The 135952-nt window shown below is 37.5% G+C and overlaps 2 long non-coding RNA genes across 3 annotated transcripts; both read right to left on the bottom strand.

The window, feature by feature from the left end:
- Positions 1–16457: 16457 nt before the first annotated feature.
- On the bottom strand, positions 16458–74665 carry LOC149067580 (uncharacterized). 2 transcript variants are annotated; one of them, XR_016195340.1, is made up of 3 exons: positions 74608–74665; positions 20958–21033; positions 16458–16895 (listed from the first exon to the last, which is right to left on the bottom strand). It is a non-coding gene; the product is annotated as an uncharacterized LOC149067580 (long non-coding RNA). The 2 variants fall into 2 exon arrangements; XR_016195339.1 differs by lacking the exon at positions 74608–74665 and adding an exon at positions 65644–65723.
- A 9385-nt stretch (positions 74666–84050) lies between these two features.
- Positions 84051–134568, bottom strand: LOC149067579 (uncharacterized). Its single transcript, XR_016195331.1, has 3 exons — positions 134449–134568; positions 84469–84720; positions 84051–84129 (listed from the first exon to the last, which is right to left on the bottom strand). It is a non-coding gene; the product is annotated as an uncharacterized LOC149067579 (long non-coding RNA).
- Between the last annotated feature and the right edge of the window lie 1384 nt (positions 134569–135952).

The raw sequence follows: 135952 nt of genomic DNA, 5'->3' as shown, positions 1-135952 counted from the left end.
CAGCAATTTTACATTATGCTCATAGGCGGAGATAAACTTGGAAGTCTGGGGGGGGGGCAAGATGATGATGATGTCGATTCATCTATACATATATGCATTAGATCTGTCGACTTCACCTTTGATGCTGAGGGGGAGTGCCCCCCCCCCCGTATCTCCGCCCATGGTTATGCTCCGGTTCGAGTGGGTCACATGATAAATCGGGTGACCTCAAAACGAGTTTCATTCTGAAGAGCGGCCTTACTAATGGCTAACCTTATGTATTCTATAAACTTTGAAAATTCAAAATCGTTCCGACTAGGTATTGTTTCCCGGGTTTTTCTCAATGCCGAGAAATTCCCGGGTTTCAGTTACCGTAAACTTATGAGCAATTCAAGTAAATTTAAAGGCATTTAATAACAGATAAACCCCACAACTTTAAAATTCGATAATTTTATAAGGGTGTTCTTTGTTCCCACCTAAAATTGCCACCCCCCCCCCCTAAATTTTGCCACCAGGAACAGTTGCCACTCTCGCCCCCTATAGTTACGACCCTGAGGGGAGGGGTGAATTTATCTCGTGGATTACCAAATACAAATACAACGCCACAACAAGCAAAATGCTCAACGAGGTGGCTGAGAAAAAGATGCCCATAACAAATATGGATGAAGTAGCGCTGAGTAGACTACTAATTTATTTAAAAAATTCTTTGGTGTAGAGCTTATCAAAGTTTAATAAAATGACCTGCTGATCCATAGGATGGAGAATAGGAGTCATATTTGGTGATAGGAGCTTTACTCTGATAAAGTTTAATTATTCAATCAACTCTTCTGTCAAATGAGAAGAAGTTGACATGTGGCCCCACAGCTCTCTGTGGGATGCCTATTCTCCTAAATGACTTTTGATCTTCAAAAGAAACTTGATAAAAAAATTGAATTTTTCATTTTCTACTTTTATTGATTAAAACTATGAATGAGGGGGAAAAAAAATCTCCATTTATATATGGGCTTCTTGCAATTTCACAGTGATTGGGTTTGTACTAGTCCTTTAAGAGAGAAGATGAAAATAGAAAGTGAAAGGTTTTCATTTTTATATATATATATATACAGGGTGATTATAAAAAAACTATCCCGACATATGGGCCCCTAACTATCATACCATTCACAGAAACTGAATGAAATTTTGGCATAAGGTATTTTGATGTATGCGCTCAAGAATGATATGGAAAACAACAGTGTCACTCTAACAGTTACGGTTACAGTGAGAAAATTTCGAAAATATCAAATGGCAACACCAAGTTTTTTGTATTGGAATGTGATCTCCATTGTGAAAAACCCTAAATAGCGTTCGAACGGCAACTGTAGCATGAAAATCACCGTTGGTAAATGGGCTAAAAGTGAGGACAACCAATAAGGACAGAGAAGCAGCATAAAATAAAGCATTTTATTGTGTTTTACAAATTTTCCACATGACCTTGTCAGACTAATCAGGCTGGGATCTCAGCCGAAGAAACGGTGTGACGAATGAAACGAACATTAATGCTCTGGTGCACGCCAAAGCCCTTTTTACTTTTTCCTTGCCTAGCTCCGGGGATTTTCGTGCTACAGGTGCCATTACAACGCTATTTAGTGTTTTTCAGTATGGAGATCGCATTCCAATACAAAAAACTTGGTGTTGCCATTTTATATTTTCGAAATTTTCTCACTGTAACCGTAACTGTTAGAGTGACACTGTTGTTTTCCATATCATTCTTGAGCGCATACCTCAAAATACCTTATGCCAAAATTTCATTCAGTTTCTGTGAATGGTATGATAGTTAGGGGCCCATATGTCGGGATAGTTTTTTTATAATCACCCCGTATATATACTTATATAAGGCCGGTATTACACTATAAAAGTTTTATGGAAATTCTTTTATAAAACTTGGCAGATGTATCGGGTGTATTTGCTCGAATGCAACCAATAAGTTTATTGGTTGATTTTTTAAGTTTTGTAAGAGATCTTTCGTCAAACTTTTATAGTGCAATCCCGGACAAAAGCTGGGGTTACACAACAAAAGTTTGATAAAATATTTTTTTACCAAACTTGAAAAAAAAAACCACGAACCAATAAGCCTATTATTTACTAATGTAACCGATAGACGATTTTCCCACATTTTTAATGCAGTTTTTTCCCAACTTTCCTCCGTTTTTCGAATTCGAATATCTCAGTAAATATTGCACTTAAACACGTGGAATTTTTTGTAGTTGGCATCAGGAGAGACAGGGCAACAACTTTGTAATTGTGTTTTGGGCACACAGGAACTATACAATTATTAAAGTAACAAAAAGTAACTTTTTATACAACACCTTGCAACATGAATGACATATCCGAGTAATCATTGAAGTACGCCTCTAGGATCAACGGTTCATCAGTTAAATGCCATACACGCCGTTTATCTATGCACACCCTCCGCCCTCCCGTTATATATACCAATAATATTTTTTTCCCTTGCTTGCTTCCCGCTTCTTTGTTGAAAAAGAACTGAATCCCAGGATTGAGAAAAACCCGGGAAACGTTAGCGTTCTGTACGTTAAATTAACTAGTGTAAACGGACCTTAACAGGAGAGCTTATGGATGGGATCAACAGTGCCGTCTTAACGCATGGGCCCACCAGGGCACGACCCGGGGGCCTCAAGAAAAGAGGGGACTCACAAAAATGAGATTCGGTTGAAATTTTCTAGAATTTAACAGGTAGGGCTTCGGAAAAACCACTTGGCCTGGGGGCCCATGATGCTCTTAAGACGGCCCTGGGGATCAAAGCTGAATAAAGATTTTACAATCGCTTTGGATGGGATCTCTCCTCTGAGGACTAAAGAGAGTATAGTGCGTCGTAATACGTATAGATGGCGCACCCTCTCAAGCTTCTGAGGAGCATGGTTGCTTGTGAAGAGTTCGGTATAAATAAAATGACCATACGTCCCGTTTCTTTTCTGGCTGTCCCGACTTCTTTGCAGAAATGTCCCGGTTTTTCACGTCTTTTCAATGCAGTCAACTTGACTTCTTCAAATAAAAGATTAAAATTATCTTCACAACTCAGAAATTAAATTACGATTAACGACTACAAATAAGAATATTTCACATATTTGTCGTGTTATTTTTTAATTCACTGCAATTTGAAGTGGCGCTTCATTTTCCTCGACTGGCGACTTTACTAAATTTTAGCATCATTTTTGACGATTATTGGCAATGTCCCGTATTTCGGAGTCTAATTTCACATATTTTTCTCGAGCAAATATGGTGTACCCTGAGTATAAACATTGTCAAAACATTGCATATTTATCAGCAAGTGTTATAAAATAATATCAAGTGCTAGTGAGATGTGTAGAGTATTTCATTCACTCTAAACAGTGCCGGACTTAGACCGGTGCGGCCGCTAAATTGTAGGGGTCGCAACAACGGGATAAAAAAATACTTAATTACATTTTTATTCTAATGTTTTTAACGTTTGACGTAACGCTTTGACTTAACGTTATCAAAGGAAACAACTGAAAATTGTCCCAGACCTCTAAAATCCAGACATCGAACCCTCTGTCCTAGAGTTCTCAAAGACAGAACCCCCCCCCCCTCCACGAGAATGATGCGGGTTGATCTAGTGCGTTGAACCAGTAGAGAAGCTAAATTCAATTCATGTTTTAAAATTATTCAAAATTACACGAGGCATAATGAATGTTTACTCGGCTGAATGAATATCTAGTTGCGGCCCTGGGCAGATAATCGGATCCTAGCCCGACAGCCACCCAACATTCAAGTGTCTCGGGGGACACTTGCAATTTTTTCACTGGCAGAATACACTATCATTCAAATTTATTGTTAAATGGTTTTTTTCCCATGTGACCATGAAATAACATATTTATTGTCAGGTGGCTATGTAAACTTGGACGATGTGCATGGACGATGAGGAATGGGAAACCCCATTTTAGGGGGAAGGGGCAGCAAAATTCTTAAGCCCGTCCCTGACTCTAAACCAGTGGTTTTCAACCTTTGGAAGGCCGCGGCCCAATCTATGGTCCGGTCTTGCACACGACTAATAGGAAAAAGAGAGCATTAAACGGTGAATCACGAGAGCATTAAACGGAAAATAATCCACGGAGAAACCCTTGTAGACCTGGAAGGACAGGTATGTCCCTTGAGGTCAAAAGTGTATGTTGAATGTGTTTGTGTATATGCTTGTATATATGTTTGTATGTTATAATAAAAAAAAAGAAAGAAAAAAAAAAGCCCGATTTGACTGGTCTGCCATGGCTCGGTGGTTGAGGAACACTGCACTAAAATTCACATGAAACCTAAAAGATGGGCTGGAGAAAAATGAAACCATTCCCTACACATTTTCTGCCCATGGCAGGTAAAAAGGATTAATTATCTAATGTCGACGCAGGTTTATACAGGGCCGCAACTAGGGGGGAGCAGGCGGGCTTCGTGCCCCGGGCCAGAGGGGGTGCAAATTTTATTCTCCAACCTCTCCTTCAACATTACAAGGGGGCGCCAAAATGAGCACTTGCCCCAATTGACCAAGCATCTAGTTGCGGCCCTGGGTTTATAAAAAGAAAGGTGATAACTTATATTGCAAATAAAATTTACCGAGATAAAACATTATATATATAGTCGGGCCCCCGTATTCGCGGGGGGTTACGTTCTGGGGGTGACCGCGAATACGGAAATCTGCGAATAACCGAAACCATAGGTTTTTTTTTGTATATCTCGTTTATTGAACAGCACGAGAAGAGCAGGGTGACGCCAGGGCCGTCATTTCAACTTTTTCCGGGGGGGGGGGGGGGCAAACTTTTGCCGGTATATATACCATTTGTAGTGTACTTTCAAAAGCCGGGTATTTTCGAAACCCCCTAAATGACGGGCCTGGGTGACGCAGAGCGTAGAAGAGAATGTTAAAGTGAGTGAAGCGATTGTTGGCGATGTTTTCTGAAATAACGTGATTTCTGTGTTTGCCGTTTCTTCTTCATATCATCAAGTATGTTGGAGTATGACGACAAGGCTTCCTCTACCAATTTTTCTACATGTGAAGAACGTATCACAGAGGGATCTATGTCATGAAAACAATCTATCGCTGATTTGAACTTGCGAAGCCCTTCCGCTATGTTACTCATGGTGAACTTGTATTCCACTTCTTTATCTTGATCTTCATGTGGTACCGCTTAGGAGCAGTCAACTGCATTAATTCCTCCTCGGTCAATGCTGAATTGCTCAGTTCTCTGAATTGCTATGAATTAGCTGTTCGTCTTCTATATCCATATCATTGAAACCTTGTCCACCCACCTGTTTCGCTAACGTGATAATTATATCATAACGTATTTTATAATTTCTTCAGTTGGCTTTGTAGAAATGGTTGTGTCCTTTAGCGCACATTATGACCAAAGGTTAATGCAACCCGAGGTGACTGTTTCTCTTTCAGGAGCTCTCACGGCTCTAGTGATGACAGTAATGTCATTAGCGAGCCTAACATGCACAACTCAAATTTTGTAAACAAAACACATGAATAATGATTTCTGAGTGTTTCAAAAAACATTTCGTAATAAAAGAAAAAAAACGCGAATACGGGGGGCCGACTGTATATATAAAGGTCACATAATCCACAAAAACATTCAAATAGCAATGCGTTTGTTGAATTTTTGCACCGGTTCTCGGATAATCGCAACTAAAATCATAAATTGCTTACTGTGGTAAAAAAAGTGAATTTGTAGGTGATATATAAAGAGTCCAAATGGCTTTAAACATTTTCATAGCAGATCATCAATCTGCTATATAGATAGCAGTTTATTTATGAAACAGTCATCGTAACTTAAAATAGGGTCATGATATTCAAGTATAGTCGAATACTGATGCGCATTATACTGGGGGGTTTGGAACTCCACCCACAAACTTCTACGGGTGATTGTTTCGTACACATCAAGACAAAATTTGTCTATTATTTATTTTTTTTTATACAAAAATTGCCACGTTTTCAAGACAAATAAAATTTAATTGGTCGAATGGTCGACGCGTTTCGGACCACGAGGTCCTGGTGACGGCTCTCCATTGAAGAGCCGAAACGCGTCGACCATTCGACCAATTAAATTTTATTTGTCTTGAAAACGTGGCAATTTTTGTATAAATTAAAACCCGGCAAAAGTTTCTAATTTTTGTGATATTATTTATTTAATAACTTCTCTATGGAACATTGGGTCAAAATGCTATCGCAATCAAAATTCAATCGGAAAACTAAATACAGAAACAGCCGCAGGGCGCGGATATCAGAGAAAATAAAACATACCAATGCAACAGGCTATATGAGCATTCACAGTAGCTAGTCAACATGGAGTCCGAGGGTATTGTACCACTGACACTGGTGAATGAACGAATGGCGTATCCGCTCGCAGTTGTCTAAATGATTTATACAAATACAACACCACAACAGGCAAAATGCCCAACGAGGGGGCTGATAAAAAAATGCCCTTAAAAATATGGTTGTCATATATTTAAAAAAAAAAAACCAGCAACCCAATTAAAAATGGAATTAACACAAATTATAAACAATATATACACATGATAAAATATTATACAACGCCCATAAAGAATACTTATGGTTGTCTTATTCTAAGTATGGATAGCTTCTCGATTTACCCCAACATGTTTATCGTATTTCTTTTTAAACGTGTCAATTGTGTTACAATTTACTACCTCCGGGGGTAAGCTATTCCATTTATTAACAACCCTATTAGAGAAAAATTCCCTGCGAAAAACATAACCTCGCATTGTCCCTCACCAATCGATACTGGTGTCCCCTTGTAAAAGCAGTCGATTGGCGGTGTACTAAAAGTTCATGGTCCATCCTATCCATCCCATTGAAAATTTTGAACACTTCGATCATATCTCCTCGACATCTGCGGTAGACCACACCTAGTACCTCAGTGATGGTTACTGGTGGGAAATTTCCCATATTCGTGTAAAAAATTGGCCAAATTTTGTCCGCGAGAAAAATTTTGTGTGTTCATCAAAGAAAAGAATTTTATAAAGAAAAAAAAAGTCACGTTTATCTTAGGGTTACCAGATTCGAAAACTGAGAAAGCAGGAAGCCTGCGCACGCATCCTTAAAAACGACATTTTTTCAATTTTCATAATAGATATGGCACCACCATTCCGACCAATACAACCGGCCACAACAATAATTTTCTCAACACTAAAACAGAACCGGCAAAAACAAAAAATTCTTGGAATTTCAACGGCTATTGGTGATAGGGCCGCAACTGGGGGGGGGGGGGGGGGAGCAGGCGGGTCTCGTGCCCCGGGCGCTGTACCCGAGGGAGCGCAAGTTTCATTCTGAAACCTCTCCTTCAACATCACACGGGGGGCGTCAAAATGCGCGCTTGCTCCGGGTGATCAAACATTTAGTTGCGGCCGTGATTGGTGAATACGTGTAGGGGAAAAAGAGAGACCCACAAAAACACTCATAAAAATGAAGAAATATAAAGTGGAGGAAAAAATTCCAGAAGCTTGAAAAAGACGAATTGTCTGAAACGTAGAAGTGGGGGGGGGGGGTTGGTTGGTAACTCTATACAGTATACACTATATATATTATACAGTGCATCAGTGCAATACTTTTAATGTAAAATATTTGACTAAGCATTTCCACCGATAGATGGCAGCACATTTTCAGAATGTGTATAAAAAATTTAGTCGCCCTCCTCCCCATATCTCCGCCCATGCGTCTTCCTCGTTGTAACCCTTACTTTTCATAGAATAACAAATTGTAAAGTTTTGAAAACTGCATGTTTTATCTTCCGACTACATATCACTGGCTTATATAATGAGAAGGAATTCCTCAACTTCTCAGAGATTACAGAGATGTGTAAAATGTGGGAAGCCGAGCAAAACTCTGTAGAAAAAGGATCACCCAAATAAAGCTATAGCAGTGTGCGGAAAATGCCCATCTGACAACAACAATGCGATTTCTCATTTTCGAGACATCCTAAAAACGAGGCAAAGTATCATTGGACAGGTTCTTTTTCAGTCACAGAAAAAAGAACAAGTTTGCAGCCAACAGAAAGTCCGTAAATCATCCTAAACGATAGTCATCCTCCCCTTCTCTCTCATCGTTTAAAGCAGTGTTTAACCTTTTTCAGCTCATGGCCCCCTTTGAATCATATTTTTCTCGTGCCCTCTCTTCCAGGGATCCCTACCATCATCCAAGAGCAAGATCCTTTCTACTTATCAAATTGAATTTAATCAAAACTAAATTTATAATGAACAAAACTTTTATAAATACGATCGATCTCTGGAACAGTGGGCCAGCCACCGATCCAGAAGATGGGTGATCATTCATCTCAACAGCCGAATTATATAGGTCTGTGTAAAATAAGGGACAATCCAACGAACCTACACAAGAAATCACCTCTCCTGACGCATCACTCTGGATCTGTGAGCTTTCTTGAAAGGGTTTTATGCATGGCTGTCTAAACATCATGGGTATCCGGGCAAACTAATGTTCTGAGGCCCCCACACTTGGCTGAAAGTAACAGCTTACACACCCACACTCGAAAATCATAGAATCAGATCTGATCATGCAAGTCCCCTGTGGATATGAAGCCCATGGCCGTGTGTAAAGATACGCTAAGATTGGGTTGCTGTATTTTTGATATAGTTTAGATATGTATTCGACACCCATATTTTTTACGGGCATCCTTTTTTAGCCAGCTCGTTGGGCATTTTATTGTGGTATTTGTATTAGTTCTATGGACAGCTCTGCTGGATTTTGAAAATAGTCAATTTTTTTCCCCATATTTCATTTGAAATATCTATTTCTTCATAGTTCTCTGTCCCTCCCCCCTCGCCACTTATGGCTCACCTTCCATCTGATTCTCTACCCGTGTGTGTGTGCCCCCCTCTAAAATATGTCGAATGTCGGTAACCTAAAAGCGGGTAAATCGGTTTTTCCGCATTTAGAGCTGTTATTTCTCAACTTTCCTCCATTTTTCGAATTCGAATATCTCAGTCAATATTGCGATTAGAAACGTGGATGCTTTTTGTTGGCATCAGGAGAGACAAGGCAACAACTTTCTATTATTACATTTATTTTAAAAAGAAATACAATGGCATAACAGGATGAATCACAAAGCTATCCATACTTAAAGAAGACAACCATAATTTTTAGTTTTTTTTCGTAATAATTGCTCTTATTTTGGGTTGCTGTATTTTTGTTACATTGGCATCTATATTATTATAGCATCTTATTTCAGTCACCTCGTTGGGCAGTTTGCCTGTTGTGGCCTTTGTATTATTTTCTTTTTGCTTTATCGGGTATACATTATTTTTTTTATGGCTTAAATTCATTTTTTTATATAGCATGTTCTGTCAGTTTTCAGGTCATAAACATTTCAGCTTCTGTAGCGCAGACTCTGATAGACTCCTCCCAGCTTTACCGTCCTTTACCGTATACCGTTGTAGGCCACACCACACAAGGCCGGGCACGAATCACGGACAGCTTTGGGTGAAAGGAAATCCTCCTCTTTCCAAACAGCATCTAACCAGTTAAAATCGTCGATCACACCCATTTAAAACTCATTTCAGCCAACCACTCGATAACTGCTAGAGCAGTTTCCCAAACTTTTTGTTCCATCGCCTCCCCCCCCCCCCAACTCAATGATCCTATGTTAAATTCAGTAACTTCTAACTGCCCCTCCCCCGGACCATTCCATTGCCCACCAGAGGGCAATATTGCCCACTTTGGGAAACTGTGCTAGAGTAAAAATTACGAAAAAAAAATTCTAACGTTATTTTCAATTTTTTTTTTTCAATTTCAAATTTATTTTACAATTTGTGTGTGTTACATGTTATATGATATTATTGGCAACCAAGGAGACAAATGTCCCATACTGGTTGTTACAATGAATAGATTTATAAAATATAGTTGAGTGAGATTATTTTCAGATATATGATGGGGAAAAAAAAACAATACAAAAGAAAGAAAGATGATAGTTACGAATGAAAATAGTATAATTAACAGAAAATAAATAAAATATGTTAAATAATAAAGATTATTCTCATGCAACGGCGGAGGTGCTATAAAAATTACAGATGAATAATAAAGTATCAACATGAATTCTTAATATAGACCCCAAATACACAAAAGAAAAAAATATGAATAACATGTTAACGATATGCATAATAAATATGGAGCCAGCACATGCATTTGTACAGGATTATGGAAAGTGATTTAAAGATAAAATTTAATTAAGCATAATGTTAGAGGATGTATTAGTATTGTTCAACGATAGGATTCTCTCATTCCTCTCAGAGAATATGCAATCTTTAATAGCCTACTCTGTTGATTTCAAATGCTGAAACATGAAGCTTTAATCTCTTACCCTAATTAGAGCCATATTACGAAGTGAGTAAAAATGATCCGATAAATTAAAACTGGATCCGCACCCGCAGAACACCGCAGTGCAAAACCCGTTCTGAGGTGGGGCTACCACAGTGCGGCGATTTTATTTGCCGATTTTGCGTAAATACACACACCAAAACCGCTGCGGAATTCTGCGGGTGTAAACCCTACGGTTTCTGAATTTTTCACCTTTTGAATAGGTCTCCTTTTTTTGGATTCTTTCTTTCCCACACTTTGAATGAAATTTCTTCTACTTTCAACAAAATATAATGAACTATTGAGACTGTAATGCATTGGTGGGGGGGGGGGGGGGAGATTCACAGATATACTATTTTCCCGCTTTTAAAAAAAAACACAATTTTCCAATCCGCAAGCCCTCTGGAATTATTATATTTCAGCTTCTTCTAATGAGTATCAATCGCATACCTCACTCAACAAGTTGCTCACCGATCACCTGCTCCTCTTCTCGTTAACGGCAGTATATTGCGTATAGCGATATGGCCGGACTTGGTGTGCGGTGCAGTATGCTTGCTCCTCTTCCCCAATATTTACCACCACCTCCATAACACTCATAGAAATGCGTATTAGGTTTGAGCCACCAACCCGTTCCAATATTTCTGGTAACATGCCTAATGTCTCATTCATTAGACCCTCCGGGTTTGCTCCGGTCGTCGTTCCTGGAGCTCTATACCATTGAACAGTCACTGTTCGACGTTGACATTACACTACATCCGATTATCCTGTCGACTTCGCCAAATCTGTGCCGGACATCTTTTTCATCAATGCCGGTGTTGGTTCGTTTAAAAATAAAAATCCGACGTAGTTTTAATAATGCCTAATATTTAATCAGTATAACTTCCATCGTCTTACATAACGGTATTTCTCTCTTCTCTCTGTGAGAAACCATGGGCGGAGATACGGGGGGGGGGCTCCGCAAAACCTGAATTTTATTAAGAAAAAAAAAAGTATGCATACGGGTCAGCAATGTATTTAATAAACTGTTATTTTGCTTTTTTCCTGCTAATTTTATCCGGGTTTTTTTTTCAAATAAAATCCAAGTTTTCTAAAGAATTTGAAGTTCAATTTGACTATATATGAAGTCCTTCAATTTTAATTTTAAGTTATTACAGCTATTCTGCTTATATCGCGAGGCCGGATCACGACATTTATTAATTAAAATTGATAGACATACACAATTAAATAGGCTACTCAAGATGCATTGACTTGTCCCGCAATAAAGATTCTATTTTTATTTCTTAGCATTTCAATAAACATTCAGAATCACTGAACCAAACAATACTTAAACATTCGGACGCGTTATCTATCGCAATATAAGTTTTTAATCAATTTCTTTAGGATTTAAAAATATATAATTACGAAATAATTTAACTTGAACAAATTGAATCGATATTCAATTGCGTTTGAGTCGTATTTAAATTAAATCAATTAATAAAAAACGTTTCACAAATATAAAGCATTATCAGTATACGAACTGTTGCAATGCCACACACACAAAAAAAGGGACTCACCAAGGTACTGCTCATCTCCTTTGTGGCCAAAGGGGATCTAAATAATACATTTTCAATATTTTAAAGGGGGTCTTCACCTTCAAGATTACGAGCACCTCAGGGAACTACGTAATACGCGAACCCTTACGCAAAACGGCCGCAAAAAGAAGTGCGTGTATATATAACTGAGTAACTTCTACATTAAAAGAAAAAGGGAATGATATCTACATTTATGTTTTAATGTATGGGCGCCAATCAGTTATAAACTAAAGTCGTGGCGCACCAGTTTTAATCATGTATATGAAAAAGCAAAGAAAAAGTGTTTCTCATGATTAAAATGAAAATAATTCTGCCTATGCAATTTCAGAATATGAAATATTTTCAGCGAATGGCATTCACGATACTTATAAGCTATCTAAAACACAAAAGATAACATCTAAGGGCCTTCCTGCAACGTTAAAGGCCAATAACAATGAAGTATCGTTTTTCCTTGATGCCGATTCTACCTCGACACAGGTCTACAAAGGGTTATATACTATTGGGATCCTTTTTTTTGTCAGATCAAAAATTGTTGAACTGAGATTAATTGAACATCGACTGAATAAAAGGTGACGAAACACCCCCTTCACTTACCTACAGCCGATTCCACATCAGAACTTAGCGAAATTTCGCAGATCAAAACCCCAGTTTTGGTTTCATAATCAACCATTTATATCCCCATGCTGTGCTAGCCCACACTTCAAAATCAGTTTTTGCGTTGCGGAATTCGGCAATGTTCTGCTGGTGTGGATCCGGCTTAACACTTGCCATTTTCTTTTGCTAGATGTCGCTAGTTGAAGAGGAAGGCAGTCGTTTCCTTTGTTGATTAGCTGGGCCAACACCCACTAAAGACTTTTCTTTAGCGGGGGTGTCGGCTGCGCTATGCAGGTATCTTATTTGGGATTGCCGTTATTATGGTTAACCAGAATGTAGTTTTTTTAACAGTGCATCAGGGCTGATCCTAAAAACCATTCGGGATTCATATACCAGAACATTCTTTAGGATCTGACGGCTTGAAATTTAGTAGCCGAGTTCCCTTGCCCTGGCAGTAATTTACCATGCCCTAGTGGTCAATTACCTGCTGCTCCCTTGCACTGGCGATTAGGTCTAGAGCTCCTCCGCGCTGACTATCATTTACTTACCATACATATTAGTTTATCTCTATCAAGGGCCCCCGCTCCTAAAGACTGATTTTTTCTGGGCGGTTCTTCAAAGAAGCTTTACTGTATTGGTGACAGAGTTTCGTAAGATGAGTATATGGGATACAGCAGGTGGCTAGGCACCACGTAATATAACATTGGTGTACATACTGTATTACCATACCGTGCGCAAAAGAAACAGATCCACGCCCATGAAAAAAAAAAAAACTTGGGAATGTTGATAGTCACCTGTATAATTCTCAAAATAGATTGTATGCAATATATTCTATATACCTTAACATAACTTAGACCCTACACAGGAGGGGGGCTGACAAGGCTCGTAATAAATTTCATTATTTTCCTTTTTTTTACATTATAAATAGAAGAGTAAGATAGAAAAGTACGTAAAAAATCCTGGCTTGTCATGAGTGCACTTACAATCTCCCCTCTCGCCTTCCCATAGTGAAACCACAAACCACGCATCATACATACATGGGATGCAACACGTGTGCTCTCCTTTCCCTCGCCAGAGATTTCTAAGACGCACTTGAGCACCGAATAAGTACTTATTACCAGCGCCGTCTTAATGCGTGGGCCCACCCGGGCACTGCCCAGGGGCCTCAGAAAAAACGAGAAGTAGTTGAATTTTTCGAAAATTTGCTAGGTAGGGCCTCAGAAAAATCACTTGGCATAGGGGCCCATGATGCTCTTAAGACAGCCCTGCTTATTACATAACACAATCACAACTCTCCAGACAGACATTGTGCCTCTGGGCCAATGAAAAACCCTTACAGAAATCAGGCGATTGCCTTCGACCAACAGCAGAGGTCTTCACCACCAGAGAGAGTTTCTGGGAGTAGGACGACCAACATGTCGCGCTTGAGGATTTGTTAATTTCTCTCTCCCCATAACCCCGGGTCGAGATCCCTCAAATGTAGGGGCACCAAGCAAGGGTTCTGCCCTGAGATGACGGTGAGTGATTCCAAACTATATATGATTATTGTGTGACCTTTTTCTGTATAATTTGTGGAGTGAGAGTGACCTTGTTGATTATAATTTGTAATTGAGTTTAGTGTAATGCACCGAGTCGAAGTATTTTCCATGAATAAATAAAATTAACTTGTAATTGTCTAATTGAAAATGTAGTATTATTTTCGCAATGTCCTGTTCATAATTTCCTTGTATTATATAATATGTCGCGCTAAAGAAACTTGTTCGTTTACATCTCCGGCCGCGTATTAGACATGTGGTATCGTTTAACACGCAATATGAAATATCATTTACTCGCGACATTAATTAGTGGGCTTGGTGCCCCTACATTTAAGGGATCTCGACCCGGGGTTAGGGGGAGAGAAAGAAATTAACAAATCTTCAAGCGCGACATGTTGGTCGTCAAACTCCCAGAAACTCTCTCTGGTGGTGGAGAACCAAGTTGGTGAAGACCTGTGCTATTGGTCGAAGGCAATCGCCTGATTTCTGTAAGGGGTTTTCATTGGCCCAGAGGCACAATGTCTGTCTGGAGAGTTGTGATTGTGTTATGTAATAAGCAGGGCTGTCTTAAGAGCAGGAACTACCTAGCAAATTTTCGAAAAATTCAACTACTCGTTTTTTCTGAGGCCCCCGGACAGTGCCCGGGTGGGCCCATGCATTAAGACGGCGCTGGTAATAAGTACTTATTCGGTGCTCAAGTGCGTCTTAGAAATCTCTGGCGAGGGAAAGGAGAGCACACGTGTTGCATCCCATGTATGTATGATGCGTGGTTTGTGGTTTCACAATGGGAAGGCGAGAGGGGAGATTGTAAGTGCACTCGTGACACTTGGAAGCTCGCCGAATGTCCAGCTCACAGGTACGGACGCGCGAGCCAATTGTCGAGTACGTTGGAAAATATAACCATAGGCTACGATGCATGTTCGTGTTCTTGAAAGTACGCACAGGTGTTTATTACCCTATTGGTGTCGTTTTTCACCAATTAAAATGTCATTCACCTTCGTAGAATGTTTCACGAAGTTTCAATCCATCTCCTTTCGTTAGCTAACGTCCAAAATCCACCTCCAGAGGGGCATTATTTTTTGCATCTGATAGGGCGTAGTTGCTTTACTTGAGTTGCATAGCCTCTCTTTATTTGCAAGTGGAAAGGATTTCCGCATGCACTTCAGAAAATTATAAAAATACAGATTACGTATTCAAGTCAGTGGCGTATTAAGGGATTAGCATAAGAAAGTCTGTACCCCTCCCCTCCTCCAAGGGGGTAATCAAAAACTAAAATAGCCTACAGCATTTTTAAATATTTAAAAATTTCTTTCCATTTGAAATGCTACTTTTCGAAGTTTAGTAACTCACAATTTTTTCTTTGGAACTGATTTCCTATACCCTCTCTCTTTCCAATCAGTGTAACCCCTGTATCTAACGTCGACCCTGCCAGAGTCAGCCTAACAGCGAGGGCTGAGAGAGAGAGGTAGGTTGTCTTTCTCTACCAAATAAGCTAACTAACCGGGTTACCCCCCCCCCCCCCCATAACGTAGTTACGACCTTGCTACTATTGCCCCATCATAGAACTTCAGTAGCACCCAAATATGCAGTCTCACTGATTCAGAACACAACACTATTCCAATTGATAAATAACAATATAATTTTAACTTTGAAATATCTCGCACCACTTTATGAGATGCTTTCTTTCTTTCAAACCAAGCACAATTCCGGTATAACTTTAAGGTGCTGCGGCACACCATTTGAGAAACTTTTCTTTACGGGGGGGGGGGGGGAAGAGTCAACAAACGATTAAACTATTAGATCAGACTGAAAATAGGAACCGTTCGCAATACAGCGCCATATATTGTTGTTCTAACGACGATGAGTGTGAGGTACCATAAAATGGTACAACTTTGTGCCACTTTTTGAGGTTTTAAAAAAAAAAAAAAAAAGAGTATCTTCTTCAATTATACACTTACTTGCCTGAATGTTTTACTCATTATACCTACATATCTCACCTATTGAATGTGTCAGGAAAAAAAATCTATGTTTGATAAGAAGGGAAGGGAGAATTTTTTTTCATGCGGTACAATCGCACCCCTGTGGGTTACAACTTTGGGCCAGCCTTTTCTCTGCCTTTAAAATGCATAATAAACTCGATCTGCTTTTATCGTTTCCACGTATCTGCGGTAATAAAAACCCACCAAACATTATATACACCCTATTTTTCATTTTCTTTCTTTACGTTTTTTATAAATTAAATAAAAAATGATAGAAAACAAGTTTAATTAAAATTCTTTTATTAAGGAACTGTTGGTAGGTTTGATACACATCTACCTTTAACAAATTTAAATTCCCTTGCGAAGAACACACGGCTTCATGTGACCTAGGTACATGCTATTTCTCGCATATTTTTTGGTGGACTTATTTCGCTTACAATTTGATTTTCGCGATACCAGACGATGTCAACAGGGTCCAGCCACAGTGCCGTCTTAACGCATGGGCCCCCACCCGGGCACGCCCAGGAGGCCTCAGGGGAAGAGGGGCCCCACAAAAATGAGATCCGGTTGAAATTTTCTAGAATTTACAAGGTAGGGCCTCGGAAAAACCACTTGGCCTGGGGGCCCATGATGCTCTTAAGACGGCCCTGTCCAATACTTTCCTTTCTTCATCATAGCGGAAACTAGTACATCTCCTTCGTCGTCTGGCTCGGAAACCTTCAGTCCTGGATAAAGCTTTCCACAATATTCCGCAATAACGTAAATATTTTCTTCCTTTTGTTGTGCATGACCTCGTACACTCTCCTCTACATCATCAAATAAGTGGGCACACTCAACTTCATCTCGGCTTTCAACACGATTAGCGAAAAAAAAGAGAAAAATATGAATATTGGGAAAAATTAACAAAGTTGTAGCACAAAGTTCTGATTATTGATAACAAGTAATATTACGGGTAGACAAAAAAACATTTAGAAGCATATAATGCACCAATTTGTAGTAGATAACGTGGAGCTAAACATATACACTTACCAGATCTCTCAGGAAACCCTAAATGGTCTAACTAAAGGAGACTCGTTTCAATTTTTCATACACCAAAAACTTGCAAATCCCCAATAATTTTCTGATAAATACGTGGGATAACTGGGAAGGTTATTCTTACCTAACATTACCTCTACATACGTGTACTTTCCTACCAGTATATTTCCGAACCTCTACTTTCGCAACCATTCAACGCTATAACGCGTTGACGTTTGGAGATCGTGTGGCGCAATGTTGTAACCTTGGCACAAAGTTGTACTACTTTACGGTACAGATATTTTAAAATATTAATGGAAATGGTAAACTATGTAAAGTAAAATCGTAAAATGAATACAATTTTGTAGATTCGATAAAATCTGATCATTTTTCAAGTTAGAAATGCTTTCAACCAAAGAACTGCTTATGAAACAACGAAGAGTGGAACGTCAATAACAGCTGACGTTATTGGTCAAATGACGTAGCGGAAGAATGCCCAAAACTTAGTTCGATACAAGAACAAATTATATCCTTGAATTAATTAATTTTTCAAATTCACAAAACGATATAATTTTTATATATTTTCAGCAACAAAAACAATTCATGCGGAATTTCACTAAAGAAAAAAAATTTAATTTTTTGAAAAAAAAATTAAATTTTTTTTTCAAGCGAGTGCTGCTCCTCAGTAAACTAATGTTTTCGATATAGGCCTACTGCAAGTTATAATTAAGTATTGTGGCGCTGCGGTCATTGTTAAAACCCTGTTTATTAGTTTGTGAAACTAAAGTGCCATGCCACGAAGACGAAGTAATGACATTTACAAAATTTACTTTCTTCTACTTGAATTTGTTTATGATTAAATCAAATCGCTTTCGTATACATGTACTTTAAATGTGTAATGATACAACACTTTTTTTACAGGTGCCAATGAGATTGTGATCACGATAGTTAATCCGAATAAATGTGTGATCACATCTCCTGTTCCATTAGATGAATCCTACGTAGAGTCGATCGGGAAAGAACTCCTGCTTTGCCAGGACATCACTCTGGACATATACGAGTTTCGCCCATACGAAGGTGCAAGACAATGTCTTGGGTATATAATGGAAGCTAATCGGACCCATGAAGGTAAATATATTAGATTGACTATTTTTCTTAATTGCACTCCCTCTCTTCAGTGTTTTCTCAACGTATAATTCAATAAATTTTATTTGAAAAACACTGTTTTTCATATATGTTACAATTTTTAAATTGGGTTTCACATATTTAATCTTTTTGTTCATTTCAGGATGAAACCAAACTCTATGAACTAATGAAACGTCAAATTTGTAATATTCTGGATCACTGTAATTAATTGTGTTTATTCTCTCTGTACCATTAAAAATTCTTGTAATCATCAATAGTCGCAATTTTAAATTCAATGAAAAAATACTCTGATGGTTGTTTTCTATAATTAGATGATTAAAAAAGTTCAAATTCTTGGTTAAACAAAAAACAACTTGATATTAGTGTTTCCCAAAGGGGGTGATAAGATCCTACGGGTTGGCTTGAGTTGGGGGCCAGGTTGGTAAAAAAAACTTTTTTTTTGTTTTAAATAGTATTAACATTGAAAGCAATAAAATTTCTGAAAAATCAAACTTCTAAAATAATTAATTAAAATAAAATGTTTATTAACGTAATTAACACTATTCCCATATTTAATTAAATTTCTTACATTTTAACAAAAACCAACTTTTGCAATTTAATTATTTTTAGCTTCATTCAATGCATTACTTCCTCGTGTTTGAAATTCTTTTAATGTTATTATTAATCATATAATATATAAAGATGTTTTCTCCAGTTACTTTCACAGTAAGCTTAATTAGGAAGCTATTTTGCAAAAACTATAATAAAAATTAGGTGAATATAATGAAGCATAAATAATGCAGATTAATTAGGGATGATTTATGATATACAGGGTGATTATAACTAAGGTTCTGATTTCAAAACACTGTAAAAAAGAACGATTGTCAGAATGACTTGAAAATTGACATGAATATTCCCGAAGAAATGGAATTTTATTTGGTAAAGGGGAAAAAATACTTAAAAATGTAAAGTTAATGACATACAACATGTGGGAAATTTGCTCACAGACTGGAAACGACAGCCAGTCATGGCAAAATGATAACTTAATTATAGCATTGCACGATTTCATAATTCATAGAAACATCACAAATGAAGTAATTCAACAAATAACTAACAAGAAATATTAAATATGTTGTCCACCGTGTTCTGACTATGACGTGAAAGCACAAAAATTCTTGTGCAACAACAGATCAGAATATGCCATGGTCATGATGTGGATGCGCTTGCAATTCACCTTTATTAAACCAAACACGCCCCACGTTAATATTCCTGAGGAACTTCTAACATATAAGGGATGGGCTGGAGATTCCAGTTCACCTAAGTTTGCAATCTGACCGCTGTTCATAACATTTTGAGGTACAACCACAACAAATTTTCAAGTCATTCTGACCAGTAGTTATTGTATAGTTTTGGAATCAAAACTTTAATTACAATTACCCTGTATATAGTGATTATTTTTCATAAATCTGTTAACTACTATACAGTAGAACCTTGATTAACTGGGCTTAACTGTGAAAATATTTAAAAAAAACAACTGTTGAATATTAAGACTAGGAGATGTGCTACTTCTTATGGGAAAGAAAATGAAAATGTCTGTGGGGTAATGTAGCTACTAGTACACTGGTCTTTGTGGTTCAGGGACAGCAAGGGCGTAGCGAGGGGGAGGGACTTGGGGGTCTGGTCCCCCCCCCCCCCGAAATGTGAGAAAATGACAGAAAAAAGAGAAAAAGATGGCCAAATCCATTGTTCTGTCACTTTGGTCCCCTCCGGAAATGAAAGTGGTCCCCCCCCCCCGAACGAAATTTCTGGCTACGCCCCTGAGGGACAGCTGATGTTTTTATTGGATTACAGGACCACCTGTCCCTAGCATCATGGTGTCACTACTGTTGTTGCTTCTTTTGTGAAGGGAAAAAGAATCCCTGTGAGATAATGCATCACTACATTTAGATGTGTGATGCAATCCTTATTCATGAATTTGCTAAAGATAGAGCATCAGAATGAAAAGTTAGAAAATGTGGTAAGAATGAGAAATTTCGGCTTCTGTATATAACTTTAAATAACTAAGATACTTCATATGAAAAAAATATATATATATTCAGGCCACTTTTGAGACTTTATGAAAAAAAAAAACCACTTATACCATCTTATGCCATTTAAAGATATACCATCAAAATGTACCCCAAGAATAGAAAATGTGGTAAAAATGAAAAATTTTGATAATAATGAACCAATATGATATTTTTCAAGGGGAAAATGATATTTAGGCTACTTACATTTGATTTTTTGAAAACAACTATTTGGTTTAAACCAAACAACCCTAGTTGGGGAGTGATGGGAAAAAATAATTTACAAGCAGGGGACGATGGAACAAAAGGTTTGGAAAACTGCTTCATATAATATTGTCTAATGGCCATGAGTGTCCATGTCTTGTCAGCGAGTCATATGATTGATTAATATAGCAGCCATAGGTTGACGTCATTCTTAATTGATTTTGAATCTTTTTATAGCTCTGGGAAATACTCATATTCAAAATGGGTTTAGCCATCTTTATTTTAACCCTTTAATTGGCAAGCATTGGAATATCCACAGAAGAAAAATTCGACGAATTATAATAAGCAAATGTGATATCCTGAATGCTATTACATGACAAAAAAAAAAAAAGTCATTATTTAAAAAAATATGGGATGTTGCACTTCAGGAAACACTGTATTTATATGATTTACATAGATTTGCATAGTATAAAAATGTCATTTATTGTTTGTCAACTTACCTTTCGATCATTACTGAAGAATGCACAGCAATATGTCTCCTCCACAAGGGTCAAAAATCTTTCTTGCTTGGCTTGTCTAGAAATAGAAAACGTGTGTAACTTTGAGTCATTCTGCTAGTAGTTTAAAAGATTCATGAACAGCTCACAAGTAAAAATTAAATGTTTCTCAAAGGGTCACAGAAAACGTTAGCATTTGACATTAAATGATTGTTTCGCATATGATAATTAGATGTCCTGGATTATAGAGTCATTATTATTCTTTCTGTACTATAGATAGTATGATTATGTAGAAGTTTCACTAGCTGTGTGTATATAAATCTTGTGCTTGACTTCAATGTACCCAGGTTCCGTTCTAATGGTAGATATTTCCATCAATGCTTTGCTCTCAGTTAAAAAAAGTGTAGAGTAAAAGTATTCTCAAGTCACCTCTCACATTTTTGTGTAGTATTAAACATACATTTCCTTCTTGCAGGTATAGAAATATAACCCAAGGCCCAACTGAGAATTTTATATTCACTTTTTTTTACATAATCCGTACATTGCACATGTACTGTTACAAAATAAAACTTTAATATCCAATAAATGTGCACAATATTATTTTCAGTTAGATCATAATTTTCTGTTAACTCAGTACCAAATTTGTCTACATTTTCTCAATTACAATAATATTGTACTTATTATTTCTGTAAAATTTTGAATTGGAAAAGCTGACAAAAAAAAAGCCAATCATGCACAGTAGATGTATTTCTTTTTAATTGAATTTAAAAAAAAACACCATTGCACTTATTATAATAATGTACTTTACACTTAATTAAATTTAATTTAAGAGATTTAATTAAGAGGTAGAACAAATTCTACCATTAGAATTTGCAACAGACATTTTGGACTACTGGATATATTTTTGAAAAGTAAAGTTCTCTCAAATCGTTTGAGTAATTATAGTATAAATTGTACAGTACCTGGAGCTGATAGAGAAAAAATTAAGGGAAAGCGCCCAAATGGTTAACGCCCCTGGGTGAAAGGGCATTGCATCCTACAAGTATTCATGAATTGGAGCGTTTTGGCAAACAATGGTCTATGTTACAAACTTTGGAGGAGACTCAATAAAAGTCATCACTGAAATAGGGAAACAGTTTTTGCCTAGATTGCAGCTTTGTAAAGTGGCATACAAGCTACATCTGTTGGTTTCTGCAGGAACTTACTAAAGGAACATATAATGAAAGCTAACTGAACGTTATCTAATCAAAAAAATGATTTTGCAAAAATGTAACAAAGACCGTTATTCGGTCGACGCTTCAATTATTAAGGACCTCAAGCAGCTCAGCAAGTTTATTAGATGGGGCATGTGGTCCGAGTCTCCAGTCACCAAGGCATATTGTTTTAAAATCATTCGTGGAGTGGATCAGCAAACAACATTAATGGCCTGTTTATACATGCCAAGTAATTTACTAGTCAAGTCATCAAGTAGTAAAATCTGTTCCAATGTGAATAATCAAGTAGTGAGTGCTCATAGGATAGAATAAGGCCGCGCCCACTGGCGCATGAGCGCAGGGTCTAGTCATTACATCCTGAGAGATATAGGAGGCAATAGACTGTCCCGGGAAATACGGGACGTATGATCACCCTATATAATATCGTATGTAATACCCGTAGCTTCTATCGACTCCCTGGAACATTCCATCGTCCACCGGGAGCGATATTGCCAATATAGAGACAGTGCCGTTTTAACGCATGGGCCCGGGGGCCTCAGAAAAACGAAAAGCAGTTGAATTTTTCGAGAATTTTCCTGATAGGACTTCTGAAAAATGACTTGGTCGGGGGCCCACGATGCTCTTAAGACGGCCATGGATAGAGAAAAAATTAAGGGAAAGCTCCCAAATGGTTAACGCCCCTTAGTGAAAGGACATTGAATCCCATAAGTATTCATGAATTGGAGCGTTTGGGCAAACAATGGTCTATGTCGTTTTTTAAAACTTTTAATTTAAAAAATACTGATCTAGACCGATTCTGAAAACCATTAGGGAATGATAGTGATCTCTCAATTATACGTTTCCCTCAGTTAAAATACGATTTTTTGTACTCTCGGTTGCAGATATTGGTAAATAATACTATTTATTCACTTATGCGCCTCTCCCACTAATGCGTCTTTTTTCCTTGTTCCCTTGCACCCAGGGCAGCAACTATATAGATACTTTGTCAGCCGGGGCAAACCGGCATTTTGGTTCCCCTTTCCATGTACGAGAATCAGTAACCGGGTGAATTCGGCGCCCCTTCTGGTCCAGCGCCCGAGGCACCAGACCAGCCTGCTCCTCCCTCCCTAGTGGCAGCCCTGGGGGTCTATTACGCTCATGTCGTTATGCCTGCGTTTCAAACGTGTTTGGGGTTTGCGGTGCATTGTGGGATAGATTTACGTCACCATCGCTAAAGGTTGATTTTTCTCACATCGTTACTAGCGATTTTCGTTATCGACATCGTTACGTAAAACGTTAACTAACGAGAACCGGAGACCACTCGTTATGTTCGCGTTACGGAAATAAACATGGCCGCTCGCGCGTACATTTTTCGATGGTGAGAGCAACGGAGACAAATTAGTTAGAATTGGAAATTATTCATTCATTATTAATTGATCAAGTTGTTCATTATAATGAATAATAATTCTCTGAATTACATTACTTAATTTAGTAACATGATTCAGAGACAGCATTATCGTTTAAAATGTTATCTGTACACATACTGATTGGAAAAAATTATTCATAGTGGTAAATCGTTATAAATTATTATACTCGGTACAAAGATAAATCACTCTACAAAACGTTTTTTTTTAAATCTTGCATGAAAATGCCTTTATTCTAATCTTAAACTCATCTCAATATAAGAATATTATTTAACTGGTAAATCTCTCTATCGCGATGTTTTCAAGACATTTTGAAATTTGCTCAATATTTTTTTTACATCTCGTTCAAAATCGACGTCAATATATATTTAAACGTCTCCAGATTTTCCCCTTCTTAATTCGTTTAATAACATTGATATTTTGTAATATCAATTAAGTATTGCTACTTTCTGTGCAGTACACAGAAGTGTAATGCAGTAAACACCATTACACACTATACTCTGTACACTATAAAAAATCAAAGTAAATTTTATTAATCAACAAATACATTTTTTCTAATCCTTGAGTGCATTTTCTGATCGGAGTATAAAAAAGATGTCAACAACAGTGTAAATTTGGTGGCGCTTTATTTTCATGTGTGAAACAAGAAAACCAATTTTCTAATTAATGATGTAAAAGGTTACTTGTTCTTGATTTTGACTTAATATCAAGACGGTAGATAAATGTGTTAAAAACATGGTAAGATATGATATTTTTGATAGTCGTTTTGGAAATTCATAACATCATTGAACTTCAATAGAAAATCATTTTTTAAACGTAATAATTTAGAAAATTTCCAGTATCATGTGCGTGCATAGCCTACCTTTTTCTCAAATATTTGATGAAAATAAAAATAATCCGGATGAATTAAAAAAAAATGCAGCTTGGAAAATTAGGGACAACCAACACACACTAACGCGTACAAATAAATAAAATAATAATAACGCACGTGCTACAGCACTCGTTGATAGTGATGATGATTATCAGCAGCGGAGAAAATTATCCGATTGGTCCATCTTTTTCGGAGCTAACGCAACTCTCGGACCAGGGAGTTTTTCGTAAAATAGATAACGACATACCGCGGGTTGCTGAGAAAAATCAAGTTTTTGACAATGGTCGCTGAGATTTGCGTTATGAGGCTCGTTGAGAATTTGCGTTAAGGGCGTGACGTCACTAACGACCTCGTTGTATAACGACGTGAGCGTAATAGACGCCCAGCTTGCACCGACGCAAAAGTGAAAGATCACTATATTTTTAAGGTTGCGTACGATTTGAATGACTTGATAATTTGGCAGCCTGTGGCTCCCTTGCTACAGCTCTGTCACTGAGACAACGGTGGCTAGGTACCGTTACGTGCTTTCCCGATTCATCCAATCTCTTTGCTCCTTCCCTATGTCTATAGAGCAGAGAGGTCCTCAATCTTTTTCCAGTCACGAGCACTGCCTGTACCCATCATCAAAAGTAGAGCACCCTTACGGCAAGTTTAACATACGAATGCATGAAATGACGATTTTAATCCTTGAATGCAATTCCTCCATGGTGTTTAATTGGAACGTTGATCACGTGCACGCGAGCACTAAATCGGACACGAGCACCGAACACTCTGGGTACTTTAGGGAACACCGTCGCGCTCGCGAGCAACAGGTTGAAGATGACTGCTATAGAGTATAACTGCCAATAAAGATAATGCACCCCCTCCCCGTGGTTGAACACTGAAAGAAATACTATAGTCTGTTTCAGGTTAACTTTGCAGTGAAGAGAAAGGTAGAGAGTGTATTCCTTCGCCGCAAAATATAGTTCTCATATATCGGAGGTTTAAGATGAACCTTTATACATAATATTTCAATTTTTTCTATGATTTTGAAAAAAATACTGAAAAAAAGTCGTTTTGAACCGATGTTTACTTGTTTAAATTTTTTAAATTATAAAAAATATTGGTTACCATTATTAAAAATCCATAGCAACGGCAACGACACTCTGGCGCGATATCATAGAAATTTTCCCCGCCAAAATCACTATCGTGTTTTTTTTCGTTACACAATTATATACTGTATATATACATTTTTTTTTTCGTTATTTGGTTGAATTTTCCATAACGATACAATTTTTCATTCAGTTTTGCATGCAGCTATAGGCTTACTTAAACACGAATATTCAATCAGTTTTATTTTCTCCTAAAAATAGGCTTCAGTGAGTTCAGATATTCACTCATAGATTACAAGAAGTGTTTCTCTTCCAGGAGAGTGCCGATACTATTGTGACTTGTGAGAGGCCCTCTATGGGTGCAGAAGTTTTGGTTATAGGTCCTCCTTTTTTTAATTATTTATTTTTTGCCATGTTTATGGGATAGTTTTAGTTTCCGATCACGGAGAATGTTGACAGAGTCGCGACTTCCACTCGCACGAACGGACGCCATCTTCCACCCACCTGTTTCTCCTCATGCCCCTTGCCTATAGCGTCTCTTCAAATACAATAAATGAGTTGGGGGGGGGGGGGGTGTCCACAGTGGTTTGGGCTTTCATCTGTTATGTGACAGTTGTGTCTTAATTTTCACCAGAGATAGCCACGCTAAAGTTCTCTGCTCTTCCATTCCTGAATACTATGTTTTTGGTTTTTGAATATTCGTTGTAAACAAAACTCCATAAGGATAATCCGTAATAACCATGAGCAGCACATCAACCGTAACAAAAGACCAAAGCTGTCGGAAAAACAAGTGGCATCGACGTATACCGTTCGGGGAAGGGGGGAGGTCGAGTGACGGAAATTTCGGCAAGAAAAGTGAGTAAAAAAATTCTAAACTTTTCCGTATCATTATTATTATTTGGTGCTATTCCTGCATTTACACGTGAAAACAGAGTTAACCTGCTTCTTCTTAATTTATTTAACATTAATTTTTTCCATATAAATTGAAGAAAAAATTAAAAATCCCCAAGTTTTTGAGAGCAATGGTTAATATACAGTATTTTAAAATTACACGTTGCTTTCATAATATTTTTGGATTTTTTTTGTAAATAAATTTCAGCTGAGGGAAGGGAAATATTGCAGAAAAATATGACTTTTTTTGAAATTTTTAATGTTACTTACGGCACATCAATGAAGAGTAAGTGACACGCTGATAGAAGATAATTATTTTTTCTAAATTTTAAAACATTTTCTAATCAAAAAACAAAACAAATGATTTCAAAAACCTCACTTTAATTTCTGAAAGTATTGGCAATGGTTTTCTTTTTAATTCTATAATTATTACTAATTTAACTGTGCAATTACGTTACACGTAAAAAATATTTTTCTCAGTGAGATTGGCGAGAATCAGCCATACCTTACCGAGGCCGCGCATCGATACATTGGTTAAGAGGCTTTCGTTCCCATAGCAACGAGTGATGCGGTTCCCTCGTAGCTTCCCCTTCACTGCAAAGTTAACCTGAAACGGACTATAGTGATTGACATAGCAAAAATTTTATGGTAGATAGAGCTCTTACAAATACACTCGATACTAGGTATCTCAATCATTGAAATGTCTTGTGAGCAGGGCCGTCTTAAGATCACCATGGGCCTCCGGGCCAAGTGATGTTTTGAGGCCTTTTACCTGGAAAACTCTCGAAAATTTCAACCACTTCTCATTTTTGTGAGGCCCCCGGGCCGTTCCAATACCTTCTAGAGTAGAAGGCCTTCGCCCGCGATATTTTCTATGCTGTGACGTCACCACACTCCGGCTTAAACGAGAAAGAGAATTTCTTCTTCTCGGCATTCTCCCCCGATCCACGCTCTGCTTCTCCCAAGAAATCGCCATTAACGAAGGCACGTGGTCGTCGATTAGATATTTTTTATAGAAATATGTCTGACCCAAAAGTATCTGTATTTTATTTTCCGAAATGTGAAGATCTGAAGAAGAAGTGGTTGAATTCCATCCAAAGAAAGGACTTCGTACTGAATGATCGCAGTAGTGTAAGTGCTCATTTCGTAAACATTATATTGTTTTATTCTTTAAGAAAAATTAAAGAAAAATACAACGGAATGCAAAAAAATCAACTCCGATATTAAGAAGAAATGGGACAAATAGTGATTCGGCGGAATAACCGAGTACCAAATATTCAGATAATGTTTTGGCCAGATATCAAATATTTCGTGGCCGAATATTAATTTCCTTAAAATTCATCACAATTGTAAATGAAATTAGTGTTTTTAATTAAGAAATGAAATTATTGGTAACTTTAAATATTGAATTTTAAGTATTTATTAATTAATATTTATAATTTTAAGTATTATAACTTAATTAATAATTAAGTAATTTTTTTATTTCAATAGATATTGAAAAACTGGTAATTGGGAGATATTGCCATGATACTGACAAAATTTGACAATGATACATCATAGTACATTAATATTACCAAATGATTTTTGTTTTTAATTAATTACAATTTCATATCCAATCAAGGAAATGTAAATCATTATTTACTCCTAACTAGTAATGCACCATATAATTTATGAACTAGTATTTAACTAGTTATAATAATAGTATATTATATATAATTTAGCAGCAGATTATTTGTCCCATCTCTTATGGAGAACAAGTAATAGTCAGAGACTAAATTAATTTCATGTTATTACCAATAGCCATCAGTCTGATTATGCTTATTTTATGTCTAGGTATGTGAACTGCATTTTCTGGCCACGGATTTGGTAACAAAATCTTCGGCTTTTGATGATAAAAGTGGTAAGACTTTAGCAGCTCCGTTGAAAATTAAGAGAAGAAAGAACGCTGTGCCGTGCCTCTTCGAAGGATATCCCTCAACTTCTATGACACTTCCAATTAAACGAAGGTTATCTCCAAACTACAAAAAACACTGAAAGAATGAACGCTTAAAAACGGCCCTTGAGGAAAGTGTGACTAATGCAGCAACATTTTCTCAACAGAGACAAATCAGCAGTATGGAAGATCTACAGTGATGTGTTGAAACATTTGGTCTTGAAAATTTTTATGAAGTGTCGAATCAGTGAAAAATTTTGTGTTTATCATTTGGATATACAACCATATCCACAGATTTCGCATTCAGTGGTTGTAAGTAATCTTAATGTTTCTGTTTATCTAAAAAGTATTGCATTGAAAAGAATTTCAAAATTTACCCTCCCATATAAGTTCACAAATTTCAATGACTTAATTGATATATTAGACACACTTAAAAGTATGAATCCTATGTATGAGGAAAAAATTCCTCTAAAATAGATTTCTTCAATGATGCTCTGTCTTCTTTGAAGACTGGTGAAAATGAATTACTGATAAATTTTATAGAGGAACAAATTAAGATTGGTCGTTGTGCAAAAAACAACTTGAAATACTCTAATGACATCATATATTTGCTACTCTGTTACATTCAATTTCGCCACAAGTGTACAAATTTATAAGATCTAGCAATAAAATAATACTGCCTCATCCATCAACTTTGAGGAAAATGAAAATTAGTCAGCGACTACCAGTTTCACCAACCGAGGAGGTGAGTCAAAATTTCTTGATGTACATAAAAGCCAGAGCAAAATATATTTCTGATGCAGATAAAGTTATTTTTCTTGTTGACGAAATTTACATAAAACCTTATTTTGATTATAAGGGAGGTTCTGTTGTTGGCATGGCCCTCAACACAGAAGATTAACAGGCCATTTAACATTTAATTAGTTAGCTCCCAAACTTGAAATAATATTTACTCAATTACTTTTCAATATCAGTCAAACATTTATCCATCATTATCAGCTCAAAATTTCAAATTCACCTTAAATTCATTTTTTATTTTTAAATCTTTGAAATAAGTGTCTTATTACTGGTACATTTTACACCTCCCTTTTTTTCTTAAAAAAAAGTTATACATAAATGATGGTGGTTATGATTTTAGTCGTTCACAGAAAATTGGCATCAAGTTCTGAATATATATGTGTTGCTCATATGCTTTCATGAAAAAACTTAAATGCTCAGAGTGGAAAGAGTATCTAAGTACTGAAAAAGAAATGTGTTTATGTGTGAAGATGGAAGTTTCATAATCATACGAAATTTGGTTAAAAGGGTTTGTCGTGTCAACTCCTGTAGTTGTTAGTTATGTTCTATATAATGACGTTGTGACTGAGAAACTGAAAAATGATGTTGAATTCATGTTTAATGCAAATGTTCAATTAAAGATTGTTTTTCAATTCTAGCAAGTTTTATTTCTTGTGTAATTCCATGTGTGTAGTGAAAAACATTGGATAGAATTTTTGCTCCCCAGCCTAAATAAAATATGAACCTGATGATATTTATAATCTTGAACATAGATCACACTTTGCTTCATAACAAACCTCAAAATTAATCTACGTATTCTTGGTTTGTTTTTTTTCTGGCTTATTTCTAAAGAATCTTCAAATAAAAATGAATTTTTAAGAGAAGTTATAAATAATAAAACAATTTTATGCAAAGAAGAAACCAGTGACATTGAAGAAAAAAACTATTTTTGAAATGGATTTTTACTACTTGAATGTTATGAATTTTTGTACGAATGAGAATCATGCAATCTATATCTAATCCATAGTTTCCATTGAAATTTTCTGGAAGGAGCAAAGCATATTTGTTCATTCGTTCTTTTTTCTTCCTTTCAATAAAATACACATTACGTGAAAAGTTTGTATATACTGTATATATTTTTTAAATAAAATATATAGTGAATATTACATATGTCTATCTTAATGAAAAATAAAGGATATTTTATATATACTTAAATTTTGGTATTCAATGGATATTTTTTTGGTTAAAATCAACAAATGAAATTCCGAAAAATTCTCTTGGGGAAATTTTGATGTCAAATGGTAATTTCTTCAAAGTTTTCGTAAAAACTCTGGCTCTAACTGATACTTGAAAATAATGTTGAATTATGAGTATAAACTCGTCCATTCGAGTGCTAAATTCTAAGGTAATTCAACCTTTTTTTTTATAAGAAAAAAATATATATTACAGCGGGGTGGGTCAAAAAAAAATATTTGTATATATAACGGCGTTACAGTGTGTGGTGCTGCTGGAAAACGATCTTACAGGGAAGACGATTTTAGGACGGAATTCGATGACGTCACGAATCTCGGGGTCAGGCCTTCTGCTCTAGAAGGTATTGGCCGTTCCCGGGTGAGCCCATGCGTTAAGACGGCAATGCTTGTGAGACGGTCGTGATTTCTCGTCTATGTCTAATCGAAATTTTATCGTAATGGGGGGAAACATTAACGCCTCCATTAGAATGGAATCTTTCTTTAAAAAAAATTGGTAATTTAAAAATTACGAGCATCTTAAATAAAAACTGATTCAAACAAAATTTGTAGAATGGAAAAATATGATATGGTTGAGTTGTTTCGCATGCAAATATAGTCACTTTGTTTTTTAGTAATAAAGCTTGCTTTGCATATAGAAACGTCCTCTCCACTTGTCAATACAAGATTCATCGAAAGACTGGTTATTTGTGGAGATCACTGCCCCCCACGGGGACCCGAACCCCGGTCTCTCGAGTCCCCACGTTTCTATATGCATATGCCCATCTGGTTGGCCTTTGTCATTCACGAGCTATTAGTTGATTGTTGACGCCGTCCATGTACGGTGCCTTTCAACATACACTGAAGAGCCAAAAAAACTGGTACACCTGCCTAACATCGTGTAGGGCCCCCGCGAGCCCGCAGAAGTGCCGCAACACGACGTGGCATGGACTCGACTAATGTCTGAAGTAGTGCTGGAGGTAATTGACACCATGAATCCTGCAGGGCTGTCCATAAATCCGTAGGAGTAAGAGGGGGTGGAGATCTCTTCTGAACAGCACGTTACAAGACATCCCAGATATGTTCAATAATGTTTATGTTTGGGGATTTTCGTGGCCAGCGGAAGTGTCACAAGAGTGTTCCTGGAGCCACTTTGTAGCAATTCTGGACGTGTGGGGTGTCGCATTGTCCTGCTGAAATTGTCCAAGTCCGTCGGAATGCACAATGGACATGAATGGGTGCAGGTGATCAGACAGGATGTTTACGTACCTGTCAGAGTCGTATCTAGACGTATCAGGGGTCCCATATCACGCCAACTGCACACGCCCCATACCATCACAGGGCCTCCACCAGCTTAAACAGTCCCCTGTTGACATGTAGGGTCCATGGATTCATGAGGCTATCTCCATACTCGTACACGTCCATCAGCTCGAAGCAATTGGAATCGAGACTCGTCAGACCAGGCAACGTTTTTCCTGTCCTCAACAGTCCAATGTCGGTGTTGTCGGGCCCAGGCGAGGCGTAAAGCTTTGTGTCGTGCAGTCATCAAGGGTACACGAGTGGGCCTTCGGTTCCGAAAGCCCATATCGATGATGTTTCGTTGAATGGTTCGCACGCTGACACTTGTTGATGGCCCAGCATTGAAATCTGCAGCAATTTGCGGAAGGGTTGCACGTCTGTCACGTTTAATGATTCTCGTCAGTCCCGTTCTTGCATGATCTTTTTCCGGCCGCAGCGATGTCGTAGATTTAATTTTTTACCGGATTCCCAATATTCACGGTACACTCGTGAAATGGTCGTACGTGAAAATCCAAATTTCATCGCTACCTCTGAGATGCTATGTCCCATCTCTCGTGCGCCAGCTATAATACCACGTTCAAACTCACTTAAATCTCGATAACCTGCCATTGTAGCAGCAGTAACCGATCTAACAACTATGCCAGACACTTGTGGTGTTATATAGGCGTTGCCGACCGCAGCGCCGTACTCTGATTGGTTCCATATCTCTTTATTTGCATACGCATGCCTGTACCAGTTTTTTTGGCTCTTCAGTTTATATATACGCTACGAGGTTGAAATATTCTATGTTGAAAGGCACCGTACATGGACGGCGTCAACAATCAACTAATAGCTCGTGAATGACAAAGGCCAACCAGATGGGTATATGCATATAGAAACGTGGGGGGGGGGGGGGAACCACGGGGACTCGAGAGACCGGGGTTCGAGTCCCCGTGGGGGCAGTGATGAATTTTCTTCCTTGTAATCTTCATCTCCACAAATAACCAGTCTTTCGATGAATCTTGTATTGAGAAGTGGAGAGGACGTTTCTATATGCATATGGCCATCTGGTTTTCATTGGAAATAAGTTGGATTTTTTTAGCCATAAAAATTCATCATTTAAACCAAATACCCCGCTTCACACACTATATGGTGATTCCAATACGAATTTATCACATTTTCCAGTGTTTATGAATAATCGCCTGTTTGTAGTCCTACTAAATTTGATGTCATAATCGAATGAGAATCAGATTTACAGGACATTGTTATGCATAATCGTCAAAAAATTCGGAGGAATTCTGAATTTAATTTCATAATTTTATCAGAATTATTTATAATTAGAATTATCAATTCTTTTTGATAAACTCTGCGTCATTCATATTCTTACGAAATATGAAAAAAAAACTTATTTCCGAGTTATGCAAGATTATTTACACTTCTTGCTTTTGAAGCCACTTAGGTTATTTTTTTTTTCACTTTGGTTAGGTAGCCAATAAGCATCAAGTACAATAGGTACACTGAACAACGGGTACTTGGCATATTATTCGAAGTGGGAACACCCCATCCCACCCCGAGTTAAGGTGTTATCACCGAAGATGAAACGGCACTATTTTGCTGAAAGGATGAAACGGGAAAAGACGAATCGGGACATCACCGACAACGGTATGGTGAAATGACCAGCGGCCGCAAATGGCTTTCCTCTAGGAGGAGCGTCAAATCCGAGTTGAAAGTCAAAAAAAGTTTTGTCAACCACAAAAACGTGGGCAGGGGAGCCGAAAATAAGTCCCACACGGGTGGAGATTTTTTCTCGAGTCTCCCCTGCAAATGACTATGCTCAATCACAGAAAAGCAGTGCCTCTCGTGTGAAATTTCGGAAGTCATGCATCAAAAATCGAAAAGGAAGGGAGATAGTCAAACTTCAAATTACAAAATTATAAAGCATTGATTTTTAACATTACGACATGCAATGTACACGAATATTCACTACTACTTCACCCAACACCAACTCTGGCCATATCGCTATACTGCAATTTACTGCCATTAGTGAGATGGGTTGGAAGTGAAGGCGCTGTCTATCGGTGGTCGCCTCGAGTTCGTTAGGGAAAATATCATATCGATATCCTCCCTTGGGTTCGAACCCGGGACCCTGACAACAACCTTCACGATGGTAGACGAGCATCTTGCCACCATGCCACTCGGGCACACGAATATTCACTGTCAATAAATTTTCACCAATGTTGCTCCTCCCTGCCTCTCTCTATGGTATTTGCGTCAGAGCTGGGAATAATGAAAATGCTTTCGCGACACAAAATAAACGAATACTACATTCGTGTATATGACATATTACCATACCGTGCATAGAATAAAAACAGGTCTGGTGCGGGTTCAGGGGCATAGCCAAAAATTTCTTTCGGGGGGGGGGGGGACCAAAATGGTAGAACCATCTTTGAATGATTTGGCCATCTTTTTTCCCTTTTTCGGTCATTTGCTCACATTTCGGGGGGGGGGGGGACTACGCCCTTGTGCAGGTTGCGCGTGAGTTCCCAAATCTAACCTTTGGCTACCATGCATGTTTGTATTCTTGAAAGTAGGTTACTTCAGTGCAGGTGAATATCATATAGTGTCATTTTCACTAATTAATCTTTACACCGGCAATCCCGAGATTATATTAAGAGATTGATATATATTAAGAGAGAATACAATAAAATTATTTATGCAATAAATTCAGTGTATCTAAACTATAAGCGGATAAAGACTCTTCAAACGAGGAGGGGCAAATGCCCACCTTCCTCCCCCCCATCGCCTATGCCAATGATAAAAATTTTTTACGAAACGGGGGAATCACCTCTGTATCTGCCTACGATCTCAACATAACTGGGTGCATGGCTTCTACACAGAAGATAGAAGGTTGGGACTGAAAGGGCTCGCAACGAATTCAGTCAAATTTTTTGACAAATTCGCAATAGAGGGTAGCCCGTAAAAAATCCATGGTCTAGGAACTCGTGGAAGACCTAGCCTACGGGTCTGGATCAAAGAAGGTCCTTAAGGCTTGTTGATTTCAAACAAAAAGCAAACTGGTTATTGTTAGCGCATTCTCGATATAAGAATAGAAGAAACGAAAATCTGCATTGTTTGATCCATTTAAAAAAGTTAACAAAAATAATTCATACAGAATTAAGTAAAAAAAAAACCCAATTTAAAAAATTTCCATTTCCAAGTGAGTGCTCCTCAATACACTAACGTTTCCGAAATAGCCTACAGTGTAAACATAAATAGTCATGCCGCAAATACAAGGTAATAAAATTTACTTTACTCTATTTTGAATTAGTTTCCTATTAAAAATCAAATCGTTTTCGTATGTATGTATGTATATTAAATGAATAATAAAACAAAAATTTATTTACAGGCAGAAAGATGATAATCACGTTTGTGAATCTCAACCAAATAATTATAACTTCACCTATTGCTTTGGACGAAAATTACGTAATGGGTATAGGCGCGGCTCTGCTCTTATGCCCAGACGTCCAGCTGGATATTAATCTGAAGCCAAACCGAAGAGAGCGGTTTGAATACATCATGAATGCCAATCGCATCCATCAAGGTAAATACATTGCGATTTACTTTTTCTTCTTAATCCCCATTGATCTCCATGGTTTTTATTTTATTATTTTTTTTGCATTGTAGGCCTACTCTTTTTTACGTGTTTAAACTTCTTTTGATGAGTTTGAAAGTTCTGAATTTAATTAAAATATTTATTTAGTACATTATATTTTAAAATGAGGTTTTATATATTTTATCATTTGTTAATTTTAGGATAACGGGATGCGTTTTCATTACCAAATGAAGAACCTGACAAGATGAAAATGTAAAATAAAATGTTACCTGTTTAATGCCGATTTCGTTGTTCATTCTCAGTTGTTACGCTTCAATAGTACCATACTGGGATGGTATTTTTTTTACATTGATAATTAAATTCTTGGATTTTTTTTTTTAATTGTTCTTTCACGGCTCTGGGCGATATTTACTCATACTAGTAGTTTTCTAGTATGCCTACAGTATATATACAACGAAATCTTTGTATTAATCACTATATAAAGACACAACAGACTTTTTGTACGAGGTAGCTGAGAAAAGATTACCATAAAAAATATGGATGTCAAATACATATCTAAACTATATTAAAAATACAGCAACCCAATAAGAACAATAAATAATCAATAATTATGATAAAATATAAATATACTGCCATAAAAATTATTATTGTCTCAAACGATCAGAGAAAACTTCATTTTTTTTACAGATATCTATCATATATATTTTCCTGGTTAATTTAAGATCAAGTTTGACATTGTTTTTCTCATATTATTCTTCTATATTTTTGTAAAATTTCAAACTGGAAAAGTTGTTACTGAGACAAGTGAAACTTACCCTCTTTATAATATATGGCACGTATTTCACATTTATTTTCTCCTCATCATAGTTATTTTGAAGGGTTTTTTTTCCTTTAAAATAATGATGTAGGCTTATGAAATAGGGGGTACTTTATTACACTCAGTAAAAACAAATGTTTATGTATAGTATTAAACTCAGATTTCCTTCTTGTAGGAATTATCTTACACTCTGCCCCAAAACTGTACAGAAACTCAAGAAAAGTGTTTTCGATATGAATGAAAATAAATGCATGAATGAGTAAAGAATATTCCATTACAGACTGACATTCAACAGAAATGACTGACATTCAACAACTCATTTGAAAGAACAGATATTTTCAAACCAAAATAAAAACAAATGCAAATGAAGCTGTCCCAAAAGTTTATAGTAATAATCGAATACATAATAATTTCTGACAAACACGTGTAAATTAATAACCGATAACTTTTTTATTTTTTTTGAACGACGTCAAGCAAGTGCTCTCTTTCATTGAAAGAACTAAACTTTGTGGGAGTTGTGGGTTCAAATTATGGCATTCAGTTTCTATGGCATGTTTCAAGGTGTTCGCCAAGATGAACCGTCACCCATCGGAGACTTTTATTATTACGAGAAATTATGCTCCACACACATTTTATCCGGCTGAGATCAAAACTTATTAATGACCAGCCAAATAGAGTAACATTTTACATTTTGAAACAGGTTTCGTAATGTTTGACATGTGCATGGAAGCCTTATCATGCTGAAAAACACCAGTTCTGCACCCTCCACCCCTGAAATTTAACCAAAAAGAATGAAATGATTTTTCAGTGTCTCTGTATTTCTGTGCATCCCGTCTCCTATCTAGGATTACTAAAGATGTGTGTTCATTGAATGTGGTCACTGTTATGCACCAAATGTGGTGTGTTGCATTGAAATCAATGCGAGAACGCGTTGATTTCAATGCGAGATAAGATTCACTTTTATAAACCAAATTCCCATAACACATAAAACAGTGAAAAAAAACCATTTTACATACTTTATTCAGGAATTTTATAACGAACTACAGCATATTATTTTTCCCCCTCCATACCGTTACTGAGAAAACGTTTAAAAATCTTTTCTCAACAGCTAACATCAATGATCATTTTTGAAAACAAAAAACAAAGCTATGACAGTCAGTGCTAAATCCAATTTCATCAGTAAGTACACTTCCTACTGTTAGCCCACAATTGTTGAAGTCACTTAACAAATTCTCGCATCGTTGTACCTCACTTCATATTCTTCATTCATAATGTGTATGAGAGTATACTGTGTATCTGAAATGTTGTGCGGTATTCAGATTCATAGGCGGAGATAGACTTGGAAGTCTGGGGGCACGATGATGTCATTTCATCTATACATATATGCATTAGATCAGTCGCCCCCCGTATCTCCGCCCATGTTCAGATTGAAAACTTGTTCATTCCATAGGTGCAGAATAAATTTCGATGTATTTTTTTTTTTATTCATTCCGTTCTTGAAATTGTATTGCAATTATTCATTAATACTTCGTGCTCATCAATGCAATATCAAGTGATCTCTTGATGAACTTGTTTTTCACATTATGTAATATTTCATCATGCTAAACTTTTCAAAAAATTGAGAAATCGCAACCTATGAATTTTGGCCAGGAGTTTCATTTTAATTCTGATAATTGGCATAAAAAAATAAAAAATTCCACTTGATTCTGTTGTAATGACAAAATCTGTAGTTTGAGGATCTAAAGTAGATGAGACAAACGTTGATAAAACGCTTAAATTCCACTCATCAGAACTTGCCATCATGGGCGGAGAAACGGGGGGGGGCATTGCCCCCCCCAGCATCAAAGGTGAAGTCGACAAATCGAATGCATATATGTATAGATGAGAGAATCGACATCATCATCTTGCCCCCCCCCCCAAACTTCCAAGTCTATCTCCGCCTATGCTCGCCATAAGAACATCTTTTGGTAAGGCATATAGACAATGTAATCAAGAATTTTAAGATGATAATCGGAATGATTGGCATATTTGTGAAGGATATTCAGGATTCTCTGGCTTTCTACATCAGTTTTTATACGGATGAAAATTTCATCTGAATCTCGACTATTTCATAAAAAAAGTTATCAGCTGTCATCCCCGAGCTCTTCAACAGATGAAGACCCACACTCACCAGAAACAGTCCATCAATTAAGAACAATCAGAAGTAAAAATTAACTAAATTCATCTGTACGACGTAAATTCTTAAGATTTAAATAAAATATTAAATTCATTCACAAAATTCATTTTTGCTGCTCGACTTGAGTTCATAATTTTCTTTATTTCTATAAACTTCCACAATTCCTATCTTACCCGTGCTAAATTCAACTCGCTTTTACGGAACCAATTAATCACGCAAAGAGCGGGGGAGGGGGACACACACCTATATTGAGGAAAATTGTCGATTCATTAACAGACACGTATGGTACTGGATAAGTGTGGCCCCCGCATCCTTGAGTATGGGATTTTTGACAGGACTCCAGACTAAGACTTTTAGTTGGCTCCTTATACATTGATTTTCAAGAAAATTTAGTTTAAAACATTGGATAAAAATAACACTGACACTTAAGGATCCCAGGGTCCCCCGTTAGCATTTATCATGGGGGCTCATAGTCTTAAGGCTGCTCATATACTGGGACGAAGGGTTACGCGGTACAAGAATTGCGATTAGGAAGAAAAAATCGCATGGGGTGGAGGAAGAGATGTCCACATATAGTAAAGGAGGAGGATAGAGAAAATGACCGGATGGGTCAAGAGCTTCTGCTCAGAAGCAGCTCTTTTTTTAAAGAGGGAAAGACACAAAAAGGGAGAGAACGGACCAACCAGCAGATCGAGGTGAGAACAAACATGTTTGTTAAAGTCGCGCACCTCGCGTTGAGAGTCTTCAGCAATTGACGATGCAAGCTAATATTGGTTAGAAAGATCCCCCCTCCGCCAAAGATTGGCAGAGAAAAAAAAAGTAGTTGAAATGATGTCAACAGCTATGGGGCCAGTAAAGTATTACGTCAGCAGATTTTTGGATATATTTGATCCCCCCCCCTTCTCGTCCCCCTTGTCAGGAAAAGTAAACAAAACTCTGAACTTCCCGAAGTCTTTTCTGCCCTCTCCAAAGATCGATTCTGCGTAAGCCCCTCATTGGGATAGCCCTTCGAGAATATTCATAGCGAGTCTGACCACCACATACTTCTGTAGTGAACTTTGCTATGCATGCACGCGGGAATCATTTTTCATGTGGTTAGAGACTGAAGAAATTAAGAATGCTTCATCTTTTTCAGGAAGGGTGGTTGGTGACGTTATCATTATTCAACCCCCCCCCCCCCTCGTCACCTAAACCAAGCAAATCTGAAATACCTCCCGTCATCCGATGCTGACTTTTCAAAGGCATTCGAACAACAAAAGCCCCATTCGCATGTATAATATTGGGGTTTCAATGGAGATGGTATGGTGAAAACTGCTTAACAACTTTTCCCTCGTAGGGAAATCAGAGGAAAGATTTACACCAGGGGCGCACAACCTCCAGCTCGCGGGTCTAATATCATATATCAAAGCCTCCTAAATACTACTCTAGGAGGCTTTGGCATAACGCGGCCCATCAAAGGGTTCCATCCAACCCGCGAAAGGTGTGGTAGAAAAGAATCATTACATACACATAACACGATAAATACATAGCTATATTTCCTTCATGAAAGTACGGGAAAAATCGGGATCCCCACAGGATTTCGCCAACCCATCGCAAAAAACTATCAAATGCAAGAACAGTTGTCAGTTATTGCAGCCAAAAAAAAAACTGTCACAGGCTAGTAAAGTTGCCAATTAGTCAAAAAAATTGTCAAAGCCTAATAAAGTCGCCATCTATCGCTAAAATTGCTGAAAAATCGCCAATGATGGGCTACTGCAAGTCGCAATGGGCAGAAATGAAATTTAGCCAAGAAATGTACGTTTGACCAGTGCCGTAACTAGCCATTCCTGTGCAAGAATTTGCATTTTGGACCATTCTTGGGCCCAGTATGGCCCATTTAAGCCACACCCGCCTGTTCCCCCTTAGTTGCGGCCATGACAATAATTATGACAGTCATAATTATCATCATGTAGTTTATCAGTCATGAAAATAATTTGAATTCTAGATTTCAAAAAATGCAAGCAAACCTTGTTGGAAAAAAAAAGGAAAACGAGACATTTTATATAAATACGTTTTGGACAGCTGAAATTACGGGAATGTCCCGTAAAATACAGGTCATATAGTCACCCCATATATATCTAAGTTTCTGGCTCGCTGATTGAAAAAGTTCTGCACCCCTCATCTACACCTTCGCATTTGGTGGAATTTTGCGGTTTCATGCCCTTTCCCATAATCCTTTGCGATTTTCCCTGAAGAGAAAGAAACGAGAAAGAGAGGACTCGCAGTATAGAATGAGGTGTTGAGTTAAATAATGTAGTAAACGTGGGCGTCTGATAACGGTTGGCCACGTGAGGAGCCTCCATGAAACAACTGACCAAAACGTCGTCGGGATAGTTTATTTCTTCTACATATTTCTCTTTCGTCTATTAAACTTTCTCTATTAAACTTTCGTTTATTTCTCTTTTCGTCTTCGCCGTCGTTGGGAACGGACGTGCTATTATCGCGCTCCGCTCACCGACACGCCAGTGCGCCATTTTGTGTCTTTCTTTGTGTTTTTCTTCGTTCTCGTGAGTTTTACTTAGCGTGTTGTTTATTTTTGGGTCATATTCTGCGGTGATTTTCTTTTTTTTTTAGCGCACGTTGGATTGTGAGATAAGTGGTTTTTTTTTTTATATTGCTCTCATTTTTTTTTTTTAAATTTTCGTTGTGTATTTTCGATCGACTTATATTTATTTTTCTCGTTCGCATTTCATTTTCGTTGTTTTTTCGCCAGGTTCGCTCGCTTCTTTGATATAAGTTCGTAGGTTTTGGACGTTAGTGTTAGCAAACAGTGTACACTTTTTCCCGGGTACTCTCAATAACGTTGTTTTCCTTCCATTTGGGCCTATTGTTGTAGTGTTAGTGTTTTGAGATAGTTAGCTAAGTTGTTAGTTAGTTAGAGTCGATAGTTAGTTAGAGTTGTAATTCTAATAAGTATAAATTGTACTTCGTAGCTTAATACTTTTTTTAGAGGGTGTTGTATTCTTTATATACATATTTATTTTATTCTTCGTGATTTAGTGCTGAGCATTCTACTTTACGTAATTTTTTCGTATAATCTCTTACGTATATTTTGCATAGTAATGTATTTTACATTATTTTAATTTCCAGTTAACGTTTCTCATTTTCGTATTGTTAAGTATTATTATTATTATCTAGCTTTAGCAATAGTGTTAGTATGCCTCGACCTCGACTAGTGTTGTGTAGAGCTTGCGACGGGAGGTTTCCCTGGTCTAGGGGTATAGTAGCTGATAGTTTCAATTGTAAGGGGTGCTTGGATAGAAAAAGGCTGGAACACGAGGTCGAAGCTTTACGGGAAAAAGTTAGGGTGCTAGAGGGTCCGGTTATAACGGACCCTCTGGTCGTCGAGCCACCTGTTGATGAAGAAGCAATCTCCACGAACAACGACATTTTAGAGGGCGAATGGGTGGTCGTGGATGAGGTAGAGGGGGATAGTGATAGGGGTTTAATCATCGGCGATTCTATGGTTAGGGAACTTGGGAACCGAGTGTGTAGGGATTTTCGGGGTTTCGAGCGCTGTTGTCTTCCTGGGGGGAAGATTGGCAACGTTCGAGACGTTTTTCATCGCCGAAAGTTGCCCTTGCGGGTGATTCTGTGGGTGGGAACAAATCAGGTAGGAGCGAATATTAGTGAGTCTCTGTCAGAGTACCGGGATTTACTATTATCCGCTAGGGAGGGGGGTTCAGATGTGGCAGTGATTCCAGTGCTGCCAAGGGGTAGTAGGGGATATAGGAGTAGGATCCACCAATTCAATATAGGCCTGAAGGACATTTGCTCCTCACTTGGGGTCACGTTCTTGGAGCTTCCCGCATTTACCGATAGGTGGCTTCGTTCGGATGGGATCCATCTAAATAAGAGAGGGGTCTGGGAGGTTTACGATAGTCTTAGGTCAGGTTTTTTACTCCCAGACCACGTAGTCGGGAATGCGGGTTAGTTAATGATAATCACAACAGTACTGACGGGGAATTACCCACCTCTGACTTGGATGGCTTCTCGATTGACAACAAACCACCGGGCAAATTAAAATGTGTGTTAATAAATGCCAGGAGCTTGGGTAACAAGAAAGATTTTTTAGAAACTATGATAGTTGTGGAGGACTTGGATCTTATAGCCATTACAGAATCTTGGGCAAACGATGGGGATGAATCTTTCTTACACATCTCCGGATACGATACTTTTTTGAGAAATAGATCTGATAGGAAAGGGGGTGGAGTGTTGATATACGTGAAATCATGTTTGAAGGCTAGAGAGTGTAACGTACAGAGAAGTGATATTGAAACCATATGGGTTGAACTTGAGAACAAAAGACGTCATAAGCTTATTGTTGGGGTTTGTTACAATCCACCGAATAGGGATCAAAACTACATCGCCAAAATGCACGATGAAATTTCCTACATGTGTAAGCGAAAGAGGGTTCTCATACTAGGGGATTTCAATTACCCGGGTATTGATTGGGAGAACCTTTCATCTGGAAATCAGTATGAAAGAGACTTTCTTAAGTTGGTGCTCGAAAATTTTTTGTATCAGCATGTATCAGAAGCCACTAGGGGTACTGCTATTTTGGATTTAGTTCTTACTAGTTCTGAGGATCTAGTTGAACATGTTTCGGTGGGGGAAGAGTTTTCTTCCAGTGATCATCGTATCGTCAGATTTCACTGTAACTTTTCCTCGGGTAAGGTTGATAACAAAAGATTGGTTCCTTGTTTTCGGAGAACTAACTTTGATGTTTTGCGAAGAAGGTTAGCGGAAGTTTTCAAAGACCGGTTGGAATCAGTAGGGGTGGTAAGTCAATGGGAAGAATTTAGTACGAAGCTGTCCTCTGTTTTGCACGACGTCATACCCTTTGTTCGAAAAAAGCGTGTTTGTACATCACACCCTCTATGGTTCACGGATAGCGTGCGGAACCTTTATCTTGAAAAGAAAAGAGCATTCAGAGAGTATAAAAGTGGACGAGGTGACCTATCATTGTTTACTGATAAAAGAAGACTGTTGAAGAAAGCGATAAGGGATAGTAAAAAGCAAGTTGAATCTAGGTTGGCAGATAACATTGGCTCTGACCCAAAATCATTTTTTCGATACGTCAATAATGGATGTAAGGGGACAGTTGGCCCCCTCTCGATAGGAGGCTCAAAAGTAGAGAGCAATGTAGGCATGTGTAGTGCTTTCAATGACTTTTTCGCGTCGGTTTTTAATGGAGATAATGATATTCGATATACGGGTGTTGCATGGGGTAATAAAACGCTCAACGATATTCAAGTGGAAGACGTGGAGGTCCTAAATCTTCTAAGAAATGTATGTGCAAGCAAAGCACCAGGACCAGATGATATCTATCCCAGGGTTCTCAGGGAAGGTGCTAATGAATTGTTGGGGCCAGTCGCACAGATATACAGGAGTAGTGTTGCTGAGGGTATCGTCCCGAGAGATTGGAAACTGGCTAACGTTGTTCCGATATTTAAGAAGGGTAGTAGAGAAGTGGTGTCTAATTATCGTCCAGTGAGTTTGACGAGCTCCCTCTCGAAAATTTTGGAAATTATCATCAAAAGGCAGTTTGTGAAGTGGATAGACGAGAATAATGTATTGTCGGATAATCAGCATGGGTTCAGGAAGGGGAAGTCATGTGTAACTAACCTCCTTTGCTTCTATGATTACGTGACTAAGGCTTTGGGTAAGAGCAAAAATGTCGACGTTGTTTACCTTGATTTCCAGAAGGCATTCGATCGGGTCCAACATGGCAAACTCTTGAAGCGTTTACACGAGATTGGAATAGGGGGCAACTTGCTGAATTGGATAGAATCGTGGTTAAGAGATAGGTCGCAACGAGTTATGGTGAACGGGGAATTCTCTGGTTGGACAGACGTCACAAGTGGAGTTCCTCAGGGAAGTGTCCTTGGCCCCATACTTTTTTCACTTTTTATCGATAAACTCGATCAGGGTATCGATGGAATTACTAGCAAATTCGCAGATGATGTGAAGCTAATGGGGGTAATCGGGAATGAAAGCGATAGGGAGTTGCTCCAGACCAACTTAAACAAGATTGCAGCATGGGCAAATGAATGGAGCATGACGTTTAGCGTAGATAAGTGCATGGTCGCTCATTTTGGTTCGAACAACCCACGGTTCTCTTACGAGTTGAATGGTGTCACTATCCCGGATGCAACTAGAGTCACCGATTTGGGAATTCTCATTGACGAGCGACTTAAGTTTTCTGAACATTGTTCAGGGGTTGTCAAAAAATCGAATAGAATGCTTGGTCTCATTTTCAAAAAGGTCTCTTCGCGTTCTCCTAAAGTCATTCTTCCTCTTTTTCGAGGCTTAGTTCGTCCTGGACTGGAGTATGCTGTAAGGTTTTGGAGACCATACCTACAGAGGGACATAGACTTGGTTGAAGGGGTGCAGAGAAGAGCTACGCGTGTCCTTATTGGCACACAGGGCTTGAGTTATGAAGAAAGACTTCATTTTTTGAATATGTTTACATTGGATGAACGCAGGTGTCGAGGAGATATGATCGAAGTGTTCAAAATTTTCAATGGGATGGATAGGATGGACCATGAACTTTTAGTACACCGCCAATCGACTGCTTTTACAAGGGGACACCAGTATCGATTGGTGAGGGACAATGCAAGGTTATGGTGTCGCAGGGAATTTTTCTCCAATAGGGTTGTTAATAAATGGAATAGCTTACCCCCGGAGGTAGTAAATTGTAACACAATTGACACGTTTAAAAAGAAATACGATAAACATGTTGGGGTAAATCGAGAAGCTATCCATTCTTAGAATAAGACAACCATAAGTAATCTTTATGGGCATCGTATAATATTTTATCATGTGTATATATTGTTTGTAATTTGTGTTAATTGCATTTTTAATTGGGTTGCTGTATTTTTGAAACATATGACAACCATATTTTTATGGGCATCTTTTTAGCAGCCACCTCGTTGGGCATTTTGCCTGTTGTGGCGTTGTATTTGTATTTGTATTTGTATATAATAATTACATTTGTTTCCAGTAATACCAGCGTGAATTCATTATAGTTTCAGCAACTCTTTCACAAGTGTGTCGGAAAAATGAGCTAAGAAATCACTTGAGAACTGAATTCCTCGCTCTAATATGTCCGAACGTTTTTGATGCACAAAACAACCGCATTTCGGCCAAAATCAAAGATGAACGATTCCGTTAACTGTGACGTCACACCAGAGAAGTTAACGCTACAGCAACGATCGTTTCGAGTAATTCTAGAATGCAAAAATAATGGTAAGATTAATACATTAGTAGGCATTGTAATAATGAGGCTTTTTGGATCACGTGATATTTCCCTTTTTTTTTGAGGGATATAGAAGGTAACCAATATGGCGACTTCCTGTGCGATTCATGAAAGAAACAAATCTAAATTAAAGAAACATAGAAATGAATAATTTTTTCTTCCTTTTTAATGGGACCTAGAAATTTCGAATTCATTTTTAACTACAAGTTATCGATCTGCCTGTTTTTCCTTCAAAAAATGCTTGATTAAAGCTGCGGTTCTTCGATGCAATTTATATGGGCCCATAATTAATTTCAAAACATCCTAAACTATATGGATTGATGCAATTTGATAATATAAGACAACACGGAGACATTAATTCTCATTTTCCCGCTTGAGAAGATATAAATAAAATTTTGAAATCAATGTTATTGCACGAATATCCACCTCAAAAGTGGGTCTGGCTCATTATTTTATATATCTTCTAGGCTTCGTATCTCTAAGCGAGCTCAATATTTCGAAAACCAAATATTCTTTTAAACTTTTAAAATTATTAATGTGGCGGAACACCTCACTAAATTTCCGCATTTTTACGCTAAAATCGGCAATTTCAACATTGATCTCTATGAGGATCATCCAGTGTATGCCCCTCAGGAGTGATGCTGATGGTGATTACGACGTCTATTCGAAAAGCCTCATAGGGTGCCCCCCGTCCTGACGGATTTATGGTCTCGCCACACCTGCGGATTACTAAAATTTTTATACCCTTCTCCCGTTCCAATTTGATATCCTAGCACATTTACTTAAATTTTCCGCCCTGAGCTTTGTTTAGCCCCCCCCCCCCCGGTGTAAATACGCCACTGCTGCTTCCCCCCCCCCCCCCCGACATTTTTTACAACGTTTTCCAAATAATATAATTCCATTACGTATTTCGATATAGCAAAATCTTTCAACAATTTTATTTACCAATCAATCAAGGGTTCACTACTTCGAGGAAACAAATGGAAAAATAATTTGGTTTTATCAGATTTAAAATTACTTGAAACGACTTACTCCTCAGCAAAGTAACTTGTACTGTTTGTTTTTGCAAGATTCAACCATGTCAAATCTCGAAAGTAAGTTTTCGATATTTCCCTCTCGCTCCTCATTTCTTCCCTAGTTAATTTGCATGTATAATTTTCAAAATATTTGTGAAACCATGTATGCAACATGGGCGGAGATAACAGAGCCGACGAATCTCATGTAAATTAATGCATGCATCTATACAGTGGAACATGTGTATAACAATACTCTCTATAACAATATTTTCTTTTGTCCCGGCGGAATTCAATAGGAAACTGAAACTGTCTACAATGATAAACTGTCTATAACAATAACTTTCTAGGTCCCTACAGTATCGTTATAGACAGGTATGTGAATTAACATCATTATTGTGCCCCCCCCCCCCAAACCTTTCAAGTCTATTTCCGCCTATGTGGACATTACTTGAATAGAAACAAATAAAAGTGTTATGGGTGGCCAAATCAGAGCCTTGACTTGTATCAAGCATTTTTGAATTTAGCTAGATAGACTAGTCAGAGCCAAAAATTTTCTGAATTTAATGGTTTTTTCAATTGTGTGAAAAAGAATGGGCAAAAATATTCACTAACCAGGAATCAAGCTGATTGAAACCATGCCAAAGACATGTCAATTAGTTTTAACCCAAATTGTTTCTAACAAAGTATTGACTTATTTCTAATTTGTTATAGTGCCCATTGCATGACTGATTTATTTGTTTGTTTGTTTTCTTGTTTGTGTCAAAAAAGAAGACCCAACACAAAAGTTAATTTTTTTCTCTAATTTTATAAAAGTTAAATACACAATTTTTTGTTCACAATTGTTGTGTAATGAGATTCACTATTTTCATTTCATAGATGGATTCTACTTAAAAAATTAAAATGCTAGTTTTGTAGACACATTTATGTTGTCAAAAGACTTAAGCGCTACTGTATGTGATAATTGAAGTCTGGGGCATCTGTCCTGGGCGGCAAAATTTAGGAGGGGTAAAAAAAATATCGTAATAAAATTATCGAATTTTACAGTGGTGGGGACGTAGTAAAGTCGACGCCTCATATTAGAATCAACGATAATGTTATCATTAAAGAATTGTAATCACTTTACAACTAAATAACGGACTAATAACATGGAAAAAAATTCGTTCAGGGGACGTCAGGTTTACATGTTAATTTTTTTTTCATATTTCGAAGCTAAGGTTGTACGAGGCTCTTTTTTCCCTGTAAATTATCGTTATTAACGTGCACGACAATGCAGGAAGTCAGAAGGCTCCCTTGTAGACTAAAATCTCCGTACTCTGTTCATGATGTTTTAATCCGGCCGAAATGGCAGCTATGATCTTGTAGCCCTGCTTTTGCGATGGCTTTTCTGTAATGAAGGCAAGTGTAAGATAAAAAAAAAATGGAAGTCCCTTTCTCTCCAGTTCTTGGTCAGTTTCTTTTTTCAACTCCCCACATTCTCAATTCCTCGGCCAAAAGAGTTTCTCAAGGGATCTGTGGCAGGGCTGGATAAATCCCAGGCATCAGGTCACCATGGAGTCTAAAATATTTTCTGTTTAGTTAGTAAATTGCACTCTGAAACAGCCTCAGCAGCTAATTTGAGCAGCAAAAAACGTTTGGAATTTATAGCAGCATATCTGCCAATATGAAAGAGGGTCGCTATGCCCTGAAAGTCAAAAGAAGAATTATTTTTTACTTCCTTCAGGTAAAAACTGTTTTGGAGCCTAAAATTTTTTTTTTGCGATTTGTTCAGCTCTGATCTATGGAACGTACCCTATATATTACAAAAAGTATCGCAATGCCGAAACACATTAGATAGTTCCATTCTAACTCCTTAATGTTCCATTCTAACAATGGCCCCCAAAGCAGACTGCTTTAGATTGTTCTGCAACGACTAGAAATGTTCTGCAGTAAAAATTTCCATAATAGTGTTGTTTTTTTTCCCTGTGATCTTGAAGAACAATACTACAGCAGAACAATCTGAAAATTCTTTTAGATTGTTCTGCAATAGTACCGATTTTGGCATATTCTGGTTCGGGGACAATGGCTGAATAAAAAAAAAAAAAAAAAGAAAAGTTTTAGCTTAAAGGCCCCTACACACGCTCAGTTATACCTGCGCAGTTGTGCCTGTACAGGCCAACTGTGCAGGCATAACTGAGCGTTTGTAGGGGCCGTCAGTTGACCTGCACAGGCGACCTGAAGGGAATGGTTTTTCGATTCGGTATAACTGTGCAGTTATGCCTGCGCAGGTATAACTGAGCGTTTGTATGGGCCATCAGGTATAACTGCGCAGTTTTTTTTCCCCGCTTTCTTATATTCGCCCTTCTCTCTCTTTCTTCCCTCTTCTTTTTTCACTGATAATGTAATAGAACAACTGAATAACTTGTTTTGGAGAGGGATTCCATTTAATTAGAAGAAATTTTTCTAATGGCGTAATTTTCACGATATTTTCTTGCAATTTCATATCGAATAAAAAAATCGAAATAAAATTTTAGAAATATTTCGACCATTGTTAAAATTCGCAATTTTGTTTCTGAAATCACTCTTTTCAATAAATTTGCCCGAAATTATGCACCGAAACACACAAACTCTATATTCAAATAATGTGCTATAACTATTAATTGTTCATTGATTATTTAGAGAAGAGGTTTTTAACCAGGGTTCTTGGAGATTTTAGGGGCCCCGTGACATCAGATTATTTTAGTATTCGTTCACATGTACTTCCTTTAGAAATCAAGCAGGTGTTTATACGAGTCAGTTAATGTTTGCAATTGTTTGCAATTTCAAACGCAGGATTCCTACTCCTTTCTTGACCGAAAACCAGCAAGCATCAACAGGACAAAAATCACTGCAATTTATTATTTTCTTTTACATGTAATTCTCAATGAATCTCATTGAATTTGTTTTTTGGACACATCTCGTCAGATTGCAACGAATTTCAACTTTCAGCTCAAACATTGAAAGAAAAAAATTCAGATGAAATTACGCTAGTTAAACGTAAGAAAACAATCGAAAAATTCTTTGAGAGAGATATACGATTGATGATACAATTATATCATTAAGTAATACTATTAATATACATACTATGCTTCATAATGAGTCAATTTTTTAATTGAGTTGAATTAATCGTAAGAGGTCGCGTGAAAATGCAGTTTTCTTTCAAGGAAAAACACTACGTAAGTTACCGTAAAAATTTTCAAGTCAAAAAAATTATTTTTTTTAAATCGACGCTATCGCGAAAAGAAAATACTATCATACGATGCTGAAGGAGCATGTATCCCCCTATCTGTATATTCAGAGGAGAAACGATGCTTGTTTTCGAAGATAAAGTCGACGCTCGTTATGAGAACTTCACGTTATAGCGACAAGGACTGGTAGGGTAAGTCCCAAATGTTTTATGTTTTACTTATATAACGACCGTCCCAATCAGGCCCGACCACACCCCCAAGTCTCCCCCTCGCTACGACCTTGCTCCAAATATAACGTCCATTCTCGACGAGACGAAGGGGTCGTTATATCGGGCGTCGATTGTAATACCAAAATTTTTCTTTTATTGCCTATACGTATTGTCATAATCACTGTAGATATGGATAGCATTCTTGATAAGCATGAGTAGGCAGTAGTGCCTTTTACTTAAGTCATGAAAATCGGTCATTATGAGAGGTTTTAGTAACATCAAAATACATTATTGTACTTATGGTGTAGATTCAACAAACATCTTCCGTTACAGCAGTCTTCCTCAAAGTGTGCGTCGCGGCTCTTGAGCGTCACCCCCTGCCCCTTCCCACCCACATCCTGCCGCAGGGCACAGAGGCTATTCTCTTTGCCGAGCCGCTACTATAGTGAATTTTTTAACGTGGGAAAAAAGAATGATTGGAATTTATCTCGGGCTCTGAAACCAGAATCCTGATCCCAATCCCATCTTTGTGGGGGTAATTTATCCCATTATGTCTACCAATATGAAAAGCGTTCACCAGAAAGGTCTGAAAAACAATTTTGTATGCAAACATAAAAAATTCTTAGATATGAAAGAATAGACATGTTTTACATGCAACGTCAACTCAGTATTAGCCTGCTTGATAAAGGTTGGAATTGAAATGAATTTGCATTAATAAGCCACAACATCGGTTAAAACATTATGTAATGCTAGTCTAAGTTGTCATTACAAGGATTCACATTTCTTTTCTGTTTATTGGAAATCATGACTGCAAACAAAACTATTAGAATTAGAAATGTACACGTTTTATTTACGTTTATATATATATATATATTGGTATCTATGTAGGTGTCTGTACATATGCTTTGTTATATTAAAAAAGTATTAAATTTTTTTTTCTATATTTAAATTTCAGAATTTACACAATTTTTAATGATTCTAATGACATTTCATTTAAATGAAGGTATGACATGTACACAGTCTGAGCAGGGGTGTTCGCAGGAAATACCTTTGGAGGGGGGGAACATACTTGTGTATTAAAGGTTTGGGAGAAGCACAGGGAATCTCTCAGAGAAATTATGAGTGACTAACCTTCAAACAGCACTTTGAATCAACAGAAATAATATACCTTTATATTGTGACAGGATGTAAAGGTATTTAAAAAAAAATACTTTTTTTTATAATTTTTGATGGGCTGGAGGGCTTCCTGTGAATGCCTCTGAGTCTGTAATTCTTGATGAAAGCTTGATCAGCTGCCATTAATTCTACTGAATGTTTTTATGTGGATAGACAAAGTCCAATATTTTGAACTAGAATTTTTTTCTTCCTCAAACCAACTATTCTTCTTTTGGAACAGACAAAAGGGTTGAAGAAATAAATATTAAAAAAAAAAACATTTCTGCCAAGCAGGTTGCCTGTACACAATTTCTTAATCACAAGCACTTGTCTTTTCTTAATGAAATCCATCATCATAAATGATAACACAGGTGTGCAATGAATATAGAACAGTATTTTCTACCTAGCAATTGAGTATATGCGGTCAAACCGCGAAATAAAGTTGTTTGAATTTTCTTTATAATTTCTGCTTTATTCTCAAACATAACCTTTGTGTGTGTGTGGACAACCTTTTAAAAACTACTTATGGAGGAGATGAAGAAAAAAACAATAGTGTGAACACAAGTGAGAGTGTAGAAAATTCTAGCACATTTTTACTAGTTTATGGTAGGTAAAGTTAGTGTTTATCGCATTCTAAAAAAAGTTTATTTACTATATCATTATTAACTAAACTCGCAATAAATGAACTAATGCTGGAACTGCAGCCAGATTATATCTAGATATATCTCAGCCATTGCGGAGATCTCTTCCAGCCCAGCTTTGTGGAAGAATCTGGAATGAAGTGTATTTCTAGTGTCAAGTCTAATTTTTCAATGCTGTCATCCATGTATATTTTTTAATCGTGAGTGAAGTACAAAAAAGCTCACAGTAACTTCTTGTTTAGAAGTTAACTTTTTGTTTGGATTCTCTTAAAATGAAAGCAAACATTACAATATCTTGCTGTTTTAAACTGGATCAAAGAAAATGAGATATGGATTAAATATATTGTATATTTTGTATTTCTGAAGATTAAAAAGTCATGGCAAAATCCTAGCCAATTGTCAGAAATTTCGCCATATATAAGGTAACAAAGCTATCACAGCCAGAATGAAAGCACATATAGAGAAATATAGTTATAAGCCTTACATTCCCATTATTTTTAGAATTATGTTTTCTCCTTACTACTCAAGTTAATAATCACATCAACCAAAATTAAAATTCCCCACCTCATAAGAAATGTTTTGTTCAACAAACTTTGAATATGTTATGCATGAAAGAAGAACTGAGAATGAAAAGCATGGCTTTGAGGGGTTTTTTGGTGGAGGTAACATTCCTTTCTTTTGTTGCTAAGAAAAATACGCTTGCTAAAAATGTGTGTTTAACTAAATATACAGTTTTTTGCTTAGTGGTTTTAAGGATCTTTTTTCTTTGTTAACATTTCGATCATTCTATCTGTGGTTTTCTTAGGTTACACCAGTGATTCCCAATGTGGGCATTAACGTCCCCTGGGGGGCGATGGAATGTACCAAGGGGCGGTAGAAGCTACAGGTATAGCATAGAATTCTATGGGTTAGATTACGTTGGGGGAAAAAATTTCTGAAGGGGGCGATGGGACAAAAAAGGTTGGGAAACTATGGGTTATACTGAAAGAAAACTATTTTATACATGTTCCTCAGATTATTGAACACGATTTCACATGCTGTATGCTAACTGTCTTGAAATACTAAAATCCCTTGGCGCTCGAGCTTGACTTCATACCTTCCTTAAAGCCTTAATTATGTCTTCTTGAAAAAAATCCAATAAATTTTCCTTATGTCACAAAATGTTTATTATGTGTTCTCAGGGCAATGTGTCATGGAATAGGCCTAATTGTGTAGCTTCCTAGGATCTTCCTGTATTTTACGAGACAAATTTTTTCCATATTATTATTTTGGCTCTTATGGAGGGGGGGGGGAAATCATCCCTCCCCCAAATCTGCATACCAGTGTTCTCTTCATAATCCTACCATGAATTTACATTAAATGTGAGTTAATATCTTCTTTGGAAAAAAAATCTAACAACATACTGAATATTTTAGGAGCCAAGTGTATTTATTTTTCATAGCTAGTAATCACACAGAAATTTGTATACATGCCATTACCAATTTTTTAGTCGCCATGGCAACGTGGCACCTAGGATTTCTTAAGCCCTGGATTAAAGCAGGGCTGGACAAATTAAAAAAAAAAATACTTAGGCCGGTATTACCCTATAAAAGTTTGATAAAAAGATCATTTACAAAACTGTGGTTGTTTACTTGAATGCAACAGATATGCTTATTGGTTGCATTTTTCAAGTTTTGTAAAAGGACTTTTATCACACTTTTATAGTGTATTCCTGAGCTTAGAGAAAAATTATAAAATGATGTTTTTTTTTCAGGGCATTGTGATCCTCTTTCATGTGTGTGTTAGATATGCTTCCAAACATGCTAGATAATGAATTCCAAACATTTTGTGCTGCTCTCAGTCTGCAATTCAGTAACTACACAAAGAAAATTTCAGGCACCAATACCAATTTTTTAGTCGCTGTGGCGCCTGGGATTTGTCCAGCTCTGGATTAAACTACATTTGTCAAAACACTTTGAATCTATTGAAAAACAAAAATAAAATAATAAAAGCTCACTGTTGATAAATGTCATCCTTCTGTCTTATATGTGTCAAGGCAACGGCGGTATGCTGGAGCAATTTGTAAAATTTGATACATCATGAGACTTTTGAGCGCTACTGTAAATTAAGTTTCAGGTGCCAAAGACCAAATTTTTCAAGTTGCCATGGCAACATGCTTATACTTCTGTGGTTTTTTAAGACCCGACAAAAATGATCTTATTTGGAAGTCTAAAAGCGAGTATTACCCATGGCCATAGCCAAAAGTTTCTTTCAGAAGAGGCTAACTGAAGTTTTGGACGGAAATCAGTGATTAGCAATAGACTCTCAACTGTGTTATTTAGTCATTTATATACAGAGAGCCAAAAATATCGTTGCAGAGGGATTATTATCATTATATCGAGATAACATGAACTGCATAAATTCAGTGATGCATGATGGTAATCAAAATTATGCATCTCTCCCAAGTTGGTTATTCTCAGCAGAAATGCACTTATAAGTATTTATTCACAGCTAAAAAATTATAATTGATCAGTTAATAAAATTCAGTTACTTGTTTTACACCTGTAATAAATCTGCATCAAAATTTTGTATTACAGTTGGGGAAAATGTAAACCTTAAAATTAGAAAAATTTCTCATCATGAATTGATCATCACAGCGGATCGCCTTATGGATACAGTATCCGTGCAAAACATAGCCAAAGTATTCATTCCACACCAAGACGTAAAAGTATACGGCTATGAATTTATAGAGGAAGGCTCTAGGGAAAAGAAATATAAATACATTATTCTACATCCATATTAAATGTAAGTGAATCAATTTTAATTATATATATATACAGGAAGTCCATAATTAAAAGGCGTCTACTAGCTAAACCAGTCATCAGAAAATTATGAAATTTTTTGGATGACTTGGTGAAGAGATGGGAGTTTGTTTCAAGGAGAAAAAAAAATTTAGTTGCACATGTCGCCACCAGAGGGAGTTTTATTAAGAAATGACACATTTAGGCAAACGTTTACAATTTTAACACTTGTTAAACACTTTTACAATTGTTACTACAACAAAACATGTTCCACATGATGGCCATCATTTTCAAATACCATGTGAAATCACAAGATGGCATGTTCCACAACTGAACGAAGTGTGTGCCAGGAAATGTTCAGTACATGGCGTGAAATGCTGCCTTTAAGGTCAGGTAAAGTACTTGGATTGTCATGACTTACCAGACGTTTAAAATGCCCCCAAAGCCAAAAATCGAATGGATTAAGGTCCAGGGATTCGGGGAGACCATGGATTAGGGAAGTGAAAGCTGATGATACGTTCTTCTGTAAAATGTGTCTTAGGAACATCTTAACACACACTGCAATGTGTGGAGGAGCTCCCTCTTGCATAAAGATTGTGCCTGCAAGCATTGGCGTATGCAAAAGGGGGGGGGGGTTCTAACCTTCCAGCCTTGAGCCAAGATTTATAGTGTTATTTTGCAGGAAAGAACGTAAACCCCAGAAGGGAAAAAAGTCTAACCCCCCCCCCCCACTCAAGAAAACTCTGCATACGCCTACGTCTGCAAGGCAGTTACATACTTGCAGAGCCGGAACAATTTCATTCTGTAACAGCAATGCATATTGCTTCCGGGTGATCGACCATGTCACTGGGCCTGTAGAACGTAACCAGGGCCGCAACTAGATACTTTGTCACCCGGGGAAAGATAATTTTGGCGCCCCTTGCAAGTAGAGGAAGCAGTTAAAGGGTGAATTTGGCGCCCCTTCTGGTTCAGCGCCCGGGCATCAGACCCGACTGCTTCCCCCCTAGTTACGGCCCTGAACGTAACTCCTCGTAGAAGTAGGGATCGAGAATAAATGATGCAGTAAATCCACACCATACCATCACTTTTGGTGAATGCAACGGAACCTCTACGATAGAGTACAGATTTTCTGGTTCTCAAATTCGGCAGTTGTGAGTGTTGGCTACACTATCCAAGTGAAAATGCGCTTTGCCTGTCCAGAGAATATTCCAAGGCCATTCTGAATCGACCTCAACGCGAGCTAGAAAGTGAGAACCAGAGTCGAGTGTCATAATCGTGTGGAAAAAACCGCTGCACAATTGAAAGTTTGTACGGATAATATCGGAGGATGTTCCGCATGATCTTATGGACAGTTAAACGTGGCCTATCCAATGCCTGTGCTACACGCCTACCACGAGAATTTGAAGCTGTCCTCTTCCACCTGAAGCGAAACCTCCTGTACTGCATCTATAGAAACGGGTTTTCTTGCTCTTCCAGGACGAACAGTCTGTGGTTTCAAATTTCGTTATCATACTCCGAAGGTTTTAACATTCACTGGATCTTTTCGAATCCTCTTCCAAGTCCGATATTTCGATAGAGCAGTTACTGCGGGATTGCTGTTTTGGTAAAACAATTTGACCAAGAAAGCGCGATCTCGTTATTGAGAGCAGCAAACACATTGGAAACAAGATCTCGGCAAATGTTTCTAGGTTTTATAACAGTTGCTGCGTGACATCGCATAAATTTACATGTTTACTACGAGTATTCAAAGTGAAACGCCCTCTAGTGGTGACATGTGCAACTAATTTTTCCCCCTGAAACAAGTTCCCATTACTTAATGAAGTCTTCCACAAAATTGCACGCTTTTCTGATGACTGGTTTCGCCCGTAGGCTACTTTAAAATAGGATCTTTTAATTATAGACGCCCTGTATAATGACTAATATTTTTCTTTCCCACGAAAATGTTCATTGAGTGTTCTTACATGCTTAATATTCCAAACTGTCATCAATGTCTAATAGCTAATTCTTAAGCCATTATGCTTGGAGGAAACTTGCAATTAAAAAATGTTTTAAATGTTGTCAGACAGCTCATAAGAATTTAAAAAAAGTATTACTACAAAATTTTACTGGATTCGATTATTATATGGTCTCCAGGTCCTATATAAGTAACATCTATAAAAACTATATAGTGAAAAACTCAAAATTAGAACTTTTATAGTAAAAAATTCTTCATAGACATACATGTTGAACAAAATAGTTTTTACGAATAAAAATGACAAAGTTATGCAATATGTTAAATTTTTTGAGTGTTTGGAATTTTTTAATCAGAAAACATTTCACCTAACCCATCCCTGAATGGAAGGCGGGATTGTTTTTCATATTTTGTAGGTAAAATGTCAATTTTTCTACTCCCATCTATAAATAATTATATATATATATATATATATAAAAATAATGAAAAAAAATTAATAATTTCATAATTTAAATTTTTTAAATACAGTCTGTTATAATGTCAGTTCACAATCATGAGGAAATTTATCATTTCAATAGAATCCCAACAGTTAATTCTCGGACATTTTTGCTTAAAATTTTGTATTATCAAAGCTATTTAGTTGACCAACTGAACAGGTGGCCTTTTTAGTGGGTATGAATTATTATATTCATCAGTAGTGATCAGTATAATTGGAATAATGCATAGGAAAGTTGTAATTCAAACTATGCAAAAGGTAAGACATTCTTTTCTTTGCTAACTAGAGAAAATAAAATTTTATGCTGCATAAATTTAAAATTTTAATTTAATTTGCAATAAGAAAAATATGAAATCGTATAAGTTTCTCTGGGCCTGGCCAAACTGCAATGAAATTCTGGATCTGATGCCAGGGCCGCCACCAGGAGAGTACACAAGTAGGAGTGCCAATTCACCCTTTAAACCCCAAAGATTTGTAAACCTACGTTCAACTGCATGGATAATTAATATTATAGTATTTAATATTATTATCATTAATATTATAGTAATATAATGACAATATAATATTTATCAATTAAATTATAAAATATGGGATTCATGTCGTGAAAGCGTCTTGTAATTGCAGTTGTGTGGCGCGCATAAATGTAATATTTTAACTTTTAAAAGTAATTTAGGGCCTAAACAACATAACACCTTTATAACATAAACATTGGATGTAGGGTTTCCAAATTCTCCTGACATTTTGAAGCTAAATATTTCCAATTTCCCGACAGCTTCGAAATGTCGGGAATTTGGAAAGCCTACATCCAACGTTTATGTTAAAAACATTCTAAGCGTTTTTCTTTTTCGTATAACGTGTATGATGATTAATTGATTCATTCCGTTGTATTTTATATAGAAACACATGGAAGTTCGCTGGGAAACCTGACAGTGAATCAGACTTCGAGATTCCCCAACACCAACCTGGTCGGTTATGGTAATCGAGATGAACTTCAAAAAATTCTTTCAAAATAAGGAAAGTTCCATGGAACAGGATATCCATAATTCCTCTGTATACCAGTCGATGTAATAAGATAACGATTAAATAAAAAAAATCTGTATATTAATCAAAATTTTTTTTCTTACGAAGATGTAGAAATAAATTACCATAAAATCAATTTATGCAGTCATATCAATGTGAAATCGAAAAAAGGGGTCAATGATTATCTATATACAGGGTGCATAAGAAAGCCCCTTTATACTGGAATAACTCTGGAACTATTGATTCCAGACGCATACTTCCAATTGAGAAAAGTATCGAAATTACGCGTAGACCTCAGATACGTCATTCATATTACAAGAGGTTGTATAGTTATTGAAATTAAAAAAAAAGGTAACTTTTTTTTATCACCCTGTGCTAAAAACAAAAAAATTAGAAAATTTTTGCCCTGTCTGTTCTAAGGAAAACAAAAACCATGTATTTAAGGTCGGGATTACACTATAATAGTTTTTTTTACAAAACTTGAAAAAAAGATTACACTCGCTTGAATGCCACCCAAAAATCGTATTGGTTGCATTTTTCGTTTTATAAACTGTTATAAAACTTTTATGGTATAAGACCGTCCTAAGAGCAATATTCTTGTAGATATTTGAATTCAAAAATCGCTTAAAATGATAGTAAGAGCAGCACAAAGTGTAAAGTGAGCTTGTCTCTGCTGTGGCTAAAATTCCTGGAAAACTGCCAATCGTGGAAAATGATGAGTGCTACAAATCTAAATGTAATTCACAAAAAAAAAAAGTGTACGTTTGGCAAATATGTGAAATGAAGGTGTTATGCCCTGAGCGACCAAATCCTTCTCCATTCTTTACTTGGACAAATACTTTCTTTGGTGATATTTTGGTGAATAGAGAGTAAGTAATCTTTCTCTCTCGATTAGATTTCCTTCCTTCTTTTTCTCATATTCCCTCATATCACCAATATAGGTGGAACTAAAGGAATACAGGAGATACCGTTTATACGACCTTCTTGAATATCTCCTTTATGGGATTTTCACATTTATACGACGCATAGTGGGGTATTTTCGTGTACTTTTCGTGTACTTATTCTTCGTGTACATTTTTCACCATTTCTTTGGAATCTTGCATTATTCTCGAAATAGTTTGTGTTTTTCATATTGCAAGTTTATTTCCGCGAATACGATATTACTAAGGAGATGCAGTATATTTTTTTTCTTCGCTGTTTGTAAAACGATATCAATATTCTTCATCGAATCCGCGTAATTATTGCAGATTTTAAAAACTCGTCGCTAAAATTTTTTTTTCGTGCATATTGTCACCAAACATCACAGTCGGCTGACTGATCATCATTCTAGAGAGGAGGGACGATAAAACCGTTCTGAGAAGGTATAAAAAATTACAGTTTAAATTTTTGAACCTTACTGATTTAATTAAAACAAGAACACTTGTGTTTAAGCAAAGGTTACGGTATATTAATTTCCGACCCAGAAAGCAGAAACGTTGGGAGGGTAGTGTTTTATTTCGTTTTAGATATTCTTTTTAACTTCAGTGAGTTCAGCCCTTCCTTTGGAACACGGTTGAACCAGGTTCCACCTAGTTTCTGTTCAGTTCATTTAATTCATAATTTTTGAGTCCACTATAAAATGAAAAATTTTAAGCAAAATATTCTGAACTTCACTGATCAAGTTCCATAATGTATAATTTCCATAAGTTTCATTACAACTTAGATGTTATTATTGACACAGATTTCCAGACATTACATTTATAAGTAAAAAACAGAATTAACTTTCGAGTAAGCTTCTGAAAATACGGGGAAAAAACGAGCCGTTTTCGTGAAAAAGTCGGGATGGACAAAATTACCGAAAAAGTATGGAAATGTCGGGATGGACAAAATTACCGAAAAAGTATGGAAATGTCCCAGAAAATACTAATCATATGGTCACCATATTGTTTGAACGACGAAGCAAATTACTTTAGACTAGGTTGTTGACGCTGCCTTAACGAAGATAAGGGAATGCGATAAGCAAGCCCCGTGCTTGGATGTACTGCTGAGAGCAGGCCCGTAGCCAAAAATTTCGTTCGGGGGAACACTTTCATTTTGTGGGGGGGGACCAAAGTAATAGAATAGATTTGACCATCTTTTTCCCTTTTTTTCGGTAATTTTCTCACATTTCGGGTCGGGGGGACCAGACCCCTTCCAATACGGCCTTGGCTGAGAGTGTTTAATTTCGGTAATGGCAGAGAAAACGATCTTGACCACGTTAAAGGGATGCTTTTTGGAATCGAAGGTGCCAGAAATGTTCTTTACACCGGATCATTCTTCTTCGACGGAACTTTCAAAAGCTGTCCGAGACAATTATACACAGTTCACATGGATATTTGATCATTTTTGTCGCACCACGGTCGTTTTCTGCATACGAGTAGCTAATTAGACCGGGACTTACAATTTATTGCCGATTCTGAACGGCAGCTTGTTTTTTATACTCATCGAGAGGTTGGTGCGCTAACCCCTCGATGGGGAACTCCCTGCGGTAGCAATTTTTTCTGCGGTCATGTCGCCGTACCTCTTGTACCCCTGTGTCAGGAAAGTTTTCTGACAATGACGAACCGGGTATCGAACTCACGACACCTCTAAACATCCTTTGGTACTTTAGGCGAGTATCTTATCGACCTGGGCTACCGCGCCCCATGAATATTAGAAGCACACAAACATAGACGAAAATGTGTCGAGTGATATTTGCTCTTCTACCAGACAAAAGTGAAGCAGCTTATATAGGTATTCGAAAATGCATTAAAGAATTCTGTCCGGAATGGTGTCCGATATGGACAAAACAAGATTTTGAACCAGCAATGATATCGGTAGTGCATAAAGTACTACCAAATACAAAAGTTTCCGGCTGCGCATTTCACTTCGGACTATGCCTATGGAGAAAAATCCAGAATTTAGGATTAACAGCAGAGTATAAAAATAAGCGAAGTCAGAAAACTTTGCCGAAATTGCGCCGCTCTGGCGTACATACCCATGGAATTTGTAGGTGAAGCATTTCAATAATTATGGAGAACGCTTCATTGGATGAAAAATGCCACAGTTTTTAAGCTATTTTGTTGAAAATTGGTTGGAAAACCAGTGCCGTCTTATTGCATGGGCCCACCGGACACTATCCGAGGGCCTCAAGAAGAGGGAACTTGAACAAAAATGGGAACTGATTGAAATTTTTGAGAATTTCCCAGGTAGGGTCTCGAAAAAATCAATTGGTCCGGGAGGCCCATGACGTTCTTAAAGCGGCCGTGGAAAACTCTAAACTTCCAGTAGACATGTGTACAACCAACGTCACAGGACAAATAACGCTGTAGAAGGTTGGAATTCAAAGCTGAATGGATTGATAGGGAGGTCAAAGCCGAATATCATCATCTTTACAGAGAAGTTAAAGCAAACAGCTATAGAATCCACTTTTCAAATAAAATCGACAGAAATGGGATGTTCTGGATCGAAAAGACGGAAAACCTATGCCGATTTAGATAAGATCGACTCTACTTCACGATTTTGCGCAGACAAAAGATTTGAGGAAATGTTTCAATTCCTTGAGCTACGTTAATAATTTTAGCATAATTTGCTTCGTCAACTTCGTGAGGAAAAAGTAAAAAAAAAAAAAATTCAAATTCAAAATAAATGAGATAAATTGACAAAAACAAAATGACAAAGATGAGAAAACATCTGCAATTTTTAAACCACTAATGCTTTCAACACTTAATTTTTGTGTTTGAAAGCATTATCAGTCCCAAGTCTGAAATAAAGTGTGAGGGAAAATAAGTGTGTGTAGAAGGCTACATGGCAATCGTGGAAATGTTATTAAAAGTATAAATCAACGTTTTTCAACTTTACACTAATTTACAGCATATTATCAGTAGGGTCACCACGTATCCCGTATTTTACGGGACATTCTCGTACTTTCACGTAAATTTGGCCGTTCTGACTTCCTTTATACAATTTTCCTATTTATTTCAACAATTTGAATTAAAAATTTTTACTGAAATTATGAATGAAGGTAATTTTTATAATTTATAAACTATTTTGATAATTACGGCTATAATTATTAAATTCTCATCTCGTGTATTCGCCATGTTCAAAATTTTTTCGGTTAATTACAGTCAATTCGCTGCGATTTCTAGTATCCCGTCATTTCTCACCCCTTGTTAATTTTTCAGAAAATTTTACACAGTTGGCAATTTTGCCAACATTTTCAGAATGACAAACTTTTTTCCAACTCACCGAATGGGTGATGCGCTAACCCTTCGACGTGGGACTCCCTGCGGTAGCAATCATTTTAGGTGGTCATGTCGCCGTTTTTGTAGTACCCGTGTCAGGAAAGTTTCTGACAAGGACGAACCGGGTATCGAACTCGCGACACCTTTAAACATTAGTTATATACGGGTACTGTTCCTGAAAACAGGACGTCTGGCCACCTTTTATGAATCTTTAACAAAAACTTCTGTTTTGCGCTGGATGATACGAGCTTTTAAATGAGGCCAATTCAGTCAGGTATCTGATATTTAAGGCTTATTTACTCCGAAAATTAAATTCACTTGGCACTCTGCGAACCTGCTCAGCATTGTTCACGAGCTTCCACAAAATTGAAATGTGGGAATGGGAGGTTCCTTTTTCAAATTAATTTTTTTTCTGTTATTTTTTCCTTGAAATTAAAAAAACAAAAATCAGTAATGACGCTCACACAGGTAAAAATTGAATAATTTCAATTGAATGGACATCTTACTATTGGTTTGATACACTGTCATATTTATGTTCAGTTGTTAAGTTTTCACGAAACTGTAACGATTGTAAATTGTAATGACTAATGACCGAGTTTTTTCTATGTTATGTTATTGAAGGAAAAATAGTCTGTAGTGAAAGCGTTTGTGCAACACTCAACTAGTCATCGTCTCATCGAAATCTTCAAATATACTATTTTAAATACAACGGATAATAAATTTTCGACCTACTTTTTTACTCATTTGTATCAAGTTTTTATACTACCGCAACTGTCTTTGGAGTCTAGTGCGAGAACAGCTTGTCAAATGATGTGATGGGCTCAATTTGAACTATTGTGTTCTACATAGGAACTTTTTGGTGTGCGAAAATCCTAAGTTATGATTATGAAAAGAATAGCTGAAGAAGTTAGCGGCAACCCTTTCTCATCTCTAACGCAACACACCGTTAGAAACTAGTGTCTTAATTGATATTACAGCTATAATTCGGTATAACGTCCTCACTCAGGATCGAATAAAAATGACTTCATCAGCGGGGTGACATAATAACGAACAATTTTTTTTTATAAATTGTACTAGCAGGGCTAAAAAAAGCGAAAAAAAAAAACTGAAGCTACAGGCGGGGAACGACGTTAAACGTGGTCAACGTTATACTGAAGTCTTACTGCATAATGTTACTCTCAAGATATTTCGTATCACCCTAAAACAGTGGTTCTCAACCTTTTCAAATCCGCGGCCCGGTTTCATTCATTTTTGTGAGTCAAAGGCCCGGTTAAACACACGACCAACGGAAAATGAATGGGGAAAAATGAAACGGCTAATCTCACTCGCGGCCAGGTATGAATGATATCAGGGCCCGGCGGTTGAGAAACACTGCCCTAAAATACAGCGGCTCCCTGTTTGAAAACCCTGTTAGTGTATTTATTATGAATTGGATATCCAAGTTTTCGTCTCGACGAACTAAATTAGTTCATACGATTTGATAAAAAATATAAAAACGATTTTAAATAAACTAAAAAAATTTTTTTTTGCTTCCATCACATTACTAAACTAAAAATGTTACACAATCTATAGTAGACTGATTACAGAAATAGAATAGCAATTCAATTATAATGCCACGACACGAGGGATGGCCCCTTATTGTGGAAGTGAACAATAAAAAAGGGTTTGGTCGCACAGAGCACGACAATATTTATCTTGGTCGCACAGGGCACGAAATGAATATTAAATAGTTATTTTGACGATAATAAATTATAATTATAGAATCAGTTATCATAAAAAACTATTTTTATTTCTTATATTATTTGAATAATTCAATGAAGACTTGCTGAAAATAACAAGAAAAAACGGGACATTATATAAAAAAAACTTTGGGACTTTCAAAATTACGGAAATATCCCGTGAAATACAGGTGATGTCCCGTGACACTATATGCAACTTTCTGGCCCGCGATCAGCAGATATACAGCATATCTGATGTTCACTACGGCAGAGACGCCGACACGAAGAAAACATTTGGGAGCTGAGGCTAAGCGGAAATTGCTGGTCGTCCCGTATATACGGGACTCCAAACGCGTACGCAGGAGAGAGAGGGTGCAATACATTGTTTTTTTTTCTTCAGAAATTATTGGGGAAGAGTGCTCAGCCCTCTTTCAAAATTTATTGGGGCTCAAAATGGTCTCAGCTCCTCGGTTCCGGTGTATGACGACTCTGATTTAACGAATAAAATTGCTGGTTTCTTCCGATGCGTCAAATTGGAGTTTGACTATTTCATTATTTTACCTTGATTTTACCATTATTTCATCTTAAATGACAGTAAAATTAAAAAAAAATAACTTTGGGTTTACTATTGCTCAAACAATGATGAGAAAAATTTTGATCTGTGGAACACAAGGTAAAGTTATGTTTGTGTATGCATTGTTTAGAACGTAGGTTTCAAACTGGAGTTCCGCAAGCTTTTTTTTCAGGGATTCAGCGGTATCAAAAGCTGCAAAATTTTTCATTGCTGTTACGATAAAAACAGCTGTGGTGGAGAAATAGTCATGTTTGTTCGAGTTCCGAGAATGGTCTTGTAACCCCTAAAGCAATGGTTCTCAAACTTTTGTTACCCGTGACTCCCTCGCCTTAGGCCGGGCCAATAAAACTCATAGGTTACATTCCAGCAAATGCAAATTTAATATGATTACACTATAAAAGTTTTGTAAAAGTGCTTTTATAAAACTTGCAATATACAACTAATAAACTGGTCAATTACATTCGAGCAAATGCAACCGATCAGTTTATTGGTTGAATTTTTTTCAAGTTTTATAAAAGCACTTTTACAAAACTTTTATAGTGTAATCCCGGACCAAGTCAACGGTCTATGTGCGGCTCCCCAAAATAGTCTAATAAAAAACCACTTCAGAACAACGAACATGCACACACCAACATCGGCAGATCACCGCGACTCTCCTAGAAGCCGAGACGCACACTTTGAGAACCACTGCACTAAGGGTTCCACATTCTATCATGGGGCACCACAAGGATGGTGCTGACAGGGCTCCAGGTCAGGGGGTTCGGGACGATTATCATGTTTTGTTTTTCCACACTGTAAATTCACTATAGACGACAGGTGCCCGTGAAAAGACTGGTCTGGGGGCCCTCGAAAAGTCCCAGCCTAGAGGTCCTGCTCCAGGATGCGGGGGGTTCCGCGTGAACTGAAAAACATAGGAAATCTGTCTTAAAAGTACAGATTTTTTTTTCTTAACCATAATAATCGAAATTAACGTTTTAGATTGCATAGAGAAAAAAATGTTCTCCCGAACACTATTTACTCGTACTAATAAAACATGCCAGTATCGAATAAATAATTAATCAATTATCAAAAACAATAGCCGGAAATTTTTACCTGATAGGAATCGTCGTGAAAACATTCGAAAACTCATTCAAATCGACCGCCATCTTGTAAGTTTTATTTGTGTTGTTGTTGAAAAGAGAATCGAGGAAACAACAGGAAATTCTGATTGAATTATACAGGGATATCGGCTGCGATGACCATTCCCTGACGGAGAATAGAAACAGGAAATTAACTGACGTCATCTTATCTTCTCTCCAGTTATACGAGGCTGTATGCAACTAAAAAGGCCATCCCTTACGATTGATTAATAATTCAAAATGGTTCTAAATATATAGATAGTCAACCCTCAGTTTACGAAACTAACGTTTAGAAATTCTGATTCTCCTCGTTACAGCCAAACAGAGTCAAGCAACTGTGACGTTGTGAAGTGTACCTCCTGCTGCTATGTTTGGCAACTTATCGCCAAACACCAGCGTCTATTAACGATTTCGCTATTATTTTGTCATTACGTCTCATTTGCTCATACGATAATATTACAATGATATAAGTTAACAATACTATAATATTACGATCATAATAATAATGATATATATTATATAATAATAATTATATTGACATGCAATAAATACAGTGGCTTGCCGAAACACAAGTTCTATGTTTGGTTTTCTAATGAATCTATTACGAGTATCATTATGAATCAATAAATGATAGCAGGGCCGTTATTATTGTCAACTTGATGTAACTGAACCACATTTGGCTTAAATCAGAAAAAAATGAAAACATTTTTTATAGTGATTCAATAAACGATAACTTATTATACGGGGGTGCCGCTTGACTCTGATTGGCTGGTTACGTGGAGAGCTCAGAATTTCTAAGCGCTACAGTTTACGAACGCCTTGGTATATGAACACGTAAAACGGCTTAAACCCTAAAGGAAACGTATTTCAAAAGTCTGAGATTAAAATTTTTTTTTGATCGAATTTGGTTGAAAAATTATGTTCCATCAGATTTAAATTCCCGTAACCAAATACGGCTCCTCTTATCCAGCCCATGGATCGGCTCGGCAGGTCGTTTCAAACTTCACGAAGCCCTGGAGAAAAGAATTTTTCAAAGATGTTTTACAATAATATCTGACATAGAAGTAACAGTTAGTAACTTCCGGAAACATTATTTTTATCATCCTACATTACATGGTTCTTATCTACAAAGCTTGGTATCAAATGTCTTAAAAAGAACCATCAATTTGTCTTAGAGTATATTTTGTGGCCAGATAGTGTTGCGAACGGAGATTTTGAGAGCTTTGACCATGGCCCCTCACAAGAGCGGGCTGACAGGGCTCTAGCCCTGAGAGGCCCGGGACAATTTTAATTATTTTTTGGCTTTTTCACGCAATAAATTAGATTTAGTGTAAAACCCGTGGAAAGTCTGACCGGGAGCTCACGAAAGATCCCAGCCTAGGGGCCCTGATCTACGATGGGGGGGGGGGGGCATGGCTTTGAGACTGAGATTATGATTCATATTCCTGAAACCAGTCTTAGCCCTGACATCGTTTATTTCGTTTGCATTTCATCCCTTTCGAATTATGGTAATTTTTTCACAGTTTGCTTGATGATAACTAGAGTCCGGATTATATACAAATGTATATGTGCATATGCATTTGCATATTTTGGCTTTTTTTAGCATTAATGCATATAAATGCATAAAATCGAAGAATTTTCCGAATAAGTACTCTTAAATAAACTTTCAAAAACATACAATCACTTTTTTTTATAATCTTTCAAATAAATATTGCTAATAATACAGTAAAACCTCTCTTTTGCGGTCACCGGCGGGACAAAAAAATTCGTTGATAAGAGAGGGGTGACCTTTGATTGGTGGATTTGAAATTCATACTTCCATTAAACAAGGGGAAAATATTATTTGGCCGTAAAAGAAAGGTGACCGCATCTGAGGGGTGTCCGTTAAAAGGGGGTTTCATTGTATTTTTATAACATAGGTTTTTCTGCCGCAGTTGAAATTTAGTGAATTAAATAGAGATGATCGCATTTTCAAAATATCAAGTGTTCTATTATTAAGGCTATTTCTAGTGAGATGTCAAAAGCGTTCAATATTTTTAGAAATGGTGTCGAAATTCTTTTGTTACTGGTACTTCGTTACTGAGCAGCTACGACAAACTAGAAATTAGAAAAAGTGCCTAAATAAAAAATATGTAGAAGGTTTTTTGCATATGCAGGTATATATGCGGGGATATTTTATTTAAATGAATATGCACTGAGAAATAGAAAATATTCATTTTAAAAGCATATCTGCTTTTTTTGCATGGCGATTTTTTAAATGCATATTTTCTCATTTTTGATAATTTTTAACTTTTTCATGATTTTTTCGTGTAGGCTATATTTTGGGTTTTAATGTATATTTTAGCATTTTTAAGTGCATATTTCTGCATTTTAAGTGCATATTTCTGCATTTTAAGTGCATATTTCTGCATTTTAAGTGCATATTTGCATATTTTTAGTGCATATTTGCATATTTTTAGTGCATATTTGCATATTTTTAGTGCATATTTGCATATTTTTAGTGCATATTTGCATATTTTTAGTGCATATTTGCATATTTTTAGTGCATATTTGCATATTTTTAGTGCATATTTGCATATTTTTAGTGCATATAATCCGGGCTCTAACGATAACCATTGGTTATACTCTGGAGCCATGCTGGGGTTAGGATTTCGCGGCCCGGTGCAAAAAAAATTTTGCGGGCCCTCCCCTCCAAAAAAAATTTGATGCAGTCGCTCCCCAACTTATAAATTTTCGACTTAAAATTGATCGGCAAAAAATTGTCCTAAAAAAAAGCTCATTTTATTACATTCATTTTTTTGTTATTTAAGGAACGCGTTGATAGTTGAGATCGTAATCAATCAAACACGATGTATTGAGAGGGAATCGCATTTTAATTAATTTCACAAAATTTATACATGATTAATAAAGGGCCGTTCAAGTATTACGTCAGCAAATTTTTAGCCATTTTTGACTACCCTCCCCCCCATTGTCAGCAAAATTTCGTCAGCACTGCCCCCTACTTCCTAGCGCATATTGGTGGGATCAGCAGCGTACACGGGAGGGGCATGGGGGGGGGCAGCTCTTGCGTCTTCCCCCCCCCCCAGACGAAAAAAAATTATTTTTTTAATGCAAAAAATACTTTTTTTAAAATTATAATTTCGAAAGTAAATACCTTTATATGTTATTATAATCAATTTCTGTTGATTTCAATGCTATTTGAAAGGTACGAACTCAGAATTTCTCTTTAAGAAATTCATTGTGACCCACCCTTTATATTGTAAACCCTTGACCCACGAACCAAATGTGGCCCTGAAGGTTATCTGAAGGAAGGAATAAAGCGGAATATATAAAAAATCGCTTAAATTACCTGTGGCATAATTCCAGAGAGTGACCCGCGGTACATTCTCAGATCACTAAAGTATAAAGATCACTTTCACATTCACACATCACTTAAGTAATCCGAGACAGTTCCAAAACACTTAAGCGGCACAGACACATTCCCAGAGCACTGAAGCGGCCCGAACACATTCCCAGAGTACTGAAGCGGCCCGAACACATTCCCAGAGCACTTGAAGGATCCGTAAAATATTCAGAGATCACTAAAGTGGCTCTATAGGGGACATATCAATAGGGAGAATGCTAGTTCAGGTGCCTAATAACTATCGAAAGGTTTTTTTTTGTTTTTGGCACACCGAATAAGATTCCATTAAGAATATTTCATATCTTCATAAAGGGCGGTTGATGACGTAATCATCCAACCCCCCCCCCCTCGTCATCAAAAGTCAGCAAATAGGAAACCCCCCTTTCCCCATCGATGCTGACATAATACATGAATGGCCCCTAATAATTAGCGAGGTCCACCTGCTTACACTTCATCGTGGCTCGAACCATATTGAACACACACAGACATACATTTTTTTCATACTTTTAAAGTGTTTTATCATCTCTTTATCGGATATACGTTGCAATTCGATGACTGTGACAATTTTTCGAATTGTTTATAGCTGTTTTGTTTAAAGTAAATAATAGCAGTAAAGGAATCAAGCGCTAAGATTCACACACACACACAAAAATTAAGGAAAAAAAATTCGGAAACACGTTAGAACTGTATTTGAAAATGTAGATTAATTTTAAATTACTACACAGTATATTCCGTATTGGAGTTTTGGAAAACGCTATAAGTAGGACTCACTGTATATGAGCTTTTCAATGTTATTACTTGTTTAAAACCAAGAGTTTCTTGCCACAAATAAAATCCAAGATTACAATCCCAGTATTTGAATATTCAAATTCGAAAATAAAAAGACGCCCTAGTATAGGTTGTCGAATATTAACAACACTAGCTGCAATCAGTCTAAACCTCAGATGTGATTTATTTAAAAGTAGGCAAACACATTGTCTTATCAGAAAATGAACCGCCTGGCCTGCAAGCAACATAGACTACATCCTAAATTTTCGGATCTTTGTGCTCTTAAATGTCTCAATTCATGAAACAAAATATTTCTCATGTTGGTACTGTACTAGGTGATTAATTGGAATGAGAAGAAAAAAAACAGAGAAACGTCTTACTTTTTTTCGGAAGCTCAGCAGTGAAAACTGTCAAAATTTATAATTCGTACATTGTATATCCGCCTTCCGGAACATATGGGAGAATGATTCAGATGGTGTTTATGACTGAAAAACTCTCAAGCCTCCCTAGGAAAACATGACAGTTCAGAGGTTCCCAGGAAGGCATGCAATTATCACTTCACACAGTGGAAGTTGCCTCGCTCCTGGGCAGATATCATCTAGAGATGTCCCCATGCTACAGAACACTATAGAACATAAATAACTAAAGCACCGCACGGATAAAAAGTACAAACATTCACCTTGTGCGCACTATTGGTATCTCCAGACCAGATAACTGCAACGAGAGGAGAGGTTTCCAAGGGGAAAAAAATTACTAAATTTCTTTTATGATGTCTCTTTTCCTTTGATGCTCTAAGCATGTTTTTTCTTGGTTAATATAGCCGTCTTGTTCTTTAATGGCAGAAAGAAAGGCCCGACTTTTTTCAGTGATAAGAAATGCGACCACCTACATATATACAGTCTTTTCCTCTTTGAAATAAGCTAATGCCATACATAGTAACACTAAAAATGATATTATAGGGGCTTTAAACTGTGAAAGCCTCCTTTCAAAATCATTAATAGTTTAACAGGAAAAAAAAAAGAAATTTAATCAAAAATTTCCAAAACATCTCCTGAGAAAGGAAAAGGTTTCTTTTGGAAAAATTGCGGCCCCTGAAATTTTGCGGTCCGGTGCGACCGCACCTTTCGCACCCACCTAAGTCCGGCCCTGTCTAGAGCTGTTGTAAAAGTTCTCACTAGAAATCTTCAGAGTCCCAAGAACGGATCAATATTTTACATTGATTGCTATGGGAAAAATTATTTCGGTTTGCGAACAGTTCGGTTTATGAATGGATTTCACTATTAAAGTTTTTAAGCTTCTTAAGCCGAGGGTTGAATGTAAATTCATAAATTTACAAAAAGGACAATAACAAAATTTTCCGACATGATGAAGAATAAAGACAAAGTAGATTTAGTGTTAACCCGGGTGCATCAAGAGGAGGCCTACCAACCTACACTGCACGTCATCTCATCACAATCATCAAGGCTGTGCCAGCTGTTTCTCTAAAGCCGTTGGAATCGGCTTTAAACTGTAGGTTAACGTTAAGACATTTAACTGTAATTAATGGAAGAAATAATTCCAGGATTAATGGAAGAAATAATTCGTGGATTAATGGAAGAAATAATTCTAGAATGATAAGGAAATATATATATAATGCCAGAATTGTCAAAAATTCAGAATTAATGAAAATAATATGCAATTTCAGAATTCGTGAAAATTAAGAAATACATTAATAAGAGAAATAATTCCGGAGTTGAAAATTATGAAATAATAAGAGAAATAATTCCGGACTTTTGGAAATTAAGAATTAACGAAATTAATAATTCCGCAGTTGATGAAAATTCAGAAGTAATGCATGAAATAATTTAAGAATTGGTGAAAGCCTCCAATAACTTACTGTGAGAGTGGGCCTCATAAAACGCGGGCCCGGTGCGACCGCACGAGCATAGGCGGAGATACACTTGGAAGTCTGGGGGGGGGCACGGTCATTATTGCTGGGGGGCAAGATGATGATGATGATGTCAACTCATATGTACATATATACATTAGATCAGTCGACTCCACCTTTAACGCTGGGCTGGGGGGGGGCAATGCCCCTTCCCAACGCCCCCCTCCGCATCGCCGCCCATGCGCACCAGTCGCACACCCCTGAGGGTGGCTCTGCCTCAAATACAGTCGAATCCCGTTTTAACGAATACCGTTATAGCGAAAATCTCGTTTTAACGAACACTTTTTTTAATCCCCCAAATAAGTTTAGGTAGGAGAAATGCAAATACCTCGAATTCCTTTATAACGAAATTTCGTTATAACAAAGTGATTTCACCGGTCTCTTGGAGTTCGTTATAACGAGATTCGACTGTATACCTAATTTTGTGAGGTTTTGGGCCACGCTAATAATTCCAAAAGTGATATGGATTTCTCAACTTTAGAAATCGCACATTGTCATGCGGATTATTGAGGAATTACAGAAGCCGAGAAATTCAAATATGAAAGGCTAGAATACGCTGACCATATTTCTTAGAATAAAATATGGGAACTTGGGATCCCGAATATGGGAAATTGCAAATTGTGAAAAAATGATGCCAAAATTAAGCCAGCGCCTGACAGATAGAAAAAATAATTTGGTCATCCGCCAAATATATTTTTTTTCTCGAGAAAAACAAGACTTCAGCTATGAAAAGAAACTTGATTTTTTGAAAATGTTTACACTGGAAGAACGCTGGTGTCCGGGGATATGATCGAAGTGTACAAATGGGATGAATACGATGGAACATGAATTATTAATACGCTGTCAATCGACTACTTTGACAAGGGGACACCAGTATCGATTGGTAAGGGACAATTCTATGCTGTGATGTGTGTCACAGGGAATTTTTCTGTAATATGGTTGTTAATAAATGCAATAGCTTACCCTCGGGGGTAGTAAATTCTAACACAATTGACACGTTTAAAGAGAAATACGATAAACATACGTTGGGGTAAATCGAGAAGCTATCCATACTTAGATAAGACAACCATAAATATTTTTTAATGGGCATTGTATTATATTTTATGATGTATATATAGTTTTTATAATTACATTTTCAATTGGGTTGCTGTATTTTACAAACATATGGCATCCATGAGATAGATGGCTTTTTTCTCAGCCCGAGATATCAAGGAAACTGTTATTTTCCGGATATTATGCTGAGATGAACTCGGAAAGAAAAGTCATAAAGTCTCCGCCTTGCATACCGGGCAAGCATGCTACCATCTACACCACTGGAGACATGACCCTGCCTCCCTTATTTCACGCCCTGTGGCGTGAGGCGCTGAAGTAGAGGCATTAGTAGCCTCTCTTAACTTCAGAAAACGGCTCCCAGGTGGGACGATTTAGCCTCACTCCAGCGCCTCACGCCACAGGGCGTGAAATAAGGAAGGCAGGGTCATGTCTCTAGTGGTGTAGATGGTAGGATGCTTGCCCGGTATGCAAGAGGGCCTGGGTTCGAGAGTCCCGGCGGAGACTTGATGACTTTTCTTTCCGAGTTTACCTCAGCATAATATCCGGAAAATAACTGTTTCTTGGAGGCATCCATATTTGTTATGGGCATTTTTTTCTCAGCCACCTCGTTGGACATTTTGCCTGTTGTGACCTTGCATTTGTATTGCTTTATATTTGTAAAAAGGCCGAATTAGGACATAGGACCTACAGGACACCCTGTATATGTCTCAACATACAAAAAGTTAGAATGGTGAAGGGCCACCTTAATGCATGGGCCTGCCCAGGCACGCCTCCAAGATAATATCGTGGTTCTGTGGTTTTCGGAAGCAAGTATGTAGTAAAAATAAGTACTGTAAGAGTATGTAAATTGGTAGACCGGTGATTCTAGCCAGGTAGAGACCCAGAACATCACTTTGCCCAGGGGCTCTATAGCTTATTAAGATGACACCTATCATTATGAAATTAAAAGGCATCCTGATCTTTCATTCAACAAAAAAAAAAAAGAACTTTATCAAACAGTAAGAAGGAATGCACAAAATAACACCCGGAAACTAAAAAAATGAACAAAATAATAAGCACAAGTACCTATCTGATACCGAAAAAGTATGTTACGGTAAATGGGATAAATCGGTAACTATGCATAATTACCAATCGTCTTGGTAAGTTCGATAAATTTCATTGCATTTATCACATTTACCAAAATCACGTGAAACTATCACTTTAATTTGACCACTTAACAGCTTTGCCCGTACGTGATGCACTACACGTATTTTGCTATAAAAATCAAATTAAATTGAAATTTGGCCCTGTTAATGTTGACTTACTTAATATTTATCAACATGTGTAACCGAACACACATTTAAACATAATTAACATTACCGATCAGCCATCATCCTGAACTGAAGTTCATGCACAAGCCCGGATATTTCAAATAATTGATTGACGATTCATTATATTTACCAATACAAGCTGGGACTTATACATCATCAACGGTAAATGTAATAAATCCACACAATATCTATAAAACTTACCAAAACGGTCGCTGATTATGCATAATCACTGGATTTACCGCGTAACATATACATAATACTTGACACTGAAATATTTTAAATACTGCATGTATTATATAGAATAATAGTCAATTTGAAAAAAAAACCCAAAACAAAGGAAAAAAAGTGAATAAACATGACCTGAAAGACACGTGAAAAAAGCACTGTAGGAGTGAGAAAGTACAGTACTTCAAATATATTATTTGATGCACTAAAGTGAATAACTGATGCTTCAAGAAATAATAATTTTCCACTTACTTCCTCAGCAATGATATCCGAAAGATGTTTCAGCACGTGAAGAAAGGAATTCATCCACTACCACTACACAACAAAGAATGAACTGGAAACTATTCTGACCTTGCAAATGTCATCACACCAGCTGTGGTAAAGAAGTCTGAATCTTCTCTTCCTCGTTGGTTTCCCTCCCTTGCCTCCAACAGATAATAAAAAGAAAGACATCGATGTCTTCAACTAGATTCTTGGAATATAGAAGAAAGCAATAACCATCCCCGCCTTCCCAATGCTACTTCTCACCCATCTGCAAACACACCCCTAAAAATCGAATGGTTCATTCCTAAGAAGATTTTGTGTCTCTGTTGAAATTAAAACTATTGTGTCGCTATCGTTTCTAATTGCCTCTATTAAATTATATCTCGATTATTAAATTCCAAGAGATTTTTTTGGAGTTGCTCCATATAGAGATCTATCACTTGATGTATATATTTATTTAGGATTAATTTTTCATTTATTATACCAGGTAATAGCAAATCTGGTAGAGAAGATCAGAAATTAAAACTCTATTTTTTTTTTTTTTGTAGCTAATTTTTTAGAAATTGTTATGAGAAGAGCTAAATGAAGTGATGAATTTTGAGCATGAATGTTTGATGAATTTTATTAAGACTTTTATTATCTTTTCCCCGCTTATTATTCGAAGAAAATAAGCAGAAACACAAACACACGGCAAAAACTTTAAATACGTACGTACATACATCGTATACTCGTAGGCTCGGGCTGCAGCATTTTGCGGTCCGGTATGAAAAACAATTTCATAGCCCACCACAGTATTTTCACACTTGGCCACCACGAGGGAGAGTCTGACAGGGCTCTAGCTCGAAGGGGGTTTGTGTCTATTTTCTGTATTCTATAAATTTACTATTTTTTAAAAATCAATTATAAATTATTTCTTATTATAGTTTATATATTTTCAAAGGCAGCCTGTGGGAAAAAAATATGGCTCAAAGGACCCCTCCGTTTGTCTGTATCTAATAAGTTCTTTAAAGTTCCTTTTTTCTAATAAGTATCTTTTGTTCTGGTATTTCAATATAGGGCAGCGATGTCTTAACGAGTGGCTCCGATAACCTCTTCACACCTGAGCCGAAACTGGCAGTTAAAAAAAAGGGGTTTTTTTTGATTGATTTGTGTTTATTGCATGCCAAAATGCTCTTTGAAAAGATTTTTTTAATTGATTAATTAATTAATTTAGGTCGATATCTGTACTGGAACCATTTGAGTCATATACATACACATATACATACCTCAGGTCGTAATTTGAAAAAAAGAATCATTAAAAACCGTTGAAAAGGAGTTATCCTGGAGTACCTCTGGAGCGAAGAAGATAATCGGATTCTCATGGTTTTGCTGTCCTCTCGTTTTAGTCTAATTTATGCGAACGGGCGGTATCACAAATTGGCCGCTCGTAGACGGAGATAGACATAAGTTTAAGACCATTAGATCAGTCAAAGGTCTTCTCCACCTTTGACGCTGGGGTTCATGCCCCCCCCCTCCGTATCTCCGCCTATCCGAACTTGCCACCCAGCGCTATAGCTCACTTGACCTCCTCTAAGTTGTTTAACCGAGTAATAAGCCACTGCCGTTAATAGTCGTGGTCTATATCCGTACGGTGGTCCGAGTCAAACATAGTAGCCTGAAATTATTGAAGACTTTTATTATTTCGGAGTAATCAAATCTGAAAATTACTCTTTTCATTGATATTCTTTATTTTCAATAATCCAGAAATTATTTCTTCAACTAAATTCTGAATTTTCACGAATTTTTTTTCAACAAATAGAGATTTTTCTTAATTCTGAAAATGATTCCTTCATTAACTGTGAGAATTTCCATTGTTCTGAAAACATTTCTTAAATTAATTCTGGTTTTTTATTTTTTCTGAGTCTTCATTATTCTTCAACTTTCATTTATTCTGAAATAATTTCTCTTATTAATTCTGAATTCTTTAGAATTTTCATGAATGCTCAGTGCTTCCTAAATTTTTGTTTTGGTACTGTATTTTCATTATTTCTGTATATACGAGTTATTAATAAGTTGGTAATGTAATTATGCATGAATTTCTGGATGCAGACCCTTCCACTTGAAAGTGCGTCCCTTTGTAGGGTTTATTCAGAAGAGCCCCTCGTATCAGTCATGGGGAGCCCGGGGCGAAAATAACTGCGGGCCAATGACGTTTCGGGCGGGGAAAGAAACGACATACAAAGGTTCATACATTATTACAGAATATAAAGGAATGCTGAAAAATAAATTACAAAGAAAATATAAACTCACAATTTAAAGGTAAATCAATACAATAATTAATGAAAATCGCAAATTGATAAAGATTCAGAACGGAAGAAAATTTTAAACTAATGAAAGAAATAATTCCAAAACTAATGATATTTAGGACCTTATGAAAGAAATAACCTAAAAAGTAATGAAAATTTAGGATTGATGAATTAAAAATAAGAAAAATAATTGAAGGAAAATATATCAGAACAAAACCGTCAAAATTCAGAGTAAATGAAAGAAATATTTGATTAATTAGGGAAAGAAATAATTCCACAATTAATAAAAGATATAATTTACGAATTAATGATAATTCAGGATTTATGAAAGAAATAATTTGAGAATTGAAGAACGTATTCAACAATTTTTTTGTGGCTCCCTGTTCGATTTGGGCCTCTATCTCACTTTGGCTGGCCCACAACGAGAAACAAAAATGCATTTATTCACACTGTGTGGCGGAGACCTTTTCTCGAGACGAATAATTTTTCGTAATATAAATTATTTGTTTTCTTAGTTGAAGCTCAGACACCTTGTTTTACTTATTAAAAAAAATTTAATTGATATATACAATATATAGGCTATATTTGATTTTTTCACTTCATCACCGTTGAGTGCGGGCTTCTTGCAACCGTACCTGTCATTCACCCTAAAGGTACGTCCATAGTGCACCGCTTTATCGCTTAAACCGCGGCAGTTGTAGAAAGCGAGATGATCCCGCGCCATTCTAGCCGGAGTCCAACGAGAGTGGGCTAGGGGACCCTTGGTAAGATAATTTAAGTTAAAGATAATAAAAGTCTTTGTCAGGATCCGCGGTCGTCTCGTGCCTCGGGGAAGCAATAATTTTTATATCTTCCAATACAAAGGCAGCGGAACGAGCGTCTTCCTTTGAAAATGACTGAACAAGTAGGGATTACTTCACGCCGGCTGTGGTTTTTGCGGTTATGTTCAACAAAGACTTTTATTATCTTTAGACTTTTATTAACTTTAATTATCTTACCAATGGTCCCCTAGCCCACTCTTGTGGGACGGAGGCTTTATGTTCAACAACGACTTTTATTATCTTTAGACTTTTATTCACTTTAATTATCTTACGAAGGGTCCCCTAGCCCAGTGGTTCTCAACCTTTGGAAGCCCGTGGCAAAGTTTTATTTATTTTTGTAAGTGAAAGTCCCGGTCAAATAAAAGACTAATGGAAAATGAATGGGGAAAATGAAACGGCAGATCAGTCGTGGCCCGGTATGAAGGATGTCACGGCTCAGTACAGGGCCGCGGCCCGACGGTTGAGAAACACTGCCCTAGCCCACTCTCGTGGGACTGATCTTTATAGTGCACCGCTCGCGGGAGCGTCCGCCTGCATGATCAGTTGGCATCATGGAACTCTTACGTGGGGATCTATTATGTTTTTTTGTTGTCAACTGAGAAAAGAATATTTATCATAAAATTAAACATGAAAGAAAGAATGACGAATATCCATGAAATAAATAGGACTCGCCTTGAAGTTGTAATGGATTTAGTGTAATCGCTAATTATAGTTAATTAATTGATGATAAATCAGCGATTTCACTTTTAGTGTCATGACTAAATTTCGATTAGAAATACGACAATTAATTGTTACAAAATTCCGTTGGATTTAGTTTTATAGTTAACTAATTAACGATAAAACACACTAAATCTAAAGGTATTTTGATTGATTAAAGATATCGATTTTATTATGTCATAACTAATTAACGATTAGTATTAACAATAATTATTCGTCATCAAAACTTCGTTGTATTCAGTATAATCGTTAATTATCCTTAATTAATGATTAATTAATGATTTCGCTTTTATTATGTCATAACTAATCAACGATTAGTAATAACGATAATTAATCGTTACAAAAACCCCGTCGATTTACTCTATTTCACTATAAAACGAATACTTTGAGGAAAGTATCAGTTTTGAAGTGCAAGCGGTGATTATTATTTCTTTTTCTCGCCTGTCGTCAAGCAAGAAAAAGAAATAATTCATTCCGGTTAAAGCGGGTAAAAGCAGGTAGGCGGGCGCACTATGGCCGCCCCAATGAGTTTCACGATCTTTTCTTCAGCCGCGATAAAGCGAGAATCGGTTCGCTATGGACGTACCTTTAGGGTGAGTGACAGGTACGGTTGCAAGAGGCCCGCAACCGTACCTGTGAACCGTGTCATCAACGATGATGAAGTGCTCTGTTCCCCAGAGCACACATATTATTTCAAGGATAAAAAGATAAAGAAACGATGATGTAGAGACAGAGTCGCAACTGCAAAAAGAAAATTTGCTCTGTCTCCCGGGCAAGAAACCATTTTGGCAACCCCCACCCGACCGCAAATTTTAACGGAAAATGAATAAACTCAGCACCCTTCCTGTTCCAGTGCTAGGGGCTGACTCACACCAGACTCCCCTGCCCTCGATCAGTTGCGGCCATGGATGCAGATATATCTGTTATTGCCAATGTCCGAAGTCTAGGCACTTTGCAAAGTGACCATAGCATTTTCTTATTGGGATACTGAAGTACAAGCCTCAATGTCAGCTTTATAAAAAGAAGGGTAGAAGTTTTTTTTCTTCCCACACTCGATTTGGGCCACAAGAAGGTTGTTTCCAATAGAGAGTAGTGGAATGCACCGTTATTACTGTTTTGATATACATGCGTATGTCATCACCTAATGAACAAAGCTCCCTCTAGCGGCATCATTACGATACGCGAAAGCTTTTCCACTACACCGTGTGTGTGGTTACAAATTAACAGTCCTCACTACTGACGTGTGTCGCCTCAAGTTTACTCGTGTGAAGTTTTTCTTCGACTGGCGAAATATGGTAAGTTTTTAAATTTTCATACGAGGAATTCAATTATTTTGTTTCCGGTTTATTTCTTGTGCAATGAAAACAACTTCCCTTTGAAAATAGAATGGTTCTTGAAAGCAGGGCCCCGTCTTAAGAACATCGTGGGCGCTCGAGCATTGATTTGTATGTGGTTCCCCCAAACTGGCTAGGAATACCCACGTGCCAATTTACATAATTACTCTCGAAAATTGTATCTAGATCTACTAATCATGAGGCCCCTTTTACACGTGAGGCCACCGGGCCGTACTCGGATGTGTCCATGCGTTAAAGACGGCGCTGTTTGAAAGTTGTTCGTTTCGTGAAAATGTAGAATTAAATTTTCCCGGTTAAAATAGTAATAAAAGATTTTGTTACCACTCACAAAATATACAGTGGATATCCTGCTAATAACGGGTTTCAAAAAGGTATTATGAAAAACGTCGAAAACGGTAAACGCTTTTTGAGTTGGAACGTTATATTAAGAACTTCGTTCAAGTGGGGATGTTATAAGCGGGATCCACGTTTTTATGATCAATCAACACGGAATAATGCAGCGTATTATTTGTAGAATAAAAGTAGTTTTTCTTTTAAAAGACAAGTGTAGACGGCATCATTGTTGACTTAATTTTTTTCAAAAAGTGTTATAATGAGTTTCTCTTGTGAGTTTCGTGCATTTTTAAATAGTTTTTGGTCGTGTGCAGAGGCTGCTCGAGCTTAGCTGCCGCCCCTAATGGCGATCCTGGTGGCTGGGGCCGTCTTAAGAATATCATGAGGGCCTCCGGGAAAGTGATTTTTCTGAGGCCCTAACCTGGCGAATTCTCGAAAATGTCAACCGGTTTTCATATTTGTGAGCCCCCCCCCCCCTTCTCGAGGTCCCAGTCTGTGCCCGGGTGGGCCCATGCGTTAAGACGACACTGCCTCGGCCGGAGCCTGACAAGGCTTCCGTGAAGGGGACCTCGAGGTAAACCAGCACCTCGTAGAGATAGAAGGCCTCCGTACGAAGCTCGTGACGTCACTGTAGAAGACCATTTCACCTAAGACGCCTTCATATACGAGCGGAACCATCAGGCATTCAGGTCCTCGCCGAAATCCAACAGGGTTGCTGCACGAAATCGTCGCTTCGGAAATGACCGCCAAACAGAGGGAAAAAACAATCGCGTCGGTAAATCTGGCATAGCAACCTAACAAACAGAATTCCCCGCGCGCTAAAAATGGGTGGCAAATACGTATGGAAAATTCAATTTGTGGGAGAAATGAGGAATTTCAAGGAACAGATTTTTACTACGGGAAATAAACCACGTTTCACGAAATTATTGGTAAACAATAGGTTGAATTCGTAACAGTTCGTGTGATTACGATCAAGTGATTAATCTTACACACAAAAGTATATAACAAAAAAAAAGTAACCTTTTTTCAGGTTTTTAGTGAAAATAAAATATTCCTATATATCCCCTACCCCGATCCTTAATTTTAGGATAAAAGTCGGCATACAAAAATATGTATAGTCAATTTAGATTACATGAAGAAAATTTCTTCTGGATATTAAATGATTGTGTGAAGTTAAGGATTTGATAAACTACTGCCTCTAGATACTGGAAATTTAGTAAAAAAATTCTTGAATATTTTAGGAGCATTTATTTTACCAGAATTTTCTTCAGTATATTACAAATTCTGAATAGCACACACAGGTTCAATAATGTGAATTGACAAGCTCAATGAGTGAATGAATTTATTTATTAAAAGAATATTCAAACATAATGTACATAACTGATGAAAGCAAGATTTTGCAAATATCATATTCACAATTTCACATATTTTTCTACACTAAGTAATTAATTACTACACTGCTTTAGAGTACCAGTAAACTTTGAATTACAAAAAAAAAATGCTTAAATAATAGAAATATAGTTCTTTTCTTGAAACTGCGTGACCCAACAGCAATCAATCTGGAAAAAAAAATTTATATATATATATATTCAAAAGCAATACTTTAAGAGAGCCAAGATAAAAAATCAACAACTGCAAATTGAAAATTACAATTATGGCAAAAAAATAGTACACACGTAAATGGTAAATACCCATATTTCGTTATCTGTGACCCCAGTAATAGGTCAATACAGGGGCACAACAAAATACTTTGTCCCCCGGGCAAGCCAGAATTTTGGTATCCTCGTATCTTGCATGTAGAAACAGTTAAAAGATGAATTCTGCACCCCGTCTGGTCCAGCGCCTGGGGCACCAGACCCACATGCACCCCCCCCCCCCCAGTTGCAGCCCTGGGCCAATAATAAGCCAATCTTAAAATTCTAATAAATGTATAAAAGCATCACAACATTAGGATAAATAATCACCAATAAAATACACACATTGATTCCTTTTAATAAATATATTTGTATGTAGCTAGTATCCTACAAACCAAGCTTTCTCTCCTCATCTAAAAAGTAAACAAATAAGCAATGACGAGCAAAAATGAAACACGAACTTTTCTTAAAAATATAAAGACACTGAGGCTCTATAACATTATTAGTGTAAGTGCATAATGTAATTTTTTCTGACACCACACAGTAATTCATTGTGTACAATAGATAGATGTCGATATGTATAGCAAACTATTTCCAGAATTTTACCATTACTCATCCAAAAATTTAAAAGAATATATAAATTACAGGTGAATAAAAGATGAAAAAGACAAATATTTAAGATACCAAAAAAGGTACGAGAAAGACATATTTATGTAAAGATGTTCAGATAAATTTCACTTAGTTTTAGAATCTTTCAAACTTCTCAAATTTCTCGTATTCAGAGGAATGGATGTGTGAAATGATGTTGGCAGAGTGATAAATAGTTACACTTGCGCACTCACTAAAGTGGGGGAGCCTATTTCATAACTTCAGTACCTAGATTAAGTAGCTTAGTTACATTACCAGTTTATTATTTCAATTATATTTTCCTAAATAATTATTTGTTTCTTGTTCAGTGAAATTATCCTTCAATTAACTACAATAGAAATAGAAATAAGTGGTATGAATAGAGTTTTCTTTTAACGTAATCTAGGTTGTGCAATGGTAAAGGAAAACATATCAACAATGGGAATATATTGAGCATACAAGAAAGATTGAATTTGTGCACATGCAACAGTTCATATTTTCAGTGAACATCATTAGTGTGATTACAATTTGGACAATGAATATAAAAACCATTTTCATGAAACGGGGAAAATTTCATAATACATATTTACATGAAGTATTATTATGTGTGATCAGTTGTGAAAATTCACGTGTTCTGATGTTGTGGTAATGGACATCAGAAATAAGTGTCCACCAGTGAATGAGAGAAACCTGATTTTCACGTTTTTCTTGCCATCATAATAATGTGCTATGTGCTTGTACGTGTGTATAATGAGATTTGTTGCTGACAGTTGTCGAAAACTCTTTCATGCTTTCTAAATCTTTTGCACACATTGGACACCTTAATGCTTATTTTCTGAAATAATTGTATTCATATTTTTTTTACTACACTTACCATGATATACCAAAATGTCACTTTTAAAATGTCACTTTTTAACCACAAAGTCAAAAATTAACAAATCAACGATTACAATGCCAGTTAACTTTCTTTTTTTTGTCAGCTTTCTTATATCAGTTTCTAATTCCCCTCAAATTTTACTCACAGAACATATTAAATGTAAAATACAGACCGCAAAATAAATTAAGTGAATTTTTGCTTCATTATTTCTCAAATCTTTGTCTTTTTTTAACTTGCTTTGTGTTGAGCATTTGAAACTGCAGGCTTCGCTAAGCACTAAAATGATAAATTAAAGAAAGCAAACATGCTGGCAATCAGGCCCGTCATTTGGGGGGGGGGGGCGTTTCCCCCCTGGCTTTTGAAAGTACACTACAAATGGTGTATAAATATATATATACATGTGTACCTTTAGTACATGCTCTTTGCCCCCCCCCCCCCCCCCCTTGGAAAAAGTTGAAATGACGGTCCTGCTGGCAATATTAAAAACTAATAATATTTTTGAATATTGAGGTTATTTTCGTGTATCTATGGTTTTGAGGAAAAAATAATTTCATCAAAATTCATAATTCACAATCTTTGAATGCCTTTTTTGCGAAATGTCAATTTTTACAATTGCGCACACGATTACACAAAAATGGTTGGACCAATTATTATGAAATTTTCTACATTTACTAAACTAACTTAGGGCTATAGAAGGAACTAGAATCTTTGAGATTCACAGGAAATTAAAAATTTTGAATATTGCAAAAAATTTGAAAATTTAAAAAAAAAAAAAGATACTTTCCTTCATAATTTCTTAGAACTCCTAATTCATTGAAATTCCACATTCATATCCTTTGGAAGGAAGCACAAGCCATAGATCTAAGTAAAAATTACTCATTTAATCATGCGTGCAAAACAACTATGAATGCAGAGGCAAAATTTAACGTGCAAGTTTTTTGCTCCAAAACTCAGTGTGTATGAAAAATTTAAAAGCATACAAGATAATGATACAAGCTAAACATATAATGCACATTTTAAAACATTATCATTAAACTAATTATAAATAATTTAGCAGAGTAATCACAGCATATGCCTTGCATGAAATCCTGTGTCCCCTTGAGGATATGAACCGCACTAAACGAAACAGTTAATTGTTCATTTTCTGGCTTTATAATAAAGAGAATAGAGAAAATAAGGTTATTCGAACACATTACATACCAAATCATTGCTCAGGACTTTTTCCTTTGGGAAAGAGCGTAAATCATCCCAAGATGGTCTCTCTGGGCTGTCAGTGGTCATGTCTTTCTGTCTGTTCAGAAATTTTGGGAAGGCCTATATTCTTTTTCTGTTGAGGAGTGAGAGGTTTTGGAGGATTGGGAACCTGGAACTATGGGACACAGCAGTTTGCTTCAACTTCTTCTAGCCATTCTTGCCTTTTGTGAGCTGAAATAGGCTTTCTTTAAAATGAACCTGATTTGAAAAAATGAATTAAAAAAATGACTGTTTTAAATCAAGATAAAAAAAACAATGTCAAACAAAAAAAAGTTCATATCGCTTAACATGTACGAATAAATATACAGTATGCAAAAAATATCTCTGCGCCAGTTCTTTGGAATAAGAATTTCAGTAATTTATCTCTGAACAATGGACACTTATACAAGTTTTAATAGTTATTTTCAAATGATTATTTTAAGTAAAAGTGATAAGAAATTGTCTGAAGCTGTTTCAGAATAAAGCATTTGAATTTCAATTGAACACTAACAACGTAAATACATTAAATACACATTAAACAGCATATATTTACCTGTAATCTAACAAGTGATATAAGCACCTTTGCACCACCACCACCACAAAAAAAAAAACCAGCATAAACTTTAACCCTTCCCAAATTATGGCATTGTCTCGAAGTGAAGATTAAGAGTAGAATGAATAAGCTTTGAAACATTTTGTACATCTATAAAAATATGTGAAAAAGAAGTTAAAAATAAAGTTGTGGTGAAAAACCCTATCTAACATTGACGGGGGTCCTTTTAATTCATTTTCCTGGACTAATGCTTGGGAGATTATGACTGACAACAATGACCTGAAAATCATATCTCATGAGGCTCCACTGTACTTAATTTGGCTATATATAGAGCCACTTGAAATATCTTTGATAAATGGTCCCTTAAATTTGCTCAGTACTGTAACACTAACAATTACTAACAAACACATAATTTTGTTGCTTATTGTAAAAAAAAAATAATACGGACAGAAATGAAAATAAACTGAAAAAGTTTTTTACTATTACATTTACTTTTTATTCCACGGAATACTCTCAATGTACAAGCGATAAGTCGCCAAATCGGAAAAGCTCACTTGAGTGATCAAGCAAGATTGCGGGGCTGACGTCCAATTAATTCGATTTCGACTTGTTTTATTAATTAAAAATCTCAAAATTTCAAAAAAAAACGTTAAAAACATTTAAAAAAACATTAGATCAGGGGTTCTCAAACTGTTCACCTCCAACCTTTTTCAGGGACGCTACGGAGCGGTGACCATGACAAAGGTTTTTCGAAAATATTTTTTGTTAAAAAGCTCTAGGGAGCCGGCGAAGCTCGCGGATAAGCTTTGAAAAGAGGAAAGGGGCGCCTCGGGTGGAAAAGGTTTGAGAACCACTGCGTCAATCTATTCTTGGGCTTATCCGCGAAGACAATACTTCTTGGAGCTTGAATCCTAGCCATTACTTCATAGCTTCAGTGCCATGCCTGATTTCTTCAGAAGGCGCCTTAGTCAAAGCTGTTGGTTGCCCTTCAGAACAGAATGAGCATTTCGTGAACGGCATATCCTCAGAACTGAGGCACCTATGAGAGGTATTTCTAGGATCTATCGAGAACGACCAATAGCGGGAGGAAAAAGTACAGCAAGGAGCGGGCAAGATTCTGTCCTTTAATAAAGGAGGGAACAGAGGCTGATTTGAACCTGCTTCCAGATGAAGAGTTTGAGAGCAATTTTTAAAAATGGTATATATATATATACAGGGTGATTATAAAAAAACTATCCCCACATATGGGCCCCTAACTATCATACCATTCACAGAAACTGAATGAAATTTTGGCATAAGGTATTTTGAGGTATGCGCTCAAGAATGATATGGAAAACAACAGTGTCACTCTAACAGTTACGGTTACAGTGAGAAAATTTCGAAAATATCAAATGGCAACACCAAGTTTTTTGTATTGGAATGCGATCTCCATACTGAAAAACACTAAATTGGAATGGCACCTGTAGCACGAAAATCCCCGGAGCTAGGCAAGTAAAAAGGGCTTTGCCGTGCACCAGAGCATTAATGTTCGTTTCATTCGTCACACCGTTTCTTCGGCTGAGATCCCAGCCTGATTAGTCCTCCACAAGGTCATGTGGAAAATTTGTGAAACACAATAAAATGCTTTATTTTATGCTGCTTCTCTGCCCTTATTGGTTGTCCTCACTTTTAGCCTATCTACCGCCGGTGATTTTCATGCTACAGTTGCCGTTCGAACGCTATTTAGGGTTTTTCACAATGGAGATCACATTCCAATACAAAAAACTTGGTGTTGCCATTTGATATTTTCGAAATTTTCTCACTGTAACCGTAACTGTTAGAGTGACACTGTTGTTTTCCATATCATTCTTGAGCGCATACATCAAAATACCTTATGCCAAAATTTCATTCAGTTTCTGTGAATGGTATGATAGTTAGGGGCCCATATGTCGGGATAGTTTTTTTATAATCACCCTGTATGTATGTATGTATGTATATATATATATATATATATAAATATAATAAAATACATAAGAAAGACAGATGACAAAACAAAAATACATAATAAATAAACAAAAATGGACATACATATACACCCACTCTGTGACCTTCAAGGGACTACTTGTCCTTCCAGAAGGTCAAAAATTTGTAATACTATATTTCTATTTTTTAAGCAACCTTCATTATTGTTCTATTATCATAAACAAAAAATTTCACCATATTACTCACGGCTGACACAAATCTGCGAGTTTTCTGGGTCATTTACCTAATGAGGCTTACACGGCGGAGTGTCTTCCCTGTTGAGGCCCGTGACCATTATGTTAGCTCTTGAACAGTGAGAGGTTGGCCACCCCTAACGTATATCAACTAAACAAGGTGCCTGAGCTTCAACTATGAAAATAGGAAAATTTCTATCCACTTATTCGTCTCTCGAAAAGGACTCCGTTGTGGAGACATAATTGGGAAAAGGTAGAACCCTTAGAACAAGGGTGTTCAACCTTTAGAAGAGTGCAGGCCACTTCAATGATTTCAAAACGTGTCGCGGCCCAATCGAGTGATCTGGAACAGTTACCGCGGGATCACTTGAGTGATCTATGAATGTACCGTGGAAGTGCCGTAGGTTGCTCAAGTGATCTGGGAATGTGTCAAGGTTAATTGTATTCACTTTAGACTGTGGGTCACTCAGGTGAGCCGTGAATGTGCCGTGGGACACTTAAGTGATTTGAAAATGTAGCGTGGGCCGCTTGAGTGATCTAGAACCGTGCCGTATGTCACTTAAGTGATTTATAAAAGTGCCGCAGGTCGCTTATGTGCTATATAAAGTGTGCCGTGGTGATCTCTAAAAATGCTTCGGGTCACTTAAATGATTGAATGTGCTGCGGACCACTTGAGTAATTTGGTAATATGTGACGGACCCACTGACGAATTAAGGGGGGGGGGCTTCTTTTTGTCTTCCAACTTTCATGGCATCCACACCCTGCAACAGGGCTCCTAGGCTGGTGCATTTAGCTGCCCCCTCCCTGGTCATTTTATAGCAGCGTCTCTCAAACTTTATGTAAACAAGGACCAGTAAATTGTCGGAAATACTTCGACGGACCATTAATCTACACCTACAGCATGAGCAGTGTGACCCAGGTCCCGCATTTTCTTAATTCGGATATTCTTAACATATTCTTTTCTCTTTTCACATTTTTTGGTTGTTCCGACTTTCTTTAACCAATTGTCCCGTTTTTTCAATGAAGTTTATTTTAATTTGCAATCGTTATCGAAATCGTTAATAAAGATATTTTTCTTGACTAATTTTTATTGTGAAAATTACGTCTATAATTTATAAATTCTCTTCACATATATTTGTCGATGTATTCAACATTTTTGCCGTTACTTATATTTCATTTATAGTGATTTCCATAATCCCTTTATTTCCCACTCATTAGCAGTTTTTCAGTAGTAATTTTAGCAACCGTTTGTGATTTTGACGACTTATGGCAACGTCTTTAGAGACAATTGGTCATGGCCCGTAATTTGTCTTTTAATATCTTAATTTTCCGTATTTTCCCCAATCAAATAGTAAAGTCACTTAGTAGTGATGAATGACATTTTTCATGAAACACATGCTCCCCTTTTTTTTAACCCCGCAATTCAGCAACTTTAGAGAATTTGTTCAAAACTGCATTGTTCGACCACAATTAGCGATGTACCATATTTTTTATCGATGAGATATAGTTACCCTAAATATGAAGGCCTAATTTTTCATTTGAACCCATGATGATATTACTACTTATATCAGTGTTGCCTCACCATTTCTGAAGACAAGGACCATTAAAATGTCTGAAAAAATTTGATGGACCATTTTCGTCCGGTAATACGGGACATTCCTGTAATTTTCGTTGTTCAGATTTTTTTATGCATTTGTCAAACATCCTTTTATTTGAGTTTTTAATATTTACTTAAGTCGTGAAGCATTCGCACGCACGCACACGCACACACACATACAGTATTTTCATAATATAAATTATATAATGATAATTATGGCATAAGGGGCCATTCAAGTATTTCGTCAACAGATTTTTAGCCTTTTCTAACCCCCTTTCCCCCTTGTTAGCAAAAGTTGGAAAAACTCTGACCCCCCCCTTGTCAGCAAAATTTCGTCAGCTCTGCCCCCTATCTCCCATCGCATATTGGGATTAGAGATGTATGCGAAGGGAGGGGGAGCACAAGCCCCTTATGCCCCACCTCCAGACGATGAAAAATTTAATTTTGTGGAAATTTTTTTAAAATTTAAATATATCGGAACAAAATACCTTTATACGTTGTTATAATCAATTTTTTTGTGTTAATTTCAATGCTGTTTGAAGACTAAGAACTCAAAACTTCTCTTCAAGAAATTCATTGCGATCCACCCCCTAAGCCTGTTGTGCCAATACCTCATAGGTATTGGTTGTGCCCCCTCGATCGTTCATTCGCCTCTGATTGGGTTTGTCCTTCGAGAATATACGTAGGGCGGCAGAGTAGGTGAAAGTAGACAATACTCCCCCCCTTCCAATCACCATGCACAGGATATCGAAGGAAGGGGGTGTCTCTTGAGGTCTGAGAGGTAGAGAAAGAGGTCTTTTGAGGACTTATCAATGGGGGAATGTTAGTTCAGGTGCCCACAAACAGGGAAGGCTCGATTTTCGCATTCCTAGTAAAGATTCCATTAAGAATATTTCATAACTTTATGAAAGGGTGGTTGATCACATAAGCATTGGTCAAACCCCTCCCCTCTTGTCATCAAAAGTCAGCAAATCCGAACCCCCCCCCCCTCCCCCGATGCTGACGTAATACTTGAATGTGGCTCCTAAAAGTTATAAATATTCATGTCACATATTTTTCATGTTCAACGTTTTGTCCGCAATTTTTTGAAACTTTAATTACGATTGGTGATTGTGCCTACTTTTCACAATGTTTTTGATGACAATTGGCGATGTTACATATTTTAAGGATTGTTATTTAAAAGATCCCAGTTTACCGTATATGAATATGGTCATCATATCATTAGAATATTTTTTTTTCTATGAAACACGTTTTTGTTTACTGTAATTTGTAGAAACCCTTTTTGTCACTATTCCGGATTCAACTAGGGTCACCGATTTGGGAATTCTTATTGACGGGCGACTTAGGTTTTCTGAACATTGTTCAGCGGTGGTCAAAAAAGCGAATAGAATGCTTGGTCTCATTTTCAAAAAGGTCTCTTCGCGTTCTCCTAAAGTCATTCTTCCGCTTTTTCGAGGCTTAGTTCGTCCTGGACTGGAGTATGCTGTAAGGTTTTGGAGACCATACCTACAGAGGGACATATACTTGGTTGAAGGGGTGCAGAGAAGAGCTACGCGTGTCCTTATTGGCACACAGGGCTTGAGTTATGAAGAGAGACTTCATTTTTTGAATATGTTTACATTGGATGAACGCAGGTGTCGAGGAGATATGATCGAAGTGTTCAAAATTTTCAATGGGATGGACCATGAACTTCTAGTACACCGCCAAACGACTGCTTTTACAAGGGGACACCAGTATCGATTGGTGAGGGACAATGGAAGGCTATGGTGTCGCAGGGAATTTTTCTTTAATAGGGTTGTTAATAAATGGAATAGCTTACCCCCGGAGGTAGTAAATTGTAACACAATTGACACGTTTAAAAAGAAATACGATAAACATGTTGGGGTAAATCGAGAAGCTATCCATTCTTAGAATAAGACAACCATAAGTATTCTTTATGGGCATTGTATAATATTTTATCATGTGTATATATTGTTTATAATTTGTGTTAATTCCATTTTTAATTGGGTTGCTGGTTTTTTGAAATATATGACGTCCATATTTTTATGGGCATCTTTTTATCAGCCACCTACCTCGTTGGGCATTTTGTCTGTTGTGGCGTTGTATTTGTATTTCCACACCCTTTAACAATTTTAGTAATAATTAGCAAATCGCATTTAAAACAATAAGGGGCCGCTAAAGTATTACGTAAGCAAATTTTTTGCCATTTTTGACCCCCTCCCCCCTTGTCAGCAAAAGTCAACAAAACTCTAATCCCTCCCCCCCTTGTCAGCAAAATTTCGTCATCACTGCCCCCCTACCTCCTAACGCATATTGGTGGGATCAGAAACGTACGAGGGAGGAGGGCATAGGGGGCTCATGCGCCGCTCCCCCCCCCCCCCCGCAGATGAAAAAATCTTTTTTTTTTTAGTTCAAAAAATATTTAAAAAAAAATTCGAAAGAAAATACCTTTATATGTTATTGTAATCGATTTCGGTTAATTTCAATTCTATTTGAAGGGGTAAGAACTCAAAATTTCTCTAACAAATTCATTGCGACCCACCCTTTAAGCCATATATGGCAAACCCTTGATCCACAGACTAAATGTGGCCCTGAAGGTTATCTAATGTGTGGCTTGCCCCCCCACCCAAACATAATTTTTTAAAAATGAACTAAGCGGCACATTTACAAATCGCTTAAATAACCCGTGGCACAGTTCCAGAGCATTTAAGTGGCCCGTGGCATATTTTCAGATCAGTGAAGTAGGCCTCAACTATCACTTTCACGTTCAAAGATCACCTAAGTAACCCGCGACACAGTTACAGAACACTTAAACGATCCGTGGCACATTTAGAGATCCCTGACATGTGGCACAGTTTTAGAGCACTTAAGCGGCTCCCACTGTGGTTCTACATCGCTCAAACTACCCGCGAAACATTCCCTCTCCTTGTCATCAAAAGTCAGCAAATCGGAAACCCCTCCCCATCGATGCTGACGTAATACTTGAATGACCCCTAAATTGCGATTTTTCATAAAATTTAGTGTCTACTCCCGTATTTAGGATCGCAATTTCCTGCATTCTTTCTCCTCGACGATGTATGGTGAACCTAGGTACGAAGATATAATTTTAAGTTTAACTGCTTTTACAAGGGGACACCAGTATCGATTGGTAAGGGACAATGCAAGGTTATGGTGTCGCAGGGGGGGGGGGGATTTTTCTCTAATAGGGTTGTCAATAAATGGAATAGCTTACCCCCGGAGGTAGTAAATTGTAACACAATTGACGCGTTTAAAAAGAAATACGATAAACATGTTGGGGTAAATCGAGAAGCTATCCATTCTTAGAATAAGACAACCATAAGTATTCTTTATGGGCATTGTATAATATTTTATCATGTGTATATATTGTTTATAATGTTTCTAATTACATTTTTAATTGGGTTGCTTTATTTTTGAAATATATGACATCCATATTTGTTATGGGCATCTTTTTCTCAGCCATTTCGTTGGGCATTTTGCCTGTTGTGGTGTTGTATTTGTATTTGAACCCATATGGATATTACTAATATCAATTACGACGGGTGAATAATTTTATGAAGTCTGCCTGCGCGGACCAACTATGCCATCATAGCGGACTATAGGTGGAGAAACACTGCTTTACAGTATGAAAAACAAGAAGTGATAAGAGCATCGTCCCCGGGGGCCCTAGGCGGGAACCATGTCAGCCCCATTCTGGGGGATGCCGGCTTTTATGGTTTCGGCAAAAAAAATAAGAGAACATGAGGTTATATAGGCGGTGCCCACAGTTATTTTCGTGAACGTCTATCGTTTATAGGGAATTTCAATTATAATTTTTTATAATTACAAATATAAGTAATATTCGATGCCCACACCCTCGGCATCGATTTTAAAGACGTTTTCACGTCAAAGAATGCTTTTTTTAAAGTTTTGTCTTTCCCAGTGCAAGTCCAATTTCGGGCCTCCGCCTCTGCATTGAGAATGCCAAGTGAGTCCAATAGCTCTGGTTCGACCTGTATTGCACCGTCCATTTCATTAGCAACGAAATACACAGCCATACTTGATCCAGCCCCGTCAAATGCCGCCAGAGTTACCCGAGCGCATTTGGTTGTGCTTATATTCGCGGTAGTACTGCGCTTCTGTTTTTGGTTTGTACCCGGCGTTTTTAGTGTCATTCTCTTTGTCATTTTGTATTCTACACATTCGTGCCCGATTTTTCTTATTTTGGTTGAACTTTGCACTCATATAGCACAAAATTTTGAAAAAATCCGGAAATATCCACACTTTTTTCAATTTACTGCCGTCTCTTTCTAAGTGTTTATGATAAAAACTCAAAAACCTCAAAATTAGTTATAGCACATCTACTGCTCTTCAAAACAACATTTGGTTTACTGGGATTGGTTAAGTAGTTTCTGAGATATGGTCCCATTTATAGACACTTATCGAATCCAAAAACTCGAAAATCGTTGGTTCACTTTGCGCGAGCGCAGTTTCTGACGTCAAGCTACCACAAATATCAAAATGTGGTGTACTAGCACAAATTTTCATCTTTCTTCTTTAAAATGAGACGAAGATGGCAGCGCTATGTTTATGTTTGATGGAGTTATTGAAGTTTGAAATTAGTTTGAGACACAAAAACTGTCGCTAATTTGGACGGGATTGCCTACCCACACCTGGCATCGATTTTTAAGGACGTTTACACGTTAAAAAAAAAGGGAAAAAAGAAGAGAACATTAGTAACTATTTCTATGGACTGAGTTTGGGTGGGGTGTTTATATATAGCGTTCATTAAAGCCGATTCAACAGTTTGTTTTCCATCCTCTCTGGTGGTTTCTTGCCCTTTGAGAGTTTTATGACCGGAAAATTTTGAGGGTGCAGCTGGAATTGCTCGGAACAGCCTCTTTTTGCTAACATTAGTTCTTCATCTGAGGAAGAGAAAGACCAGATGTTCATGGTATGGTCGTCCCCGGTTTGGATGGGTGTGTTGTCTTGAAAAATGACTTCACTCTACCATCACAGAGTTAGTAACTTCAGCGCATTCCTGGACGTTGAATACTTGACATACTGAAGCATACGGAGTGTTCGCTGGAATGCAATCACTACTCTATATACTGTGATGAATGGCTGCTGCATCTGTGCGTAGGTTGAGTATGAACACGTGGCTGCCTTTTAGTTTGTCAGCGTCTGGCGTATGGTGGGAATCGGTGAAGATTTAATACTTTTGGGAGGGGAATGGTTGCTGAAGCACATTAAGTTTTTTTTTACAACAAAAACCACTGCACAGCCACCGTAGGGGACGGACGTACATTGCTGTTGCTCCTAATGACTAAGTAACATTAAGTGAATAAATAAAAAATCAAGACAGTGGCACACTCGATGCGCAGTGAATTTGACAGAAATATGGCTCCGTTCCCAGTTCCAAGAAGGCAAGAGTACCATCGCCTCTTTTATCAGTTAACACTTTCGGGGAAGATGTATGTACGTATAGAATATTTTGGCGGGGAGGAATGGGCATCCAGAAATTCATACAATATTAAAGAATATACAGGAATGTGCTGAAAAATAATTAAATTAATTAAAAAAATCAATGAAAATTCATAACGGAAGACAATTTTAAACTAATGAAAGAAATAATCCGAGAACTAATGAAAATTCAGTATTGATAAATTGAAAATAAGAAAAATAATTAAAAAAATATATATTACACACAGCACCTATGAAAATTCATAACATATGAAAGAAATAATTTAGAATTAGCGAAAGCCTTCAATAATTTGGACCCACTGTTTAATTCGGGGCTCTAAGCCTTTTTGGCCCACAACTAGAAACAAAAATACATTTTTTTTTCAGACTTCGTGCAGTCTTAATGCATTGGCCCACCCGGGCATGACCCCAATTTTCGGCCTAAAGAGAGGAGGGGTTTCACAAAAATGAGATATACAGTGAAACCTCGCTACAACGATAAATCCCTCTACAACGATATTTTTCGAATCTTGTAAAGCTGCTACACACAACGATCATTTGTATATATTTCACTGAAAAATCACTTTCAATATATTTTCAAGTTCCTCACACCAGTTTTTGTTCTTTTGAGAATGATAACGGATATTTTGCGCTATCTACCCTTCGAAAGTGTTAATGAAGTTGCCGTGAAGCTACTTTGTGTGAACTATACAAAAGTAAAGCCAGGGAAGCTACTTTACACGGCGAAACAACCAAACGAATTTCATTCATCAAACTAATCAATTAGAATTTTTTTTGCCGTTGAATAAATGCTTATGAATGCATTTTATGGTGGCACTAACAACGCCTATTCAGACGACATGTCAACAACCGTGCCTGATGATAATAATCCCTCTACAACGATATTTTTTCTTGATCAGCAGAGTATCGTTGTGTCGAGGTTCCACTGCAGTTGGAATTTTCGAGGAGCACGCATGTAAATGTGCCTGGTAGGGGCCTCAGAAAAATCACTTTCTGGTTCGGGGGGGGCCCCCACGGTGCTCCTAAGACGGCCCCGTTCCGACTGGACGGTGTAGTCCTCGTCGGGAGGGAGAGAGAGAGGAATGAATTTCCCTAATATAATTTTTTTTATTTTCGTAGTTGAAGACACATTGTTTTACTAAAAAAACTCTAAATGATATTTTTTTCACTTCTATTTCCCTATTAAGGGCAATTCTGGGTGATACCGAGCGGTGAATGCCGAATAACGTGGGTCATAAAAGTGAACTGCAATCCTGGTTCCTATACATGAGAATTTTCAGGGGTTTCCAGAGGCGGATTTTTAGTTTTGTCGCCTCGGGCTATGCAAATTCCCGTCCTTCTCCCATTCTAGTCCAGTTTTGTTGATCACTGATTCTTCAAATTTGCCGCCCTAGTAGCTCGCTTAGACCCTATAACTACCCCTCTGTCTCCAAGTCACTCTTTTGGTCACTGCCATGCTTGAAAACTTTCTTGGTTATTTTTGGTCACCCTTTTGGTTGTTCGCAGACCTGATTAGTCGCTGTATAGGTCACTCTTTTGGTCATTAACTGGTCTGGTCGTACTTTAAGTCACTCTTTTGATAATACATGCTTGCACACGCTCTAGGTTTATTTTGTCATTTATATGCGTCAGGAATTCTCGTCCGATGACCGAAGTTAATCCCTGGTCCCGATATGTCATGACCACCAATAGTTCTGACACTGATAATTTAGTCTTCAACAGATAATATCAGCTGATATAGGTATATATCCAAGCAGGGGCGGCTCCAGTTAACCTGCGGCTCGTGCAAAGCCTCGTGTGCTGCCTAAAGGCGAACCTGGTGGAGGGCAGGGTTTTTGGCCTAGGGCAGTATTTCTAAACCTTTCTGAAAACAAGTACCGGCATGCTCAAAATAACTTGACGAACCATTTCTGTAATTTTCGTTGTACCGATTTTTTTCAACAATATTTATTTGAGTTTGTAATATTCATTGAAGTCGAACACGCAGTGTTTTCATAATAGAGGGTGGGGTAAAAAGTCCGTGTGTAGAAACTTTGAAAATTCATAAAAACCGGAAAAATAACCGAAATAAAAAACTGTTTGCAGGGTTAGCATCACGGGATTTAAGACTAAAAAAATAACTAAAAAACACCTGATAGGTGGCGCTGGTACGAGCGACGTCGGTGGAAATATGCAAATGAGACGGTTATAAAAACTTGCACTCCTAATCCGCAATCAGTTCACCGTTGTAAACAGTGTATGTGGACCTGCTGCCCTCTGCCGTTGCTGGATTTGTGACCCGCCTGCAATGTGTTATCCCCTGTGGTGGTGTCTAGTACATTCTGTTCGTTATTTGCGTACCTTTTCTTTGACTTGCGCACGTCGGCACCACCTATCGGATGTTTTTATTTTTTCTTGTCTTAAAAAAAATTCCCGTCACCTAGCGATGACTTTTTGCCCTGCAAACCGTTTTTTATTTCGGTCATTTTTCCGGTTTTTATGAATTTTTAAAGCCTCTGCAGACTTTTTGCCCTCTCTGTATAAATTATATTATGATAATTATGGAAAAAAATTATATTCATCTCACACACACGCGTATTCGTCAAGTTTAAATCAGGTTCGATTCTTTAGAATTTTTTTTTTTTGGAATCTTAATTACGATTGGTGATTATTACTTCTGACAATGTTTTTGATGACAATTGGCGATGTCCCGTATTTTACAAATTATTATTTAAGATCTCACTTTATCGTGTTTTTCCTCAATGGAATATGGTCATTAAATCATTTGAATTATTTTTTCGTGAAACATTTGTGTTTGATGCATGCTTTTGAAGAGTGCGAGCCTTTTCACTGATTTGCAAACGCTGACGTGAATCCCATTTAACATGCTTGGGACATTCTAGGCAGGGCCGTAACTGGGGAAAGGGGTAACTGCTCCTTGCGGCAAAATTTAGGGGGCGGCAGTTTTATGTGGGAACAAAGAACACCATTACAAAATTATCGAATTTTAAAGTTTTGGTGGTGGCAAAAAAACTTAGTTACAGCCTTGATTCTACAGCAAGGGTGCTCAACCTTTTTGAAGAGTGCCGGTCTTTTCATTGGTTTGCAAACTTGTCGTAGGCTTCATAGATGATCCGTAAATGTACTGCGGGCCACTCAAGTGATCTGGGAATATGTCACGGGCCCATAAAGTGATCTGGGAATATGTCACGGGCTCATAAAGTGATCTGGAAAGTGTGCCGCGAGCCACTTAAGTGATCTAGAACAGTGGCCCAGGTCACTCAATTTATTTGGAAATGAGCCGTGGGTAAATTAGTAACTTAAATGAAAATGTGCCACGTGTCATTTACATGGTCTGGGAATGTGGCGCTGGTCAGTCGGAGAATCTGGCTATGTGTTGCTTAGCTCATTTTTACGAAATTATGTTTGAAGACGCGGGCAACATTTACGCGTGGGTTATGGGTTGAGCATGTATGTTCTAGCGAGAAAGGTTGCTGGTCGTCCATCAGCCTCACAGACTGTTCCACAGCTGGAAACAGCACTTCAGCAGAAGTGAGGCAGATTAGCCTACCTCAGTCCCTCATCAATAATGTCTGCGAGTCCATGCCTCACAGGTGTCAAACATTGCTTTCCGCCGGGGAAGGCATACTCTGTATTTGAAAGAATTTTCATCCGAAAAAAATCACTCTTTCCCCCTCTTTTTTTCCTCATGCAGAAAATGTGCATTTCCTGTTCTTCTGCATAAAACTCTAATAAAATTTGATTATTCCATGTTGCATGCGTGATTATATTTTTTCATATTGTACTACACCTCTGGATCACATCTCAGCCTTCACAACTTTCCCCCATCTCTGCTGTTTATATAGTCAAAAAAACGCTATATTCCCTTAATTTTTTAAGCACTGTTGATAGCAGATTCTCGACTCGAGAATTCCTCGGTGAAGGTGCTCGTTTGAGTAAGCACCCATGCTTGAGATGAACATGGAGGATGCGATTTGCCATATGAACTGTAACTACAGTAAAGAATGTGGAATATACAGGGCGATTATTCAGAAAAGATGAAGAAAACTTTAAGAGGTGGTACGTACACACACACACACAAACAAAAAAACTGTGAATAAAAAAATTATTTATTTATTTGTTTTTATGTATACTACCACCTCTTAAAGTTTTTCCGATCTTTGAATCACCCTGTATAGAACTTCCCAAAAAAGTCAAAGACCGATAAAGAAGCCTGGGATGCATCTGTTTGCATGCTTTACGGGTTCTTAGTTAACAGCTCGACCAAAGACAATCTTGACTTGGGGAAAAACAAAAATCTATACAAAAAGGGAATTTACAATGTTTCTCCGAATGGACATCGCATCATCCACGTTCGTCTAGAAAAATTCAAAGAAAGCATGAGTACCCATAAGACCACCTTCACCAAAGAATTCTCGACTTGGAGCATCTACATATATAAGGGAGAAAATACCATGGCAATTACTTTTGGTAGCTAAAATGTGAAGATGATAAGAGAATAGATTGAAAAAGCCCTATCATTTTTTAAATTTGAAATTTTATTTTAACTCTAACTTTAATTTCTGTGAAACGTCCAGATACGTGACTTCTATATTCTAAAAGTTATTTAGTTTTTTAAATTATTATCAGTAAGAAAAGTTCTTTTTTTGTCATTTCCAACATTCCAGTCACCCAATCAACGAGATATTTGCTATATCTGGCACTGATGAACAATAAAATATTTTCTCGCCTCTCCTCCTAAGGACTAATTCACTTGGTAAAAGTTTGTATTGGACGCATCCGCACTGTAAACTTTGTTTCTTCTAACAAATTTGACCAGGAAATAACCATAGGTGGATGGTAGAGAAGAAATAGGGGAAACTGAAGTTTTTGTAGAAGAGAAATATACAGTAGAACCAAAATTTATAGATAGTATATAAAATATCAATTGTATGTAGAAGCAATAGAAGAGTTAAAAATTAGTGTAAGTTGAGTATTAAAAGGTAAACTATAGGAAAATTTCGAGTTTTATACCGTTCCAAGGTGCACTATGTTCCACCATTTGTGAGAAACATTAATAACTTTTTCACAGTTCTTGGTATGATTGAGCACTTGGTGTTCATCAAGTGATTGCTAAATTATAACCACTAAATTTATAGTAGTTTGCCGACTTGCATGATGCTGCTTATTTATTTACCCATTTGCATTGTTTCACATATTTAATGAGTTTTGGTAAAAAAATAAGTAAAAACTATATAGACTTTTTCACTTTTCATCAGAAGGACCCTATTATTTTTACAACCAACAACACTTTGAAATGCATTGAAAATACTTGGTGCAGTTATATGTAACTTTAGCTCCCTATATTTTTCTGCATTTTTTCCGTAAACAAAATCTAGACAGTTATCTTACTGCACTGTATCTAAGGTTTAGGTTCGAGTCTACAGAGTGATTCTAACTTCATGGGACAAACTTTAAGAGTTGGTATGAGACACCTAAACAAGCATTTTTTTTATCATACGTGTGGTCGAATCACTATGGCAAAGGCAGTAGAGGGTGATTTTGGAGTCACAACAACACTTTAGGCGCAGTATAACCCCTTGATGGTTTTCACCAAAATAAAAACAACAAACTCCAATCCAATCCGAAGGTGCCAATTCACTCTCGAATAAATGATAGCACATATCGCAACAAATCCGTCGAAAAATATTTCTTTTTCACGAAGTGTTGTGCACTCTTAAAAACAGTCTGCTGCCTTTGCTGCTGCAATATGACAGCACATTCTATGGTCAAAAATGCTTGTCCAGGAGTCTTCTATCGCCTCAAAGTTTGTCCAATGAATTTAGCACATCACTCCCTCTGTATTGACCAGATCTTCTACAGTTCTTTTAATGACAAACTTTACTACATATCGATAACGTACTAGGTTACATTTACTTCAACATTATTGTAGTTATTCATGTATAAAGGAAAAATGAAATTTAAATTTTGTGATTTAAATCAAAAATTTTTTTAAATGAAGCCGATTTCAATCAGCGTACCCTGTGGTCAAGGCGTAACAGTTTCCCTTATATGCTAAATAGTTCAATTAAGGCATCAATATTGGTTTTATATATTTTTATTTACAATGGGGAAAAGAAAAAAAAAATTATTTCGGACATTCCCTTGCGACTTCCTAAGGAGGTCGCGATTCATACTTTGGGAACCATCTCTATACTGTATAGTGTAAACGGTAAGCTTCAAATACCTTGTTGATTTTATAAAAAAAAATTATATATTTTTGCAAAAAAATTTCAACCCTTTTTAGGAAAAGAAGTCGAAGAAAGAGGGGCTCGGAGCTGAGCCGAAACCTGAGCATGAAGTTCAGGAACAGAATACCGAGAACATAGAAGGGTTTCAACAAATTGAAAGGTAAGAAATGCAGTTGATCCCGCTTGTACCATTCCCACTTATAACGGTATCGGCTTAGTTCCATAATTCTAGCGGTTACTATTGCTCGAGAAATCCCGTTTAAAGCGTTTTCCTGCCGACAAGGTTTTTCACGCCGGTTTTTCTAAGACGCTATAAGTGGGATCCACAGTACTATCACACATTTTTGTTAACGAACGGATCGACTTACGAATTTTTCGGCTAGCGAAGATTTTTATTGTGATTTTTTTCGCCTTGGCTAACGAAAATATCGGTTGACATGGATGCACGTGCTAACCTAATGCCTCAGCCACGTTGTGGGCTGAATTTTTACGCTTAGCACCACCGGAGGACGTCCACCTCGGAATCTTTTCCAGATGTACCCCCACTTCTCTTTCTGAAAGCTTTTGAACAATTTCATGTAAAACGAAAGCTTCTGCTAATAGAAAAAAAGATTGAAAAAAAGGAGCCCATGTTTTCATAGCACGCGTTTTTTGAATGCAAACTCATAGCATAAAACTGAACAGTCTGGGACATTCCAAGTGTTGCTTCACAAAACAACAAAATAGATAGAGAAATTTATTCACACAGAGGTGGTGCAACCTTGTCGAGCGCCGGAAGAAAGACCAATGAATTCTTTTTTTCTTCCACAGAAGCGCGCGCTTTCTCGTGACGATCGCAGTACCCCCTCCCCCTCTCCAGTGCGGATGGCACGAACTAATTATTAACAGGGGAAAAAAAAAATATATATATATATATATATATATATATATATATATATATATATATATATATATACACACACACACACACACAAGGACGGAATTATGAATGCACTTATAAAATGAGACGATTCTGGGGACGACTTGCTCTGCCGTAACGGGTCACAATGGGTTCACTGTTTGTACTGTCACTGTTAGTGGCAATGTGCGCTGGTTTCACTCGTGCAATGTTCACACATACGTTTCTTCCTTTGCATCTGATGGTGATAGTGTTATTGCGCCTTGCGACCACTTCATAGGGACCATCATATGGGCACTGCAATGGCTTCTTGACAGCGTCATTGCGAAGAAAAACATGAGTGGAATGATCAAGTTTTATATGGATGAATGTTTTGGATTTATTATGGCGAGACGCTGGGACATGTTGAATTTTCGAAAAGTGTTGTAACTCAGTGAGCAACTGTTTCTCGTTGACATCTGTGTTGGAAGCTGAGAAGAACTCGCCAGGGAGTTTGATAGGTTCACCATATACCAGTTCAGATGTGGAGCATTCCAGTTCCGGCTTGTATGCCGCTCTTATTCCTAGAAGGACGATTGGCAATACTGCCACCCAATCTGTTGCTTCACAAAACAACAAAATAGATAAAGAGAAATTTATTCACACAGAGGTGGTGCAACCTTGTCGAGCGCGGGAAGAAAGACCAATGAATTATTTTCTTCCTCCACAGAAGCGCGCGCTTTCTCGTGACAATCGCAGCGCCACACAAGCAGTGCCGTCTTAACGCACGGACCCACCCGGGCGCCTCAAGAGAAGAGGGGCCTCAGAAAAATGAGCAGCAGTTGAGTTGTTCAAAAATTTGTCAGGTAGAGCCTCATAGAAATCACTTGGCGCGGGGGCCCATGATGCTCTTAAAACGGCCCTGATTCCAGGAGCTTATATTTTTCATCTGCATGCATTAGACACAGTGTGCTAACCAAATCGCAAATGGATGAGGACGGACATTCACACACTCGACCGAGTTGTGTTTTGTGTGCACATTAGTGTGAAATGAAAAGATTTTCAGTGTGTACCTCATGTTCCTACAAATTCTCATTGATTCAATTCTGAAGTTCTTCATTTAAGCCTTCGATCAATTATTGTTTTTTTTATAGTGTTTCTTTATATTTTAAAGAAATTTATCTTTCGATTTTGTGCTGTACAGCGAACAAAGTTTTTGTTCCACCAAGGTCCGCGAGAAAGATAGGTTTTACTGTATCTATATTATTAATTCTGAGATGTTTCTTTTAACCAATTGTGGAAAACATTTTTCATTGAGCTTCTCTCTCTCAGCATCTCTGTGAATGCTTTAACTGTATGAGCTTTCCGCTGGAGGGCTACTGCAAACAACTTCGAGAGCTACCTCGAAAGTTTCAGAAAACTGATTACGAAAACTCCATCGAAGTCTATGTGTTCTAGCAACACCACCTACAGAACATAGGTGGTATTGGTTCTAGTCGACCTCACGTTTCAGAAAATATCACAGAAAGCCGCGATTGCCAATCAAACAAAGCACGAATTATCGTCGGAACGAACCATCCGTTTCTATTCAGATGTTATAGTTTTTGAAACAAACCAACAAAAAAACAATCTGAACTTTTTCGGAGCGATTCAATCCCATTGATGCCAATTTTTTACCATCTTGAGCTTTTGTTGGGCTGCACTCGCGGGTTTTCTTGAAGGTTCTAATTTTTTAAAATAAACACGTATTTATTTCCTTCGCTCACGAGTGAATTGACAAGAAATTCGAATGATCTCTATTTGACGAATCGGCAATAAACATAGTAACCTTAGCCTAACCTAACCGCACGTTAGAAAAATGAAAGAGTATGACAGACAGATAAAGTGATTATATATATATATATATACACAAAGTCTGATTTCTTTTCACCCCTCTCTCTCGCCCTACCTCAAAGCCGCTTGAAAGATGACTCTTAATGCAGCTTCGTCTTACCTGTTCTTCCACTTTTTTAAGAAAGATACATCATATGTGAGGAAAAAAATCAATATCAGGATATACAAAATACTAAAAACAGAAGATTTTGTAAGGTTGCAACAAAGCTTCGGGATGATCAGGATAGAGCAAGGAAAACAGGGTGAACTAGTTTGAATTAATGCCACTGGCGTTTGGACGCAATATTACGTCCTGTGATCGTAGAGCGGCTATTTATCGTACACTATAAAGCAGAGTTCCTTTTGAATATGCTCAACATTCTTTTTTTACTGGCGATATTCACGAAAATTATTTTCCGTTGGTCATTTGTATGACCAGGCCTTAAACTCACAAAAATGAATGAAACCGGGCCGAGGGCTTGAAAAGTATAAGAACCAATGGTCTAGAAGAAAATATTAGAAGATCGAATCACAGACATTCTGTCGATTTAGGTTTTGCACATCTTGAGCTTTTTTTGTGCTGCACTTGTGGGTTTCTTCGATGGACTTATTATTAAGACCATCCAAAATAAACACGTGTTTTATGACATGATGTCGCTCTCCACTTGTTAATGCAAGATATACAGAAATCTGGATGTTGTGAAGATACACTCATGTCCATAAATTAAGGATAATGCCAGCTCCGGCAAATAAAGGTTCCGGAACAAAACAAACGTTACTTATTCATAAAGCCCATTTATTAAACAAAAGATAAAGAACAAAAACGATGGTGTACGTATGATACCATTCATAAAAACTACGATTTTTGCTCCCTGGAGCAATTGTAAAAAACATCTCCTTTACAAAAACTTACTATTACGTGGTTGGTGTGATGGTTAATACATTGTATGTCTCCCATGCGATGAAATACAGTCCGTACAACGCCTAGGCATGCTGAGTATCAAATTATCGATCTGATCTTGGGGAAGATCACTCCACTCAGCAAGCAATGCTCTCCGAAGTTCCGGTACACATGTAGGAGGTGGTTGACGGGCTGCAACTCGTCGGCCAAGCATGTCCCACACATGCTCTATCGGATTCAAGTCAGGTGAGAATGCTGGCCATTCCATACGGGTTATATCCTCAGATTCAAGGCATTCGTTTACGATGTTTGCTCGGTGAGGATGGGCGTTGTCATCCATAAACACAAATTCTGCGCCCATGGCACCCCTAAACAAACGTACACGTTGTGCCAGAATGATGTCCCGATAAATTTGGGCTTTCATGGTTCCGGTTTGAACATGCAGATCTGTTCTGGAACCCAGTATAATTCCACCCCAAACGAGCAATGCTGCACCACCGTAACGGTGTCGTTCAATGATGTTGTCTTGGTGCTAACGGGTACCTGGCGTTCTCCATATGAAAGTCCGACGTGAATCAGACTGCAAGCTAAACCTGGACTCGTCGGAAAACATCACACAAGCCCACTGTGACGATGTCCACATTGCATGTTCTCTACTCCAGGCTAATCGCTGCCGACAGTGAGTTGCCGTGAGCGGAACACATCTGACAGGTCTGCGAGCATATAGACCAATGTCTCCCAAACGTCTGTACACGGTTTGCCTTGAAACTGTGGTACCCGTGGATGCAGATAGCTGACGAGACAGGTCGGATGCTGTGCTCCGTCTGCTTCTTTTGGCAGTTACTGCCAAATACCGGTCTTCATTCGGCGTTGTAACTCGGGGGCGACCTGTACTGTAACGTCTACTGACATTTCCGTTATCTTGGAATCGTTGCCAAAGCCTAGAGATGACACTTTGAGCAATTCCAAGTTCCTGGGATACTTCCATCTGAGTACGCCCACATTCCAGGCGGCCGATAATTCTACCACGTAAAAAAATCATCCACATGCGTCCTCTGTGTCATAACTATTCGCTTATGGCACTGAGCGCCTTACAGAACTCTTGTGAACAATTTCACTTCTTTGTCACCATTCCTTATATACTCCCCCCCCTTACACTCTCGTCATTGTGACGTACTATCGGCATCATCTGGTGGCTTCCTGAGATTTACATATCATTCTTGCAGATGTGTGTGATAATTCTACAGGTGAAATTTTTACTTTAGATTTCGATTTCCGTGTGATTATGAATTACCTTAAATTTATGGACATGAGTGTATTTATTATTTGAGATGTTCTTTTAAGGAAGGAAGAAACTACGGATGATCTCTATTTGACGAATCGGCAACAAACATAGTAACATTGTCCTAACCTAACCGCACGTTAGAAAAATGAAATAGTATGACAGACAAAGTGATAAGAATATTGATACAAAGTCTGACTTCTTTTCACCTCACCCTACCTGTTCTTCCACTCTTAAGAAAGATACATCACATGTAAGGAAAAAAATCACTATCAGGGTATAGAAAAACTAAAAACAGAAGAAATTGTTAGGTTGCATCAAAGCTTCGTGATGATGAGGATAGCGTGAGGAAAATAGAGTGAACTTGTTTGAATTCATGCCACTGGCGTTCGAACGTAATATCGCGTCCTGTGATCGTAGAGGGTCTATTTATCGTACACTATAAAGCAGAGGTCCTTTTGAACATGCTCAACATTCTTTGCTGGCGATATTCATAAAATTTTGTGTTGTTTCATTCAAGGTTTCCCAAAGGTCCTGTTATAGTTCACGTACGTCCGGCAAAGGAGTCGTCGGCTTCAAGGTAAATAGTACTTTCTACTTGAATACGGAAATTCCATCAGGATGTATATTTTGGTAAAAATCACATTCAGTGTTTAGTTGCCCTGTTATAATGCCTGAAGATGGTTCTCTGATCACGTTCTTTTATCAGAGAATAACTCAGAAATCCGCGAGTGCACATCAAAAAAAGCACGAGTAATTCAGATGTTATAGCTTTTTGAAACAAGCCAACAAAAAAAAAAACGAATCTTCTGAACTTTTTCGCAGCCATTCAATCCCATTGATGCTAATTTTTTACCACGAATATGATCTAGAACAGTGTTTCTCAACCGCTTGGCCCTGATATCATACATCACTGACGCCGCGTGATTTTCCGTTGGTAGTTTGTATGACCAGGCCTTCGACTCACAAAAATGAATCAAACCGGGCCGAGGGCGTTAATAGGTTAAGAACCACTGACCTAGAAGAGAATATTACAAGATTCGAATCACAACCATTCTGTGGATTTAGGTTTTGCACATCTTGAGCTTTTCCTTGTGCTGTACTCGTTTCGTCGATGGTCTTATTTAAAATAAACACGTGTATATTAACCGTACACTATGAAGCAGAGGTCCTTTTGAACATGCTCAACATTATTTGCTGGCGATATTCATAAAATTTTATGTGTTATTTCATTTTAGGGCGACCGAGGACCTTTCTGTGTTGGCCAGAGTCCCTAGCGAGCAGTTGGCTCTACTGTAGATCATACAGAAATACTGGCTAATTTTGCAGAGAAACTGATATATATATTTTGAAAATTTCCATCTCTGTCCCTATCGGGACTCGAACCTCGGTCGTTCAAATGCCGATCGAGTGCCCTACCACAAAGCTATAGCGACAGGTGGAACATTTAACCAATGGAATTCATATATGTGTTTGATAATTACAGTTTTTCTCTGAATCTTGTATTAGCAAGTGGAGTGAGTGGGGGGGGGGGGCTACATCTTTCTTTAAATATACTCTAGATCAGTTGCCCCCGACGAAAGGTTAAAAATATGACTGGTTCCACGTTCGGCAACTTTCTGTGAAATCGGAAAATAATTTTCAATCTCAGTTCCAGCATACGCTTGCGATGCATTAAAAAAAGTAAGTAAAATAATTCGCACACACATTTCTTTTACTAACCCTCCTGTCATAGTTCGCTTTCATAGGACACAGGAGTCGTCGGTTTCGAGGTAAATACTGCTTTCTACTTGAACACGGAAATTCTCTCAGGGTGTATATTTTGGTAAAAATCACATTCAGTGTTTAGTTGCCCTATTATAATGCCTGAAGATGGTTCTTTGATCACGTTATTTTATCAGAGAATATCTCAGAAATCCGCGAGTGCACGTCAAAAAAAGCACGAGTTATTCAGATGTTATAGCTTTTTGAAACAAGCCAACAAAAAAAAAACGAATCTTCTGAACTTTTTCGCAGCCATTCAATCCCATTGATGCTAACTTTTTACCACGAATATGATCTAGAACAGTGTTTCTCAACCGCTTGGCCCAGATATCATACATCACTGACGCCGAGTGATTTTCCGTTGGTAGTTTGTATGACCAGGCCTTCGACTCACAAAAATGAATCAAACCGGGGCCGAGGGCGTTAATAGGTTAAGAACCAATGATCTAGAAGAGAATATTAGAAGATTCGAATCACAACCATTCTGTGGTTTTGCACGTCTTGAACTTTTTTTTTGTGCTGCATGTGTGGGTTTCTTCGATGGTCTTATTATTAAGACCATCCAAAATAAACACGTGTTTTACGACATGTCGCCGCTTTCCACTTGTTAATGCAAGATATACAGAAATCTGGATGTTGTGAAGATATTTATTATTTGAGATGTTCTTTTAAGGAAGGAAAAAACTCCGGATGATTTCTATTTGACGAATCGGCAACAAACATAGTAACCTTGTCCTAACCTAACCGCACGTTAGAAAAATGAAATAGTATGACAGACAAAGTGATAAGAATATAGATACAAAGTCTGACTTCTTTTCACCTCACCCTACCTGTTCTTCCACTCTTAAGAAAGATACATCACATGTAAGGAAAAAAATCACTATCAGGGTATAGAAAAACTAAAAACAGAAGAAATTGTTAGGTTGCATCAAAGCTTCGGGATGATGAGGATAGCGTGAGGAAAATAGAGTGAACTTGTTTGAATTCATGCCACTGGCGTTCGAACGTAATATCGCGTCCTGTGATCGTAGAGGGTCTATTTATCGTACACTATAAAGCAGAGGTCCTTTTGAACATGCTCAACATTCTTTGCTGGCGATATTCATAAAATTTTGTGTTGTTTCATTCAAGGTTTCCCAAAGGTCCTGTTATAGTTCACGTACGTCCGGCAAAGGAGTCGTCGGCTTCAAGGTAAATAGTACTTTCTACTTGAATACGGAAATTCCATCAGGATGTATATTTTGGTAAAAATCACATTCAGTGTTTAGTTGCCCTGTTATAATGCCTGAAGATGGTTCTCTGATCACGTTCTTTTATCAGAGAATAACTCAGAAATCCGCGAGTGCACATCAAAAAAAGCACGAGTAATTCAGATGTTATAGCTTTTTGAAACAAGCCAACAAAAAAAAACGAATCTTCTGAACTTTTTCGCAGCCATTCAATCCCATTGATGCTAATTTTTTACCACGAATATGATCTAGAACAGTGTTTCTCAACCGCTTGGCCCTGATATCATACATCACTGACGCCGAGTGATTTTCCGTTGGTAGTTTGTATGACCAGGCCTTCGACTCACAAAAATGAATCAAACCGGGCCGAGGGCGTTAATAGGTTAAGAACCACTGACCTAGAAGAGAATATTAGAAGATTCGAATTACAACCATTCTGTGGATTTAGGTTTTGCACATCTTGAGCTTTTTCTTGTGCTGTACTCGTTTCGTCGATGGTCTTATTATTTAAAATAAACACGTGTTTATTAAAAGTACAATATGAAGCAGAGGTCCTTTTGAACATGCTCAACATTATTTGCTGGCGATATTCATAAAATTTTATGTGTTATTTCATTTTAGGGCGACCGAGGACCTTTCTATGTTGGCCAGAGTCCCAAGCGAGCAGTCGTTTACTCCCAGGTAAATATAGTGCTTTCTTCTAATTCTAACTTTTCATCAAGTCTGGAACTTCAGGGCAAGTGGAGAGAGTGGGGGGGGGGGGGGCTACATCTTTCTTTAAATATACTCTAGATCAGTTGCCCCCGACGAAAGGTTAAAAATATGACAGGTTCCACGTTCGGCAACTTTCTGTGAAATCGGAAAATAATTTTTAATCTCAGTCCCAGCCCACGCTTGCGATACATTAAAAAGTTACTATAAAAATAATTGATTTTTTTGTTCATATTCAGATTGACAAGGCGGATCTGTCGCAGCGACAAGAAAAAGAAATGAACATTTTGGAGGGTAGGCCTGTGTATGTGTATTCCGTAATAAGTAGGCTATATGTGCTTTTTAATAATGTGATTTGTAAATTCTGAATTTTGTATAACCGATAAAAATTATAAGTACTTTTACATTAAAACTGCAGTTGCATTCACGCAGAGAGTTTCCAACATATTTTGAATTAATTTTACTGAAATGTAGTTTCTGCACGCGTTTTTCTCTTAAATTGAAAATATATCGCTTGTTTTGTTATTGCATAAGAGGAATCTGACTGACATTGCTGTTTCTTCCTTGAAACAGCAGGCTATAGATCAGGGGTTTTCAACGCTTCACACATTGCGGGCCAAATTAAACTTTCCACGAAGGTCTCGGCTATCAACTCATAACGTGGTATTCTGGGTAATTGAACAGGGTTCCCCAAATTTTAATGAACACGTTTTTTACTTTGAATATATTTATTTCATTAAATTTGAATTTTTATGAGTTTTCAAATAACTTCCTTTTATTAATTAATTCTTGTCAACTTCTCTTTTCACCAAATCTCAAATTTTTTCCGTTAATTCTGAATTTTCATTACATCTGGTTTGTTTCGATAATTCTGAAATTTTTTCCTTTTTTTTTTTTTTAAACTTTCATCAATTATGAAATTATTTCTTTTCTAAAAATTAATTTCTTTTCTAAAAATTAATTTCTTTGATAAATTATTACTTTTAACAATTCTGAAATTACTTCTGATAATTCTGAAATTCTTTCTGTCAACAGTTATGCAACTGTTTCTTCAGTAATTCTGTAACTATATATTAATTATAAATTTTCAATTATGAAATTATTCTTTCATGGTGTTTTTTGGCATTTCTGTAAATTCTGTTATTATATATACCTTTGAGTGCCAAATTTAGTCTCTCGAAATATGTAGCCTATATGAAATCATAGGCCCCAAAAACTGTTTTGGCTCAGGGTGTCCCGAATCTATTGCGACTGCCTTTAATGTATAAAATGCACATCGTTACTATTGAATCTGGAAAGTACCTCACAGTTTTAAATACGGCAGCAGATTTAAGTGGCCAGAACCGTCTCGTTTTAATATATTTTTTTAGAATTTAATCGTTTTTCTTTGTAAAGTAGCTGTTTTCTAAAAATGGTTGGCGGGCCTATATATATAGGTTGAAGACCCCTGCTATAGATTGTTGTTGTCAGCAATGATACAGCAAAATTCGGCTCTCATCTTTGAATTAAAATATGCAGGGCTCCCACTTGTCCTATTTTCTGGTATAAAATGTCATATACTTTTGTCCTACCTTTCCTCTTTTTTTTTACCAAATACTATCAACAAAATTCGTGTTATTGATTTTAATTCAGGAGGGAATCATTGATATATTGCCAAATAATACAAATGTAGTAGATCAATTACTGTCTGCTTTGGCAGAAATTGTATCAGTAACAGGCTATTTGGGGGGGGGGGATGTATGTAAATTATTTGGTTTTGCTTAGTTTGAGGGTTCAACAAGTAGAGTAGTAATTAAAAACTTCTGTCTGGATGGAAGAAATAATTTTGTCCTACTTTACTACTGATCTTGGACAGTAACTAATATTCATCATTCAAAATTATGGTGCACGTTTTGCGTATAAGTGAAACAACAGTCTGCATAACAAAGTAGCCAGACCCATAGGCTTATTCTAGGTTTGACGATTCTGATGCTACCCAATAGCATGCCTTCAAATTTTCGGGCATGCGGAGGCATTAACAACATTTAAAATGCTCAGCAAAGAGTTAGAAATGAAAGTCCTTCATTTGTTAAAATCGGTTACACTGGCATTGAACAGTAAAACGTAAACAAATCCCTTTAAGAAAAAAAATGGAAAAACGGAGTAAAACCCCCTGACTTATTTACATGGGACCTTGTAATTTACACATTTTGCACTGTGCTTTTGAAAGTGGTCTCGAAAGAGCGTCATTCTTGAAAAACCTCACTTGTCTTCATAATTTGCTGCGCATTGTGGAAGAGAGGTGACAGACTGGAATTTGGAAGATTCCATAATAATAATATATATTGAGAGGGAAGGGCGGAAGAGAATTATATATGTTTTTGCTAGGACACTGTTTTTTGGTCAAAATCGTGTTTACCAACTCATTTCCGTCATTTTGCTAAGACTGAAGTCAATCTTAAAAAGGATACTAAAATTAATGGTGCGATTTTTTTTTTTTTTAATAAATTTTTTTCGAGAGACTATTATGCTACGGTTATGTTGTCTGGAGGGGGGGGGGGGGGGAGTACCAACGCCCTACTTTTTAGTTCTCCTCCTCTTCCTGCATTTTCTAATTTATTTTTTTGGAGTGGGAGCCCTGAATATGGTTCTCCGAGCATTTTAGCTAATTTCAAAATAATTTTAATTTTTATCTGATAATTTTTTTTTTTTGGCTGTAACTGGCAACTTGCATTTCGACAAATGTTTTGGCAGTAATTGGCAAGTTTACATGCATTATATCAATTTGTTTTTGCTAAGTTTACTTTCACAATTGGCATATTATACACTGCTGGCCACCCAAATTGCAACACCAAGAAAGACAAGAGATATCGCAACAATATTTATTTTGTAGATAACATGTTGACCAAGCATCAAATGATTAAATTTATAGACTTCTGTGAATTGTGGTTCCTGCCAAAATCAGTAGCCAGAGTAGCCGCCATTGTTGGAGATCACCGCTGCCACACGCCTCGGCATTGATTCAAAGAGACTTTGGATGTGTTCTTGGGGTACAGCAGACCAAGCAGCTTCCACGCGTTGCCAAAGTTGATCTGGTGTGGCAGCTGGGGATGTAATCTGGGTCAATCGTTGAGCAACCATGGACCACATGTTTTCTATCGGCGAAAGATCCGGAGAGCGAGCTGGCCAGGGAAGCAATTCAATCTGGCGATTGACGAAGAACCTTTGGACAATGCGTGCCACGTGTGGTGGCGCATTATCCTGTTGAAATATGGCTGTGGGCAAGCCCTGAAGGTAAGGAAGGACAACTGGCTCCAACACCTCGGAGATGTAGCGCTGGCTTTTTAAAGTACCGGCAATGCGTACTAGAGGAGTGCGAGAGTGATATCCAAAACCGCCCCATACCATAATACCCGGTGCAGGACCAGTGTGGCGGTGCATAACGCAGCTGTTCAGCATCCTCTCTCCACGGTCTCTCCAGACTCGAATCCATCGTGGTGTTGCAGACAGAAGCGTGACTCGTCAGTAAAGACAATTTCATTCCATTGTGCCGTCCACATCCTTCTTTCATCGCACCATTGGCGACGGAGACGTCTGTGGTTCTGCGTCAAGGGTAGACGAAGCAATGGATGTCTTGCGAACAGACCACTCTGCTGTACACGGCGTCGAATGGTACGCGCAGACACTGGATGATGCGGTACAGACTGAATGTGCTGTGCTATGGTTCGTGATGTGGCTGAGCGATCCGTCACTGCCATACGCACAATACGCCTGTCATCACGTGAAGTGGTGCACTGAGGTGGATGCGATCGAACACATCGGTCCGTCGTACCCTCCTGCATCCAACGATCACATATCCGCATTACAGTTGTTTGGTTTCGTCCAACACGACTACCGATTTCCCTGAAAGATAATCCACAATCTCGGTAGGCCACTATCCTTCCTCTGTCGAACTCGGATACTTGATCAAAAGATGATCGCTGTTTTCTACGAGGCATAATTGATCGTTTTTTTGAAAAAACCACAAGAAAAACACAATTGCCGTACTACAAATCGTCGAAATCTCCAAGCCTTAAATAGCGCTTTGAAGTGGCGCCACAGGCGCGCGTGATGTGCGTCTGCGCTGAAATTCTAATCATTTGCATATCTCACCTCCGCTAATGCATGTTGTAAATTTCATATTATTTGCATGCTTCCTTCAGGGTGTTGCATTTACGGTGGCCAGCAGTGTACTTTTAATACTAAGTTTACTGTAATTGTGGCAAGTTTACGCATAGTTTGTATTTATCCTTTTTTGTGTGTTTTTTTTTCATGTATTATTCGATTGTGCTGAATTATTTAATCGATATAGGCCTACCTCATCATAAAATTGGCTTGATTTTTCTTGTACCTTATGTAACACTTCAATTTCTTCAGAAATAAAATATGTTAATTGATTGATAGGATTAAATTAATTTCATTTGAATGTCATGTCTTTCAAATGACCCGTATTCTACGACACATTCCTATAATTTTAGTAATCCTGACTTTTTTTAAATTGTAAAAATGTCCCTTTTTTCCCATTCGTTTTCAACAAAGCTTACTCAAATTTTTAAAATCAAGAATTAAGATTTTCGTGATCAAAAATTATATCAATAATTTTGACTATCATAATTATAGTCATAAATGTATTCATCTTACATATTTCTCCCCTACAGTGGATCTCGCTTATAACGTTTCCACATAATGCGTTTTCCCGCTAAGTACGACTTACTTTCATGGGTCCCAACTCTAATTCTCATTCATATTTCCTTATAAAGAGTTCCCCGCTTACAAAGTTCTCATAACGTTTTTCAAAAAAAACACCATAAGTGGGATCCATGGATACATTTTTTTTGGTGAATAACATTTTTACCTATTGCGACTAATAGCAGCCATCGTTTTCTGCTGTTGGAGAATTTCTTAGAAATTTTATTGATATTTGACAACATTTCTAAGCTTTGATAATTTTCTTTTGGCTGTAATTGGCAACTTGCATTCCGACAAATGTTTTGGCAATAATTGGCAAGTTTACATGCATTATATCAATTTTTTTTGCTAAGTTTACTTTCAATTGCCATATTATACTTTTGATACTGAGTTTACTGTAATTAGCAAGTTTACACACAGTTTGTATTTATCCTTTTTTGTGTGTGTTTTTTTTTTTCCATTTATTATTCGATTGTGCTGAATTATTTAATCGATACAGGCCTACCTCATCATAAAATTGGCTTCTTGATTTTTCTTGTACCTTATGTAACACTTAAATATCTTCAGGAATAAAATATGTTAATTGATTGATAGTATTAAATTAATTTCGTTCGAATGTCATGTCTTTCAAATATGCAAAAAAAATATCACCACTTATATGTAGGGCTGGTCCGATTAATCGGGTCGGTTAATGGATAAATTGTTTACCGCAGTTAAAAATTTTAGTCAAATTAATCGACTCGATCAATCCGATTAAAATTCAAGTAAAATGTCAGTAATTTGATTTATTTAACGAAACCGATTAAATATCCTAAATTATTGTACCAATATATAACATTTAAGTGGTCATATTTAAAAACATTTGAATCAATATTTTGATATAGTTTTTCGGCATTGGGAAATACAAGTCCATTCAACGAAAAATTGCGATCATTTCAGTTTCAAATTGAGTTTGATGGGAGTTTTAGAAGGCAAGACCAAAATTTATTGTGTCTACTATGAACAGTAGTTCGTATTCTTGGAACAGTTCCTCTCCTCAAATCCCTACATTTGGGAGAAGCTTGAAGGAAAACAAGTAACAGTATGATCAAAGGTAGTTTCGAAATGAGTGACTAACCTAAAATAATCGATTTCAAAAACAAAGCTATATGAAGAAATTCCAAGCTTTAACAAAATATGTTCAGTATACGAGTATTAAACTGCTTCAAGTGGCAGCTTCAATTTCTAGTCTTCTACTTGCTTACATCTAGCTAATAGGTTTTGCGTGAAATTAATAAATTACATTTTCAAAGCATCAATTCATATTATATAGTTATGAAAAATACTCGATTAAAATTCGATTAATCGATTAAAAATTTTAATCCATTCCCAGCCGTACTTTTAAAACATCACTTATTACAATCATTTATAATGTTATTTATATATTGTTATCTCTTCTGCAAGGAACGGACAATACCGTAACAGGGGATAAAATTCGTTTGTAGCGAGTGGCTCTACCAGGGCAATGTAATAAAGGCTGTCTCGTGAAACGTGGCGTCAATAATCGAGCAAAACCGGGAGTGTGCCCGCTTTGCTACCCTGTTAATTATGATAGTTTGCAATCGCTCTACTGCCCATTTTATTGCATTCTTTCCAAAATTATTTTTTCGATTATTGTCATTAGTATTTGTATATTTATTGACTTGCTTCGTCCAATTATATTCAAGCATTACGAGAAATTTTGCATTTGCTTATGAGGGAACTCCTCCGAGAATATTTTTCTCGGCTCCATTTCAGTTGAATCGCGTACGTTGGTTAACATTTATTGGAAGCCAACTCGAGACAAATAATTTCACTTATCTCTTGTGTGTATGTGAATTTTCTATAATATTATTTAATTATCACGTGCTATTTTCATTTGAATTAGCTGTAGGTTTTGGAAGTGTTAACTTCGTTATTACCAATACAACTGCAACATAAAAACATGGGAAGGAAATATATATATAATATTACACACACATTAATATTAAAAATATAAGCAAATATGAAAAAAATTCAGTGGTTTTCAGATGTGGCTTTTTAGGGCTTAGATATAATATCCTGTCTAAATCATTCAAAAGTACTCTTCTCGTATCAATCGAGATTCTCTTAAAATAGATTCATCATTTGGTGTACCATGACCAGGTAATTTTTTTTGGAGGTAAACCTAGAAGACGATTCTTTAGAGGTCATCTTCATAATCACTAGGTTGAAAATGATAGCTACAAATATGAACGTAGGCCTACTTACAGTTTACTTGATCGACCCTCTTACATTCGGACACCGACATTTTTCGAGTCTTAAGGAAAATCATGATAAGTAACGTGAATCCCAAGTTTCTTTGTCCTCCGAGTATAGCTGCTATCGCACAAGAACTCGCACATTTGTTTTCCAATTTTCACAAGATAATCACAAAAAATATTATAAAAAACACCACCATAAACGAGAGATCACTCAAATGAAACAGTAAAAAATAAGCAACTAAAATTTAAAATAATCCTCTTCAATACAGTAGGCTGGGACTCTCTGCTTGCTTGTCGTCTGCTACTAAGTGCTTGACCAATGACATCACTAAGTAGCTCGGAGACCACGCCTATCTGAGCCAGAGAGGCGAGCGCGTTTACGGAGAGATGAAAAAGCACATACTATGTAGTCCTGGGGGTATACCACCTTCTTAATAGCCAATCATTCATACGAAGAAGCGCGTTGAGAATCAAGCTCCGAATGCAACCACGATGCGATTGTTAAAAGGTAATTCTTAAGGTCACGTGACGATGGACACGCCGAAAAATTTCCCTTTTGGAGAATTTCGCCACTGACCAATCAGCATGCAGCTAAAAATTAACTTGTTTACAAGATGGGGGAGAAGAAAAGGAATTTTAGAATGACTAGCCTGAAAGAAATGGCTGAGTTTAGTTAAGGAAATATGAATATAGTTACGAAGAAATTATACACATTTTTAGCCATGTTGCAGTAAAAAACCGAAACAAAACATTTTTCCCATGTTCACGGGGATGGAGCCTCGCCACCTGACACAAAGAGGGGCTATGCTATATACGTTACGGTGAAAGTGATAAAGAGCTGTTATTATGACTAATCAGTGACCATTTCGGTAAGTTTCATAAAATTTGCTCGCATACCACGAATCTATCACATTTGCAGGTCATTATGCATAATCGTCAAACCATGGTTAGTTCAACAAATGAGTCATCGTTGTGTTTACATTATGTATGTAATATGTAAGTAAAGCTAACATTACAAGACAAACAATTTTTATAATATGCTTCATGTTTACTTAAAAAAATTAGTTTTCCTGGCAAAATACTCTTGGTATTGTAGGCCTACATGTATTGCATAGCTGTTTCGTGGTCAAATAGAAATAATTGTGATCAGATAATACAGTAAGCTAATATAAAAATTCATATCGCTTCTGTATATACCAATGTTGGTTTTTTTTACATACATTAAAGTGTGTGGAAAAACACAGCAGCGAGTTAATGATTTTTATATTTATGGTGCAATTATATTTTTGCCGATTAGAGCTCCTTCTCACTTCAAAATATCCAAGTTTGCATATTATGGCCTCTGAAACACACCAATAAACTTAAAACTATGTAAAAATAGGCATTTATGGTAGAAAAAGTTCAAAGACATTTTTTTTTCAGAAAAGCTTGAAAATAGGTAAAAATTTGCATTTATGGCATTTTGCCTGAACTTCCGGGCTCTAATAATAATATATTATTAATCAATTATAAAATTTGGGATTCGAGTCGTGAAAAAATCGTGTTATTGACGTTGTGTGGCGCATAAATGAAATATTTTAAGTTTAAAAAGTATAAAGTAAGCGGCCATTCAAGTATTACGTAAGCAGATTTTCAGCCATTTTTGACCCCCTCCCCCCGCCAGCAAAATTTCGTCAGCAGCTTAGAATATTTCATATCTTCAAAAAGGGGTGGTTGATGACGTAACCAACCTTCAAACCACCACCCCCCCCCCCGTCATCAAAAGTCAGCAAATCCGAAACCCCCTTTCCCCCTCGATGCTGACGTAATACTTGAATGACCCACCCGACCGGCAAAACGTCGTATAAACGGAAAGAGTCGTATAAATTGGGTTTCAGTGTAAGTAAGTGATTTCGGGAATTCTCGAGAGATTCGATTTCCCTTTCCCGAAGGCTTCAAAAGAGAGAATTCGGAAACCCTAATGTACTGTGTATAGATTTCCCCAACAGTATTTTCCACTCTCCTTTTACCTACTCTCCGTAACCTTTATACGTATCTTTCAATAACTTAAAAAATTGGACGAATTCCTTACTCGGCAATAAAAAAATGCATCTGTTAAATACTTTTTCGTTTTTTAAAATATAATCGTAAATAAGAATCATAAAAAAAAGCTTCCATAAAGGAAAGAACATACGTCATCGCATGGAAGAAAAAAACTGCATACTAAGAATCGAGCTAAGAAGTGGGGGTCCCCCGATTCTTAACTCGATTTGTAACGTCCGTCCACAGAGTAATAATACTAATAATATACACAGAGTAATAATACTTTATATCTTAAGTCTATGCGTCCGTCTTAGGTAAAAATATGTGGTTGCAAAAATTTCCCTCTCAACTAAATATCAAACCCGTAGTCAAAGACGTACCAGAATTTTCTCGAGGTGGGGATTTCGAAAATCTTTTCCTCCTAAACGGGGGGGGGGGGGTGTACGTTTTTTCCTGCAAAATAACACTACAATCTCGGCTTGAGAAGGGGGCGGGGGTTCAAGCATCAAGTTACGGGCTGGTACAAAAATTTCCCTTTTCTCGTTGAGCAGCTACATATTATTCGTATCTCTCGGATTATTCTTTACTAGCATGGAGGGGAGGTAGGGCCCCCAGCAGTCCAAAAAAATGAGAGTAGAAATTTCAAAACAAAACGAGGAATAGGAGAGGCTGATGTTCAAAAAAGGGCAGACATACAAAAAAGAATGAAGAATAGAAGGGGCTGAAATTCAGAAACGGGTTGGGGAAGGGGCGCAGAAATTTAGAAATGGGCAGAGAAAACGAATTCAAAAACGACAGATTAAAGACTGGAGAAATTTAGCAAAGGGTAGAAACTCAGAAAAGGGCAAGGGGGTGGTCAGAAATTCAATAATGAACAAGAGCTTCGAGAATAAAGCAGAAATTCAGAAACAGCCGAAGGGGCAGAAAGAATGAAAATGTGGCAGTAGTTAAAAAAATTACGAGGAAGGTGAATGGTGGGTAAAATTCAGAGAATGGCAAAATTTCTCTCCCTCCACCCTCAGGAAACTGAAATTTAGTATGGGGAAGAGTTCAAGAAGGACTGAATTTCAGAACAAGGCAGGCAGAGCTAAAATACTGAAACGGGCAAAAATTTCAATAAAACCCGTAGAGGGGGCAGAAAATAGAAAAAAGGGGAAAGAAAGAGGGTAAGAAATCACAGAAAGGCTCGGTGGAGGAGAGGAAACTCCGAAAAGAGCATTCATTAGAAGCTTCAATGTATCTCCACGATTTTGTTGACCACACCAGCAGAAATACCCCAGGGCAAAAACTAGTTTTGGTGTGGGGCTACGCAAAATCTATTTAAATCATCCGCGTTATGTTAGCAACATCTTAAAACCGGTTTATACGCTGCGGAATTCGCTGGTTTTAATGACACAGCATAAAAAATACAGTGTGGATCCCACTTATAACCTTTTTTTGAAAAAATCACCATGAAAGGTTTTAAGGGGGAATATTAAGAGAATTAGAGTTGGGATCACACGAAAGTCGTACCAAACAGAAAAACCTAAAGTTATAAGCGGGACTGAATGAATCTCGACATGGGATGAGATAGCTGGCAGATAATAAAAATCACAAAAGCGAATGCTGCTCTTAAGAAAAGGTGGGTTGGGAAATTGTCTCTGCCGCCATCTAAATTTCACTATCAAGCTTAAATAAACTACGCCCACATAGGCGTACGTTGAATTTTCTCAGGGGGTTTACGTTTTTCCTGCAAAATAACAATATAATCTCGGCATGGGGGCTTCTCCCATTTGCGTACACCAATGGACGCACAGAATCCACCCTGTTCTTATCAGCCACAAAGATACAGGAGAATTGCCCTCTGTTGATGGGCAGGGAAACAACGAATCACAAACAACTTCGAAGAATGGATGTTCTTCCCAACCTCATTTGAACCTGTAAACCTACCACTTGTACAGCAGCCCGTCTATAGGTGCAGTGAACATGAATAGGTGGCATAAATAAGGATGCGCTTATGATAACACCATTTAACCGTCCATAAAAAGAATATTCATCCAGGACTTGTTAAGTTTGAACAAGATCGAAACCAGATTAAAGCGATACCTTGGATAATGATTCGTTCCGGAATTATGTTCCCTAGCCGAAATTCGATTTCCCATAGGTTTCTATAGGGGCCGTTCAAGTATTACGTAAGCAAATTTTCAGCCCTTTTTGACCCCCTTGTCAGCAAAATTTCGTCATCACTGCCTACTACCTCCTAACGCATACGCATATTGGTGGGATCAGAAACGTACGTGGGAGGGGGTATAGGGGGCCCCCTGCGCCTCCCCCAGATGAAAAAATTATTTTTTAATGCAAAAATATTTTTTAAAAAATTAAAATTTCGAAAGAAAATACCTTTATATGTGTGTTATTATAATCAATTTCTGTTGATTCCAATGCTATTTGAAGGGTAAGAACTCAAAATTTCTCCTCTTAAAAAATTCATTGCGACCCACCCTTTAAGCCATATATGGTAAACCCTTGACCTGCAGACCAAATGTGGCCCTGAAAGTTATCTGATGTGGCTTGCACCCCTCAAACCTAATTTTGTAAAAATGAACTAAGCGGCGCGTTTACAAATCGCTTAAATTACCCGTGGCTTAATTCGAGAGCATTCAAGTGGCTTGTGGCACATTTTCAGATCACTGAGGTAGGTCTCAACTATCACTTTCACGTTCAAAGATGACCTAAGTAACCCGCGACACAGTTACAGAACACTTAAACGATTCGTGGCACATTTACAGATCTCTTGAGTGACACGTGGCACAGTTTTAGAGCACTTAAGCGGCCCCCAGTGTGGTTCTACATCACTGAAGTTACCCGCGGAACATTCCCAGATTATTTAAGTGATCCGTGGCATAATTGGATCACTTGAGTGATGCGTTGCACATTTCTAGAGCAATTGAAGGATCCGTGAAACAGAGATCAATAGGTAGAATGTTAGTTCAGGTGCCTAATAACTATCGCAAGTTTTTTACCTTTTTTGGCGCACCGAATAAAATGCCATAATAAATATTTCATATCTTCATAAAAGGTGGTTGATGACGTAAGTTTCATCCAAACCCCCCCCCCTCGTCATCAAAAGTCAGCAAATCGGAAACACCCCGCCCCCTTCCCCATCGTTGCTGACGTAATACTTGAATGACCCCATAGAAAATCGTTCAATTCGTTTCAGATGTGGCCCAACATTTAAAGATAAGTTTTTAAAGCACCAAGAAGCGCTATGAAAAAAGACCGAAACTGACCGAAGGCTGAAACGAACAATTTCAAAATTGGATAAATGAGAATTTACAGGAAGATAACATACTGAAGATATTTTTTGCTGTGGTCGGCAACCAATTAGAGCATCGCCCCCAACTCAAGAAAACCCATAGGATCCTATGTTAAATCAGTAGGTTTTATCGCCCCCTTGGACCATTCCATCGCCCACCAGGGGGCGATATTGCCCACTTTGGGAAACACTGATTTAGAGCATACATGCTTGACCCATGACCACGACCTCAAATTTTGTATTATAAAAATGAACTAAGCATATATATCACATAACCAGATTCACTTTAGTGATCAACGGCACGTTCCCAGATCATTTAAGCGACACGCGGCACTTGACAGATCATTTGTGCGACAAGCACACATTTACATTCACAGTTAACAAATCACATAAGTGACTTTAGACGCTTTTCTAGATCTACGAGGCTCGCATCACATTCTTACTTCACTGAAATAGCCCGAGGCTCATTTCCGGATCACTTATGTGTTTCGCGACACATTTTCAAACCAATCAAGTGGCCCGCACTTTTGAAAAGGTTGAGCACCCTTGATTAAGCGCAAATACTCAATTCAAATCGAAAGGAAATTAAATTTGAAAGAAAATTTCGTCAAAGCCGAGGTGGAAAATCCACATCATAGAATTTCCACGAATCAGAATTCACGTCAGTGTAGTTTGTTTCGGCCTTTAACAAATTTGGGGGGTCATAGCAAAAACACTTTTGAGAAACCCCGATTTCATAGATTTCGGGATGGAAAATTCAGCACCCGAAAAAGGATACATAATTATAGAATCGCAGCAAAACACCCCAATAAAAAATAATTTCATAATCATTGAAAAGAATAATTGCAATATATTCATAATTTTAGAAATAATTTCATAATTTTAGAAATAATTTCATAATTTTAGAAATAATTTCATAATTTTAGAAATAATTTCATAATTTTAGAAATAATTTCATAATTTTAGAACAAAATGATTTTTAATAATTTATAAAAACTTATAATTAATGTTAATAATTATAATTTTATAATTACTTTTAGAAATAATTCCAGACTAAGGGCCCTTTCACACGGAGCGGATGCAAACGCGTATCCGGAAGAAGTTTTAACTATTGTTACATACGGAGCCTTTCAGACGATGCTGAATGCGCCCGCAACTTCTCAAGTGCTCGGCTGGAATCTTTTGCGGGGCCCCCGGTCAGACTTTTCACAGGCCCCTTCTGTAATTTATAGCGAGAAAAAACAAAAAATGATGAGAAATGTCCCTGGCCCTGTCAGCCCAGGACGAATTTCATGAAAAGAACTGAACTGAATGTAAAACCACTGCTTCTAGACAAAAATACAAATCTTGTACGTGAAATACGTAAGCGTACACGTGTGTGTGTAGGCGGAGCCAGTAGAGAAACAGGCTTTATAAGCGCGCGTAAGTTAAGACGCATTTCGTTCGCTAGCACACCTCGGCGAATTTCTTGGTGTTATTTTGCAGCAATCGGTTAATTTCAAATTGTAACAGTAAAAATGAGTAACCACCAACGTTTAGATGATGGAATGAGGTGGCGAATTGTGGGGAGGCTAGGAGCAGGCCAATCTCAAGTCCAGATTTGTAGAGAGTTCAATTTAACGCCCAGCGTCGTGTGTAACTTATGGAAACAGTTCCAGGATACCGGATCCATCGAGAAAAAGCCTGGGCAAGGTCGTCCAAGAGCCACGACGTCCAGAGAAGATCGCCATTTGTCGATTATAGCGAGCCATAACAGGAGTGCTACAGCTTCTCAGCTCTCTCGTGACTTGTATGCAGCCACAGGAACCCGTGTATCAAGGGTGACTGTTTCCAAAAGACTTCATGAGAGAGGGTTGTTTGCAAGAAGACCTGCTGTTTGCGTCCCGCTCACTTCTACGGACAGGACAATCCGTTTATCATGGTGCATAGAGATTGGAGTATGGATCAATGGGCGACCGTTCTCTTCACTGATGAGTCCCGGTTCAGTCTAAGCACCGATTCTCGCCGTACGTTCATATGGAGAGAACCAGGGACCCGCTACCTACCTTCCAATGTCCGCGAAATCGACCATTATGGCGGAGGAGGTTTAATGGTCTGGGCAGGCATCATGTTGGATGGCCGCACACCTCTCCACGTCTTTGAAAGAAGCACTGTGACTGGTGTGAGGTATAGGGATGAGGTCTTGGGCCCTGTGTTCGCCTTTTCAGGGGTGCAGTTGGCCCTGAGTTCCTTTTAATGGACGATAACGCGAGGCCACATAGAGCTTTTCTGCTCGACGATTTTCTAGAGAGTGAGGATATTCGCCGGATGGATTGGCCAGGCAGATCTCCAGACCTTAACCCTATAGAGCATGTTTGGGACGCTCTGGGGAGGGCAATTGCAACTCGCAACCCCCCCCCCCCACCCCTCCGGGAACCATCGAGTGAATGAAAACAGCGTTGCTGAACGAATGGGACCAATTGCCAGAGGAAATGATAAACTGCCTTATTTCAAGTATGAAATCACGCTGCGAGACCTGTATATCTGTAAGAGGGGACGTTACCCAGCTTTTAACCCATTTTTTTGTTTATTCTGCAACCGCTGTTTCATACCTTCCGACTTCAACGAGTGCTACGCACGATCATGCGTGTTTATTGCAATTATTGAATGGTTATTTGTTTTGTATTGTATCAATGTATGTACATATCAAATTTCATTAAAATCGGTACAGTAGTTCTAGAGATAATCGACCAAGTCTGCAAATTCTCTTAATTTCTCACGCTAGTGTAGAACAAATGAAATTTTTTGATGAAAATCCGAAATTGATGAGAATTCGTTAGACGTGAATGATTTTGTTTCAAATGAACGCTGCCCGGTTAGAAAAGCAGAGGAAAATTAGAAATTTTGTTCCCCCACAGGCTTCCTTCACATAATAGGTGTCTCGTTCAGGCACTGGACAGCGTTGTATGTGAATAGTGGACAGATGATTTTCCCAAGAGGTCTTGAATTGACGTCATAGCTCATACAAGGCGCGGTAGAAGCAGACAGGACTCTGGGGACCATGTTGTTTTGATTTTATTTTTTGCACCGCAAACCACCATGGCTATTTATTAAACATTCACATATCTAGTATTCGATTAAATTGACAAGAGTCGTCCTCAGGGGTGTGTGACAGATGCGGCCACACAGGGCCCCGCGTTCGAAGGAGTCTCGCATACGTGGTAACATTGACGTACGCAAAGCGGGGGTTTTGGGGTTCTAAACCCCTCCCCCCACTTGAGCAAAAATTAGTGTTATTTTGCAGGAAAAAAAGTAAACCCCCTCGAGAAAATTCTGCGTACGCCTATGCGTGGTAATACAGTATTAAAAAAAAGTAACTTTTTTTACAAAAGTAGTAACACTTCTTTTATACAAAAATAGAACAAGATAGCCATGTTTCAACTATAGAAATGATAATTCAATATCAAATGATAGTTCATTTCAAACAATAAACGAGAATTATTCGCAACTCCAGGGAGCCCCCACAGATAATTTTCTGTACCGACTCCGCATCTGATAATGGTAGTCCTGGAATTCACCTAATCCTGAGGGTCTGTTAACATTTTATTTTGTACTTGAAATCAATTTAACTTGGATATAATAATGCAGTTACTATAATTGAAACAGACGGATTAAGTGCAACCGATTTTTCAGCTGGTTTTTGGACCCTCGAAACATTTGTTTGTTTTTTCTTCCTTCCAAAAATTATATATAAATGCCTTTTCATAGTGCCTATTTTGACCATTTTTAGTGCCTAAACTTCCGGGCTCTAGTTATCAAATACGAAAAGTTGCGCTCGTGGTGAATCAGAAACTGCGGCCCCAACAACGGCGCCGTGCGTATGTGAGCGAAGACTGCGCCGCGTAGTGGGACGTTTCCAATTCGAGAGCTGTGGTTCTAATTTCCATTGAATTACAGTGAGTTTCGCTTATAACGTTCCCATGCAGAACGTTTTCCTGCTTAGCTGCTTAGCACGACTTACTTTCTTGCTCGTAACTGTCACTAATATTGTACTCATCGAAAAACACAGTTTGAAGCGGGCTTACGTTTTTTCATGATGATTTTTTTTAAAAAACGTTATAAGCTGGATCCTGTGTATTACAAAAAAAAAACCTTAGAGGAAAAGAAAACTAAACATGTTACAGAAAATTTTTTAGCAAGATTCATAAGTATCTTTACAAAAATAAATTTACATATCTGTAAGAAACGATACAAAAGGATCCCGCTTATAACGTTCTCAATTAGAACGCTTTTCCGTTTAGTACGACTTATTTTCATCGTCTCGCAACTCTTACTAATGCTCGTGAAGATTTCCCTTTTAAAGCGTTTTCCCGCTAAAAACGTTTCTCCCTGACGATTTTTTGACAAACATAAGCGGGATCCACTGTATTCTATAACTGTAAGATAAAGTAAATTTAAAAGAAAAAAAAACAGCATCTATAAAAAGATCAATTAATTGCATACACTACCGACGTAAAAACCAAAGTTGTCAAATTTCCAAAGTTACGACTACGTGGTTTTCGGGACACCTTATACTTATGTATGGTTTGATCAATATCATGCCGCAAAAAACCAGAATAATAAATGGAAATGAACAAAATTTTCTTCCAAACACTACGAGAAATCGATTTTTGGAATTTAATTAACTTGAAAAGTTCGAAGTTGAAAGAAATTAAATTAAAAGAAATTAAATTAAATTAAATTAAATTAAAAGAAATTAAATTAAATTAAAAGAAATTAAATTAAATTTAAAGAAAAAAAATTAAATATTAAAAATTTTTTTTTTTTAATATTTAATTTTTTTCTTCATTAGAAATTTTGTATTCAATTTTTCATAACTGCAACTGTCAGATTCCTCTGAATCCTCAAAGCCGAAAGAAAAACAGTCTCCAGAAAATTCAGTCCTTGTTCTTTTAAAAAGTTGATTTCAGAGGAAAAACAAAGCGAAAGCCAAATAATGAGTAAATATTTTAATTATCTATTTTCCCCTTTCAAGTATAATATTTTTTCATCACCACTGAACATTTTTCAAACGTGTACTTTCTTGTTATAGCATCTTTGTAAAAAAAGGAATTGTTGTGATAAATATAATTTGGAATTAATGCTAACAATTATTAATTAAAGTTAAAGAATAATGGTAATCAAAGCAAATATGCCCATTCTTTTCTACAAGGCTGCTTATCAGGAAAGTACAGTATAAGGCAAGGTAGCTCACCCTTTGGAAGAATGCAGGCCACTTCCTTGGTTTGAAAACGTGTCCAAGGTCACTCAAGTGGTCTGGGAATGTGTTGTGGGGCTCTTAAATGAAGAAAGAATGTGCCTCGAGCCACTTAAGTGATCTAGAACAGTGCCCCAGGTCACTTAATTGATTTGTAAATGCGCCGCAAGTTACTTCGGGAATCTGGTTACGTCTACTTAATTCATTGTTATAAAATTAAGTTTAAGGTCACAGGCCACTTCAGATGATTCCGAGGGACACACATTGAGCATTTATGGTATAAGGGATTATAAATGGAAGGAACTCAATTTAACCATAACTTACGTTCAATCATTTTTTGCCAAAGGTTTTACCTTGTTAGTTCTTACAATTGTAAATTAAATGTCAAATTCTGATTGTCAATTCCAGATATGTTTTACTTTCATTAAAATGTTACAAACACTAAATTTGACAGATTTTAAAGCCATCACTTTGCCAATGTATATAGAGTGTATTTTTTTTTTTTTTTTTGACTGTGCAATGACAACTCTGATCTGGCATAGCTAGGGTTGGTTTGCTAACCACATGTGACTCCCCCCAAATCAATTAAATAACATATGTTAAATTGAGTTCCATCTATTAACGTGTGTGTTAACGCTCATTGTACTATATATATACATAGGACAGCAAATAAATTCATTGCTTTACACCAAGTAATCATTAGTTTATAAAATTAATTTTATTCAGAAATACTCTTAGATCAATGAAATATTCATCATAATTTAAAACATTTCTATCCATTAAAGCTCTCAGGAGTCAAAATTCAACATCTATGCCAAACGACAAAAAATTACAAAGTTCTCAGTCCAGGCAAGGAAAAATTAGCATGAACTGGTTGAAAGCGGAATGGAGTGAATGCAATAGAGATGTTGTGACACAAGTGAAAGTAAAAAATACCAATCATATGCATATTCTGGATAAATAGAGGATAAAAAATTTAGATGTCCTATATATAGAATGCTGGGCGTTTAACAGGTCAATGCTACTAATACTTAACCATACATGCACCTTGTATACACATTCTTCAGCAGAATTTCTAATCGAATCTGTACATGCAGGAACGTGTGTATATACACTTGTGCTCGAGCCTTCTGATAAATTTAATTATAGGTAGGACAAATTCCTTTGCATGCACTGCAGTGAACTTGACATATAATAATGTAGAAGGACAAGACTTTTTTTTGACACATATAGCTGAAATTTGTATGTTTGGAGTTACTCTGAGCTTTTGTTTTAATTTTGTTTTTGGATGGATATAAAGTGTTTCAATACAGACTGTAATGTGAGTGTTACTTTTAACATGTCGCCTGAACAGAGTTCTAGAACAGTTAATTTATAATGTGATGAAGAAAGCTGGGACAGGGAAGAGAGCAGTAGCTAAGAGCTAGTGGAAAGCCTGTGAAAAGGCTGGCATGAGGCTTGCTAAAGGTTACAGCCTAGTGGCGTTGCTCCAAGATGATGTGGCCATGGAGTCAGAATCTGACAGAAGGTGGGGGTAGGGGGAGGACAATCATCTCTGCTGATATGTTTCGCCCTGACATTTTGCTCCGGTACATTTGGCCCCGTTTATGTTTCACCCTGAAAATTTCGTACCTGACATTTCACCTGCCCTGAGTGTATGAGTGTCAGACTATGTGAGTGACCATATAAGTGGATGAGTGACCAAGTGAATGTAAATTGACTTTAGGAGTGAGTTAGTGAATGTAAATTGACTTTAGGAGTGAGTTAGTGACTGTACAAATGACTTAAGTGAGTGACAGAATGACTGACCACATGAGTGAGTATCTGTGAGTGCAATTCACTGTATGAGTGAGTGACCATATCTGAGTAATTGAATGTATGAGTGAGTGACCATATCTGAGTGCAATTGAATGTGTGAGTGACCGTATCTGTGAGTATGCAATTGACTGTATGAGTGACCATATGAGCAGTGGCGTCGGAGCTAGGGGTGCTGTGGGTGCTTGAGCACCCACGGTAATTTGTGACATGGATCCGAGCACCCCCAGAATTGATCCAAAAATTAAAATTTCCGATATAAAACTAAAGACGAGCACCCACAGTTTCGAAACACTTCCGACGCCCCTGCATATGAGTGTCCAAGTGAGTGATAGTGATTGACCATATGAGTAAGCGAGCAATTTACTGTATGAATGACCATGTGAGTGATGGTAAGAGTGTCCAAGGGAGTTACTGACCATATAAGCGACCATGTGAGTGGTTGAGCAAATGTTTGTATGAGTTTCTAAGTGAGTGACTGAGTTATTGACCAAGTGAGTGATTGACTGTATGAGTGACCAAATGATTGACCGCATGAATGACCAAGTAATTGACCACGAGTGACAGTGATTCACTGTATGAGTGACCAAGTGATTGACTGCATGAGTGACCAAGTGATTGACTGCATGAGTAACCAAGCAAGTGGCCATGCTTGACCAAGTGAGTGACTGTATGAGTAAACAAGGAAGTGACCATGAGTAATCGAGTGAGTGACCAAGTGACTGATATGAATAGCCAAGCAAGTGATTGTATGAGTGACTGTATGAGCATGTGAGTGAGCAAATGTATGGTTGAGTGAATGACTATGTGAATGACCAAGTGGGTGACGGTATGATTGACCAAGTGAGTGTCTGTAAAGGCGATCCCCCTCTTATAGGAGGTTACATAGTATTTTAATGGGCCCTAACAATTTCGAATTTGCAGTGAAGCATAAAATAATTTTTTCCAAATTTACGTTGTTGCATAATTTTTCAGCATAAAAGCTGAAGTATAACAGTCCTGAAGAAAAAACCAATTAAAATCCCCACTATTATTGCCACGTACTCAAGGGGCGAAATGTTGGGTGCGAAATAAAATATGTGGATCTGAATGTCCAATTCGCGTAGTTGCTCATATGGTCACTCACTTGATGACTCATACAATAACTTACTTGGTCACTCACTTTGTCACTCCCAGAGTCATTCATACTATCACTCACTTGGTTACTCTCATGGTGACTCATACCATCATTCATATTTTCACTCATATGATCAGGACCGGGTTAAACATCAGGGAGAAAATGTCCAACTCAGTCACTCATAGGGTCACTTACTTTGTCCCTCATGCGATCAGGGTAGGCAAAATGTCTGGGGGTAAATGTACTTGATCATTCATACGGTCACTCATACCATTCATATGTTCACTCATACGGTCAGGGCAGGTTAAATGTCAGGGAGTAAATGTCCCCAACTCACTTGATCACTCATACAGTCACTCACTTGGTCACTTGTGCCATCATTCATATGTTCACTCATACTGTCACTCATGCAGTCAGGGCAGGTGAAACGTCAGAGGGTAAATGTCAACTAACAACCACTGATAGGGTCACTCACTGGGTCGCTTATATGGTCAGGGCAAGCAAAATGTCCTGGGGCCAAATGTACCAAGGACGAAGCATGCTAAAGGCGAGATGTTGGGGCAAAATGTCTAAGTTTCCGTGAACTGTATTTTCAGATGGCACCACATTTTCCATTTCCTACCCCCTGTGAAAACAGCTTTGGTGAAATATAATATGGCAACTACTATTAGTACTTAGCCATACATGTACCTCATAGAAATTCAACTGAGGTATTTCTAATGAATTAGTTACAGGAACACGTCATATGTATATGAAATGGCTCTAACATTTTAGTGTTGTCATAGTTATGCTTAATATATGTTATGCTGGTGTTGCCATCTAACTTCCATATTTTAAGTAGAAATGACAAAGGCCTAAATTTTCTTATGTTTGTGTCATGTTGAAGGTCTGCTTGCTCTTTTAACTGCCAATAACAAAATGGAATCAAATACTGAAGAAAGCAACAAAAACTTGCTGATTGGGAGAACTGGGCCTAGGCCTTATCAGCCCTCCTGTTAAGACGTCATTGATCTTTATTATTTGAAATTTCCTTTACTGTATTCGGTTGGAGCTTTGAGTCATTCAATTTCATTTTGCTTAGAGAATTTTGAAAAAATATTTGAGTGGCCTGCAACCTCTTAGAAAGATAGTCAAATGACATGCGCTCACCCATACGCATTTAGACCTGTGAGTGCTCATCTTGAGCTTTGTGCAGGAAATTATCCTTTATATGATTTTATTCTGGAGGAGCTCAAACCTGTTCTAAAAAATTCTGTGTTTGCTCCACATTCCACTGCTCTGTCACCCCACTGTGCTCACCCTCACCAAAATGTTGAGCATTCTTGTTCTAGACCAGGGGTTTCTTAACCTATGAGTTGTGACCCAAACTTGGGTTGCAGAGGCTTCTGAAATGGGTCAAACAAATCCACCAACAGCTAGGGCAGGGTTTCCCAAAGTGGGCAATGGAATGGTCCGGGAGGGCAATAGAAACTACTGGTACAACATAGGACTGTATGAGTTCGCTTGAGTTGGGGGGCGATGGAACAAATATTTTGGGAAACTGAGCTAGGGCTTCTTGAGCCATGGGTTACTACCCAAACTTCATTTGCAGGGGTTTCCTGGATGGGTCTTACAAATTCAATTACAGGGATTCTTGAGCTTTTTTTCAAATTGAGCACAACTCCGGCCCAATCACCATGGGCAATTTACTACTTAATGAGTTGTGACGGAAATGTGTGTACCTAGCAGTCTGAATATGTGTGTTGTGTTGGAGTTTTCAGTGCTGTCATCTGTATTTCAAATTGTGAGTGAAGCGCAATAGATTTCCTTGAGCTATGGGGTTGCAACCCAAACTTCATTAGCAGGGGGCTTCCAAAATGGGTTATACAAATACACTTATAACTAGGGATTCTTGAGCTATGTCACGACACAAACTTGATTCTCGGTGGCTTCCTAGATAAGTTGTGCACATTTATTTTTAGTCCTGTTATAAATGCACTTTTTTCTAATTACTGAAACAAGTAATGAAATTCCATGAGTAGTAAAGCTGATTTTGTTGATAATTTTGGATTATAAAAGTCAAAAACCCCTATTCTAGACCAAAGGTATTCAACCTTTTAGAGCAAGTGGGCCACTTCATTGGTTTGAAAATGTGTCACGGCCACTTAAGTGATCAGGAAGAGCGCTGTCGCAGGCCACTTGAATGATATTGAAATGTGCCACAGGTCATTCAAGTTATCTGGGAATGATGTGAGTGCAGGCCATTTAAGGATGTGGAACATTTGAGTGGTACGGAAATGTTCTCCAGGCAGCTTGAGTGATCTGGAGCCAACCACTGCGGTGGTCAAGTGGTCATAGTGACGGACTCACTCACGGTCCCGGGTTCGAACCCCACTGGCGCCACAGTGGTGGTCAGCCGAAGTTGGTTTTCTGTGGTTCCCAACTTCAAGGCGAGCTGATCTCCCTGTTGAAAAGTCTCGCCATCAAGAGCAACCGGCCTACAAACGGATTACACTTGACTCACTTCACTTCTGAAATATAGATGGCAACACTTGCAAATCAGACACAACACTAGATACGCTCTCAGATTGTTAAGCAATCTGCTCTTGCACTTCCGGCACAACTCACTAGGTAGTAATTGGCAGTACACCTGCGTTGTGTTCGGTTTGAAAGAAAGATCAGGAACTGCTTCGCTATTCACTTCAGTGATCTGGCAATGCACAGCTCAACTCATTTTAGCAAAATTAGGTTTGAGGTAACGGCCACATCAGATGACTCAGAGGGCCACTTTTGGGCCATGGGTTCAGCATGTTTATGTTCTAGACCTACAAAACCAGGAAATCTCAAGCATATGCTACATGTACAAACACATCTTGTGTGATAGCTTTTATGCCTACTCTTCCATTAAATTTATTTAAAATGTTTGCTAGAAATTTTAAAACCTGATATTGTTTTAAATTTTGTTAAAAGTTGAAAATTATTTTGAATATATTTCCAGTGGATGTATTTTTGGTTCGCTACTTTGATGTACAAATGATGTTGGTAATTTCGGCATCACCAGTTTCACCCAGTGTGCTATATGGATTAGCAGAGCAGCTCCCCATCGATAATGAACCTATGATCCTGTTCTATAACAGGATGTTCTATTCTACTCCATTTCCGCTTCTGTTCGTGTCTATTATGACATTCTTCTAACAGTGATTATAATGTAAATAAAACTAAGAGAATATTAAAAAAGAAAAAATTGCATCAAAAAAAGTCTGTGGTTCTTAACCAGAGGTGTGGTAAAGCATTTTTGGGGGTGCTAGATGAAAGGAATTATAATATGCTGACTGCAGAGGCACCAACATGAAGAAACCATTGGGGAAAAGGGGGGCTGAAAGTTTCTGGTCGTCCAGTACATACAGGACTCAAACACGTATGCAGGAGAGGGAAGGTGCATTGCATTGTTTTTTCAGAAATTATTGGGCATGGGGCATAGCCCCCTTACAAAAGTTATTGGGTAGGGGGCTGAAATGGTGTGCCATGGCATCTAGGGGTGCTGTGATATTCGTGCTGTAAATATTCTGTGGATAGTTTTATTAAACAATGCAGTGGACAGCGATTATGAAACAGTGAGTACTGAGTTTGTGTATAGTATTGTCAAAGAGAGTTCGCAGACTAGTTTAGCTTTGGCTAGAGTAAATCATGGGGGGGGGGGAGCATATTTGCAGTTTTCTTGCTAGGCACAGTGGACACTATAATCCATATTTATTGCTAAATGGCTTTTTTTTTATAACCATTAAATAGTAGTTTGATAGTCATTAGCAAGAGTCAATTTTGAACCTGCCAGTCACCAGGGTATCCATGGACATTAGGGTGTTGGGGAAACCCCCAGAGGGCCGCAAAGGTTTTTCTTGCACCGGGCTGCAAAACACTCAAGCACGCCCCTGGTGTCTGGAAGCATGGGATTGCCCAAAAGAGAGATAGTGAAAGCATGTGGATGATCAAAAGAGTGATCTAGACAGTGTGTGAGCATGGGAGTGACCTAGAGAGCAATATACCAGATCAGTGAGAGACCGAAAATGTGACCCAGAGCATGTGTATGTTCAAAGAGTGAACTAGAAAGGGAGGTACAAGATCAGTGAGCATCCAAATGAGTGGTTTAAAGCAGGGCCGTAACTGGGGGGAGCAGGTGAGTCTTGTGCCCTGGGCATTGGACCAGGAAAGTGTCTGAACTCACTCTGCTTTTTCTACATGGCAAGGGGTGCCAAAATGCCAGTTTGCCCTGGGTGACAAAGTATCTAGTTGCGGCCCTAGTTTAAAGAGAGTGTGAACATGGGACTAACCAAAAGAAAGACTGTGTGTGCAAGCATATGAATGATCAAAAGGGTAATAGAGTGTGTAAGCATTGAAGTTACCAGAAGAGGGACAACCAAAAGAGTTAGTGTATGCAAATATGTGAATGACCAAAAGAATACCCAGAAAGCAAGGGACCAAATCAGTGAGTGATCAAAAGAGCTTTCTAGAGGGTGTGCATCCATGTGGATGATCACAAGGGTTACATTGAGAGTATGAAAATGGGACAGACCAAAAGGCTTGAACATATGATAAAAAACTTAGAGAATGTGTGAGCATGGAAGTGACTAAATCAATGAGTAGCCTGGAGAGTGTGAGAGCATCAGAAAAAGTGACCCTGAACATGTGAATGATATAGAGAATGTGATTATGGAACAGACCAAACAAGTGACAGAGCATGTGCAAGTTTATGAATTATCAAATGAGTGACCTAGAAAGCTAAGGACTAGGTCAGTGAGCAACCTGGTAAAAAATGTTTTACTTACATGGAAAACCCACAGATTTCTCAAGATCCAGTTTTTGGACGCATTAAAGTAAATCCATATTAATTCGAGTACTGCTGCTCTGAATCAACTTTAAACAGAAATTTGTAGTCAGCAGTAAATATAAACCTGAAAAATTTTAAAATAATTAAAATCGCTTTAAAAAAAGGCTCTCACATGGATATATTTGATAGACTTATATGAAAACAGTCAAATTTCTATATAAGCTCTTTCGAAGGACTATGAAAAATTATAGTAAGTAATTGATCATTACAGATGGAATAAGGGCAGCAATTGGATGTTTGGCCAAATGGGACAAGCATGCATTATGGCACCCCCTTGTAACATGTAAAGAGAAGGTGTCCTTAAAGGGTGAAATTTGCACCCCCCCCCCCCCCTCTGGCTCGGCACACCAGACCTGCCTGCTTCTCCTATTTGTGACCCTGGATGGAATACCATTCAATGCAGATAAAAAATGCATTGGAAATCCCACACCAAAGAATAGTATCATTATACATGTTACTGCTCGAACCTGAAGTGTGGCCACTTAGCGAATTGGTGAGAGGTGTGGCCAAAGTCAGATTTGCAGAAATGAAGCTTTAGCTGGCCAATTCGAGAAGTGGCTGGAAATTCCTTGCCAATGTTTGATGTAATGATGAAAGACTCCAGTAAGCCCCAAATCCATTTTTTTATCGCTAACGTGTGATACATGGCTATATACAGGGTGTCCTGTAAGTGCTAGCACGGCCTTTGTCTCATCAACCGTCTGTCATAGAGGTACGATTCCAATTTAAAAAATGCTCACCAGGCGTTCAAAAATTACCCTGTACCAGTTTTGAGAGTGAAACTACAGTGCGTAACAAAATAAAAAAAAATCCAAATTTTGATACGGCTTCCCGTGTGATCTAACTTCTATTCAGAAAGTTGTTGCCCTGTCTCTCCTGATGCCAGAAAAAATTCCATGTTTCTAAGTGCAATATTCATAGAGTCCTTCGAATTCAAAAAAAGAAGTAAATTTGGGAAGAACAGCATTAAATGCGGAAAAACCGTTTTACCTGAATTTAACGCTGTTCTTCCGAAATTTTCTTTGAATTCGAATGTCTTGGCGAACAATATCTATTATTTTAAAACCATAGAGTTTTTTCTATTGGCCGCAGGAGAGATACAGGGCAACAACTTCCTAATTCGAAGTTAGAGGACAGGACGATTGTGTAAAAATTGATTTTTTTTACATGCTGTATTGGTGCAGGGTAATTTTTGAACGTCTGTTGAGCATTTTTTACATTGGAATCGTACCTCTATGGCGGACGGTTTATGACGGATAAAGGCTGTGCTAGCACTTACAGGACACCCTGTATAGCAGCTGTATTCGATTAGCTCCATGTGACGAAAGGAGAAATTATAATAATTATATTTGTCAAATTTTGAAAAAAAAAATAACTGTCCCATAGTGACTGCGATATGATGGGTTGCCACAGCTAACATAGGCATAACTATCCCGAAAAAA

The sequence above is a fragment of the Pholcus phalangioides genome, unplaced genomic scaffold (genome assembly GCF_987345545.1).
Source record: "Pholcus phalangioides strain wild (caught in Gottingen) unplaced genomic scaffold, Ppha-v1.0 ptg000029l_1, whole genome shotgun sequence".
Taxonomy (NCBI): domain Eukaryota; kingdom Metazoa; phylum Arthropoda; class Arachnida; order Araneae; family Pholcidae; genus Pholcus; species Pholcus phalangioides.
Note: the sequence above shows the minus strand (reverse complement) of the source record. Positions and strands in the feature narration are given on the sequence as shown.